This window comes from Leptinotarsa decemlineata, unplaced genomic scaffold (genome assembly GCF_025532065.1).
Source record: "Leptinotarsa decemlineata unplaced genomic scaffold, Ldec_3_MD MMD2_tig00000251_RagTag_RagTag, whole genome shotgun sequence".
NCBI lineage: Eukaryota > Metazoa > Arthropoda > Insecta > Coleoptera > Chrysomelidae > Leptinotarsa > Leptinotarsa decemlineata.
Genome location: NW_027412547.1, coordinates 8,612,789 through 8,756,967, shown reverse-complemented (window position 1 = coordinate 8,756,967; position 144,179 = coordinate 8,612,789). Strand labels below are relative to the sequence as shown.

General features: G+C 34.4%; 2 protein-coding genes and 2 long non-coding RNA genes across 4 annotated transcripts; 3 read left to right on the top strand and 1 right to left on the bottom strand.

Moving 5' to 3' along the window:
• Nucleotides 1–66,778: 66,778 nt before the first annotated feature.
• Nucleotides 66,779–71,358, top strand: LOC141481678 (uncharacterized). Its single transcript, XR_012465101.1, has 2 exons — nucleotides 66,779–67,612; nucleotides 71,002–71,358. It is a non-coding gene; the product is annotated as an uncharacterized lncRNA (long non-coding RNA).
• Nucleotides 71,359–89,244: 17,886 nt separating this feature from the next.
• LOC141481676 (uncharacterized) lies at nucleotides 89,245–91,301 on the top strand. The gene is made up of 2 exons (XR_012465100.1): nucleotides 89,245–89,385; nucleotides 91,013–91,301. It is a non-coding gene; the product is annotated as an uncharacterized lncRNA (long non-coding RNA).
• A 25,970-nt stretch (nucleotides 91,302–117,271) lies between these two features.
• LOC111513359 (uncharacterized) lies at nucleotides 117,272–131,827 on the top strand. The gene is made up of 6 exons (XM_074173654.1): nucleotides 117,272–117,810; nucleotides 118,455–118,617; nucleotides 122,497–122,695; nucleotides 123,072–123,383; nucleotides 123,470–123,694; nucleotides 126,364–131,827. Exons 1-6 carry the CDS (start codon nucleotides 117,572–117,574, stop codon nucleotides 126,474–126,476), a joined length of 1,251 nt encoding a protein of 416 aa, XP_074029755.1. The 5' UTR covers nucleotides 117,272–117,571; the 3' UTR covers nucleotides 126,477–131,827.
• A 7,647-nt stretch (nucleotides 131,828–139,474) lies between these two features.
• On the bottom strand, nucleotides 139,475–141,117 carry LOC111513361 (ubiquinone biosynthesis protein COQ4 homolog, mitochondrial). The gene has a single exon (XM_023169561.2). The coding sequence runs from the start codon at nucleotides 140,910–140,912 to the stop codon at nucleotides 140,136–140,138; it is 777 nt and encodes a 258-aa protein (XP_023025329.2). The 5' UTR covers nucleotides 140,913–141,117; the 3' UTR covers nucleotides 139,475–140,135.
• Between the last annotated feature and the right edge of the window lie 3,062 nt (nucleotides 141,118–144,179).

The window sequence follows — 144,179 nt, the reverse complement described above, 5'->3', positions numbered from 1 at the left end:
TACCATCTACGGCACTCTTACGGTATTGACGAGACACCGGTGTTGCCCTACGCTCCAGGGGATATTGGTATGATGTGGGGAACGAGAAGTGCCGAATTTATTTGAACTATTCGTTCCCCACCCTCAGGCTCATACAAGCTGATACGCCTGATGTAGTCCTTCTCGACCACCAGAGCAAAACGATATTTGTCGTAGAGTTTTCAGCTCCTGGCGAGACAAATATCGTCAGGAAAAAGGAGGAAAAAAGGATAAAATATCGAAATTTTCTCTTCGAACTCCGCAGACTCTATCCTGATCACTCTGTCAAGATGGTCGTTCTGATTATTGGAGTCCTTGGTGGAATGATGCCCTCTCTACTCTCGAATCTAGAAATCATACCAGCTTGCCACACTAAAGCAGAAATCTTAGCCGCACAGATGCAGAAGGCTGTCATTCTTGGCTCACTGCGCTTGCTCAGGGCACATGCTTCTCGAACCCAATGATCACTTACCCCACGGTGTGGGGAGTGGTCATTGGTTGATAATGCTGGAGCACCCTCCCGAACGTATCGGGGCTTCGGTGGATAGGGCCTGACCAGCGCACATTACGGTGAAAAAAAAAATATTGTACAGAGAATAATCTATGGAATTTTTTTGCGATAAGTGAAAACTGAATCGATTTATTCTATTGTGGTGAGCGTTTCGTTTGTTATGTTCGTGGATATGACATTGTTTCGCCAAGGATGGTTCCTTCTTATGGATTTCAATCAAAACATAATAAAGAAATGAAGTTGGTAATGGCATAATCCTGAGTTTTTTTGAAATATTCTTGACAGTGATCCCTGTATTCAATATTAGACACCACTCTCAATGCCTTCTTATGCATCCTAAATATTTGAATAGAATGACATGACTTTTCCCAAAGTTGTAAACCATAACTACTATGAAAGTGAAACAGTAAAAAATATGAGGTTTTTAATATATTTGCACTAGTGATGTACTTCAATTGGCGAAGAACAAATAGAGAACCCGAGAGTTTTCTCTTCAGTTGAGAAATATGTGCAGACCAGTTGAGTCTATTATCTAATGTTATGCCCAGTAATTTAACTTCATAAGTTTCACAATTAGAGATAATTCGATTATAAGCAGAAATCTGAAGGTATTATGTTTTCTGACATTTCAGTTTCAGCTTATTAGAGAGAAACCACTTATTAGATACCTCGTCAAGATGAGACTGTAACATATCATGATTTTTATCCTACAGAATGAAAGTGGTGTCGTCCGCAAAGAGGACCGATTTGAACGGCATCATATATTTCCACAAGTCATTCACATAAATGACAAATAAGAGCGGGCTCAAAACAGACCCTTGCGGAACGCCATGCTTAAAAGTTTGATAAGGTACCGTTGTGTTGACGATAAGTAAGACAGGTTCTTATTAAGTGAAGCGGAATACCTTTAACTCCGTAATAGTTTAATGGATTTCATGTGAGACGCAGTCGAACGCTTTGGACAGGCCACCAAGCAACAACGCAGTGTGATTGTCCTGCTCAAGTTCCTCAGCCACGCCAGACACGACGTTGAACATTGCATATTGGAATCAACGTCACAGTTAGATGTACCTAGTATTCACAAATATTCAAAAGGCATCGGTTAAAGTTGATCCTGATGTTCTTCTCAATGAATTGAATAGTTTAAGGTTGGCGGATAATTTTTTCGAAGTAATAAAAAATCACTTGAAAAATAGGTCTTTCATTGTTGAGGACAATGATAATTCTTCTGAAAAGTTTTGTCCCAACTCGAGAGTACTCAGGGTCCCACTCTTGGACCCCTCCTTTCCATTATGTTTGTAAAAGATTCATCATCGGTACTTTATTACTCAGATTGCTTGCTGTTTGCAGATGACTTAACGATTTTCAAGGAAATGAAAAATTTTAGAGCCTGCGTCAAGTTACGAAAAGATCTACTTAAAGTTTATATGTGGAGCTGTGATAATTATTAAAAAATTTACCACCAAAAGTATACCACGCATGAAAAATACTATTAAATTTGAAGATATAATAAATCGACAAACACTTGAAAGATGTCAAGAGGTCAAGAGGTCAAGAGGTAACATATAATAATGTTTTGTCATTTGCAAATCATATTCATGGAGTAATCAGTTCTTCAAATCGTATGTTGGGATACTCAATTAGACAAAATAAAAACTTTGAAAATATCAGTAGAAACGAATGCCTAAATGGTTAAACCCAAATTAGAATTTGCTTCAATAATATCATCAGGAGGAAATCGGACAATACTTCAGAAGGTTGAAAAGATACATAATAAATTTCTGAGAGTCATGTATTTTGAAAAATATCACACTGAAGCAGATTATAATACAGTACGAACAACTAATTCGAGAAATGTATTTTAAAATTTTATCTTTGGAGAGCAGGCTTCCATTTTGCATGTTGGTTTTCCTCTACAAACTCATCAACAATATAATAACTTCTCCTGAACACCCGAACACCTTACGTAGATTGAGAATAGTGAGATACGCTACATATGGGAACCTCTAATCAAGCGGAACACGATCAACTCTAATAGTCTGGTTCTCATGTACTCGATTTAGCTCTTTTTGGTGACATTTTTTCAGCCCTGTCCAAAAATTACGACCAAGGTATCGTATCGATTCGTATTTTTGCCTGGAAAGTTTGAGGAAAGGTCTAAAAACGGGCCGATAAAAATTACAAAAGTTATAAACAATTAGGTGAAAAAAAATGGGGCTTTAGTTTTTTCTTAATATCTCGGAAAATTTTCGAAATTTTGGAAATTTGAAAAAAGATTTGAAAAGATCAATGAATTTGCGTAAAAAAAGTCCCGACTCCCGAAACTGTATCTCGATTATTTATAATTTTTACAGAGCCCTGAAAATAGAGCCAAAAGTGGATGAAAAAATTCACGTAATGTTGGGATACATCAATAAACAATAATCCACAGTCAAAAAATTTTTATCCCAATTTTAAATTTGTTAATCAATAACTTTTTCTGAATTGAAAGTTAATATAAGAATCCCTATAATTATTACACTAAAACCCTGGCATTTTTTTCCTTTGATGAAGTTATCCTTAATAGGCAAAAAAATAGATTACCGTTGCCAAAATAAAAAAATTGTTATTTTCTATTATTATTATTTTTATTAACAATTGAAAATTATAATTTTATATAAAATACATTACAATTTTTTTAATTTTTTATTGTTTCAATGTCTCATGGCTATAAAAGCTATTGTTAATAAATTTATTATAAACAAATACATTGTTTATGAGCAATTCGAAATTTTTTTTTGGATTATGTTAATGGAAAAATCATGATTCTTAGGAGAAAAATTGTTTCTTCAAAAAAATTCTTTGTTGCTAAAAAATGCGTTTGTTAATTAACAATCGTTTTTTGCAACTGAATATTAAAATTAAGGAACCTTTTTTTAATCATAAATTCTATTGTTCTTTGAGGTTTTGAAAAAACTTTTTTTTTATTCTTTTTTTAATTGTTTATTTAAAAAACATTTTTTTTTCAATACTTTTTTCTATAATAAAAGTAACTAGGTGTTTTTTTAATTTATTCTATTTTTATAAAACTTTCAATATTGTGATACCCTGATACTTGTCTTTTTCATTCGCTCCTTCGCTTTTATAATTATATAATTATAATAACTACAGAACTACAGAACTGCAGAACTACAAGAATCGTGGAACATTTTTAGAAATGTTATCATAGAAACAGCTATCAGTACATGTGGCACCTACAAAACAAATAATAATAGAAAACAGACATCATGGTGGAACGATGACATAAAGGAGGCTATAAAAGAAAAAAAAAATACAATGGAAGAAATACTTGAACAATAATACAACAGAACAATATGAAATATATAAAAACCGAAGAAAACAAGTAAAAACATCAGTTAATAAAGCAAAAGAAATGTCATGGATTGAATTCGGTAATAAACTAGAAGAAGACAGTAAAAGTAACCAAAAACTATTCTACAAAGCACTAAAATCCATGAGATCAGATGAACCCGTAAAAGACATACAAATCAAGAATTCAAAAGGTAAAATAATTACAAACGGAATAGATATAATGAAGAGATAGAAAGAATAAATCCAGACACTACTAGGACAAGGAAATGAAGAAGGATCAATAGAAACAACAGAAAGTAACCAGTTAAACGAAAGCGAACCATTGATAGAAATGCAAGAATTAGATGAAGTAATTAAAACATTGAAGAATGGGAAAGCACCAGGAGAGGACAAAATAACATCAGAAATGATGAAAAACCTAGGAGAAACTGGAAGAAAGAGCCTACTAGAAATAATCAATAAGGCATGGAAAAAATAAACTATATTAGAGGAATGAGGAACAGCTCTAATAACACCGATACATAAAGAAGGAGACTACAAAAATTGCAATAATTATAGAGGGATTACGCTACTGAATACCATAACAAAAATAATAGAAAGAATAATCAACAACAAACTCAGGAATAAAATAGAGTCACAACTCTCAGAACCACAAAGTGGGTTCAGGCCCGGAAGAAGCACACAAGACCACATCTTCACAATAAAACAAATAATAAAAAAGAGAAGATCAGAAAACCAAAATATATATTTGGCATTCATAGACCTAGAAAAAGCTTTCGGCAAGGTACCAAGAACAGAATTATGGGAGAGTCTGAAAAATAGAAATATCGATGAAAAATCATAAATATGATTAGAAACATATATAGAAATAATAGAAATTATGTTATCAAGAACAACATGAAATCAGAAGGTTTCAAAACAAAAGAGGGTTTGAGACAAGGTGGATCATTGGGCCCAATGCTTTTTAACATTTTCATGGACGACATCATCAAGGAATGTGATAGAAATAGCAAGAAAATGTGCATTGGATACAAAAATATGCAAAGAGTAGAGATAGCTGAGGGAGCATTTGCCGATGACATAATACTGATAGCTGAAAATGAAGAACGATTACAACATAATATAAAAATATGGAATGAAACACTGAAGGGAAACAAATGAGAATAAACAAAGATAAAACCAAGGTGATGACCATAGGAGGAGAAGAAATAAATATAATGATAGATGATAAAAAAATAGAACAAGCAAAAGATTTCAAATATCTAGGCGTAACAATAGACGAAAAAGGAAGACAAGAAGCAGAAATTAACAACAGAATCGAGAAAACCATAAAATTGTACTATACAATGAATAAGAACTTCATCAATAAAAGAGAAATTTCAAGACAGACAAAAGTACAAATATTCAAAACAATATATATGCCAGTATTAACATATGGATGTGAATCTTGGATATTAACAAAAAAAATCAAAAGTAGGATACAAGCAACAGAAATGAAATACCTGAGGAGAATTATAGGAGTGACAAGGAGAGATAAGATAAGAAATACACGAATAAGAGAAGAACTAGACATAGAAGACATTATTTCATTTATAGAACAAAAACAATTAGGATGGTGGGGACACATACAGAGAATGCCAAACAATAGACCTGTGAAACAAATCTATGAAGCGAAAACACAAAACAAGAGAAGAAGAGGAAGACCTGAAAAAACCTGGAACGACATGATAGGAAAGATTCTACAAGGAAGAAATAAACAATGGAACGAAGTAAAGACACTGACTAGAGATAGAAAGGAATGGAAAAAAGTTCATAAAGCAACAATAAAATGATAACCCGACACCCTGAGGGTAAAAGAGTTCAAGATTATATATATATATATATATTTATATATATATATATATATATAATTATAATAACTTTTGAACTATTGCAGTTATGACAAATATGCTTCAAGTCTTTTTTATTCATTATGAATGTATTAACAATTTAAGCCTTTTACTAAAGTTGTAGTCCTATTATTTATTCAATTATTGATCGTTATTTATTAAAGAAAGAAAAATTTCAAGTTTTCAGTTCACTAAATCAAAAACATACTGAAAGTAATTTTTGAAATTTATTAAATCATGTTTAGTACAGTTAAAAGTTTTTTATAATTTTTATTATTTTTTTTTGTAATCTTTTAGATCGTTTTAGTGGCGGAGGCTCATCATCTGTAGTTTCTTCTGTATTTTCTTGTCGTGATGTTCCTTGAACCTCCTTCTCTTCGACTTCTTCAAGTATCGGTTCACAGTATTCTTGAACTCCTACTGGAAAATCTTGATAATCATTAAGGTCGTCTTCATTTCCATCGGGATTACTATCGATAGCATTTAATCGACCGATCATGATATCAGTATCATCATTGTCATCATCAAGTGCTGGCCTTGTACTGTTAGAACATGTTTCACCTTTACAATTTTTGCATAAAGATGAGCAAGGAAGCCCAGCTTTTTTATATCCACATCGATTATTACACTCTTTTATGCAGGCACAATTAACCAGCTTCAGTAAGTCGTCAGGCGCCAGTTTTTCCGTTATTTTTATCGGCAGGAACATTGTTTCAGATTTGATCCAACCCCAATCTTCCGGATTCAAATTCTAATTACCAATCCAAAACTGAACTTGGTAATACGTCCTAAATGAGTGTAAATGTGTTGCTATTGTTGTTGGAGGTAAAGTTGCTAAGTTGATCGCAGTCTTTGATTTCGCAATCATACTTAAAAATAGAGAAACACGACACTGGCCTGATGTTGAATTAGTATCGAATTGACCGTACAAGGCCAGCATAATTCGCTCTCCAGCTACTTCGATATCTTGACGAGAGGCATCGGGATTGTAGAAGACTTCCACGTATTGCATCAGCTGAGGATTTTTATCTATAATATCCAGCATTTTTTTCCCTTTGCCGAAAATAGCGCTCGTTGTATCGCATCCTGTAATAATTAAATAAATAATAGGACTACAACTTTAGTAAAAGGCTTGAATTGTTAATAAATTCATAACAAATAACAAAAAAGACTTGAAGCATATTTGTCATAACTGCAAAAGTTTAAAAGTTATTATAATTATAAAACCAAAGGAGCGAATGAAAAAGACAAGTATCAAGGTATCACAATATTAAAAGTTTTATAAAAAATTGAATAAATTGAGAAAAAAACATAGTTACTTTTATTATAGAACAAAGTATTGAAAAAAAATTAAAAAAATAATTTGTTCATAACAAAAAAAATTTTAAATAAACAATTTAAAAAAGAATAAAAAAAAGTTTTTTCAAAACCTTAAAGAACAATAGAATTTATGATAAAAAAAATAGAGTTCCTTAATTTTATTATTTAGTTGCAAAAAACGATTGTTAATTAACAAACGCATTTTTTAGCAACAAAGAAATTTTTTTAAGAAACCATTTTAAAAATCATGATTTTCTTCCATTAACATAATGCAAAAAAAAAATTTCGAATTGCTTATAAACAATGTATTTGTTTATAATAAATTTATTAACAATAGCTGTGATAAATTAGAAAAAAAAATTAATAATTAGTTTTAAGCCATGAGACATTGAAACAATGAAAAATAAAAAAAATTGTAATGTATTTTTTATAAAATTATAATTTTCAATTGTTAATAAAAATAATAATAATAGATAATATTTTGGCAACGGTAATCTATTTTTTTGCCTATAAAGGATAACTTCACCAAAGGAAAAAATGCCAGGGTTTTAGTTTAATAATCATAGGGATTTTTATATTAACTTTCAATTCAGAAAAAGTTATTGATTAACAAATTAATAATTCCGTCTAACGGACAGAATTTGAAAAATCTGCGCTTGGAAAATAAATTTTATTGATATCTAATGAAAGTAGAAATTAATTGATTATTTTATACTTTTTTCTAATGATCAATTTAACAATGGGAAAGTGATCCAGTAATAAATTCATGACGTTATTTTGAATGTTCGAACTATAGTCCTTGCTGTAGTTGACAGTAACCGTGCTAACAAGTGTTTCTTATTAATTTCAAAAAACTAGACGGCTAGTTTTTTTGTTATTGTGAAATGTCATTATTTCGATTGACGTTCAGTAACTGTTGAATAGGACAGTAGTTGTTGTATTAATTCGTGAATTTTCTGTAGTATTACTTCGAATTAATTTGAAGTAGTAATGAATTTAAGTAAGTGTAGAGCAAAGAATTGAAATACTTATGGTGATTGACTATGGAGACAGATCGTGAACTCAGATGGAAGTGTGTAACTTATTTAATGAAATATATTCAGAAAGACGCATAACGCAGTCAGCAGTAAAGTAAGATTGAAAAGAAATTTCGAGAAACTGGTACAGTTGAAAATGCACGCAAATCAGGTCGTCCTTCTGTAAATGATGATACAAAACTAGATGTTCTACTTGCTTTTGAAAATATGCACACTTCTGTTCGTAAGGTTAGTCGTGATTCCGATGTCAGTAAAACAACTGTAAAATCTGTTTTTCCGTTAATCAGCTGTCGCCCCCAACTCTCAGAAGTTGAGAAACTTGTGCGAGGACTAATGAGGTCTTATCTTTTAACGTGTGATTCCTAACATGGTTGCAGAATCATCCCAGCTTCAACCAACGGTCTTCCGATCGTGAGTCGGGCGCACTACCACCGCGGCCAATTCCACAACATACCTTCAGTTTTCAAGGGGATATCTTGTACCTACTTTAATTGATTTATTTCCCGGTAGAATCAATCCTGGAAGTTTTTATGAAAGTTTATGGTTTCAACAGGATGGCGCGTCTCCACATTATGCTGCAGATGTTCGAAGGTATCTCGACCAAACGTTTACGAACCGTTGGACTGGTAGACGTGGACATATTGAATGGCCAGCGAGGTCGCCAGACTTAATCCGTTGGATTACTTTATGTGGGGTCATCTGAAGAGTGTTGTTTATAAAACGAAACCAACAAATATTCAAGAGTCAAAAGAGAGAATTCGAACAGAAATAAATAATATTTCTCAAGAAACCATAAACAAGGTTCAACAAGAATTTATTCAATGTTTAAGTTACTGTCAAATACAGCAAGGACTACAGTTCGAACATTTAAAATAAAGTCATGTATTTATTACTGGATTACTTTCCCATTGTTAAATCAATCAATTTTCTAAGCGCACATGTTTCAAATTCTGTCCGTTAGACCCCAAGTATCATACCTTTTCGGAATCAGCTCGTTACGCATTATCCAAAACTGACACCAAATACAGGGTGTTGTATTTAAAAAAAGTATATATGACGTCATCACATTAATATGGATCACCCTGTATAACGAAATTTTGTTGTTAAATGTAGAATATTAAAATTAAAAATCGACGTGTTTCAGGTTAATGTAAAACGACCTTTGGTTTTGGAAATATCGAATTTATTCCATACTTTCCGGACACACTGTATATTTCTATTACATTAATAGATCGATTGTTTCTCTTCAACCACGTGCAGAGCAGTCGGAAAAATCTCAGAAACCTGCATTATCTAAATGGATTTCCGCTAGGGTGAAGCCCTTGAGGAAATGAATTGGCTTTCTTGTAAAACGTGGCTTCCATTAACTATGATTGAGTTAATTAGATTTTCCGAACGTGGGCTTTCATGAGTCATGAATCACTGTGGCATTGATTCAGGCATTTTACATTTTACAACCTCGTCGTAGAGTACATTCAACGAACAGTTCGATTAACTCTTCATGCATTATCTAAATTCTCCTGATGGGGGTGAAATAATTGAAACAGATGTTTGAGAAGCCCCACTTTACCGCTGACTAAAACTTGTGGAAAAAAATTCAAAGCCTGCCAAATTTTGATAACGTGAACATTCTATCAGGTTTGCAATGCTTTTTTGAGCCGGAACAAATGGAGTATGTTGATGTGAGTATCTGAAAAACGATTTTTTTGAACATGAAGGTTTTCTCGAACGACTGATTCATTTATTTTTCCCCATGATGTACCCCCTAGATGTACTATGCTGGTTCTGTGACACCGAAAATTCAACCAACAGAAGCAATGAAGTACATAGAGCTCTGAACGGCGCGTGCGTTTTCGACCGTTTTTCTTGCGTTTGCGACCGTTTTTCGTGCGTTTTCGACCGAGTTCTATATACTTCATTGCTACTGTTAGTTGAATTTCTGAGAGCTGGGCCGAAAACGCACGCAAAATGGTCGAAAATGCACGCGAAACGATCGAAAACGCACAAAAATCGGTCGAAAACGCACGCCCCGTTCAGAGCTCTATGTACTTCATTGCTTCTGTTAATTGAATTTCCGGTGACACAGAACCGGCATAGTACATATGCCGATATGAAAAAACACATTCCTCATAGATAAGTACACTATTATCATCCTACATCTTACTTGATGATTAAATCAATATTAAATTACATTTTTGAAAACAAAGTTCTATTCCCATGTCTTGAATAAAATTACCTTTATTTGAATCTAATCCATCTTTGAAATCTTTTTTCCCTCACCAGAAAAAACAAGCCGTACTTTAAAGCGCCTTTTGCTAACCAAGTTAGCATCATCAGGAGGTGACTAAAACTACTTCTTACAAGCTATGTTGACGTTTTTATATGCATCTAGATGAGTTATAACTTTGTATTTCCTAGTATCGTTCTGGTTTTCTTTGAAGACAAAACACAAGCACTACAGGAAAATCCATAAAGCGCGCTCAGAGGGTTGCCTATGTGAAAGTAGCGATTCACATTGTATTTGAATCGCTGGAGATTAAATCCATTTGGAAAGCGTTCTCAGGAAGTTTATTCCACATAAACACAGTTCTCCAGATGAAAGGGTTCTTAAACAGTGAAGTGCGAGCGAGGTGTTGGTCTTGGTGGAATCAAATGTGCCAAGTCACAGTGTTAGGAATCACACGTTTAAAGGTAAGACCTCGTTAGTCCTTAGCTCGCACAAGTTTATCAACTTCTGAGAGGGGTGTCGGCGTATGGGGGCGACAGCTGATTAACGGAAAAACAGATTTCAAACAGTTTTTTAAACTTGAACACTTCCCGCAAAAATATCTATAGAAAAGAGACATATCTCCAACTTTTCTTTGATGTTCCAGGCTATCAAGGTTGCACGTTATGTTCGCGTCTCCAATCAGGCGGATAGCTCTTTTCTAGATGAAATCCAGCAACTTCAGGTTATGTTTGGGGACAGAGCTCCATACATGAGAACAATACTCCAAAGAAGTTCAGATCTGAGCTTTATAAAGCATCAAAAGTTGCTGAAATGTGTAAAGTTTTCTGATTCGGGACAGTGTTTCTAACTTTTGAAAAGCAGCCTTTGCAATACAATCGATATGATTGTGCCAAGCCATGTTGGTTTCCATTTCAACCCCCTAACAAACTTATCGAAGCAGAAAGTGGAATTGTCTGGGTTGGCATTATTATATCCAGTTCGCAGACATTTATCTTCTTGGAGAAAACCGATGCCTGGGATTTTGTGGCATTGAATTGAACCTGGTTACTTTCACCCCAATTTGAAATCACTTCTAGATCCTCATTAAGATATGCAACCTCCTGCTGCCGGTGAAGATGTGCCTCCGTAGCCGATGTCCTGGAATCCAAATGGAATGACGAGACGAGTGTGCTGTCGTCCACAAAGCAATATATTGGATTCTTGTTTTTTTCCAATAAGTCGTTGATATACAATAAAAAGAGAGTTGGAGACAATATGGATCCCTGGGGAACACCAGCGATGATGGTGGAAGTATTTGAGAGATATCCATCAAAGGTCACTTGTAGGGAACGTAATCAGGAAGCTGATACACAAAAATTATCCGACCAGTCATAGCATCGAAGTTTGGCCAGCGTTATTCCAAATATGGGTGACAAACGATAGAAGGTCGCCTGTTGATCTTTGTTTCCGAAAGCCATATTGATGATCGCTCAAGATGTTGAAGGTTTCCAAATATTTGTGGATATGGTGATTTACAACTTTCTCCATGATTTTTGATATCACTGATAGCAAAGCGACTGGTCTATAGTTAGTTATTTGGAAAATTTTTCTTGTCCTTTTTGGAAATAGGCTGAACGCCAACAAGAAGGAAAAACCCATTTCTTATAAAGAAGGTTGCAAAGTACTAGTGACAGTGCATATGCACACTTTTCAAGTACGGTGACGGGCACTTCATCAGGGCCAGACACCTTGTTGAACTTCACCTTATTCCCTACCTGTAATGACGTAGGGGACAAATAATGGGTTATTGTGAATAGGATCTCATTCCATATTTTTCGATTTTTCAGCTTTCGAAGTCATTTAAAAACTTACTGTCATGTCCCGGTCCCACTCTTGTAGCAAGTGTACCAAGAACTTTCATATTCAGTTTTAAAATATATTGGTGTATGTTGGCTCGTATGGAAGTATGAGTTTCAAGTCTTTGTTTTTATGAATAGGCGGCGATTTACGAAGACTCTCTTTCTCTTTCTGATTAACACATCCATTAGGTTTATAGGATACCTGGTACTTTCAGCTAGCTTCCTGATAACTTTTTTCTCGGTATTATATCCTTTTTTACTAGACTATGGACAGGATTTATTCGTGACTGCAGTCACTATGTCAATTGTTTCTGAACTGATAGAAATGATCTATTAGTTCCTGAATGATCTAGTCTGTGGAAAAAGTGTAGAATCCTCATAGCTATACATGAAACTGTATTTGTACGAGCCTAATATACCAAATTCTATCAGAAAAAACATTCATCTGATCACATATATGCATGATTACGGACCAAAAAATGATAAATAAATAAAAAAATGATTTTACGAAGATCCAAAATTAACCTCCACTGAAAATACTCTCTTTTTAATCCATCCTAAATCAATTTCAATGTATGTTTTCAGTTTTGATTATATCATACTAGTACTATGTTGCTGTATCGCTGCTGTTCCAATGTTTTGACAGAATCAGAACCAACCAACCAAACAACAAACATCCATTTTTATATATTAGATTATATCTTCCAGTATTTATTTATTATTTTTTTCATTAAAGCAAGAACCGCATCAACCACAGAGGGTTATTAGCGGGGTACATTGCAAGTTATATATATATATATATATATACGAACTTCATATTTGATTGTATACATTAATTTTCTTTATAAATTGTATAGTTTTCTCCACATTGTTATTCAAAGTAAGTTTTATGTTCTCACTGATGTTCATTAGTTTTCGTTCTTCATTGTAGTAGGGGCAGAGACATATGATGTGTTCCACTGTCAACGGTGTATTGCAAAATTCACATAATTTGGGAGTTTGTTTCTTGAATAAATGTTCATGTGTTATTCTGGTGTGACCAATCCTCAAACGAGTAATTGTGATTTGATCTCTTCTGGTTAAGTATGAGTAGTTCTGTTTGATCAATTCCGGATTCACTTTGAATAATTTATTTGTGGTTTGCTTTTGGCAACTTTCTGTCCAATCCTGCGAAATTTTCGTTCTAATAGAACTATATAAATCTTCATGATGAACTTTATATATGTTTATCGCTTCTCAAAGGAGTTACGTGCCACAAAATCTGCCTTTTCGTTACCGAGAATACCAATGTGAGAAGGAACCCATACTATTTCCACCGAACGATTGTCATGATATAGTTCTTGAAGATCAACTTTGATTTGAAGGAGAAGCGGATGCTTTGGGTAAAGTTGACGTATCCCCTTGACAGTGCTCAGTGAATCGGTGAAAATAACTGTATTGCCCACCATATGCTTGGCTTGATTCAAAGCCTGTGCTATCGCAAATATTTCTCCAGAATATACGCTGCATGTAGAAGGTAGTTTGTAGCATTGACTAAGTTCTTTATTGACTGTGGCAGCTCCTACGCCGTCTATTGTTTTCGATGCATCTGTGTAAATGTGATTGAACTTAGCTTACTTGAGGGGGATATTTCTAAATTCAGCTTGGATGACCTTACTTGCTGTTTCACTTTTTGGAAGACTCAATAATTCAGTGTTGCAGTGAGGAATTTTAATAGTCCATGGAGGTGGATAGATTGGTTGTATGGGATAAGTTGAGTCTTGTCTGTCTTATTTGTGAAGCATCATCTCAACTGCCCAGGTTGACGTGACATTTTAGGAATAATTTTAGATTTGTTGAGACACTAACATGACTACTCACCAAAACAACAGGTCCTGTTAAACGCTGTAGTTAATCGTCGGAAAGTTAGCAAATTAAATTGTGAACACTCAGTGTTTTTTCTCTCTAACCGCTTTTGAAATTAAAAAAGCCATAACAAATCTGGACATGAAAAATCTGGTTGTATTTCAATGAATTGATTGATGTAGCCGTTACTACATGGACATTTTCAAACTAATTTTTCCTGGTTGGTTGTATTTATATTGCTATGAGGATTGTGCTGACTGAGCATCTAAATACAGTTTCCGTAAATATTCATTTAAGAAATAGTATTCATGATTTCAAGAATATTATCAATCAAATTTTTACCCCAATGAAATCCTCACTAGAGAACAATGAGTTAATGGACGTTATATTTATAGAAACTTAAATATCGTAAGTTTCAGGATAAACACCTTTTCAAATAGGTAGGTATTCTTTTCAATATGCTCCCATATTATTATGCTCCCATTACGGTCATATGTATGTCATGGAATTTATTTGTATACACAAAATATGTACTTGTGATGCACTGTTTGGTACCTTTGGTGTAGTAATAAATATTACTTAAGTTTCATCCCAACACCAAACCGTTATTTCCACCACCCCGACACGTGTTTCGATCACCAAGTGATCATCTTCAAAAGGAAGAATAAACTAAATATACATACAATGTTGTCCTTATTTATACCATAGATACCTCTGTTAGGTACCTGCATCTATAAATTGTCTTAAATTAATTTTACAATGTTGCTTCATTCAATGGTCAGGTAAACTGATAAATAAAAAATATTTCAAATTATCTAAAAACAATTCGTTCAGTTTGCCTACTGACTATGTGAAAAAATATTTCAACAAGCTTTATAGTATAAGTAGGTATTGGTCAATCATCATTATTCATAATATTATAATATTTACTTATTTGTACACTCTCATCTATATGCCTGTTTTTGTTAACTAATCTAATTATTCTTAATGAACTAAAGTCTATGGAATAGTTCGTTGCAAAATATGATGGGCGACTGCTGATTTTTCTGGTCTTACATATTTTAGGTGTGCTAACTGTTTCTTATATCTTATTCCAATAGATCTTTCAGTCTGTCCATAATATTTTCGATCGCAGTCCTTACATTCAATTTCGTAAATTTCAAATTTTTCCGAATCCTTGACTTTGTCCTTCGGATTTCCCAAAAGGCTCTGTAGTGTATGACTTGTTTTTAATATCACCTTCATACCTAGTTCCTTGAAAATCATTCCAAAGTTCTACGAGTATGGAACTGAGATATATTTATCTTGGTTTTCGTCGTTTCCAAAGGTCGAGATTTCGTTCATTCGTAACCTGAACATTTTCTTTCTTAGTGGAAAGTCGTCCTAGTTTCGTTCAAGTTGGAGCCTGGCTCCCTTATCCTTTCAACTGGAGAAACAATTACTGAAATAGCAGTCAGTAAAACACGTGTCGAGGTGTTGAAAATAACGTTTTGTTGTTGGGATGAAACTTCAGTAATATACACAAAATATGGTAGAATAGAAACAGCTTCGCTGGTGTAACTTCGTCTAGATTTCTCCTCGCTAAGCCACTGAGTCTTTCAAATTGCTTTTTCGTACGTTCACCCTTCATTTAATGTTTCCATTGATATGGTTAGTATGTAAAATATTTCAAAATGTCAAAATATCAATTCACCGTCAATTTAGCCTAACACTGGAAAATATTTGTGTCGATTTTGCATAACTGTGAAACATGCCCAAAACCCAATCTGATATTTTCAAGGAATGAGATCAGATAATTTTGAGTTTGTAGGGTGTTATTGAAGCTCATTTATGATTTCCACTATACGGAGTGGCATGAAAAAATGTTTATAGAAATTTCGATGTTTGCAAGGTATTTATTTCTGGAGAAATTATTTCCAGATTTTTCCTTTACATGATCTTCATAAATCATTCTTCTATGTATTTATTAAGCTTTCTGAAATCACAGAAAGGTTCGAACAATTCTTTCAACATTGAAAAAAATACGTTTCAATACAATTCAATTGTATATTCAACTTTTGAAAATGGCTGTCAAAGTTACCTACTGAAGTGAACAACAATTTTGTCATTCCCAGTGCGGATTCATGACAAATGTTGTAATCAAAAACATGATACAACTCTTCATTTGAATCATCATTAAACGTCTAAATATGAATTTTAGATTCAGTGAAAGATAAAACAATGAATACAAATTCAACTTGAATTCATACCATAACATTTTTTTTCACTTTCCTTTGAAAGGCTCAAAGAGTATTCAATAAAAAACAGACAGAATTTTCAAGAATTACGAGCCCTTTTTTCAGAAGATGCAGCTAATTTATTCACAGTGCACGAAATGATTTCAAAAATTTTTATTAATTGGAGTTATTGAAATTTGAAATAATTGTTTGACTTTCTTATTACTTATGCAAAAAAATTCTGTCAAGATTCCTGCACTGACGCCTGTCGGATATAATCCAACGCCCTTCGTGGTGTTAGCCAGGGGAGTAGTTGTTTTCTGATAGGCGTCAGTCCATTCAAACTACTGTGTAGGTATATCCGAGACTGGCTTGAAAGTTTAAAGTTCATTTCTTTAGATTTGTTTACTGCCAGTCTTCAAGCATAGCCCACTGACTAATAAGAAAGTTTTTTTTCTTATTCTGAGGAACCGGGCAAATTTCGTATATGAAGTTGGTTAGTACCTCGTCCAACAGATGGAGTGACATTTTGTTGTTCGCTCCAACTTAGGAAGAGAAATAAAATACTCTGAAAGAATTCCGATTTTCAATTATGGAATATAATTGACTTTAGGTCGATGATGACCACTATCTTGCACTGACGAGTGACTGATGAGCCCGGAACCGGTCTGCAAGTGTGCCCGTTCTAAAATTGAAGGTCAACTCTTTCAGTTGTGTTGCCAATTGCATATGCAGGACATTTTCTGTGAAGATTCCTGCACTGACGCCTGTCGTATATAATCCAACCCCTTCGTGGTATTAGTCAGGGGAGTAGTTCTTTTCTGATAGGCGTCAGTCCATTCAACCTGCTGTGTAGGTATATCCGAGACTAGCTTGAACGTTTAAAGTTCATTTCTTTGGATTTAACAATTGTTTGAATCAATTCATGTGACATTATTTTATTCTGATAAGTAAGTGGTTGGTTGAATCACCAACATTTCTCGCTCGGGAAAGTAGATACAATTACAAGATTCATCAGTTCAATGGTTTTTGATTATGTCAGGTATTTTCCACCTGAATTAGCCGTAGAAGAAATAAAATGAGTTCACAATCGAATAACTATTTTTGAAAATTTCCACCTTTGTTCCACTTAGAACAGATTTCATCGAATAACAACCTATCAGTTATACCAATATTTTTGTGTTACTTCTCGTAAGTTCAGAGATTTTACATAGGAATTAGCAAATTTCTTGATTGATACTTATGCTGATTATGTGGGAGTACACTTTCCATATAAAAAGTGTAAAATTGGAGAAAAACCACCAGTTATATGGTACAATAATTCTTTGAAGGAGAAGAGAAACACACTTTCAATAGTAAAATGTATTTTTGATACAAAGAAAAATTCTACTGATAAGGTGGCATACAATTCACTTAAGAAAAGCTAAAGGAAGGAATTGAAAGAAGCAAAAAGAAACTCATATGGACATTATACTCAGTACATCAGGAAACAAATCATAAGCTAGTTGGCAAATTATAAACTATGAGTCAAATAGAAAAACTGAAAGTAACCCTGAAATGAAGCAATTACCCAATATACCAGACAACGACATGATCCAATACAAACATTTTCCTGTGCCATGCAATTCTTTTTTCCTAATGGGAGTCACAAGCTATGAGGTTCTTGATGCAATTAATGCATTAAAAATTCGAAATCGGTAGATACACATGATTTAATTTGCCTTATCATAAGACAAACATCAGATCTAATTTTTGCGCCATTAACATCAATAATCAATTTGATCATCAGTGAAGGCGTTTTTCCAGATAGTTTCAAATTTACCAGAGTTATTAATATTCATAAAAAAAGAGGTATTACAGAAATTGACAATTATAGACCAATATCTATTATTTTCATATTTGCTAAAATCAACGAAATAACTCTGTAAAATGGACTAGTGAAATATTTTGAAAAAAAAACAATTTTTGAATAATGCACAGTATGGGTTTCAAAAACATCGCTCTACAACTCTTGCAATTCTTAATATATTGAAAGAAATAGTTGAGATCCTGGAACAAGGTGTACTTATTACCTGAAAATTCGCAATCGCAATGGACCATCATATTTTGCAACAAAACCATTCCATAGACTTCAGTTCATTAAGATTAGTTGGACAAGTTAACAACAACAAGCAACTAGATGCCTATGAGAGTGTAGAAATAAGTAAACACAATAATATTATGAATAACGATGACGGACCTATACCAAAGAGCATACTATATAGCTTGTTAAAATAATATTGTTGGGTTTACTGATTACTACATAAGGACACATTGCAAAAATAAATTTAGATAGGCAATACTGTGAAATTAATTTTATATAGCTGAAAATTGTTTTATAACAGTTAAACATATATTGTAAAATAATAGATAAGAAAAACTGTAAAATTAATTCAGGTTGGTATACCTGTTTGGGTGGTACACCTGGATGGTTTACCTGTATGGGATATTTATATAGCATAAATAGGGTTAGCTTCGCGTTAGTTTCTAGTTTCAATCTTTCTCTTTGAAGATGATCACTTGGTGATCGAAACACGTGTCGAGGTGTTGAAAATGATGATTTGGTGTTGGGAAAAAACTCCAGTAATATTCACGGTATTAGAGGTGTGGTATTGAAGTTATTCAGTTCATATTCAGAAAATAGAAAACAATGTGTTACTCTTAACCAAAGAAACTCTTGACATTTTACCTTTAAAACATGGTGTTCCGCAGGGATCAGTGCTTGGGCCATTCTTATTTGTCATTTATGTAAATGACCTATGCAACTTCCTATTACCCAATAAAAGCGTTCTATTCGCCGACGACACTACTTTCATGAGTACCGGTGTAAACCTTATGGAACTGCTGAAAAAATAACATTCTCCTCCAATATGAACTTAGAAATGAAAAATACTGTCAAGCCACTCGGAATTGTTATTGATGACAAACTCACATGGTCGAATCACATAGAACAGCTCTGTAACAAATTAGCAAGTACTCTGTTTCTCTTGAGGCAGTTGAAACAAGCAATTCAACCTCTCTGTTTCATTCGCAGATAAACTATGGAATAATTTTATGGGAAAATGCCACTCGTGCAATAACCGTCTTTCGACAATAAAAAAAGCAGTAACAATTTTAGCTGGAGTTGGATATAGAGAGGATTGTCACCCACATTTTATAAAGTTTGACATCATGCCTTTACCTTCATTATATATCCACAATTCCTCATTAGAAATTCACAGAAATTTCAACCAGTTACAAACCCTGTCAGATATATATATATATATATATATATATATATATATATATATATATATATATATATATATATATATATATATATATATATATATATATATCTCAAAATAATTCTCTGAATATCAATCTATATAACTGCTTGCTGGAGAGAATAAAATCTTTCTATCAGTTCGAAAAACGCACAAAAAAATATACCTATTCTTGAACACTGCTTTTACTCCACAGACGAGTTTCTCGTCACAGCAAAGCAACTGAGTCATGCACTCAACACATCGCTTCTTTGAAATGTTCCATTCTGTTTATGCTATTTATTTATGCCTCACTTGAGGCATTAATGTTTGTAAATTTTTCAAAATATTATATGTTTTATTGTATTAATTTATCCATTGTATACTTTATATTGTATCTATTTGTATATTGACAAGACAAAATGTATTTATATATGTAACATGGTGAAAATATATCTATCTATCTATTTATCTATCTCAACTAATGAGTAAAATACCTTAGCGAATTGATATTGGTTTTTCAACGGACCCTGTCTCTTACCAATCTTCTATTACCCTCAATGAATGGGAGCGCACATCCTCATAATTCCAAGTACAACTTCCATTCCCTCATAAAATTGTCTAGCCACTTCACTGTCTGCAATATAGCCATCGCAGGAAGAAGTGCAGGAAGAATCCAATCTTCTCGAATAGACTGTCATCCGGTCTTTGATTGGACAGATGTTTCGTATGATTCACGATAATTCACGCAAAGGTGTCATTCTTTTAATTCACTTCCCATTCCTCATCAAACTTATGTTCATATTACATATCAATGTGCTTTAAATTATTTCAAAGTACTTATAAATTGAATGTCCCCATGACTCCGAGAAACCCATAAAAATTTATGTTTCCAGTTAGGAACGGTTATACAGGCGCCTCATTGGTATTTCATTGATTCCAACCAGGCTTTTGACACGAATGGTCAGCATAATATCAAATGTTTTTTTGAAATGAATTTTTCCTTCGCGTTGTATATTAATTCATGCAATTTACTGTTGGTTTTATTAGAACGGAAATTATTTCATGTCCTACAGCTTATAGTTTACTATAGAATAAATATAGTTTAAAAAAACTAAAAATCACGCTTTGGAAGAACATCGAACTAAAAAGTTTTTAAAAAAAGGCGCTTTGTGCCATATTTTTTTATATCAGGCGTACGTCGCTTTTTTCACAATAATACTAGTATTTGTCGTTCGTTATTGTGTTGAGCTTATTTAAAAAAAAATATTTTTAACTTTTTAGTTCGATGTTCTTCAAAAGCGTGTTTTTTAGTTTTTTCAAACTATATTTAATTTTCACTTTTAGTCCGATTTATTGTCAAAAATCCTTTTTTTTTAAGTTCTAGTCGCTAGTATTATAAATCTTTACCAGACGGCGCACGAAGACGGCGTAAAATTCCTCTCAAACAACATAATAAATTTTGAGCATTGGTTTGAGGTCTTAGTAAGTCTCCAACAGAGGACGGACAGTTGTAAAATTTGTTTCGAAGTAAAGAGAAAATTTGCAGTAATAATTTCAAAAAACAATTCAGTCTTGATATTTTGATTTGAAATTTCATTCAAAATATTAATGGACTAAAAATATTTTTTCACTGAATAATTTTATTTTTCAAATCAATCTTTTGCAGTGTTCAATTTAGAATAAAGTTTTCATTGTTGAAATCCATATTCTGGTTTGCTTTCAAATAATCGAATAAGATTTTAAAATATATCTTCCGTTTCGTTCAAAACTTTTTTCTGTACTGAATCACGGGTAATTGAAAATATTTAAATATTTCATCTGTAGTACAAAATTTCGCTAACACTTAAAATAATTCTTAAAATATGTTTTTCATTTTGATTTTCTTTCACCCGCAAATCCTTACACTTAGCTGCACCATACTGATGATGGGCCAAATGCCCGAAACGCGTGTCTATGGTTTGCCACTTTAAGTATTTATGTCAAAAATGATGTTTGCAGACCCTACAATAATTATCAATTTTTCCTTAAGGAAACCTTTATCATTATGTTTTGGTCGAGTTCCTTGTAGAGGGGAACCAAATTCAATAGACTTTATATGAAATTTCGATAATTATTAATACAGGGTGGTCAAAAAAAAATATATAATTGAAATTTAATAAACCGTATAAAGTGACTTTTTTCAAATGGTAACTCTGTATAGGGATACCTATTCCAAAAATTTGTAGCCTTTGAAATAATCGCAATTTGATATTTTTCTATCGACAGATTACTTTCTATACGGTTTCTAAATTCTATCAGTTGGTTATGACGGCGCGGCGGTAGAAAACAATCGATTGATATGATAATGTCACTAATTTTCATTTGCAAATTGAAGATAATGAATCATGCGGGGACGATTAAATTACACAAAAGAATATCACTTGAATTTATTTATTATTCACGGGGAATGTGATAAAGTTATTTCAAGGATAAAGGATGTATTTGCACTAGATTTTCGGAAAAAAGAAACTATCAACAATTACTGTCATGAAAATTTTACAAAACTTCAAGAATTGTGGATCCGTACGAGCAAAAGTCCAGAAAAATAAACAGTAGTTGACAATGAAGATATTAAAATCGCAATTTTGAGATATTTTGGGGCATAGTTACCTAAAAATATCTACCAGGCAAGTAGCATTGCAATCGGGAATATCTCTAAGAATTTTACGAAACCACAAGTTTCATCTTTATGTCTTTCCCAAAGTTCAACATCTTGAAAAGACCGACTTTTCACGAAGAGTAGAATTCTGCGAGAAATGGGATTTTCAATCGACGAAATTCCCATTATTGAAACAACACAAATATACACATCCATTCAGAGAACTGAATTTTCAAGAGTCCTGGCAATTTTTATTGCCCCATATATATATATATATATATATATATATATATATCGATCGCTTCACAAACACTTCACTAACTTTCTTCGAAAGCTTCTGATAATTCTTCTTCCATCCGGTGTTAGGAATCACACGTTAAAAGGTAAAACCTCGTTAATCCTTAGCTCCCACAAGTTTCAACTTCTGAGGGTTGTCGTTCCTAAGGGTGCCACAGCTGGTTAACGGAAAACCAGATTTTAAACAGATTGTTTAAACAGATACTACTCTCTGTTTCACTATCACTGTCGTCATTTAAATTAATAATGAATTTATTTCCACCATTAATATGGAAGTGTCCAATCTCCATATAGTATTTTTCAACTGAAATTACTTTTTTATTCCTTTTCTGTCAGTAATATTAGAAAATTCTTCTGTATATAGCTTTATTACCTTCTTATCAACTTTTGGAAAATTATTTTTACGCCTGATGCTTTGTTTCAATTTTCCCCAAATCAACTCGATAGGATTGAAAACACGAAAATAAGGGGGAAGTCTCAGTATGGTGTGTCCATACTTTTCAGCAATACTCTCAAGGGCATACACTTTTTCAAATGTTTTTGTCTGTAAAACTTCAAGTAGTTAGTTTTTGGCATACTTATTTTTAAAATACAAATTATTATATATTAAAAAAAGTTGTATTTCATCTTTCGTGGAATTTTTATTTGGTACTTTGATGAGCTGTCGAGAATGATAGGAAGCGTTGTCAAGAACTATTACACTATTCCATCCAAATTTCGGATCAATGTGTTTTCAAACCATCCCTCGAAAATATTAGCTTCCATGTTCTCGTGATCGTCAACATTGCAGTTCTCAAGTGTTTTTCCACATAATTTCAAACAATTCGGAACCCATCCTTCACTTCCTCCACAATGCACAATGATTAGTCGCAATCCTTTGTTTGCAGGCATATTATGCGTGCACATTCTCGAACCATCAGTCAACCCTTTCGTAACTGTGTCGTGAGTGTCATTTCACGTTTTGTCCAAATAGAAAATTTACCGTTTTTCTTGTCTAATATTTAGTTATTTGTTCTAAGTATTTATCACGCAATTCCATTATTCTTCGTTTTCCATAACTGCTTGACGTTTCTTTATTATTTTAAATCCAAATCCTAGTTTTTTCAATCAATTTTGAAGAGTCTTGTCACAGCAGCTCACGTTATGGCCGGAACTATTCAATTTCTTCCTTATGATTTCAATTGTAGGAATCTCATTGCTTTTGTAACAAGGCTGCATTCCCCGATTTCTCTTCGTCATCGTAACATGACTTCAAATTTAATTTTATGACTTTTCAGACAATCATAAAACTCGGTTCGTAAAAATTATCCGATACAAACCGCCAAGTCTACAGTCCACGTGGACTAGTTTGCTGCCAGTTCATTTCTATGTTTTAGCCATTGAGAGTGCATATTATCGTTTACTTCGCAGCAACAGACGTCCAAATGAGACAGTAATATCAGAAAATATAAAGTGAAGTTGCGTGAATTAGTTGGCATTATTGAGATATTGAAAGAACGTGTTGGCTTCATATTGCATGAGCATTTAACTATGAGAAAGCTCTGTTCAAAGTGGGTGCCGCGCGAGCTCACTGTTAGATAACCAACGGAAAAAACAACAACTAACCCATTGCTCCGCTGGATACGTGAATGGCAGAATCATTTGTGGTTCTATTATCCCCTAACTGAATGGCATCCCAACGATGGCTCAATCATAAGGTGTGTGTATCCGTTCCAAGAGGATGAATAACACTGAGCCTATCAGCTGTCTTTACGGAACCTTCGAGATACCAGGCGCCCTCTTGTCGTAGCACCGCCTGGTCACGGTAATGCGAGGCTCTGCCGTGATTGACCTTCTTTTCCTAGCTACTCGCGGGACTTTTATGGACAGAGTGAACTGAAAAATTATTTTCGACCCTGAGTCTATAGAGGAGATGGATGTCGAGTTTACGACTCCAACTGACCTCCCTGTAAATTTAGTTCAGGAGCGAGAGCTTCCCAACTCCTCAACTCCTGATCCAATAACTGAACCAAAAAAAAGATTTGGTGTTGCAGCTAATAAACGACTGAGTCGTCTCCTCAAGAGCGGGTACCTTATAAAACCGCCTTGCACCAAATTCTTGAGCGGCGTACGCAGAATCTGTCTCAGATGGAAGAACAAACCCAAACATGAGCAGGTTAGCAAACGTTAGCGCTCAAGTGATGATTCACCATAACCAGAGGCGAAAAAGCCCTGCAAGGTTAAATCTGAGGCATCGTCAGGTGTAGCTGACGTGCAAAAACCCTCATATGGAAAGGTTGTCGCGGGTATCAATGTGGGAATTTTGCACCTTGACTTTCCGACTATCTCATTAACGATACTTTGTGCCAGCCCCGATGAGCTCCGTCACGCTGGAACCCGCTTTGAAAAAAATCTACCTATTTTTGCCTACTTTACCTTCAACCGATACTAATAAATGTAGTAATGTTCATTTTTTTGTAGTCTTATCGGTTACTGAAAAAGCACTATTGATATTATTCTAACTACGAAAGACGAGTAATAATGTGTTAAAAATTTCTGAAATAGCTTCTGAATGGATTGTAGTTTATTGTGGTTACAACAAAATTTTACTATATTTTATATTCTTTTTAAGTATAGCAAAAAAGCTACGATAACAAGACTTCAAATCATAAAATAACAATTGTCCTTAAACTACAAACGATGGAGTTGATTGTATGTTGGTAGTTACCATTAAATACATCAAAAGTGATTAAAATAAAATCGAGTATTTTTCAACTAAACTAATCTAACAAAACCTTTCCTAACCAACATATGTAACCTGAAATCTAAAGTAAAATCTAACGTATTTCAGAATGCTTTATTTGGAAAAAAACATCTACCCTCAACATTTAACCTGACTTTTGAATTCAAAACCGAACTCAGGTTAGATGTTCAGGATTGAGAATTATTTCTAACATACTAACATGGGTTCGTTTTAGAATTCGGAGATCAGGTTAGGTGTTGAGGGTAGATGCTTTTTTCCAAATAAAGCATTCTAAAATACGTTAGTTTTCACTTCAGATTTCAGGTTACATATGTTGGTTAGGATAGGTTACGTTAGGTTAGTTTAGTTGAAAAATACTCGATTTCATTTCATTAATTTTTTGATGTGTTTATAGTAACTACAAACATCTTATTTCAGCTACAATAAACTCCATCGTTTGTAGTTTGAGGACAATTGTTATTTTATGATTGAAGTCTTGTTATCGTAGTTTTTTTGCTATACTTCAAAAAAATATAAAATACATTGATATTGTGTTGTTACTACAATAAACTACAACCAATTTAGAACCTATTTAAAAACTTTTTAGCGCATTATTACTTGTATTTCGTAGTTTCAATAATAGGGGAGAGTGGAGTCAATTGTAACGCGGGTCAATTGTAACACAGCTCAAAATGAATGCTTAAATAGATTCAAACATCCCGCCAACGCCACTGACTGATCCGTCAGTATGCTTCTACCTGCTACCGAGTTCACATCGTTGTTGCATCAGCCACTCATAAGTTATTTTATTTCGACAGTAATTGAATTTCGAAAGTAAATTTGTAACTTCAACTTTAAAAGAGGACAAAACATTCAATCGGCGGTACTCATAAAAGATTTTCAAGGAGTTTCGTGACGTGAGTATAGAGCACAGGTATCTGTCTGTTTAAAATCTGTTTTCCGTTAACCAGCTGTCGCACCCCTACGTACGACAACCCTCAGAAGTCGAAACTTGTGCGAGCTAAGGATTAACGAGGTCTTACCTTTTAACGTTTGATTTCTAACACGGTATGTTGAAGCAAATTGAGGTTATGTTTGGAGAAAATTATGTTATTTCGAGATTTTTACAATAATTGTGTTTGGGGACAATTGTAACAAGGCAAACGGGGACAGTTGTAACGTGTTACAATTGACCCCATTCATTTCATTTCATTTCAGAAACAATAAATATGCCTCGATATAGAAAAAGACAAATTTCTAGGGTTCCAACAGATGACCAAATGAAACCAGCTATGGTTCTCGTAAGTGATAATGTTTTAAGTGTCACGGAAGCTGCTAGATCATTAAATATTTGCCATGTTACTCTGCACAGATATGCCATAAAGATAAAACACGAAGGTATTGCTCCAACGATGGGTTATCATCCACATAGTGAGGTGTTAAATGAAGAAGATGAAGCTGTATTTTTCGAATATATACGCAGAAGTGCGGATTTATATTTTGGTTTAAGATATTCGAACACTTCTATACCAATTTGTTGTAACGAAAAACTGCCGCACCAATATTCCTCCTAAATGGCATGAAACCCAAATAGGTTCCAAAGACTGGTTTACCAATTTTATGAAAAAAAATCCCACATTATCAATAAGAGCGCCTGAAGCAACAAGCCATACCAGGGCAATTAACTTTAACAAAGGAAATGTGGACAAATTTTTTCATGATTTGTCAAATGTTATGAATAAACACCAGTTCGAATCTCAAAACATATATTATGTTGATGAAACTGGGGTAACAACTGTGCAAAGGCCAAAAAAGGTAGTTGCTATGAAAGGATGCAAACAGGTTGGTTCTATAACATCAGGAGAGAGAGGAACGTTAATTACTGTTTGTATAGCCATTAATGCACTGGGAAATTCAATTCCACCACTTTTCATTTTCCCAAGGAAATACATCTTTTTTTTAAATAGCGCCCCACCAGGTTCTATTGCAGCAGCGAATGGTAGTGGTTGGATGGGTAATGAAACATTTTTATACTTCATTGAACATTTTTCTAAGTTTTCCAAACCTTCTGAAGATAATAAAGTTTTACTAGTTTTAGATAACCACGACTCTCATATTTACCTATCGACGATCGGCTATTGCAGGGAAAACGTGATAGTGTTATTAGCTTTCCCCCCGCATACTTCCCATAAACTTCAGCCATTAGATAGGAGCGTTTATGGGCCATTTAAGAGTTACCTAAATACTGCTATGGATGCTTGGTTGAAAAATCGTCCTGGACAAACGATGACCATATACGATCTGCCACGAATTGTAGCAAATTAGCCACAACACCTAACAATATTCAAAGCGGATTTAGAGTATGTGGTATATATCCATTCAACAGAAATGTTTTTGACGAATCCGAATTTGCTCCTTGTTCAGTAACTGATCGGCCTCTAAATAGTAACGTTTCAACCCAAGAAATGGAAGCAATAGCTTCAACTTCAACAGCTGATATGGTTCTCACAAAAAACATTTCAAAATCTGAACTGTGTAATATAGAATTGGTCATTTCCCAAGCAGGTAATGATCAGATCCTTGATAAACCGAACCTTGACGCGCACGTGGAAGCGTCCACTTCGAGGGATAGTCTGGCTCTTGATTTGTCAGAAGTCGATGATGAACCCCTAGCTTCCACTTCAAAATAAATTCAGGTGTTTAATACATCCATGGATATATTGTTGGAAATTCGACCATATCCTAAAGCTAATTTTACCAAAAAAATCATTAAAGGTAGAAAAAAAAGCAAATCAGCTATTTTAACAGAAAGGCCAGCAAAACAAGCTCTAGAAGAAGAATTGGCTAAAAGAAATGAATCTAAGGCACGTAAAGTAAAGAGAAACTTATCCGGAAAAGGAAACAAAGACAAAGCAAACAAAAAGCAGATAGAAACTTCATCCGAGGACGAAGATGACGCGTTTTGTCTCTACTGTCTGAAACCATACAGTCATGACAATAACGGAGAAGTTTGGATTGAATGCATAGATTGTAAATCATGGTGTCATGAAGAGTGTGCAGACAATGTAGATGATTTGTATTTTTATTTTTTAAATTGTATAGATTAGTTGTTAGTTTAGTTGTATTGTTATCTAAATATCACCAAGTTTAGTTACTTTTTTACATACATTTAACCCACTGTTTTACCTGAATATATGTTTTTTTTGTATTTTTTATTGACATTTTCTATTGCGTTACAATTGTCTCTAAAGCTGTTACAACTGACCCCCTTATGGGTACAATTGTAACATTTGACACAAATAGATAATAGACGTATTAAATTCAAAAAGTGTTTGATTTCGGTTAAATACATACTTTAAATTTAATAAAGAATGCTTATTTTATCAGTAGAGCTTCGTTTGATCAAAATATAATATTTAATTTGCAAGCAAAATCGTACGTTGTCAGAATTGTTACAATTGACCCCACTCTCCCCTATTAATAGTACTCTCTCGGTAACCGATAAGACTACAAAAAAATGAACAGTAATACATTTATTTGTATCGTTTGTAGGTAAAGTAGGCTAAAAAAAAGGTAGATTTTTCTCAAAGCGGGTTCCAGCGTGACGGAGTAGCCCCGATGGGGACCCAATCAGGGTTTTAGAGTTCGGCAGACCCGTACTCTTACCATCAGACCTGAAAGACCACTCACCATACAAACTAATCGGCTTCGTTAAGAAGCTGGGTTTATTTGGTGGAGTGTGAATAGGTGTGAGCCACAATAAACCCTTGCGGGTTGCGGTGGAGGGACGCACATACATACACATTCACACATACATCCTTTTCCAAAGCGGCCGAAAGCACAAGGCTGGAAAAGTTATGGCCTCAGTATTTTGGGATGTGGGGGTGTAATATACATCGACTATCTTGAGAAGGGAAATACCATCAACAGTGTATATTATATAGCGTTTTTATAGCGTTTGAATGCCGAAATTGCAAAGAAACAACGGCATATAGCAAAGAAAAAATGTTATTTCATCAAGACAACGTACCGTGTCACAAGTCAATCAAAACAATGGCAAAACTACTTGAATTGAACTTCGAATTGCTTCCACGTCCGCTGTATTCGCCAGAATTGGCTCCCAGCGACTACTGGTTGATCGCAGACGCTGAAATATGTTGATGAGGATTACGTTGATGAATAAAGCCAATTTTGAACAAAAAACCCGTTTTCTGTGTTGTATTACATTTGGCCATGTATTTATAAATTGTCATGAATAAAGGCAGTGAACGAATGTTTGATGATTGATATGAGAAAGAAAATGCCATTTCATAGAACTTTTCCAAAATAATTTTCATTTTATGTGTTGATTTCCCAATCAATTCATATTGTTTTAACTTTTCTTCGATTACCTTCAAAGGCCTGGTTATAAATTTTCTCGTACAATTTCAACCTACCCGCTGGGTGAACATATTGCAGAGTTGATGAATTCACATGTCCATGTATTACACGAGACATTAAAGGCACACTGCTCATTAATTTTAGAATGCGATGTATCTATATCAGATCATCTGAAGCATGAATCATTCTTTTCGATCTACCAATTCTTCCTAATGAGCTTTCATCAAACGATATTTCCTGCTTCGTTGTTGCTAGATTTAGCATTGCAACATGTAATCATCATTGGAACTCGAAACAATAAAACAACGAGTTTCAGATTCGTGTAGGTGGAACTCGTGCAAAGTGAAAGTTTCACTTTTTTGTACAACGAGGAATAGAACTTACGACATACCGTTATCAGGTTAATTGATGTTGGATGTCGTAACATGAATATTTCAGGTGTCTTCCTTGTTTAGAACCCGTGAGAATAAAGTTTTGATATTAAGAATCGAAATTTGGGTGAATGCGCCGGGAGTTATTAATGAAGTTTCGGTGATCATTAAACAGGGTGTAACATGAGTACGTTAAAATATTCAAGTGACGTATTCCTGAGACAATTTTAAGAAAAAAAAATCTATATGAACTTGTGTCCGAAAATGCTTCGTTTCGGAGATATGGGGTGTTGAACTTGAATTTTTTTGTTCGCTTTTTGAAAATAACTCTTGCAAAAAATAAGTTATTTGCATGAAAATCGGCACCTGGGGTTTTTTGACGTGGAATTTTGTATTAATTTTCATGTAACATCTAGAGGGCGCTATGTACGCTGTCATTATTTATTTCAAATTGCCGTAACTTTTTTGAAAGTAAACTTTTGAAAAAACCTAATTCACACACCTTTTTCAAGTAAAAAAGGTACACTTCCTTAACAACGCTGGAGGTGATCGTTTTCGAGAAGTTCGTTGTTACATTTTTAACTATTAATTGACAAATTCACAGTTCGGAGTTTATAAAGTGATTTCTTGGTGCCATGCCCGACTTTACAAATGCTGAAATGGCTGATATGGTTTTTGCATACGGCTTGGTTGACGGAAATTCAATCGTGGCCAGACGCATCTATCAGGAAAGGTATCCCCAATGCGTGACTCCTTGTGCAGCGACATTTGCGAATCTTTTTCGGCGACTTTCCGAATCTGGAAGCCTTGAAACAAATTCTGCAGAAGGACGGCCATAGACTACAAGAACTGTAGAATTGGAGGAGGCGGTTCTCGAAGAAATTAGTTAACATTCAGAGACAAGTACAAGAAAAAAAAAAAAAAAATATATATATATTATATATATATATATATATATATATATATATATATATATATATATATATATATATATATATATATATTTATATATATATATATTTATATATATATATATATATATATATATATATATATATATATATATATAAATATATATATATATATATATATATATATATATGTAACTCACAACAAAATTTATTAAATGGTCAATATAAGCAAAACTAAAAAAAAATATGGCTCTTCTTTGGCACCCCGCAAAAAAATCATAAAACAAAAAAAATTGGAATCAGTACAAAGTATGACCTCCACGCTGGTTTATTACGGCCCTACATCTATCGTGCATCGACAAAATGAGATTTTCAATGTCTTGTTGACGTACATTTGCCCATTCAGTGATTAAAAGCTGTCTCAATTGAAACGTTGTGTGAATGTTCCCCATATGCGGAGTAATGTCCCACACATGCTCGATGGGATTCAGGTCCGGTGATTGTGCTGGCCATGGCAATACATCAACTCCTTCGTTGGTGAGCCAGTCAGTCACTAGACGCGCGACATGTGGACGAGCATTATCGTGCATTAGGTGGAAGTTTTCACCAACAGCACCAGCAAACGGAAGGACGATAGGTAGAAGAATGGTGTCGAGGTACTGTCGAGCTGTGAGGGAACGATTTGGAAAAACGAGATCGGTTCTGCCGCCGATCATGATTCCGCCCCATAGCATTACTGTACCACCTCTGTATGTGTGGACTTCCTGGACGTGTCTCAAACGTTCATTATTTCCAGGTCGTCTCCACAGTCTTACTCGACGAGAATCTGGATGAAATTCAAATCTGGATTCGTCTGTAAACAAAACTGTGGCCCAATCATTTGCATCCCAGTTTTAATGTTCTTGACACCACTCTAATCTTCTACCGCGATTGCCTCTCGACATAGGTGGACATCTAAGTGGCCTTCTGTTGTGGAAGTCTGCTTCATGCAGTCGATTTCTGACAGTATCACGACCAATGGTTACCTGGTGCGTCTGCTGCAAAACGTTAACCAACTCGGGTGCTTTGATTGTCGCTTGTCTTCTTGCGGTTAAGACCAAAAATCGGTCTTGAACTGCAGTTGTAGCGCGTCCTCGCCCTGGATGTTGTTCGGCTGGACTGCCAGTTTCACGGAAACGCCGCCACAATCGACTGATAACACTTTGGGAGACCCCCAAACGAAGAGCTACATCATTTTGTCGCATGCCACCTTGAAGAAGCCCTACAGCTCTATTCATCTCAGCCAATGGTAAGTGATGGCGTTCCATGTTAAAGCACAATATTTCCAGTTTAATTGTCGAGCAAGAACTGCATAGAATGTACAAACTCGACACATTCAGATTATTCATTTTAGTCGAAAACCTACAGTTTGTAAAAAACTTGATAAAAGATTAGTTACCGTTTTTGCAGGCTTTGTTCAACCCATAGAAATCTACAGGGTGGTCGAGTGTACCAATTTAATCGAAATTAAACGACCTCATGCATATATATATATATATATATATATATATATATATATATATATATATATATATATATATATATATATATATATAAATAATATTCCGTTTATATAGATGAGTGGGAAAGTTGGGATTCAAATAATAGAGTGATGATTGAAAATACTTCTGAATACTACTTACTCGCATTTGAATAGTTGTGAACCACAATAAACCCTTGCGGGTTGCGGTGGGGGGTCGAATAGACCCAGTCACTTGTGACCTAACCTACCTACTCTCACAAAAAAAAAAAAAATATATATATATATATATATATATATATATATATATATATATATATATATATATATATATATATCACCCGGAACCAATTTACCCCCCTGTATTTTCGTTGTTATTTCATATGGATGTTTCAAATTCGGTACTTCGATTTGATGCTATGAATGTACAATTTACCAAGTATCAAACCAAATATGACACTTCCGGTTTGACCGGAAGCGCATCCAATTTTTATATTTCAAATAGAAATTATTCATTTTTTTCAAATAACGATACGGTATAGAATCACCTTTTAAATGATATGTCACAATCATATTTTCAATTCACAGTCTATAGATATATTTGAGATTTTATAAAAAATTAATTTTTGTATTCCCCTCGTAACGGAACATTCATGCACTTGACCGCACCATACTGCTGATGAGCCAAAAGCTCAAAACGCGTGTCCAATATGTCCAACAAAATTATCTTTTGGATTCATAGTAAGACACTCCATATATATCACGTGTTTCGGGCTTTTGGCCCATCATCAGTATGGTGCAGCCAAGTGTAAGGATGGGCAACATTTGGTGGTGGTGGCTCCGTGCATTTGTATTTATTTCTTCTGGTAACCACTTATCGCACTGATAAGAACGAAAAAATTTCACATTCAAATGTGTATGAAGAGCATCAATCCTAGTTAACCTCAAAAGTCATTAACATATCATTTGAACTGAAACGGGTGTTGATAACTCCGAGAAAACAAGCTGAATGAACGTTTTAAAAATACTTGGCCTAGTATTGATCATTACAGAATTATGTTAAAAGCTTTCATTCCCAAAGCTATTGTGATTATCAAACCCCACTTGATTCCGTATGACCTTTGAAGTCAATTTGAGTCTGTGACCTGACCTAATATATATGAATAGGTATTTTATGAGCAGAGACATTTTACAACAGAATCACTTACGAGGTCATTGCCTAGAATAAATTTAAGGTCACTTCACACTGACCTCCTTGTAAATTATTTCGGCAGGAAAATATTCATTTATTCCAAACGATTATGATACTATAACTGACAACAAATCGAATGATTTGACTCACAGTGAATCCATCGAAAACACTTACACTAGGCACAAGAACAGTAATACTTTTTCTAACGTGCCATTCACCGCTCAAGCTGACGTCATTAACAGCTCAGTTCATCTCATGTCAAAAAGAATGTGAAGAAGTGAAGGATATTCCTTGTGAGAATTTAATACATTTCATAACAAGAAGTAACCAACAAAAGGGTATTCGAAAATACGTCCTAGTTCTGTTTCTTTATTCAATTTAGAAGAGTTTGACAATAGAATAATTATGAAAGTACAGCTACCGGACTGTGTCATGGCCGGTGAGAAGCCCCTCTGTCGAGATGTGCAGTAGATGTTTAGAAATCTGTTATTAGTGTGTTAGATTATTCAAATAGTAAACATTCATTTATTGTTCATTCCTTAATCCGTACTACGTAAAATTTCAAATAAAAGTTTTTATTCCTTTTTTAATACTTTCTTCGTCATACACCGACCCAAAATTTGAGCAGATACGCTTTCTCCCAACGGCCAAGACTCAGTCCGGTAGCTGTATGTAGAATCGAATGACAGCTAAGGATGTACATAACTATGTGAAAAATGGAGTGAATTTCAACGAAGCTAAAATAGTTTTAAGGAAACTACCAAGTGAAGAACACCAGAATAAATGTTTCATCTTTGGTGTAAATGAATGTTTCAAAACCGAGGTGTACCAACAATCATTGTGGCTCACAAACATGGCTTTCAAAAGGTTTCATTTTCGAAAATATAATAGCTATCAAAGAAGCACTCAGGTTTTTTCAGACTAATGTGATCCTATCTCAAAATCAAATAAGACATAAAAAAAAGAATTGGTATGATTAATTACAACCCGGCTCAATTGGACGGTATCTGTAGTACATCATTTCGCGAGGAGAATACCATTTTTTAAGTCACCTATAACAGGAATATTTTGAAATAAGATTCATTCTTGAAATATATCTCGAATGAGAGAAATACTATTTAATTCCATAACAAGAAGCAATAAAAGCATTTAAAAATATTTCTAATTTTGTTATTATAATCCATTTCGGAATAAAATTGAGTGAACAAATTGACTTGAGTCCGAAATTGAACCAAGGACCATCGGTCCAACATACTGACAACTACTCCAAGAATAACCTTATGAATTGGTGTCACATTAAACTATACATACATACATATACTTATTGTTAAATCATCTGAAAATGGAACGTTTAACAGGTGATGATCGACTGTATTGTCAAACATGCGCCAAACTAACTGACTGTTATACAGAAACAAGTATAGGTGAGGCACCAGTCAATCTAATAATAACACTGATGATCTTCAAACATGACTCAACCACTGACGGAAGCACCAAACTCTTACGGAGGTTCGAAATAGATGAAATAGATGAACACTTCAATCTAGCAGACCACTATTATAATATTCATGCAGTCCTTGTTCACTGTGGTTCTGGCGATGAATCTGGTCATTATTACGCCTTGGTCAAAGACAAAACGGAGTGGTTTAAGTTTGATGATAGTGTTCTGACGATGTATTGAATTTATTGGAGCCTCTGGAGACACCCTACATTTTGTTTTATGAAAAAGAGGATAATAGCAGTTCAAGATCTTCAGATGATGTGGTGCTGCAGGTTTTTCCGGGTTTTCCTTCAGCTGAAAAAGCAAATACGCCACTGGAATCAATGATGTCGCCCCGGAGCGTCAATTGATTTTTGTTGTTGTTTTATAATTTCATGATTTGTATTTTGAAAGTGTTATTTGAATACCTAAATATTTATAGTTATTGATTACTATCACTTCATCATCATGCAGCACTTTTTCTATTTAATGAAAAGGAGCAAATGCAGACGGCAGCTCTTCGTCGGTTGGCCCTATGGGTTCGTTTACAGTAATTGACTGGTCAAAAAATATGAGGGGCGCCACTGCAACTTTTGAAATGTCTATGTCAAAGAGTACTTACTTGGAAAGTTGAGCAACTCAATAGTTGTAATACCCAAAACTATAAGAGACTTTACCATATTATGTTATCAAATTGATGAGTGTTAATCAATAAATTAATAAAACATAGTGAAGCCAACAGTCAACAGTCAACAGTCAACAGTCAACAACAGAAGCCAACCTGCGGTTGGCTTCTGTTGTTGACTCTGTGCGTATGTGTTGTTTCCTGTTTTCGGCAAATAAGTGTTGCCCATCTTTACACTTGGCTGCACCGCGCTGATGAGGCCAATAGCCAGAAACACGTGTCCGCGGTTTGCCCCCCTTTTTGGAGTGTTAAGTCCACTATTTGTTACATTTTTGATTTGTACCATACACACTCGATAAAATCTCTTTCTGTATTTATATCCTGGATCCGGATGTCACGCAGGTAGCTATAGCTGCCTACGTGGTCATGTTAGATGTAGCCTGGGAATTCTAGGTCTTCTAACTGGAACCACAAATGTGCGGTTGGCTCCTGTTGTTGACTCCGTGCGTATGTGTTGTTTCCTGTTTTCGGCAAATAAGTGTTGCCCATCTTTACACTTGGCTGCACCGCGCTGATGAGGCCAATAGCCAGAAACACGTGTCCGCGGTTTACCCCCCTTTTTGGAGTGTTAAGTCCACTATTTGTTACATTTTTGATTTGTACCATACACACTCGATAAAATCTCTTTCTGTATTTATATCCTGGACCCGGATGTCACGCAGGTAGCTATAGCTGCCTACGTGGTCATGTTAGATGTAGCCTGGGAATTCTAGGTCTTCTAACTGGAACCACAAATGTGGGGTTGGCCCCTGTTGTTGACTCCGTGCGTATGTGTTGTTTCCTGTTTTCGGCAAACAAGTGTTGCCCATCTTTACACTTGGCTGCACCGCGCTGATGAGACCAATAGCCAGAAACACGTGTCCGCGGTTTGCCCCCCTTTTTGGAGTGTTAAGTCCACTATTTGTTACACTTTATATATATATATATATATATATATATATATATATATATATATATATATATAAAGTGGATAATCTTAGCGACTGGAGAAATGTACAGCAAAATGGATTAACGGGGTCTCTCAGTCAAAAAATCAAATCTCTGTTCTACTTTGCCAAGCTTTCGCTTCTAACCACATGTACGATACACGACATAAAAAATTATTGTCGATACCTGGGCATAAAACAGCTGCATTCAAAAACTCTCTATACTATAACTGTATTATTTTGTATAACTGTGTTCCTCAGCCTATGAAAGAAATGACGTTATCTTCATTTAAAAATGAAATAAAAATATATTTGATGCTGAATGCTTTTTATAGTATAGATGAGTTTATAAATAGAAATAAATGGCCTGTCAAAGGGAAAATAGGACATAAACAAAAATAACATAAACAGGGCATAAACCAAATTACTCTAATATCAAAGTTTTACATACAGAAAAAAATATTTCTGAACGCCTTTTTCTTGAAATGGTTGAAATTAATAAGTCTTCTGTTTGTATGAATAAGAAAACTGACATTGATAATCTCAGCAATATACACAGTAACTTACTGGAACTACATCAAAAACATGATAATAATAAAAATTGTGTCAATCAATAACTCTTTCTTAAAGTCAAAGATTATGAAATCATCATACCCATTGAAAAATGACATTTATGTGAAGGTATGACATTTGTCAAAACCAAAAAATCTTATACATGTTCAACCTTCTCCATCAGTTTATATGTTCAATTTATTGTTTTTAACTCATTTTTACTGTAAGTATGAATTGTAATGTTTTTCGATGGCAAAAAAACCAGCAACTCAATAAATTATAGGCCCTGAAGAAGCTTCCCATTAGAAGCGAAAGCTTGGCAAAGTAGAACAGAGATTTGATTTTTGATTTTTTGACTGATGATGATGCCATCATCTCAGATGGCATTATCAAGACGAGTTACTGCTTCGCTTCGAGAGGTGTAACTCTCTCTCTATATATATATATATATATATATATATATATATATATATATATATATATATATATATATATATAAATAGATAAGTACTCTTTGATCATTCCCATATTGATTTCAATTTAAGAGCCACCGGTATACAGCTGTTTCAGCCTATTGGGCATCGTCAGTACCGGGCAGGCGGTCCTCGATTGAAGACAAAATGAGAAAAAACCAAGAGAGTACTTGATAAAAATAGCTGCGTAAACGCAAGCGAAACATAAGTGGAACCACCTATTGGTGTGACACCCAAGTCAACTTGCCAAGTTTTTATGTCAGTGTTGGTGGTTTGACCAATCAACTTGGCAAGTTGACTTGGGTGTCACACCAATAGGTGGTTCCACTTATGTTTCGCTTGCGTTTACGCAGCTATTTTTATCAAGTACTCTCTTGGTTTTTTCTCATTTTGTCTTCAATCGAGGACCGCCTGCCCGGTACTGACGATGCCCAATAGGCTGAAACAGCTGTATACCGGTGGCTCTTAAATTGAAATCAATATGGGAATGATCAAAGAGTACTTATCTATTTATTTTTTGATTTTCATGGAATTATTTTCCAGCAGCTTGACTGCATTAACCTTTCTAGATTTCATATCATTTCTAGAAACATGTGGATTCGTTTTCCGATGGCATTTCAGGTTAGCTTCCCAAATTTCTGCTACCGCAGTTGTCGGTTGATTGGTCAAACCACCAACACTGACATAAAAACTTGGCAAGTTGACTTGGGTGTCACACCAATAGGTGGTTCCACTTATGTTTCGCTTGCGTTTACGCAGCTATTTTTATCAAGTACTCTCTTGGTTTTTTCTCATTTTGTCTTCAATCGAGGACCGCCTGCCCGGTACTGACGATGCCCAATAGGCTGAAACAGCTGTATACCGGTGGCTCTTAAATTGAAATCAATATGGGAATGATCAAAGAGTACTTATCTATTTATTTTTTGATTTTCATGGAATTATTTTCCAGCAGCTTGACTGCATTAACCTTTCTAGATTTTATATATATATATATATATATATATATATATATATATATATATATATATATATATATATATATATATATATATATATATATATATATATATATATATATATATATATATATATATATTAATATTATAGTTTCATATATGTATTGAAGATGCCTCAATCTGAATTGGAAGTGAGTGGGGAGAGAAACTAAAGTACAATTTTGGATAATTCCATTTTCAATCATTTTACCCTACATTTCCAACATATTATTTTCCTAAATGAAATTTCAAGGTACGCAATTCAAGAGTTTTGAAACTTCGCGAGAAAAAATAATACTTGATTATCTTACTAATTGGAAAGTGTGGCATAACTTCATCGTATATGAAATTCCTGGGATGAGTCATGCAATCGGAATACATTCCGCGCTTCTATAGTATCCAATAAAATCCGGCCACCCGTAAGGAACACTGTCATTCCTTGTACTACAAATATTCATTAGATTCACCCTAATACGAGGGGGTAGCTATTTGAAATCCAGCCCTTGAAACGTGACTAGGACTATTTCCTTGATAAGCAATAATGACCCTTAAGACCGCATGTTCGAATCGAGCATTTTTGCGCGTCTCTTAACACCATCGTGTCATTTTTACATGGTTTGATGGTTGTTGTTACCGCCTTTTGGTCGACCGCCCCCTTTTAATAAAAGCTACTAATGAAAGTGAGCACTCTTGATAATTAGATTGCTGTATCGTCCCTTCAATCTATCAAGTTTTGTCAACTGGGAGTCGTTCAAGTTTTTTACTCGGTTCAATTCTTCACGCTACTGATTTTGCCTACAGGCTTTCTATGAGCGATGTTTCTACCTGTTCGTTACTTCACTGAGTTCTGTGAAATTGCAGAGCAAGTACTACAGAAACACAGAAACGTGACATATTTTTTATCTTGAAAAATTCGGCTTCATAAGTCAAAGTTTTATAAACAAACAATTGAAACAAATACTCATTTTATTACACTTTTCAATATATGCATCTATGCTTTCCATTGTTCCCAAACATAATCGCATGTTTACCACTTATATTTGTAACTATTGTTGTCATATCTCATTTTTCATGATGATTTCCTACCGCGTAGTAACGGCTAAATATGTTAATTTATAATCCGCATGTCTTTAATAATAATGCACATCAAAGGATGTGCAGAATCTATTTCCCAGCTTACCCCCTGATGCTACTGTTACTTTAGTAATAGAATTATCAGATAAAAAAAGACTGAACCCAGTTATAATAGTATAGGAGCTAGCAACGTTTTCGAGAAAGAATTGGGTTTGGTTTTTTGATATGCTGTCTTTCTTGCTCTTTCGGTTAGAGTTCGGGCTACGTGGCTGGCGGTAGTGGTTGCGTTTATTAATGCGCATCTTACCTGCACAGGTAAAAATCCTTAACTTTAAAGGAGTTTTTTAAAGCGTAATTTTTAATTTTTTGCCTTTAGATGTTTGTTTCGTGTTTTCGTTATTTGTGATGTTTCAATTATTGTTATATTATTTGTTATAATGAAGTGGGTTTTCTGTAAAGGACATAAAGATAAAATCATACTTTTCGTGGTTGATAAACTGAAGAAATGCCAGAAAGTTTTGAATATACGTCTAAAATATAAATTATAGTACAGTGACATCGAATTGCCTACTGAAATAAATGAAACAGATGGATATCACAGACAATGTTACAGAAGATCCATCGACTGAAATAGATAGTATCAGTGAATCTACTTCACATACTTTGCCTTTAAATACACCAGCAAATGTTAGTGAACTATTGCGGGAAACATAAACAGTGAAATCGTAGGTGAGGTTAGTGCTTCGAGTTTAATTCATCACACAACATCCGATGATAAATATGATTTTGTCTGGTTTGTGTGAGAGCAATTACCTTCCACACTTGCAGATGTTATTATTCAAAGTAAGTATTGAATAGAACATTATTCAATAAAAACTGAATTATTATATAATGAACAAAAACAATTACAGGAATTTTAATTTCTTTGTTACAGATGATGGAATATTGGAAGACAATGACAATTCCCAAGACGCTGATATAAATAATTCTGACAGTGAGAGGGAAAATGATGATGATGATTATTATAAAGTTGCCCCCTTTGTTGTGACACTATTATAGACTGAAGATATTTTAATAAAAAAAATCTGAAACTTTGCATTATATATTTGTAATTCACGTGTAATAATCAGTACTTTTTTAATTAAAAAATGCAATTTTTGAACCTTCCACAAGCATTATACCCCAATACTTTTCATTACTTTTTTATTTATATTTGATACTACTTAACAATCGAATTAACGTCTGGCAAATTAATTTTATATTATTTCATGTTTCAAGAACATAATATAAAAATTACAAACATTCAAAAATACTTTGAGTTTTTTATTCAAATAAAATAAAAAATCGCATATGGCACATAATTAACAACAATAAAAATGCCTGGCAATAAAAATTGATGTCTGGTGGATCTATCTAAGGGCAAACAATTAAAAATTACGCTTCAATCTTCTGTTCGTAGAGAACGGTATCCATTACCACAGTAGCGTTTTCTTTATCTGCAGATAGGATCTTGATGGTGTTGTCTCTACGTAGGCCGTTCGGGGCTCTACGTTCTTCATTGCTGATGTTAGATGTTGGAATTGGTTCTCGATCCAGCTGTACTCTAATTTTCCATCTGAACTCTTCTGCCTCGGTCTGGTCAATAAGGAAACTGGTGGATTCCATTGCAGTAATTATCTCCAAAGTGGGCACAGATGTTGGCGTAATGGCGAAATTTACCTTTTCTCAACAAGGATTCCTCTATTCCCGTGAGCGGGCGGGAACTCATGTTGATGACGTTGGCGGCTTCATAGTTGTCCTGTTTTCGGTCTGTATTTGGGCATTGTTTCCTCACTAACTTTCCCCACTTTCTGTTGTGGGTATTCTGCATGTCTTGGCAGATCTTCAAGCACGTGCTTTCAATCTTGGCAAAGATTGGTCCATGATCATCTTCCAATGTCTCTCTTCTTATCTCTTCAAATCGTTCCGTGGCATCCTGCAACAAAGTTAACCTCTTCCAACGGTGATAATTGATTTGAGACCTTATCAGTGCTCGGCTGGCGCGTTCCAATATGCGTTTAGTCGTGAACTAACGTGACTTGGAAACTCTCCACTTTTTATTTTTATTTTCTTTTTTCATTTCTTTATATTTTTTTTATTCAATCGTTCTATTTTTACTTGTATTTTATTTCACTATTATTTCATTTCAGGTTTATTTTGGTTAATATAATTGTTATTTTCAGCTATTCATTTTCAATTCTTCTTTTTTAGTCGTTTCAGGGATTTCAAATCATTTTATATAGTAGACAATGGAAGTCCGAAATAGTGAAACTTTTTTATTTATTTACAAAATAAAGTAGCGAAAATTCACATGCTACAACATATATACTAGTAAAAAAAATGGCACAATAATTGGAGCACAATGAAATATATAATATAGATAAAACGATGTAACATGTAGTTTCCTGATTGAAATGATGTACATTGAATCCAAGCATTTTTTTTGCAACAAAATCGGAAACTACTATCCTATGTAGAAAAAAAATTAATAATTTTTTTAAACAAGTAAATTATTCGGGAAGTACGAATGTAAGTGTGAGAGTGTTGGAAAATTGATTTTTGTGTCTGGGGAATAACATGATCATTTTTTATGCGGGTATTGTGCAAGTGAGTCGGTCGGATAATATTATAATGAAAGAGCTGGCGAATATCAAAAATTTTTCCTCACTTGACCAGAGTTTCAGTTGAATAATAAGGTGCGTAAGGTAGGTTCCTCCCCAACAAGCAATTAAGAAGCTCAGATGACTCGCTACAAGTGCATGGTACAAAATTTTGAGGTTAGAGTTTGTTAATATTTTTACCAAAAATTTTAATTCAAAAAGTATGCAACACAACTTATTACAAATATACTGAATATATACGAGAGCATTATATGAAAAATATTTTTGAAATGCTGTGCTCTTTTGTGTCACTGTTGTAGGTATATCTAAAACTGAGACTATTCGTAAATTAGTATAAAGTTTATTGAAGATTGAACATGACTTACAAGTGTGTAGAGATTGGCCTGAACGAATTTTTCTTTTAGATGATTTGAAGAATAAATCCTTTTCGTAAATTGAACCATTTTGATTCATTAAACTAAGCACTTATGTGCTCAAATTTACGAATGTTTCAACAATACTATATAGTGCATATAGTTCTGGAATCTTCGTAGAGTTACCTGTCTGTATGCATTTATGAAGTTTGTAACTTGGCATATAAATCAAACTTCAAATTCATTTCTAGATCCCAAATTTTTGGAGTGAGTCGAGGTTTCCAATACTTCATCATTTAAATTAATCTACAGTCCTGGACTCTGAGTAACAGCCATAATCTTGTGTCCAAACAAAATCATTTCGGTTTTTAATTGATATAAAGAAGTCAATGAAGTTGAAAAAGAGTTGCATGAAACTATGAGATCAGTTGGCTCGAAGGGTAGATATCACTTGGTCAATACTACAAAATTCCAAATATTTGGAAAAGTTTGCTGTATATAAAGAAAATAATGGTGGACCTTATATGCGATTTCGAATCATACCAGAATTGAACTTCTTCAAGTGGGAATATTCTTATAACTTATAATTTGTTATCTCTTTTTGTAAAGGTAGTCATGATGTGGCATAAAGTACACCTTCTCAACTTCTTCACCCTACCCTCTAAAATAACTTTATAATAATTTGTGTTCTCATTCTCTATCGGACTTTGTTTTCATTTTGCATTTTCATTGATATATTATTAACAAGAAATGAGTAGGAACGGGGGTTTTCAAGTTAACATATCCATTCACTATTATTTGCACTATCATTTAATATTGAAACTGACCTCCTTTGAGCTCAATCTAGAAATACCAATTGATCTTAATACCATCTACCTACAGTACCCCATATTTCTCATTATTGTTATTGAGCAAAACTCATTATCGATTGCATTTTATAAATATTTTACGAGTTGGGGCTTTGATTTTCAAGTTTCAAGATATCAAACGGTGGGAGACAGGGTGATCTAGGACGTCATTTCATTTTATTACAACATATTTACAATTGAAAGACGAGATAATTTGTTATCAAGACAGCTTGTTGTAGGACACCCCAGTGATAATTCATCCTGAAGGAAGAGAAACTATACTAAAAATATTGTACTCCAGACATCCAGAAATAGTCAAGAGAGGCTTGGCCATTCATGGTGGCCAAACCTGGCATATGAAGTCAAAAATTCATTAAATACATGTGGAGAAATACAAAAACCCTTGACACTGCTAAGTTGAGCTCTAGTTCATCGATGGGATTGGTTGCGAGTGCCATGGACTCGGTTCCACTGGATTTTGCTAGTCTAATGGACCAAAATGACTTTTTATTGTCATCAACTCGTATTCGAAGTGTAAAGAAGTCAGGTAACAATTATTTCTAAAACGAACACTGATTCCAACCACTAGAGCTGCAATACTCTTCTCAACGAGCGTTTCACCTATGAAGTTGTCGTCTTCAGGAGATCAAGTATACTAATTCTTAACTCTAAAACTGGTCTGTAGTGATTTAAATTTAGCAGGAAACACTTTCACTTTTAGACAAAGAACAATGATTTCAGGTAGGAATTCACGGTAAATTCCTCGTGAGAGTTTCCGCTAACTTTAACACAGCGAATCATATAGAGATAAACAAGCTGTTATAATTCGAATGGAAACGTTATTCTGAATTTCAATGAAACCGAAAAGAATACGCGACGTATTGGTGATACGTCTAGACGCGTCGGCTGACGAATACGACTTTGGTCATTTACGTTTTCTGTTCATAGGACGGTAGCCAGTCGAGTCCACTCACTCAATCGACTGCTGTGTGAACCGGTGGTTCAAGCCACGAGGCCGGACCATCGATTTTCAATTGCTATCGTCCCATCCGTGTCAGGAGTCAGTCCTAACACGTCGTTAGTCCTTAGCTCTCACAAGTTTCGACATTTGAGAGTTGTCGTTCATAGGGATGCGACAGCTGATTAACAGAAAAACAGATTTTAACAGATATATCCGAACATTGACTTTTGAATGAATGTTCTTGCTGAAATTTCTGGTCCTACAGGCCTCTTTCTTTCATCATGCTGTTTGGTCTCATGGTATGGTTAAACAAGAAAGTTTTTATTGAAAACTGGAAATTTATCTATAAAATGTTGTGGTTTTGTGTTATTACTATTGATAAAACGGTTCTTGTTGTATCAGTAATGGATATCAGTGAAAACTCCACCCGAATAGGTGGATTTGTGGTACGTATAAGCTGTACTTGTGGATACATTTCTTGATATAAAAGTAGCGTAACTAATGCGACAGAATACCGTTAAACTTCGCTATTTTTGAAAGAACCGTTCTGGGTAATGGGTGGCAGCTCCCTTCACATTGACACCTTTTATGGGATCTACAATGGTTGTTCATTGCAAAGCCGAACTTCAACATCTCCCTAGTGGAAAATTCCCTTTGTGGGCATCTTGATGATACCCGATTCCATAAGCGTTGCATTCACATCATCGCCATTTCATAATCGTAAAGTAGTGGAAAGTTCTAAAATAAGGCAAGGGAAATCTTGTAACTTCTGGGAATTTTCGGTATATCATTTTTCACAGTATCCAATGCTTTGTATTTCGGATAGAACAGACTAAGATAATTCATTTTTTTTATAATATAGTGGTTCCTTTATTATATTTGGTTTTTGGAACATTCGCCGGTGGAAATGGAAGGCTTAATTTTGGCGGATGCGCCGGTAATGTGGGCAGGGCACTTTATTGTCACCGTTAGATATATAATTTTCGAAAGCTCTTGAAGTCTCACACATATAGAATACTAAAAACATATTTTCTTGAAAATTTCTTCAACGTTTGAGGGTTCTATTTGAGTGTAATGAAGATGTCATACTGTTTTGAGTTCCGGAAATAGTTCTTACATTGAATATATAACCGATTCGTCTTAATTTTTCAATAAGGCCACGAAGTAAGGTCAAATGGTAGTTATTGTAATTCTTTCAGACTACCAGGCAGGGTTTCGAAAGTGGTATAGTACTATTACTGCTCTACTTAATGTTAGTGATAGTATTGTAGCCTATATTGATGGAAAAAACTCACCGCTCTAGTATTATTAGATTTTTCTAAGGCGTTTGATACCATTAGCCACAAACTCCTTCTTTCCAAGCTCAAATACTATGGATGTTCAGCTGATGTCATAAATTTTTTCAGTTATTATTTGAACAACAGATATCAAAAGGTATTTGTTGATGATAAAAGTTCATACCTTGAAAGGGTTAGATCAGGAGTACCTCAAGGCTCAATTATTGGTCCTATCCTATTTTTGTTATACACTGCAGATATTTTTTCTCAAATTAAGCATTGTCAGGGCATTTGCGGATGACACCCAGTTATATCATACTATCGAACCTAATAACATTTTAGTATCCCAAAATCAAATAAATGATGACCTTGAAGTCATAAAAACTCTGTCGAGCAAACACAATTTGAATCTGAATCCTAACAAATGCCATATCATGTTCTTCGGCAACATAAACCAAAGACAATATGCTAAAGATCATATGGAACTCAAGATAGGTGACCAAATACTCAAATCGGTTGGCTCTGCAAAAAACTTGGTAATCACTTTCGATCAAGATTTAAAATTCAACGCACACATGTAAAACAGTTTATGATCAAATCCTATGCCACTCTCAAAGTTCTTTATCCATATAGACAGAGCCTGTCCTTTAGCACAAAAAAGCTACTTTCACAATCGCTTATCCTTTCGAAAATCAATTATGGAGACCCTGTCTATGGTCCCTTCTTGGATTCCGCTAATCAATACAAAATACAACGTGTGCAAAATTCTTGTGTTCGCTTCATTTTGGGAATACGTAAATTTGAACATGTTTCTCAAGCTTGTGCCAATCTTGGTTGGGTATCAATGTCCGTTCTCAGGGAGTATAACTACTGCAATATCACCTACTCAGTACTGAAATCCAAAATACCTGTTTCTCTATTCAATTCAATTCTCTATTCAATAACAAAGAGGTTAGAGCTCCATCCTTTCAACCTTCGAACTAACGAAAACTTACACATCCCTCGTCATTCGTCAGCCATGTTCAGACAATAATTTTCCTTCCTTGCTGTATTTTTTCGTAATACGATTACTAAGGATCTCATACAATTCTCGAAATCCACATTCAAAAAGAAACTGAAAGCAAAATTCCATATGTGATCAGAAGAATTAAATGTATACATTAAACTATGATCTTGTTGAATACTCCTAACAATTTGTTTCATCACACAATCTATTTTTATTTGGTCCAGTTATTTTTAATTTTTTTTTCTCATAATGCATATTAGGTTAAGTGTAAGAGAAGTTAATAGCTAAACTTCGCCTATTATGTAATATTAAATACTGAATAAAGTCGATTATTATTTTTTTTTCACCGTAGTTTGCGCTGGTCAGGCCCTATCCCCCGAAGCCCCGATACATTCGGGAGGGCGCGCCAGCATTATCAACCACTGGCCACTCCCCACACCGTGGGGTGAGTGATCATTGGGTCCGAGAATCATGTGCCCTGAGCAAGCGCCGTGAGGAATGACAGCCTTCTGCATCTGTGCGGCTAAGAGTTCTGCCTTAGTGCGGCAAGCCGGTATGATTTTAAGATTCGAGAGTAGAGAAGACATCATTCCACCCAGGACTCCAATAATCAGAACAACCATCTTGACAGAGTGATCTGTATAGAGTCTGCGGAGTTCGAATAGAAAATCTCGATATTTTATCCGTTTTTCCTCCTCTTTTCTGACGATATTCATCTCGCCAGGAGCTGAAAACTCCACGATAAATATCGTCTTGGTCTGGTGGTCGAGAAGGACTACATCAGGCTTATTAGCTTGCATGAGCCTGAGGGTGGGAAACGAATAGTTCCAATAAATTCGGCACTTCTCGTTCCCCACAACGGATCAATATCCCCCGGAGCGTAGGGCAACACCGGTGTCTCGTCAATACTGTAAGAGTGACGTAGATGGTAGTATAGCACTCTTAGGGCCGCGTTATGTCGATGGATATAGGCCGAGACCGCATATACTGGACATGCAGATAGCAAGTGCATTAGGGTCTCGGGCGCCTCGCGGAAGGCCTCGCACCTTGTGTCAGGAACCTCTATACCCATCACGCGACTGCGGTAGACTAAGGTGTTGAAGACACCATCCTGGCAAGCCATGATGAACCCCTCAGTTTCCGACTTCAGCCCACTCGACCTGAGAAAATCGAAAGTCAGGCGCTTTGATAAGCCAAGGTCTCCAATGTTATTGAAGAAGACCCCATGCTTTGGCTTATCCTTGTGTTTCTGCAGAAGTAAGGTGACCTCTGCGGCTTTTATCTAAGCTTTTTGCTGAACAGGTTCCAACAGAGTTGTGGTCACCTCGTTCAGTGTCGAAAACTATACCGAGTTCATCAGCTGCTCGGGCAGCTGCCCTAAAGAGAAATGCTCCAATTCCTGTTCTCTCGTGGTCACGGACCATGCAGAGAAAGGGATCCGAACTCCTGACGACTTTACAGGCTGTATCCAGCACCATTCTGTCATGTAGACACTCCAAACTCAAAAGTCCACGGCCTCCCTGTCAGGGGAAGTACAATCGTGGAACAGACGATTTGGGATGCAAACTTCTATAAAGATGCATCATTTTTTGGGTCTTTACGTCGAGTTGATACAGCTCCTCCCGAGTCCACTTCACTACTCCAAACGAGTAGAGTAAGATTGGAACGGCAAGCATATTTGTTGCAGCAACTTTGTTCTTCCCCGACAGTTCCGATGACCAGATCTGTCGAAGTTTGTGCTGATACTTGCCGCGGAGAGAGTTTTTCATTGCTCTTACCTCTTGTGAGTGGCGTTGTTCCACCCCGAGGTAAGTATACATCTCTCCGGTATCCAGATGGTGTAAGATGCTTCCATCTACGAGCTGCACATCCTCTCCGTAGTCCCCGCATCGTCCTCTTTTGAGATGGACCATTGCACATTTGTCTATCCCGAATTTCATACCGATAGCATGCTTGTACTTTTCCACCACCCTCAAGGACTGATGGAGATCCTTCTCTTCAGAGGCATAAAGTTTAAGATCATCCATATAAAACAAATGTGTGACCTTGTGCCTCCGGTTTCCGGGGGTGCCACAGTTATACCCTCGAGTCTTTCTGTGCGCAACGGATAATGGCAATAGTGAGATGCAGAAGAGAAGGGGACTGAGGGAATCACCCTGAAATACACCCCTTCTGAAAGTGACCCAACCTGTTTGGACTCTTGCTTGACCAGATGTTATGGTAAAGCAAGTTCGCCAAAGTGTATCAGTTGTTCAATGCATCTCACTATGTTGTCGGGTACCGCAAGGCATCTGAGCAAATGCAAGATGAGCTCATGCGAAATTGTATCAAATGTCTTACGGTAATCGATCCAGGCCATAGAGAGGTTACGCTTATATTGTATCGAGCCCTGCGTTACACATCTATTGATGAGCAGGTTCTCTTTACGTCCAGCGAATCCTCTCTTCGACCCTTTCTGCTCATATATCCGTTCGAACACTCGGTCAACTGCGGTGAGTATTCGTGTGTATAAGATGCTTGTGAACAACTTATAACACGAATTCAAGCATGTTATCGGTCTGTAATTCTTAAGATTCGACAAATCTCCGCTTTTGGAGATAAGAACGGTCCGCCCCTCGACAAACCAATCCGGAATCGGCTGCTCTCCGTCCAGCCATGAGTTGAAAACTCTGGCCAGATGGCGGTGGGTGCTTGGTAGTTTTTTCCACCAATAAGTGTTTAGCCCATCTGGGCCTGGAGCAGCAAAGTTCTTGGAACCCACAAGGGTTATCAACAAAGTTATCAAACGTCATCCGGGGTTATCGGGTTGCGCAGTTCATTGAGCTCAGACTGTCGAAGCTCTCTGTTGAAAGCTTCGAACTGCGCTAAGGCTGGAGTGTCTAAGTTGAGTGGCTGCGGGTGTTCATAGATATCCTTCCAGAAGGATTCCACCTGTTCAGCGGTCGGCGGATTATCCACAACACGTGGAGGCTCTTGGAATAAGCGAGAAGGTTTCCCGCGGAACCTAAGGTTTTCCGCGATACTTCTCGATCGCCTCACTAGTGACTTCTTAGCAGCCACTGGCATTCGTATCCTATCAAGGCAGTGCTGTTTGGTGGTCACCAGCACGCCTTGACTTAAAGTGTGATAGATACGTCGTAGTTTGGCGGCTATTCGCCGCACTGCGGGCGTGAAAGGCCTGTTGGCCGCCCTGTAATCCATCACACATTGGATACGAGACGCGTGTTGTCTCGCCGATGTGATCTTAGCCTTGATCTTGTGTACACGCCGTTCAATCTTCCGAACCGCAAGGCCGAGATTTCGTCCTTCCGATTCGGAAACCGATTGGACGACGCTATACACGGCGGTGTTGATTTGCCAGATGTCAGCCTCTACTGTTAGAACACTATGAACCTCCGCATCCAAACAAGCCAGTTCTTGTGGCTTCAGGGGCCTAATTCTGTGGAGCGACCTGCGTGTTCTGATTGTCGTCTTCATTGGTGGTATGATGCGAGTCTCCTCTCCAGCAGTTGCCACGGCTGGAGAGGATCCGTAATAATATTATTATTATTTTTTTTTCCCGTAGTGTGCGCTGGTCAGACCCTATACCCCGAAGCCCCGATACATTCGGGAAGGCGCGCCAGCATTATCAACCATTGACCACTACCCACACCGTGAGGTAAATGATCATTGGGTCCGAGAATCATGTGCCTTGAGCAAGCGCAGTGAGCCCAGAATGACAGCCTTCTGCCTAAGGGTAGTTAATGAAATAGTTGAGAAAGATACAAAGAATCACCAAAAAACTTACATTATACTGATACCCAGCAGGAACGATGAAAAGTAGAAGTGCTGCATTCTTAAAATGCTCTGGAACCGTTTCTGAAGAGTGATCAATGAATACTGAATGAATTCCTTAATACTTTCTGTTGATCTTGACCTCCCTCAATGTTTATAAAGATTCATATGCTGAGGCTGCAACTTTCCTCTGGTTACCCTTACTAAGGTAAAATGCTTAATACGCATCCGTGCAACTTTGCATATTTGGAGATTGTTTTATATTTCCATATCCTGTAATCGTATTAATTTTGATGTCTATGAACTTGGAATATTAAAAGATGGAATTGTGAATACTGAGTGTTTTTGTTTTAGAATATTGAAGTTGGGGTTGACACATCTTTCAATTCATGTATTTGCTTGAATGAATTTGAATTATTTCATGACTATTTTCCATCCTTCCAAGTGATGAAAGGTTCCGTAGAGGGATTGACCCGGCTCTTACTCCATGAAGTATTTTAGTAGCTTGATTTTCAAATAAAAATATTGGCGGCCACTTTTTGACTGGCAACCTGTCATAAATGTATTTTCCTATTCATGAATGTATGTAAAAATTAGAGTTTGATTAACTACGCTATGAACGTAGTAATTTTGCGGCGGGATCCTGTACTAAAACAAAATCGGGAAATGAAAAACATATTCAAGGTATTGCGAATGAATATGATCAAATATATACCAACGAAACCCAAAAACTTTTCATAATTAGAAAAACCGAACCCAAAATATAAAGATTTAGGATAATATAAAATTACAGAAAATATTTTGACAAGAAATGGTGCACGATGGTACAACGCTAAAATTTTAAAAACAGATCGGGAATATGATCATGTTCAGTCAATCTCGGTCAAACAGTTATCTCTCCTGAGAAATTTTTGATATCCAGTGAATTTTTGTGAAATAATTTCGAAAAACAGACAGATACAGTTCCCGAAACGTCTCCTAAAAGGAGTACATTTTCATTAAAAATTCATAATTACATATACATATACATATAAATACATATACAGGTATAATTTATAACGAGAATTATCACTGATAAGTTGAATAAATTTCCATGTCAATTTTATTCAAACAAAATAACGTTTCTGTTCAAATTCAGTTATTTACTCTTCAAATTTGATTTTTGTTTTTTTTTCATTTTAGGGAAAGTAACGCTCGTAAATATCAATAATGAACAATCATAACCATATTAAGAATATTCACCATACCCTGTTGAAGCAAAACCACGAAGTGGAAAATAACATTCCACCATATATTCGATAGAATCAATTTTATTTCAAAAATTTATTATTTGTACAATCATTGTATTTGTAGTTATCTTTCTAATGCATATATTTTCAAACTTCTCTGAAACAACTCAACCAAGTCTAGGCAAAAGGAATCCAATTTACTCAATAAAATGGCCAGAAGGGTAGAGCTTAAGAGGATTCCCAAATACTCGTATATTTTTTGAATAAACAAATAAACATAAGCACCTTAACGAAATTAATCAGCGCGTGGGCTAGCCTATCGAAACATTTTAACTTTATTATGCAATCTATAATTTAAGTGAACATGTAGCAGTATTGTTCACCGAGAAGGTTTCAACATGGGATTATACAAATCAGTCAATTCTTCATTGGTGTTAGTACCCAACAAGGTGTTTACACAAGTCGAAAGTGAAAAACAAACTCAAGTATGCGTGAAAACTAGTCAAACTTTATTACAAATACTCAAAGTACAAAAGAATAATAATCACATTGTGATTATTATACATATTGTAATAACAGCACGAGGTTTGGTTAAATACAGCAATAGTATTTATTTTTCACATATAGTCAGTAGGCATACTTGAAGACTGGCTATAAATCAAGTCATCTAAAGGAACAATTTGTTCAGACCAGTCTCAACTCCCTACACTGTAGGTTAGGTTAGGTTAGGTTAGGTTAATGGACTGACACCTATCAGAAAACAACTACTCATCTGGCTAATACCTGTCGGATATAATCCAACGCTTTTCGTGGTATTAGCCAAGAGAGTAGTTGTTTTCTGATAGTTGAACCTAACATATAGTGTTATCGTAATAGAAATATAAAGTACATAATATATTACGTACCAAGTATTATAAGCAGAGTGCGATAATTCGCACTCGGCTGACGCACTACCTACGCTGTAGGTACTTTTGGAGAAATAAATGTTTCGAATTTTCATTTCCAAATATTTTCTCATCTCTGAACTGTTACTAAATTACCCTTGAATCCACCTTAGCCTTCTTTCCATCACCATCTGATGGTAATTTTCCATATTTCCATTCATGTTATATATAAGTCGAATCAGTTTCCTATTCCATTTATATTTAAACTTTGCCTACCATCCGGTAGATGGTAGCAGAATGAAAAATTGTATCGAACTATTTCTTTTGAGATAACTAAGATGAAAATTTCATTTATGAATATACTGAGCCGTTATTTGATGAAAATTAATAACACTATCCATGATAATAATCAAATACAATAGCGTAACTCTTCGTCTGTAGTACTACCGATGAAGGCACGGCGTTAACGATTCGCGTCTTAAATTAAAAAATGTTTGAAAATTGCTTAAATATTATCATGGAGAGAAAATTTTAGTAGTGCATTTTATCACGTTTGCAAATCTGGAGTTCTAATCCTATATACAATGAGTTCCAACTGGATTTTTTTAATTTATGGTTTTCCAGAACACTATATTTCATACAATAGTTTCAGCAGCATCATGAAAGTATGCTCTCAACTATTATTTTTGAATTATAAAATCGAAGCCTCGTAAGATTGAAATGTTCATTTCGTTGTGAGTTTCTGTTTCTTCAACTGGTTACTGTTTCTTGGTCTTTCGACAATCAGTCAACTTCTTCTTTGTTTTTGTTGTATACATTGTTCTATTTTTCCTAGGTATCTTGCATCTCCAGTGGCTGTTACTCGATTCAACCCTTTGAATATGTGAAAGGATGATTCAATATTCAGGTGTTACTTGCTCGAAAATTTCTTAACTTTCAGATTTTTTCAGTAAGTGTTTTCTCAATATTTTTCTACTTCAACTAAGGAAGACGCCAACTTGGTTGGTAAAACATGCGTCAAAAATAGTCCTGCATTTCTGGTGATTGGGAATAGTGCGTGTTCTGTATTTTTTCTATGCTGGAGGTTTCTGTTCTACATTTCCTTACAAATGATATTTCTTTAATGATTTTGGGATTCATTTCATAAATCAGATTTTCAGAACATAGATTGCTCAGTTACCTCATCATCAAGTATCCATCCAAAAATTCATAAAAATTCCAACATCAATTTTGTTTTCAAATAACATAACCTAAATTTGAGTGTGAATAGTGAATTTTCAGGCACTACACCCAACTGTTATTACCAGAACGTGGGAGGACTAAACAAGAAAACTAGTGACTTCTTTAACGCAGTAAGTTCTAAAGAATTAGATTTTATATGTTGTAGTAAAACTTGGCTTTCCAGTAATGTATTCGATGCAGAGCTTTTCCCGAACAATCACAATATCCTCAGATGAGACAGAAATTTCAGCAGAACAAACACAACTAGAAGAGGAGGGATTATTCCTGCTCTTCAAAATTATTGAAAATTCAAACCCATAGACTTGACGTATTTGATCTCCACGACACTTTTTATAGATAAAGTTGGTTGCAAATTTAAAATTTTATTCATTAATAACATTCCACCATTTGTGTCTGTAGAAGAGTTCGAAGAGTTTTTCAATAATTTCATGTTGCTTGACTACCTCCATGATAATAATGTTTTGCTTGTTGGAGATTTTATTACTCCTTTTTTGAACACAAATGCGAGCGACATTAAAGAAAAAATTCTGAAATTCATGGAAATTGCCGAGCTACAATAAATAATATAACAATATAAATAATACCAACAACCGTACTTTAGATCTTGTTCTATCAACAATCACTTGTGATATAAAAAGGGACATGAAAAAACTGGTAAAGGAGGATACGCATTACCTTCTTTGTTATTCGAAATCAGAACCTCGCGTAATCATTTCAAAAATTCTTCAAAAACCAATGACATCTCAAAAAATTACAACTTCAGAAAGGCAAATTTCCCTCTGATGTACCCATGTATCATTTCTGATATAGATTGGTCTCATATTTCAGAAGAAGCAAATGTTAATGACACATGATATCATCTAAACAGTACGCTCTATAGTGTTTTGGATCTAATGGTACCCCTGAAAATTAATCCTACCCGTAGATACCCGCCATGGTTCACACCAAATATAATTAAAAACATTAAACATCCTTTCATCAGTAGCAATTCATCGCGTTAAGAAGTGAAGTAAGAGAACAAATAAAGCTTATAAAAACTTCCTTAACGAAAGTGAACGCAAAATTAACGAAGACCGAAGTGCATTTTGAAATTTCATGCAGAACAAAAAAGGTAACTCGATAATTCCCGAAGTTATGAGGGATGAAACTGAAACTTACACCAAACCGCAGGAAATTATGGATGCATTTGCAAACTTTTCCAAAAGTGTTTATATTATATCTGATGTCTCTTCATGTAATACACTTGATAACTGCACAAATAATTTACCAACAATAAGTATCGATCAGGTGAATGAAGTAGATGTTATCGAAGCTGCGGAAACTGAAAAATAAACTAATTGTCGGATCTGACCATATACCGAGTTTCATAGTTAAACATTTATCTATCTTTTACTAAGCCCTCTACATCATATATTCAATCTTTCTTTGAAAACTTGTGAGTTCTCTAACCTTTGGAAAAAAACTCGAGCTGTGGAGCTCGAGCAATTTCTTCAAATTATTCGAAAAAAAATCTGTTTAAAATCTGTTTTTCCGTTAATCAGCTGTCGCCCCCATACGAACGACAACTCTCAGAAGTTGAGAAGAAGAAATAATATGATACTCCAATATTTACAGTCCAATACAGAATATCATATCAGATGATCAATATGGATTTGTAGAAAGCAACTCGTTCATAACCAATCTTGTATGTCTTTCACAATGTATCTCTGAAGCTTTGGATAGGAAAATTGGAGCGCCAATTAGTTTATATTGTTGTTTTATAATTTCATGATATGTATTCTCACATACCTACATCAAATTTAAGCTGTCCGAAGAAAGTCTTTGAAATTCTTGTCTTTTCACACTACAGGTACTGTAATGTTTCGTCCTGTATATGTTGTTTTAGATTATTGTATGTCAAGTAGACTGTGAGTTGTCACTTTGCGGATTTAACTGAGAGATTGTTTAAAATAAACAAAGATTGAAAATTACTTCTACAATTTCAATTAATATTCCAATGCGAATATTACATTTGGCGACGAGAATAACAACCCACGTCAGTAATGGAAAACATCCATTTGAATTTTGCATCATTTGATATTAAATCCGATATAATCAATATTGGAACCAGATGAAAAAGATGGATCAATCGTTTTGAGATATATCTTCAGGCAATGAACATTACCAAAGAATCACGAAAAACAGCTATGTCACTGCATTACATTGGAGATGATGCATATGATTTGTATACATCCTTACCAGATCCAGCATCTTCATCTTCCGATAATGAGTATGACAAAGCAAAATTGAAATTATCCAATTACTTCAAACCCAAAATCAATGTTGAGTTTGAAATATATAACTTCAGACAAGCTAAACAGTTACATGGAGAAACCTTGGATCAATACTACGCTCGCTTGCTGAAATTATTCAAGAACTGTAATTTTGATGACCATAAGAAAGAAATCAAGTCTCAAATCATTCTCAGTACTAACTCCACCCGGATTAGGCGAATTGCATTATCTGAACAATTAACACTAGAAGAGCTTTTAGCAAAAGGCAAAACATTTGAAACTACCGATCATCAACTTATGGCTATTGAACAGAAAGAAATAGTAAATTTTTCAAAAACCAGCAAAGAAAGCAGGAAGGATAGAAAAGATAATGGCTATTTCAAGCACAATAAACAAGAAAAGTCAAAATGTCAAACTAGAAATTTTGAATCTGTCAAAGAAAATAAAACGGAAAAAATTTGCAGAAATTGTGGCAATAACTGGCATAATCAAGATCCCAAGTTGACATGCCCAGCAAGAAATGCACAATGTAGAGGATGCGGGAAAAAAGGACATTTTCAAAAAGTTTGCATTACTACTGGAATGATGAAAATTCCTTCCAAACAGCAAACAAGGGCTATAATGAATAATCAACCAGAAATTGAACTTTTGAAAGATAATGAATCATCGTCAGAAGAAGCATTCCGAATAATTTAAACAGCAAATACAGTTTCGATTAGGTCTATCAAAGTCCAAATTCTATTAAATGGTGAAAGAACGGAATTTGAATATAAAAATAATAAGACATTTCGAACTGAAATTTTCATCATAAAAGGTAGAAGTGAGTCATTACTGAGTTGCGAAGCTGCTATGAATCTAAACATTCTACAATTGATTAGAAACACAAATTGTTACACAATCGAAAGTTTCGAAGAGAAATTTCCCGCCGTGTTTCAAGGAGTAGGAAAGTTGAAGAACTTCCAAGTGCATCTTCATATCGATAAATCTGTTCAACCAGTAGCACAAAAACATCGAAGAATACCATTTCTTGTGAAGGAAAAAGTAAAAGCTGAACTGCCATTGGACCAACTCCATGGGTATCACCTATTGTTATCGTTCCTAAACCAAGTAGAGATACCATTAGAATATGTGTGGATATGCGAGCTCCCAATCAAGCCATTAAACGAGAACGTCACTTAACACCAACAATCGATGATATTATATTGGATCTCAATGGTGCTGCTGTATTTAGCAAAATAGACCTCAATGATGGATATCATCAGTTTGAACTTGACCAAGAATGGTGACTACTTTTTCAACACATGTTGGTTTGTTCAGGTATAAACGCCTTAGCTTCGGTGTGAATGCTGCAGCTCAAATTTTCCAAAATATCATTCGTCAAACTCTAATAAACATTAAAGGAGTGTTGAATGTCAGTGATGACATTTTAATTTTTGGAAAGAATCAACAGGATCACGATGATACGTTGAACAAAGTTTTCCAACGTTTGAATGAATCTGGTTTGACAGTCAATAAAGCGAAATGTCTATTAAATCAAAAAAATCTAGTTTTTTTTGGATACGTATTTTCTCATGAAGGAATTAAACCAGATCCAGCAAAAGTAGCAGCGTTCAAAAACTTAGAAGCCCCGGAAAATGCATCTGAACTAAGAAGTCTTTTGGGTATAATTAATTATGTTGGGAGATTCATTCCGAATTTAGCAAGTACCACCAAACATTTGCGAACATTGATCTTGAAAAATACATGTTGGACGTGGACAAAAAAACATCAAGATACATTTGAATTCTTGAAAAGTCAGCTGAGTGAAGAATGTCATCTTGCATATTTTGATATTCACAAACAAATTCACTTGTACGTCGACGCTGGTCCTTGTGGAGTAGGAGCTATCATCGCACAAGGAGATAATGAAAATCCTGAAATTGTTGCATACGCCAGCAGATCACCATCTCAAACAGAGGAGCGATATAGTCAGATTGAGAAGGAAATGGTTGCCATAACTTGGGCAATCGAACATTTCCACATTTACATATATGGTAGTATATTCATTCTCTATACCGATCATTTACCTCTTGTCAGCATACTTCAGAATCGTCGATCAGTATTCTCAGCCCGAATAGAAAGATTGTGCTTTAGGATTCAGCAATACCAGTTCAGAGTGAAACATCAAAAAGGTATAAATAATCCGTCTGATTACATGTCTAGACATCCATTACCAGTAGAACATACTACATCTGAACCTGCAGAGTAAATAAACTTCATCCTTCAAAACTCACTTCCAAAGGCGATTTCTCTTGAAGAAGTAATAAAATATTCAAAAAGAGACCAAGAATTCCAACATATATTTGAGCCTTTGAAGACCACTGATGAGAATTTGTGGAATACCAGTGTTTTAAAACCACACAAAAAAATTAGATATGAGTTGACTTCTGCAAATGGAATAATTCTGAGGAACACAAAATTGGTCATTCCAGAAAGTCTTCGTAAACAGGTTATCCAGCTAGCTCATAAAGGTCATTTGGGAATAGTAAAGACGAAACAACTTCTCAGTAACAGCTTCAGGTAACAGCTTTACCTACAGGTCCATGGAGAAATTTAACCATGGATTTTTCTGGACCCTATCCTAATGGTAAATACATCATGGTTGTAGTTGACGAATATTCAAGGTACCCTGTTTGTTATGAAATACCAAGAGTGGACTCTAAAACTGTGATTGATAAACTATTTTCTTTGTTCTCCCTATTTGGAATTCCCAATCAAATGAAAACGGACAATGGACCACCTTTCAATGGGCAAGAATTTGGTGATGTTGTTGATCATTTCAAATTCAAACATCATAAAGTAAACTCTTTATGGCCTGAAGCAAATAGACTTGCTGAAAGAACAGTCAGAAATATCAAGAAAACAATTTTGTGTGCAGTGATGAGCGGACGAAATATTAAAGATGAATTAGAATTATTTTTAATGAATTATAGAGCTACTCCACATTCCACTAAAGAAAAATCTCCGTTTGAACTACTTTTCAACCGATCCTTGCATACGACTATTCCTGAAATTACCAATCAAGATGTAGATGGAAATTTGAAAATTATTGATGAGAAAAATAAAATGAAATTCAAAATGTATGCAGATGAAAGATTACATACTAAAAATCATGAATTAAATGTTGGAGATTCAGTAATTCGCAAACAAAAACATGTAAATAAATTTACCCCACCATATGATCCCAATCCATATATTGAGTTGAGAAAATTAGTGGTACAAAGGTAACTGCGTCAAGGCTAGATAAAAAGATAACAAGAAATGCTTCTCACTTCAAAAAGATTGTAAAATCTGATCACATGAATCCTGTATTAGATGTTATATCTGAATACGATGAAGATTTTCATGATTATAGGAAACCAGATGAAGAAATAGAGTCAGAAGAAGATACACCAATTCAAGAAATTGTTGAAGCCGAAGTTCATGAACCTCGCAATTTGGTTTCCGAGAAGGCTTTTCCACAGAACAGGCTATATTCCAATTGGTGAAAGACGCCTTGGCTAATCTTAATGATAATAATAAGTGCCTAACAATATTTCTAGACCTGGCCAAGGCATTCGACACCGTGGATTACAAAATATTATTACATAGATTGGAAAGATCGGGGATAAGAGGCACAGTACTTAACTTATTTGAAAATTATCTCCAGGATAGAACTCAGAGAGTGAAAATCAAAAACTGTTATAGCAACCCCCTTCCAATCACCATAGGCGTACCGCAAGGAACAGTAATGGGGCCCATACTCTTCCTAATCTATATTAACAATATTGGAGTACTGAGAAACACCGAAAGCTCAGTAATCTCATATGCTGATGACACAGCGATCATGTTTTTTGGAGATTCTTGGACAAAAGTGTACGAACAAGATGAACGAGAGTTAAGTATTTATTTCGATTACATTGACGGCAGTCTTTTAACCATAAATACTGATAAAACAAAATTTATCACATTCAGTGCTGATATTAAAGACCAACCAGAGTTTGAGGGAATCACAGTAAAAAAAGGAACTTGTGACCATATACACTGTACATGTCGAACTATAAAATAAATTGATAAAATCAAATACATGGGTGTAATCTTAGACCAACACCTTCGATGGTCTAAGCATGTATCATATACAATTCTGAGACTTCGCAAACTTATACGTAAATTTTATCAGCTGAGAGATATTTTAAGCAGGAGAACCATTAGGATGGTGTATAATGCACTAGCAGTGTCCATTATACGTTACTGTGTCATTATTTGGGGGGGTATGTACAAAACAGCCTTATGTGATCTAAAAACTACTCAAAACACAATAATAAAGATTATACTTAAAAAATCAAAACTATTTTCCACAAATGAATTATATCGTGAAGCTAACTTACTGAATCTTAAACAAATTTGTATATACCAATGTATACATTGGATGATGAAAACCAAAACCTACACATATACTAGTCATTCCTACAATACGAGGTCTATTTCTTATAATCTAGTGTCGGTTCCATTTTATAAAAAGTCTCTACCACAAAGATTCATAACTTATTTTGGCCCAAATCTTCTCAACATGGTTCCCGAGTACATACGAAAAATCAAATCCAAACTTAAACTCTCTATAGAATTGAAAAAATTCATTGAAGAGAATTATGTCAAGCTTGGAAACATTGTTTACTGATATACATGTATGCATTAAATCACTGTGAAAAACAGGTCGTTATCACCACACGTAGTATTTGCAACAACAATTTTCTCTCTCTCTCTCTCTCTCTCTCTCTATGATCGTAGTTTCTTCTTTCCCTTCTTTTTCTTTTTTGATTGTATCTACCAACCAATATTATTATTAGGTATTCAATCATTTAAATTTAATTTAAGATTTTTTTTTAGTTTTATATTTTGAAAAATGACTCTCTAGCACAAGGTGAGTTGTAATACAAGCCATTGGCTTAGATAATGCACCTAGTGCAAAGCATAAAATTATCTTGTAAATATGTCTGAATAAATATGTCTATATGTCTATGTCAATTTTGAAGGTCGACTCTTTCAGATGTATTGCCTTCGACCTTCAAAGAGAGTCCATCTTCAATTTTGAAGGTCGACTTCGTGGTATTAGCCAGGGGAGTAGTTGTTTTCTGATAGGCGTCAGTTCATTCAACCTACTGTGTAGGTATATTCGAGAGTGGCTTGAACGTTTGAAGTTCATTTCTTTAGATTTGTTTACTGCCAGTCTTCAAGCATAGCCCGCTGACTAATAAGAAAGTTATATTATATCGTTGAATACACGTAGACTCTTCATTACAATTACATTTCTATATAATTTGAGGAATAATAACATCTCCACGCCTCAACTCAAGACACGAGAAAACATTTTATAGTCACAGTGAATCTCGGAGCACCAGTAAATTCAATGTATTATACTTTTAATTTAGTATGTATATAACATGTGTAATATTAATGGAAATTCTTTGAACTTTATCAGATCACATGAAAATTAGTCAAAATTTTGGGTGTTCCAAGTAATGGTTTCAATTTTGAGTTGTGGAATTCAGTCAGGAATCATTTTGAATATGAAACAATTGCGAAATTGAAAGAGGTGTATTCGAAAACAAATCTTTAATTAATAACAATGTAAATAATATAACTTGATAAATCATTTCATAAGAATGGTAGGTACCTAGAAATAAGTCATAAAAATTGTTCAAAGTGATGCCCATTAGATATTATACAGGCTTCGAAACGTCGAATCACTTCTCTCGTACAAGTCGCTCTTATAATATCAGGCGTAATATCACTGCACGCTAGTTGAATTTTCATTTTCAGATCATCCATATTCAAAGGGGGAGTAGTGAAAACAATATCTTTAAAATAACCCCATAGGAAAAAATCAAGCGGTGATAAATCTGGGGACCGAGCCGGCCACCGAATTGGACCCTTATTACCAATCCATCTATTTGGGTACGTTCTATCCAGATATTCAGTAACAACCTGTGAATTGTGAGGAGCACCATCTTGTTGTCACCAAATTCCTTGTCGTTCTGCTATGGGAATATCTTCCATCAACTGGATCAAATCATTTTCTAGAAAATGTAAATATCGCAATCCATTGAGATTTTCATTGAAAAAGTAAGGTCCTATGATGCGGCCATTGAACAATCCACACCATACATTAATACCCCAAGTAGTTTGAAAATTAATTTCGCGGACCCAGTGGGGATTTTCTTGAGACCAATAGTGACTGTTATGTCGATTCACAACTCCATTATTGTCCTCCACAAAATTTGACTGAATATGTTAGGACTTTCATGTAATATTACCTGAATACAAGCAATGAATTCAAGTCGTCGTTCAAAGTCCGTGGGTTTCAAACCTTGCACCAACTGAATTTTGAATGGGTGGTATTTATTTTCTTTCAGAATTCTCTGTACATTAGATTTACTCACACCAACTTCTTCTGCAAGAGTACGGATAGAAACATGTGGATGAATAATAATATAAGCCAACACATTGATCTCTAAATCTTCAGTTCTAACAGATCTCGTATGATGACGATGCTTTATAGTAGAAGGAAATGACCCAGTTCGCAATTTTTCTACAACTCTCGAAAAAGTCATTCGTGACGGAATGGGTCTGTCTGGAAAACGTTCTTGGTATAGACGTTGTGCTTGACGGCAATTTTTCTGACATTCCCCAAAAATTAATAACATATCAATGCAATCACTTGGACTAAACGCAAAAGGCATACTGGAGTTTTCGCACAAAGAACACAGTTACTGTTTTGCAAAGAATCACTGAATCGAACTGACAAGTAGATACAATTCAACAACATTTGTTACTATCGCATCAACAAGCATAAGCAACTTGATGAAATTGTGCAATATAAAGCAATTCACCCTCAAGTTAGTCACCTTCTCAAGAATTTCAATATTATATTCAACTGATATCGATATCGTATCGTAGAGGTGGGAATAATGGTTTGTATTCAGTAGTAGTCTAGTTCAATTTAATAAAAGATATAGACTGGATTCGTGTACGAGTAAATAAGTTTTTTTGAAACTTTATATTTAAGGAAAAGTGGAATAACTCAACAACGCCGTAACCGAATTTCAAAAACCAAACATGAAATGATATCAGAATTTAACGTAGCATCTGAATATGTAATGATACACAGGGCGTTCTATTTTAAAAAATTGAAATTTGGTCTGTAGCACCTACACCAAACACCCTGTATATTTAAAAATTATATCAAAATATAGCTCTCATGAACTCCTAAAACTTTTGTATGAAACATTTTTGTGTATCTCCTTCAACAAACCAGATATTGGCTGTCACATAAAATGTGGGACACCCGGTATAATATGTTGGTTTGACGATAATAAAAAATTTATTACTAACTATTTTTTTTAATTCTCAAAATAATTACTGATATTAGCCGAAAAATCATTTGTCCTACAAAATTCCAGATTTTATCGAAGAGATCCCCCATTTCCAACATGTATTATTAACGGGGTTAATTATTTTTTCATGTATTCTAGATAATGAAGTTGATATATTTCAAAAAATACATTTTCACTTTACGTTATGTTTCACATAGGAAAACGAAAATAACTATTATTGTAGGACTAGGGATATACAGGGTGTCCCTGGACTTCCTCTTTTCCTCTCGGGAATGTATAGATGGGGTCAAAGTATCACCAGTACTTCCTATAACTTTTTTTCGTAAAAGTCTTCGTAACCAAGTTACGGGCCCTCGAAGTTACAAAATGAAAAATGTTTTTCTTTGATAACTTTTCAAGTGAATATTCAAAATCATCCAAATTTTGGTAATTGACTAAACAAATGAATTCCGTCGATGAGCTCTCATGCAGGAGTCAGTTGTTTTGCTACAAAGTCAGGAACGGACTACCCCCGATGGTCCACACCCCAAAACTTTGAAATGACAGATATTTTTCAACAAAATAAGGTTACTTGGACAATTTTATGAATAAAAGTACTCGTGTGGAAAGTCGATCGGAGCAACGAGTCTTGATAAAAATGTAGTTCTACTCGACGACATCAAACCCGCTTGTCCACCATTATTTGAAATGAATAATTATCAAAGCAGAAATAATAATGATAACGGTAATTCAACAACATTTATAACAGGAATAATACAAAGTATGCTAAAATGAAGTCGTAAACAAAAAGTACAGTACCTATATGGAAGTTTAAGTCACAATTGTGATAGCAGATATTTTTTCAAAAGAAATATCAAGTTCTGTAGATTCGTGGTGTTTTTAAACTAACAAGCTACTCTACTATGAAATATCGAATTCATTCCATATTTTGTATGTACATAATACGTGTGGAATAATCACGTTTCGTGTTGATCAGTTATCTGAATCTCATGAAACTCAACATTCGAATGTTTCAAATTCTTCTTCACAGCTAAACTGTTGAGGAGTTTCACTGATAATTATAATTTTATGGGAGAAATTCTTTAACACGAATCTAAATTTAGCTGAAAAAACGCACATCGGAAAAAATATTTACTATACTAATAAAAAGCAAACGAATGAACTACAAAAACGGCTGCACATGATCAGGTGAAAAATATCCAGGGAATAATATTTCTTTCACAGATGTTGACAAAAGAACCTTTTAGAAAGTTTTGATAAAAAATGAGAAACTGGAATGCGATTTTGTTTTGTTGAGTGGTGCGTTGTCATATGACTATCATTGTATTGTCAATATTCTATAGGATATTTTGAATTTTTTTGATATGGCCGAACAGTTTATAATGCTGCAGAAGCTCGTCGTCTGTATTCCGAGCATTTTCCCAATCGAACGGTACCGTCAAGAGAAACATTCGAGCGTGTCGATCGCAGCTTGAGGGACACAGGTATGTAATAATTGATAATTAATTTGAGCACGTTGTTTTATTTCGATATTATTGTAGGTACAGTTTTGCCAAAACGAGGTGGTGAGGGCGCTCCTAGGACTATACGTACCGTTGTATTATAGGAAAATATTTTGGAAGCCGTCGCTGATGATCCTTCAATGAGCATCAGAAATCTATCAGAACAGTTCCATACATCCAAGTCCACTATTCATAGAATAATTAGGGAATAACTGCTCCACCCATTTCACATCCAGAAGGTACATGCCATGCACGACTGGAATATGCCAATTGGTTCATGGATAGGCAAAGAGAGGATATGACTTTTATTAATCGAGTTTTATTCACTGAAGAAGCAGGTTTCAGTAGAGATGGAGTTATCAACTCTCATAATCTCCATATATGGGCCGAAGAAAATCCCCATGGGATATTGCAAACCAAACACCAACGAAAATTCAACGTGAATGTTTGGGCTGGTATCATAGGAAACCATCTTATAGGACCATTCTTTCTACAGGACCGATTGAATGGAGAACGTTATTTGGAGTTCATTCAGAACGATTTGAATGGACTTTTGGAACATGTTCCATTGCAAACCCGAAGAGATATGTGGTTTATGCATCATGGCGCTCCTCCTCATTTTAGTTTGATTGTGCGTGACCATCTGAACCATATTTTCCACAATAGATGGATTGGTAGAGGTGGGCCATATTCATGGCCATCGCGGTCTCCGGATTTAAATCCATTGGATTTCTTTCTGTGGGGGCATCTAAAAAGCCTTGTTTACGCTACACCTATTCACACAAGAGATGCATTGTTGAATAGAATAACATTACATTGTGAAGCCATACGAAACGACCCTGGAATGCTATTTCAAGTTCAGAGAGGGTGTCTTCGCAGACTAAGAAAATGTATAGAGAGAGAAGGTGGTCATATCGAGCAGTTTCTGTAGCGGATTTTTCATTTCTGTTTGCTCTTGAGGCTCTTGAGTTTCGTTAGTTAAACGTGTTTGCATTATAAAAATTCGTTATGAACATTTTACCTATCATTTCCATTTTCCTTAAAAACTGATATTTTCGAATAATGGTAGACATCTCAGGATAAATGTTGTTGAATTAACGTTATCATTATTATTTCTGTTTTGATAATTATTCATTTCAAATAATGGTGGACGAGCGGGTTTGATGTCGTCGAGTGAAACTACATTTTTATCAAGACTCGTTGCTCCGATCGACTTTCCACACGAGTACTTTTATTCATAAAATTGTCCAAGTAACCTTATTTTGTTGAAAAATATTGAAAAATATCTGTCATTTCAAAGTTTTGGGGTGTGGACCATCGGGGGTAGTCCGTTCCTGACTTTGTAGCAAAACAACTGACTCTTGCATGAGAGCTCATCGACGGAATTCATTTGTTTAGTCAATTACCAAAATTTGGATGATTTTGAATATTCACTTGAAAAGTTATCAAAGAAAAACATTTTTCATTTTGTAACTTCGAGGGCCCGTAACTTGGTTACGAAGACTTTTAGGAAAAAAAGTTATATGAAGTACTGGTGATATTTTGACCCCATTTATACATTCCCGAGAGGAAAAGAGGAAGTCCAGGGACACCCTGTATACCTGTTTTCTCGTAGGACATTGTTTCATTTGAACAAAAAACACATTAATCTATCACGTGATACCTTTTTCCTACGGTTACTAATGAAAAAAATGGTCTTGTGGTATTGACAACTTTGGAGTGTCGGACCAGAAAAACATACCACGCAATTTGTAGGACAATGTGGGTGTTAAATTATATAAATATCAACTAACTGACCAAATAAAATTCAGCTGGTTAGTAATTATATTTCATGTCTTTGTAAATAGTACATGTTGCAAAGGGGGGACCTCTTTGATCAAATCGAGCATTTTGTAGAATAAATATTTTTTCGGATAATTCAAATAATCATTTTCAGAATTATATGAAAAAAAAAACAGTTAGTAATGAATTTTTGACAACCGCCAAATCAACAAATTACGTTCTCATTACCCATGTTAGCTACCATTTACGAAATTTTTGGACTGGCAAATATTGGGCGTCTCGTCAAAATGAAGCTACTCACGGACTATATCTGTGATACTGAGGTGTACAATGCTGATATTGGTAAACACATTTACCAGTAATTCCAGGAAATCCGGTAAAAACAATTTGGAAATTTATTTTTTAAAGAAATGTAGATAAAACGCGTAAAACCTATTTATTGTTATTGAAATCTACAACGACATCATCTAGTATAAATAACAACTTTCCAATCATCATAATCAGTAGAGAATTAAAAACGAAACCATATTGTCATAACAGAGTGATTTTCATTATCAAAATATGAAGGCTTTAATGTATCTTTTTATCATTGTGGTCTTTATATCGTTTATATATGGTCAGATTGTTCAAGATCCGATATCAGATATGAGAGGTAAGTAGTCTTTTATGGTTTCCATTGGCATATCACCCTCACAACTGAGTGTGTTGACCAATATGTTCTTTGTCCAGTTATTTTAGGTCGATTTAGGCCTGTATTTCGGAAAGTTGACATGCCCATGCAGCTGTAAATTTGTATAAACTTTGTATTTTGGCATCATAAAAGTATTCTCAAAATTCACATATGATTCGACGGCCGCAACTTCAAAAATTGGGGGTCAAAAGTCAAAAAACCGACTTTTTGCACGTTTTTGCCAATATCTCATTTCCAATGGGTTTTATGCTAATTGTATTCATCATCATTTTTGTAGAGAATTGAATTCTCTACAACTTTTGTTTCAATCATTTTTCCATACGTTGAATAGTTTTTGAGATAGAGGGCAGCGCGAACACAGATTAAATATTATTTGAAATCAACTGGTTGTCCCGATCGAAATCAGCTCATTTAAGGTTTATAAATTATTACTTAATAAATAATTTTAATAATTTTAATTTTTTGTTAACAAATACATTATATTTAAATATTTTTTTCATTAACGAACCGATCTATGAATTCAATAATGCAATTTATTCCTGTTTTTCAAAAAGTCATTTAATTACATAGTATCCGTATTCTCTTTTACAGTAATTGCATTTTAAATAGAAAATAATTTAGTAAATCTTGTTGAGAATTTCTAAACTCTGAAATTCTTACTATTATCCCTATTTTAATGGCTCGTTAGCGGCGTCCTCAAGGGATATAGAGGGTAGACATATCTCAATGATTTTGTGGGTGAATTGCAGTGCTATTTGCTTGAGACGACTATGTTGCTTTCTTTGATGTAACGACATGTTTGCATTCTTGAAATTCTTTTACTCTCAGACAATACTGAACGAACTATAAGTCAGTCTGTTTTGCCAAATCATCATTGACGTATCTAGCATTCAACAACAATTGCAAATAATAAAATTGTTTTATCAGTATAGGTGTTCTATTCTGGCAATGTATCGCGCACTTCGCTCATTAAATGGTCGCCATAATCGTCCATAATCGCAATGTGGTGGATAAATTCGTGCCCACTGGTTCAGTAAACGATCGACCAACACCCATACGTCGACGAAACGCAAGATCTGTCGAAAACATTGCCGCTGTCTGTGAGAGTATACAGTAGAATCCAGTCGATTTTGCGTTCTCATAAGAATTTGGCCTTTCGCAGACCACAACTTGGTGAATTTTGCGTCGTAACTTGTACCTGCACCCGTACAAAATTCAACTGACCCAGGAGCTGAAGGTAAACGACCATAGACAACGACGTGTGTTCGCTCAATGGGCTCTGAAGCAGTTGGCCACTGACCCTAATTTCCAACTAAAAATCATCTTCAGAGATTAGGCACATTTTTGGATAAATGGGTGCGTGAACAAACAATGTTGTTGAATTTGGGACGATACCAATCCACATGAGATCCAATTGCATCCAATGCATCCCGACAAAGTCACTGTACGGTTTGGATTTTGGGCTGGTGGCGTCATCGGTTCATATTTCTTTGAGAACGACGTACGTCGTTTACGTACGTAAAATTACTATAAATTAGATTTAAATTATGATGTAATATACAGGGCTATTCAAATTCGTTTCTGTACATGGGGATCTCGTAAACGATAAGAGATACAGTGTCGGTTAAATAGTGGCAAAGTTGCGTGTTTTAGAGACCTATTCAATGATGGAAAGAAATCGAATATAGCTCTTTTGGTTCTGGAGATATACAGGAAAAACCAAGAAATCCCAAATCAATTTTTTTGCTTATATCTTCTTTATTCGCAGACATATTGAAAATCTGTCCACATTCTGCTATTGGCACTTGATGTGGGCTATCAGAATATGTCCATGAATATTTTTTACAGGGTGTCATCTGGCTTGGGCCACCCCCATCTTTGAATTTTTAAATACGGACCTGTATTTTTTGTTGTCGTTTTTGTATCGTAGACGTTTACGTCATATTGAAAAATTTTTTTTATATTTCGGGATGTTTCTGGTGAGGTGAGTATTTTTTTGGTATCTTCAAAGCCTTCACTGGTTCAACAATATTCCTAAATTATTCAGTCGTACTTTATTGAATTCATGAAACTCCCTGTGTGATTGTTCATTGCATTGTAAGATGTTCCGTGTATAATGGACTGAAAAATAATAACAAACATTTCGATCCAGACTCAGTCCCTCCTGGTGGTTTTACTGCTGAGTTGAAAATATTTGAATGCCATGTACATTTTTCTACCACTGCATAGAAATTCGGCTGATTTGTGTTTAGATAAGCTGATAATAATTGATGTTTTTCCGTTGAAGTATGATAAGTGTGTAATTGCTGTGTCACATCTAATTATAGACCAGGGCTGAAGCCTTCAAAAATGGTAAAAAGTGAAAAAAATAATAGAAGAATGAAACTCATTAAAATAGGAGGGGAATATGATAAAAAAGGAAGGAAAAATAAATTACATGCGATTTGAGTTCGGGAAGGGTGAGTGTTTAAAGGTAAAAAATGGTTTATTTCGATTTCCGGCAAAACTACAAGTCCTATGGAAAAAGTTGAATGGCAAAGTTGTAGGTAATAAAAAGATCTACAACTTTTATATTCACAATTTTTCACATAACCTCAAAATTTATGTGAAAAATTCAAATAACTGACGCCTGTCGGATATAATCCAACGCTCTTCGTGGTATTAGCCAGGGAAGTAGTTGTTTTTTTATAGGCGTCAGTCCATTCAACTTACTATGTAGGTATATCCGAGACTGGCTTGAACATTTAAAGTTCATTTCTTTAGATTTGTTTACTGCCAGTCTTCAAGCATAGCCCACTGACTAATAAGAAAGTTATATTATATCGTTGAATACACGTAGACTCTTCATTACAATTACATTTCTATATAATTTGGGGAATAATAACATCTCCACGCCTCAACTCAAGATACGAGAAAACATTTTATAGTCACAGTGAATCTCGGAGCACCAGTAAATTCAATGTGTTATACTTTTAATTTAGTATGTATATAACATGTGTAATATTAATGAAAACTCTTTGAACTTTATCAAGGATTGTATCTCACATAGCCCACTGACTAATAAAAAAGTTTTTCTTCCTTATTCAGAGGAATTGGGCAAATTTCGGATATGCAGTTGCTTAGTACCTCGTCCACTAGATGGAGTGACATTTTGTTGTTCGCTCCAACTTAGGAAGAGGAATGAAATACTCATTTTTATCATATTCTTCTCCTTTTTTTAATGGATTTCATCCCACTGTTTTTTTTTTATTTCATAAATTATTGACCCTGGTCTATTATTTTTTGAATTATTGTTCTTGAAAATGGATACCCATTGCAACAGCTACAATATACATAATTGTTTTTTTTAGGTGTTATGGCTCCAGTCCCCCTACCTAAACAATTCAACACAAACTCTGTTGCAGCTTCCTGTTACTGTAACAGCTGTCAAAGTCTTTGTCTCACTTATTCATACATAGCTGGATATTGTTATTCAGGACAATGTTATTGTGTTTATTTCAAATGATATTTGAAATAAACATCGTCACCAGTCAATGAAATAATAATCAGTTCACTAGGTTTTCAAACATTTCACAGCATTATCATTATCATATTATAATCAATCAGTAACAGGAGCTAAAAAATAGCAATGGATCATATTATTAGTGATGTAAAGTACCTGAATTGTGTGTGTCACGAATATTAATGATAATATATTATTAATTACATCATTCTTTCATTTCTTCGAACAGTTTTTGTATTATTTTATGAAATTTGACTCACTGAAAGTATTACTTCAAAGTCATAAAATCGAATTGGTGAAAAAGACAAACTAATTCGATGTATGGTAAGTTTAAAATATAGGTGAATGATAACAAATTCAGTAATAATATATTACTGATAGTAATATTACCACGTGTAATAATAACCGTCACTCACCCTTATGTAATAATAATAATATTAATTACTAATAGTAATATTTCCAAGGAGTGCACCTAAAGTCTTCTTACGTATAGATATGAATTCGTTATTTTATTGGAAAATTGTAACATAGTTCAAGTAAACGATATAGTGCAATATATATATATATATATATATATATATATATATATATATATATATATATATATATATATATATATATATATATATACGTCGGAAAAGTCTAGGGATATTTTTATAACATACTAAATATCATAAAAATAAATGCATGAGGTCGTTTAATTTCGATTAAATTGGTACACTCGACCACCCTGTAGATTTCTATGGGTTGAACAAAGCCTGCAAAAACGGCAACTAATCTTTTATCAAGTTTTTTACAAACTGTAGGTTTTCGGCTAAAATGAATAATCTGAAAGTGTCGAGTTCGTACATTCTATGCAGTTCGTGCTCAGCAATTAAACTGGAAATATTGTGCTTTAACATGGAACGCCATCACTTACCATTGGCTGAGATGAATAGAGCTGTAGGGCTTCTTCAAGGTGGCATGCGACAAAATGATGTAGCTCTTCGTTTGGGGGTCTCCCAAAGTGTTATCAGTCGATTGTGGCGGCGTTTCCGTGAAACTGGCAGTCCAGCCGAACAACATCCAGGGCGAGAACGCGCTACAACTACAGTTCAATTCCGATTTTTGGTCTTAACCGCAAGTAGACAACCGACAATCGCAGCACCTGAGTTGGTTAACGTGTTGCAGCAGACGCACCAGGTAACCATTGGTCGTGATACTGTCAGAAATCGACTGCATGAAGCAGATCTCCACAACAGAAGGCCACTTAGATGGCCACCTTTGTCGAAAGGCAATCGCGGTAGAAGATTAGAGTGGTGTCAAGAACATCAAAACTGGGATGCAAATGATTGGGCCACAGTTTTGTTTACACACGAATCCAGATTCTCGTCGAGTAATACTGTGGAGACGACCTGGAAATAATGAACGTTTGAGGCACGTCCAGGAAGACCACACATACAGAGGTGGTACAGTAATGCTATGGGGCGGAATCATGATCGGCAGCAGAACCGATCTCGCTTTTCCAAATCGCTCCCTCACAGCTCGACAGTACCTCGACACCATTCTTCTACCTATCGTCCGTCCGTTTGCTGGTGCTGTTAGTGAAAACTTCCACCTAATGCACGATAATGCTTGTCCACATGTCGCGCGTCTAGTGACTGACTGGCTCACCAACGAAGGAGTTGATGTATTGCCATAGCCAGCACAATCACCGGACCTGAATCCCATCGAGCATATGTGGGACATGCTTCAACGAAGAATTACTCCGCTTATGGGGAACATTCACACAACGTTTCAATTGAGAGAGCTTTTAATCGCTGCATGGGCAAATGTACCTCAACAAGACATTGACAATCTCATTTTGTCGATGCGCGATAGATGTAGGGCCGTAATAAACCAGCGTGGAGGCCATACTTTGTACTGATTCCAATTTTTTTTGTATTATGATTTTTTTTCGGGGTGCCAAAGAAGAGCCATATTTTTTTTTAGTTTTGCTTATATGCGCACTCAGTATTTTTGACCATTTAATAAATTTTGTTGTAAGTTACATTCGTTTAATAATCACCCGTCAACTTTTTTTTCCCTAAAGCGATCTAAAAAAAATTATTGCCATTTTTAAAAATATCCCTAGACTTTTCCGATGTGTGTGTATATATATATATATATATATATATATATATATATATATATATATATATATATATATATATATATATCTAGATGAGTGGGAAAGTAGGGAGTCAAATAACAGAGTGAGGATAGGGGAAAATAGGGGGAACTCTCAGTATTGTGTGTCAATAATTTTCAGCAATACTTTCAAGGGCATACACTTTTTCAAATGTTTTTGTCTGTAAAACTTCAAGTAGTTGGTTTTTGGTATAGTAATCTTCAAAATACAAATTGTTATCCATTAAAAAACTTTGTATTTCATCTTTCCTCGAATTTACATTTGTTACTCTAATGAGCTGTCGCGAATGATAGGAAGCGTTATCAAAAACTATCGCACTATTCGCATCCAAATTTGGGATCAATGTGTTTTCAAACCATTCCTCAAAAATATTAGCTTCCATGTTCTTATGATAGCCAACATTGCATTCCTCAAGTTTTTTTTTTTTCACATAATTTCAAAGAATTCGGAACCCATCCTTTACTTCCTCCGCAATGCACAATGATCAGACGCTTTCCATAACTGCTTGACGTTTGTTTATTATTTTGAATCTGAATCCTAGTTTCTTTATCCAATTGACGATGCTAAATCTGTTATATTGAAAATTTTTTGCCAAAAAATTATCCTATCAAATTTGTCTATTTCTAGTCATGTGTGTCGAAATAATCAATGAAACCATCATTACACTGATAACTACCCATGGATAGTTCTCACGGGTAGTTATCACTTATGTCATGACATTGCTAAGCAACCAACACAATAAAGTTGTTTGACATTTCAGTAATTCAATTTATTTCGAAAATGTCACTTCCTCGCTTTGGTGTTCAAAATGATGCGGCAATTGACAAAATCATTGAAGAAAATACACCAAAAAATACTGTCAATAGTAAAAAATACACTTGGAAAATATTTATGGAGTTTTGTGACGCCAGAAAATATGAATTGGATGGAAATCGTACTCTCGAAGAGCTTGCATTAATACTCAAGGATTGGGCGATTAATATGAGAAAAAAGGATAGCACAGAGTTTAAGGAGGCTACTGTTAAAACCGTATGGAATATAACAAGCAAATTATTACAAGAAAAGTATTACAAGGAGTATAATATCATGCTAGACCCCTTTAAAAGTGTTGCATTCAAACAAGCGCGGAATGCACGCGACGCAGCACGAAGAAATTTACAAAAAGATCACACTAAACACAAAACGAGCTCAATACCATTAACTTCAAATGAAATGAGTAAAATTATAAACTTTTGGGATGAAAATACCCCTTTAGGACTCCTACGCAAATTTTATCACATAGCAGCAGTGGAATTGGCTTGGAGAGGTGGTGAAGGTGCTGCTTGCTTAGTTGATTATTTTCATATCGAAAAGGACAACAATGGATCTCCAACTAATAGGATAGAATATAATCCAATTTTCAGTAAAACCTGCCAAGGGGGTTCAAAGAACTGCGCCTCTAGCAAATGGTTAGTTCAAAATAGTGATAACAATGCTTGTCCTGTCAGATTATTCATTAAATTATTATCAAAACGAGGCACAAATATCAAGACAAATAGACTATTTTTAAGGCCAAATCGTCACTGGAAGACAGGAAGCGATAACTGGTACGACAATATGCCTCTGGGTAGAAGTATAATCAACGGATGGACGAAATCTTCTGCTGAAGCAATTGGCTTGGATACGAAACAGAGGAAAATAACCAATCACTCTAATAGAGCAACTGCAGTCAGTCAACTAGCTAAGAGTGGAGTTCAAGAACAGCAATTGTTGAAAATTACTGGGCACAATAATGGAAATTCCATAAAACCTTATTTGAATATTGATCAGGAACATCATAACCAAATAATCAATAGTATGCGTGGAAACACCTATGCAGTAACCGAGGCAAATACAGCAAGATCAACGGAATATCATTATACGAATTGTTCTTTTAATAACTGTGTGTTCAATAAATAATTTTGTTCGAATTACAAAAAATTTGCTCACCGAATATCCCTCGAACATTGATAAATAACTCATAATTTTATCACAACTTCCTCAAGCACGTTATTTTAGGTAACATCCCTCCGCATTCGGCGTCGGGGTGTTACCAAATAACGTGCTTTCGAAAACTGTGATGAAATTATTTCGTTAGTTATCAATGTCCTTGGGATATTATAGCTGATAATAAGCAAATAAATTGATTGATTGATTGAATTCTGGAGAGTTTTGTCACAGCAGCTCACGTTGTGGCCGGAAGTATTCAACTTCTTCCTTATAATTTCAGTTGTAGGAATCTCATTGCTTTTGTAACAGTCGTATATTGTTTTTTCCAATGATTTTATTAGATGAATATCTAAAGGTGTTGAAAATCCTGTATCACATCGGGTCTGGCGTTCATAAGGTTTGTTTTTGACTATTTTTCGTACAGTTGAGAAAGGAATTTCGGTCGAATCTGATGTTGCTTGTAATAGTTTGTTTCCCTCGAAACCAAACTTGACATGTAGATTCTTATATACTTTGAAACATAATCTCTATGTTTCAATATTCAAATGCATCTGAATCTTATTCACTGGTATCTCTTTTTCGCATTGTTCACCATCGCTATTGGAATCACTACACAGGAAAAATTCTGTGTTGTTATCACACTCGTTATTACTATTAGTACTTGTCCAAGGACGCCACATTTCAAACAATAATTATAACTGCACCAATATCGAATTTCAACACTCAAATCGCGATCAGTTCCTGAACTGAAAATTGACGACACAACGGCGATACTCATCCCCACATTCTGTTCGTCACCGTAACATGACTTTAAATTTAATTTTATGACTCTTCAGCCAATCATAAAACTCAGTTAGTAAAAATTATCCAATACGAATCGCAAATTCTTCAGTCCATGTGGACTAGTTGGCAGCGACATCATTTCTCTGTATTGGTTTTTTTAGCTTTCGAAATGCTGATAGCTTTAACTATTCACAATACAGGTTACTTCGACTATACATGCAGATGATGTACCGTAAGATTGTTTATCTTAAATAGTTGAAAATAAAAGTCCGGGATAGCATATATGCAGAGGCGGCCTTAGGGGGTGGCGAACGGGGCAATCGCCCGGAGCCTCGCTCTTGGAGGGGCCTCGCGCAGCAACCCAAGTAAATTTTAAAAAATACAGATTAAAATAAAGTTAGTTAACTAATTCATTCATTCAAAACATAATTCTAAAATGCATTATGTAGTAATATAAACTAATATTTATATGAGTTTTACAATATAAATATTTCCCAGAACTAATCTTACCTAGGCCCTTAAATTACCAATTTCAATACTTGCCATAGTTTACCTGAAACAGTTTGGTGGAAACAAAGTTAGTTGTTATAATATCCTCCTGTTAGTTTAAGTAATCGAGTTCTTTAGATTATATATTTTGTTACAACTTGTTAATTATTCAAATATACATGTATAGTTAGAAACGAGTGTTTTACGAAATGAGTTCGCGTGATCGTGATGCCGGTAGAAAATTTGAGTCAGGTAGTTCAAAAAGGAAACGAGCTATGAAAAGAAAGCAAGTACAAGAAAATCTACGTGGATCTTTATATAAATATATAAAAAGCAATCAAGGAACAAGGAACCTCTACAATACATTTATTAACTGAAAGTGACTCTGACTCTAATCCTCATCCAGCTGAAAGCATTCATTCCACATCATCATGGGTGCCGCCGCCGTCATCAAATAAAAACAGCGAGGATGATGATGAATTAACGACATCATTGTCTTTTAGGTCAGCGGTGCCGCCGTCAACGCTATCCTGTCAAGAACCCGAATCTGAGCCCGAGTCTATGTCTACAGTCATGACTGCTGGAATAGAAGATCTGAATCATCAAAATGACCCCGGTTTGTGGCCCATAACAATTACTGATGTAGACCGAACTGAGATTATATTAAAAGGTCCAATCCGGGTTAAAGTTGATTTATTTCCCGTAAATGATAATGGACGGCGATTCAGCGAATATCATTATAATAAGATATTAGTTAACGGTGAAAAGCTTGACAGGCGCTGGATGATTTATTCACAAACAAAGGATGCCGTTTACTGCTTTCCGTGTAGAATATTCCGGATAGAAAATACAAAGATTGGATCAAGTGAAGGAGTATGTGATTGGAAAACTTGGGTGATTACCTAAAGTCTCACGAATCTACTCGACAGCACAAAGATTGTATGTTGAAATGGATTAATTTAGAGAATGGTTTAAAAAGCTGTTCCACTATTGACTCCTTGCATCAGTCAAAAACTGAACAAGAAAGGCAACGTTGGAGAGATATTTTAGAACGATTATTCGCAATCGTAAATTTTTTAGCATCTCACAATTTAGCCTTCAGGGGTCGTAGAGAAAAGTTAACTTCTGACTCAGATTCGAGTAAGACAAGCGGCAACTTTAGTAAAGTTAATATCACGATTTGATCCAGTGCTGAGACTTCACCCGAAACAGATACAAGATAAGACGATTCATGATCACTATCTTGGAAAAAATATTCGAAATGAGCTCATACAATTAATGGCAAGTCACGTGAAGACTCAAATTGTTAAAAAAATAATAAATAATAATTATTCTTGATTGTACTCGCGACGTTTCTGGTGTTGAGCAACTTTCAATTATTATAAGATTTTTTAATACAAATACAGCTGAAATTGAAGAACATTTTATTGGTTTCTTAGCCGTCGAAAAAACTACAGCTGAGAGTTTGACTAACTATATAATCACATAATTAGAACAGTTAGGTAAATCATTGAAAAAAACGTGGTGAGCAAAGTGGGGCCCAAAAACGTATTCTTGAAATTAACCCACTTGCTTATTTTTTACCTTGTGGGAGTCATAGCTGGAATCTCATTCTAGGAGATGCAGCATCGTCTTGTGTCCAAGCAAAATCTTTTTTGGTTTGCTACAAAGGTTGTACACTTTGTTTTCTGGCTCAACTCAGAGGTGGGCTATTTTAAATGCTCATGTGAAATCGTTATCGCTAAACCACTTTTTGAAACTAGATGGGAGTGCAGGGTAGCATCAGTGAAAGCCGTTAAATACCAACTAAGTAGGTAATATATGTGATGCTTTAAAGGAATTATCAGAAAATACATCAGATTGTCAGTTGGTCGGTGAATGCCATTCTATAGAAAAGGAAATAACTATCTACGAATTTGTAGTTTCACTCGTCGTATGGTATGATATTCTTACAAAGATAAATGTTATAAGTAAAATGTGGCAAAGTGAAAACATGCACTTAGATGTGGCTATATAACACCTAGACGCATTCACAAATTGGCTCGATAATTATCGAAAAAATGGTTTTCAGTCATCCCTTGTATCAGCGAAAGAAATAGCCGAAGAAAATTATATTGACAGACAGTTCAAAGAAGTCAGAAGACGACGTAAAAAAAGCATTTTGATTATGAAGAAGTAGATGAAGCTCAAGAATTGAATGCGGAAGAGAATTTCAAAATAAACTATTTTTATGTAATTGTCGACAATGTGCGCGCAAACTGTCATCCTAGGTTTGAGGCACTTAAACATCATGAGAGCATATTTGGTTTCATGTATAATATAAAAATATTGAAGGAAATTAGTAATAGTGGACTTTTGAAGAAATGCAACGACTTGCAAATATCTATGACAGTAGGGGAATCATGTGATATTAATGGACATGAATTGTACGAAGAACTAAGTATGTTTATTCACGTATATGAAGAAAACGACTACATTATCTCGGTGCTGAAATACATAATAGAAAAAAAATTAACCGAAGTTTACCCGACTATCGAAATAGTCCTGAGAATTATTGCCACTACACCTGTAACAGTTGCGACTGCTGAAAATAAAATAAAATATTTTAAAACTCAAATTTTATTTATTTGTATATCTATAGCATTTCTCGTCATTTCGTTAGACATGACAAATACCTAAACCAAACAACCAGACGGTCTGATTCAAATCTACTTTCGCATCACATACTTTTCACGAGAGGCAAAGGGCCTCACAAAGACCTGCCGCCCGGAGCCTCGCAATGGGTAATAATAATAATAATAATAAAGGTCTTTATTATTTTCAAATAATATACATATAGATTTTAACATTGTATGCAAAAAATAAAAACATTTCTGAAAATAAAGGGCGAAGTTCATTTTCTGCAGAAAGGCCGCCGCTGCATACATGTAGGTACCTCTTATGTGATAGCCACTATATGCAAAATACTGAGCCATAAACGCAATTAAATTCGATACTTTTTTTACAATGCATATTTTAGAATATTTGTCAAATTCTTATAAGAATAGATACAACTGTCGTTTTAAGTATTCAATATTGATAAACTTGGTCTTTTACACTAAGTAATTTGGACGAATCGTTTAAAAGTCATCACGAAAAGATGAACTTAACGCAACGCAGTAAGCCATTACTGTTAGACGAAAGGGATGATGCCCGGGAGTAGAGGGGTAGTCTAAGCAATGAAGCACTATCGCCGAGAACGCGACCCGAACGCGGACAGACGCTTGAGGGTCGTTGACGGCTGTATTAGTTTTGCGAGTTTCTTTATAAGTAAAACGTAATATTAGTTATTTACTTATTTTCGTTTTTCTGAAGATCACATGATCTGACATGATTTCACAGCATAACCAAATTCAGAGGTATAGTCGAAGTAACTGATATAGTACTTCTTAAAGCTATCGGCGAACTCAAAGGCCAAAAAACCAATAAAAAGAAATAATGCCGCAACGAATTAGTCCACGTTTTTACTAACCGAGTTTTATGATTGGCTGAGGAGTCATAAAATTAAATTTGAAGTCATGTTACGGTGACCAATAGAATGTAGCGATGAGTACCGCCGTTGTGTCGTCAATGTTCAGTTCAGGAACTGATCGCGATTTGAGTATTGAAATTTGATATTGGTGAAGTTATAATTACTTAAAATTTTTGTTATTTGTTTAAAATGTGGCGTCCTTGGACAAGTACTAATAGTAATAACGAGTGTGATAACAAGGCAGATTTTTTCCAGTGTAGTGATTCCAATAGCACTGGTGAACAATGTGAAAAAGAGATACCAGTGAATAAGATTCGGATGCATTTGAATATTGAAATATAGAGAGTATGTTTCAATGTATATAAGAATCTACATCTCAAGTTTGGTTTCGAGGGAAAAAAACTATTACAAGCAACATCAGATTTGGCCGAGTTTCGAATTGCTATAGATAGGTACTTCAAAATGAAACCGAAATTCATTTTGCATGGCACGCAGTGCCATGCAAAATATAATATCTTGACAGGCCAGAAAACTAAAATTAGAACTTTACAACAGTCAGTGCGGAGACTACGGTCCAAGGTGACAAACTTGAATTCACTGATAAACCATTTGAAAGCTAAATCTTTGGTCCGTGAAGATTGTGAAAGTTCATTGAGAGTGAGTTAATAAGGTTTCAATCCGTTTCACCACCACAACAAATTGTATGAAAATTATAGATTTTTGTAGATTGATTGCTCATGAACTTCTTTGCTGAGCAGAAAATATGATAATGATAATGAAATAGTCATCTTTGATGTCATAAGGAAGTGATTGAAAAATTATCGGTGCTATAATATGTTGCGCATTATGGGATATATTGGGTTTTGTGTTTATTTTTTTCTATACACTTCCAGTTTGGTGTTTGGGTTTTCATCTTCGAAGTTTCTAATTTCTGAAAAATATTTCCATTCATATTATCGAGTGGGTTATTTATCAAAATTATTGGGTAGTTGTTTCAATATGATTATATAATACTATATAATTGTAAAAGGTTAATTTTTAATTGACTAGTTTCAATTGTGAACCGACACTATTTTTCATATAATATTATTCGGTATGGATTCATGGATATATTTATATTTGGTTCCTTTTCAAATTGTAATAATTTTTTTTATTGTTGTTATTGTTGTTTATTTTGTATTGTTTTATTTGTTTCATTACAGTTATTCTTTAAACTCGAGTTGTTTAATTTACAATCCTACCTCAGAACAAGAAAAATATACCATCTGAGATGCAAACAAAGACTTCCTCTTCGTACAGGAAGCCGGATTCAAGCTTTTTCGAAAGCCTTATGAAGTTGATATAGTTGCAAAATATATCTGGAGATAGCACAAAAATAATAGTTGATGTAAAATCTAACAATGAGTTTTGATTTCAAAGAAAGGCAATGACACTTTTGATGATTTTCGTTGTTAGAGAGAGAAAGTCTGCTACGACAAAATAATGGTGGGTTAAAGAAAATTAAACAGTCAAATTGTAAATTCAATCAAAAGGTGAATATTATCTTCTTACTAATTACTTTAGTAACCCATCTACTCTTAAAATTATAAAGAAATACCGTTTTGTGATTGTCATTTTGTACCTTCAATATGATAGAACTAGAATAGATCAAAATACTCAATTCAAAACATTGTTCCTTTTTCCTCTTTTTTCATTTATTATTTTCAACAGTTTTTTAAAAGAACCGACTTATTCGAGTAATTATATTTATTTCGAATACAATGAAGTTTTCCTGTAATTAATATCGGAAATATCTATAATCTCTAACAATAATTGATGAATAGATCTCTGAAGTTTTCATAAGTATATAACATTTTGCATATTTTCGTTTAAATTGCCCATATTGAATTTATTGCGTGCGCCACTGTCGTTGGAGGGTATGTCACAGTCTATCGCAAGATTCCTCCTTCCCCGTAACCCGCTCGTCACCGAACCGAGCGGCTTCAAAACATTCTGTGTTGAAGGTATTGGTTTGCCGAGTTTGCCATTTATTTTTCTACGTCCATGAAGGGGATAGTGAAAGTGAGAGTAAGTCCGGTGACGTACATTGTGCTTGTGGGAGATAAACCAAGAAATGTTCATATAGATCATCTTCGTAAGGTTTCAACATTATCTGATGATTTTGCATCTATTGATGTTGATTCAGAAGATATATTACTTTCAGAGGGGAGAAGCAAAACTTCCAATTCAGATAATGAAAATAAGCTGAATGGAAATGAATCTTGTGAGATTGACATACAATACCCAGATCAGAATAAGAGAGTTTTGGTGAAAAAGAGTAATGACTATGACAATTATTACCTCTTTTTGATATTTTTTTATGATGATCGAATGAAAGTCCACGGCTAATAGAGAATTTCAAAAAAAGGTAACAAGTTGCTAACGTCAGTCAATATATTGGGAGAGCAGTGGTCGTGGGTTTTTTATTTTGTGGAACAACCTTTTTTTGGATGGGGCGCCACTTGATTTGATTTTGCTAAAATCAAGAAATAAAAATATTCATAGTCAGAAAATTATTTAATAGTTGCTGCAGACTAAACCAAAATTGGTAGACAAAAAAGCGGTTATTGTTTTCATTACAAAAAGGATGTGATCCAGTAACAAAACAAATGAAATAATACGACGCCGCTGCAGCTGCAGTAGGATCTTACAAAACAACGTTATAAAGTAAATTCATATGACTTTCATTACGTCTACACAAAATAATTATTGAAACGTTGGAAATAATTTTTGAAACGTTACATGCATATAGGCACATATACTTCAAAAAGGAAACACCAGGTATATAGTTGGTTTCCAAAAATAGGTTGTCTGTGTAGTGAAAATCAACTCCGATGTAAAAAATTGGAAATTCCTCACCAAATGAGTCCCTTCTTTTCTGGATGTTATCAGCAACAGGCTGTCTGAGAGGTCGAGTAGATTCTGGATGTAGTCTGGAGGGTTAGAAAACGAAACAGTTCAGTTGTCAGGCGATACTATTAATATCCTGGATTCGAAAGATATATGTCGAATTGGAGCAATTCGACAGTTCTTTTTTTTCAAAACTGGTCGACAGCAAAAGACGGTATTTGGGGATCCAAACCAGAACAAAAACGTTCGAGATGGTTGGACGACCCACGCTTCTTGGAAAATACCAAAGGCTGTACTTGTCCGTAGCTTAATGGAAACCAGCAGATCTACAGAAAGTGATCTCGGTTGTGATATTGGTTCCAGAAATCAAATGGTTAAAAAAACTCACCTCCTCTAAGGGAAAGGCTTCCACTAAAATTATGCCCAACACAAAAATGGTAACTGACGTGACACACTCTACTTTCGTTTCTCAACCGTCACCCAAAATCCTTTCAGGTTGACCTCCGACCAGAAGTATTAACACAAACTCGTCCTTTGCGCCGTGACGTACACTTTGACGAAATTTGGTGTACTCCAATGGCAATACTTCTCCTTTGTATGAAGTATTCATTGAGCATTCCTTCTTTTTGAGAATTTTATTTCATTAATAATAATTCGTTTCTTTTTCTCTTCCCCAGACTACATCAACTATGCAATGAAATACAGAGTTGTCAAGAAAATAAAATAGCTTATGTTTACTAGATTGGAACTCTGAAATTGTGTACATGTATTTTATGATTTCCACAATTAAATTATACATTTCGTAACAAGTGCTTTGGATTGTTGATAAAAGTCAACTTTTCACGTTACACAATAATGCAGAAAATAGCTTATCTGAAAACCCAATCACTACATTACGTAGATCAGTGAAAACTATCAAAAAACCTGACAGATACATGTTTTAATTTTATTTGAGGGGGAAGATAATGTTATATATTATAATCATGTAAGGTAAGCTGAAAAGTACCAAACCTTCAGTATTTAGAAAACATTAGAATACGGGTTTGGAGAACTGTCGGTTTACTGTCAAATAAGAATGAAGTTGTAATGTCAGATAATTCTTTGTAATAAAGTTTGATTTAAAAGTATTTGTTCTGTATCCGAAAATACATAACAGACCCCACTTTCATATCAGGACCATTTCCAAAATACATAATGTTGGCGTATTAGTGCTGAATGTAATAATAAATGCAGATTCTACTACTATCATTGAATCTTACAGACCTTGAAATGGGTGGAGTGTGGTATCGTATTTAAATTACACAACCTCCGTTTTTTCAATGTAATTAGCCTATACGAAAGCTTTTTTTCTGATGCGGAAGCAACTCACTGTTCAATTTCACTATAAATACTTAGATATTTATACAGAAATGCAATATTACTTTCCAATTTATATTTACTTATCTTTTTTTTTTCTTTCCAGTTTCCAAATATTGACATTCGTAAACAAAGGAGGAAAAAAGATTACGCAGCACTTGTTTTAGGTTCATATTTTACAGGAAATATTCAGTATACAATAAACATTCGCTTCATTAACGTTTTCGTGCCTAGGTTTCCAAAAAAAACAATCAATGCTCACAAGAATCTTGACGAAACTTGCGTTCTACTGTTTGAATTCACTATTTCGTTGTGTTGTGTTGAGGCCCAGAAAATATATAACTTTATAGAATATTGAAATATCTTAATACAATCACAATAAATTTTTTATCGACTTTTTTTTGGGTATTTGTTACCTTCCACAATCTGAAAAATATAAAAATTATAATGGAGAACTTTATACAAGTGTAGAAGGGCAAACTTTTTAGTTTACCCCGATAAGTTACTGTGTAAAAATCAAAGTATTTTTCACAAAGAAAAATCTTCTATTTATCAGTAACTGGTCGTATTTAACAATTTTGCCTATCAAAAAAATTATTAAGAAATAATACTTATCTTTTACGTTTCGGAGGCCAAAATCTGCCTCCGTCTTCAGAAATTGATATAAAATTCGAATATATTCGCAGTTATTCCTTTTTTGATAGCTCATTTCTTTACTTCTTCGACAGATGTCAAAGAAGTTTTGAAATATGAAATTATGTCAATGTTGTTGATTGACAACTGAAACATTCGATATCAGTTTGTTGCCATTTCGCCACTATCCAAAGTTTTCTTCGAAATGGGTAGCCAAGTACGGTCTATTTCTAAGGAGCTATTCGAGATACAATTCTCTCCAGACATGAGAATATACGCTGATTCTTTTAGCCTACGTTTCTTAGAATGAGGCTCATTGGTAATCAATCTTGTCCTATTCCATTCCACCCGATGTTCACCGTCTGATTTTAAAATGTGTTCTGATAATTTTGATCCTGTCAATTGTCTATTTTTTATATAATCTCGATGTTCATTCTCACGCACTTTCAATGGTCTTGAGGTTTCACCAATGTAACTTTTAACACAAGAACAAGGTATTTTATAAATACAATTTTTTGTTTTTTCTTCAGTGTTGTTGGGTTTTGTATGTGTGAATATAGATCTCAGTGTATTTTCTGTGAAGCTTCACAAATTCAACAACATCCAACTAAACAATTACCGACTCAACATCCACCGACACCTTTCACAACTAACGTTATACCTTACATTCCAAGACTATCTGAAAAAATAAGACGAATTGGAAATAGGTATGATGTTAGAACTACTTCCAAAACAAAATGTAAAAACAGGGCAATTTTCATATCAAGAGAGAGGAACATAACCTAATTTGTCATACCCCATCTCCATGAACATTACCCTTAGAATTTTGATAGGGAAAGATCTAAGTGTGATACATCATTGGAAGGGTAATTTTATGAGGAATTTGTCCATGTACTTGTTCACTACATTACCTTTCATTTTGGCATCCTCAGAAATGCTCCTAAACGTTTCAAGACTAACATAATCGTGTATCGCAGCCAAAGAATGATAACTATAGACCAGTCGCTTTGCTATAAGTGATATCGAAAATCATTGAGAAAACTGTGACTCACCATATCCTTAAATATTTGGAAGGCATTAACGTTTTGAGCGACCATCAATATGGCTTTCGGAAACGGAGATCAACAGGCGACTTTCTATTGTATATCACCCATATTTAAAATAATACAATCAATCAATCAATCAAAATATGCTTTATTATCAAAGAATAACATCTTGTTGACAAAGCCTGTATAAATAAAATAAATTAAATTAAATTATATGAGTAACATTTAATTATTTACTTAGTATACATAGTATACGTAGTCACTACTTTATAAAATTGAATTGTTAAAAAGCAATCAGTCACTCATTTAAAATTTAAAATATAACAAACAATACTGGGTATATGATATCAAAATGTAAAGTTTTGGTATATTTATTATTAGTCTATTATATCCGCATAATATTCTTCCAAACTATAAAAGGTTCTATCGGAAAGAACTCTTTTTACAGATTTTCTGAAGCCAGTGTTGGACTGTATATTTTTGATATAATTTGGAAAGTGGTTGTACATCTTGCAGCCGTTATATATAATGGAGTCCTTAACTAGAGTGGAATATGGTAAAGATAGTTTGATATGGTCACTTTGGCGGGTGGCATATCTACTATCTGTAATGAAATTTTGTTTTTATGTTTATAAATGAGACACACTGTTTCAAGTATAAATATACACACTACCGTGAGAAGGTTATGTTGCTTGAAGTGAACTCTACACGAATCGCGAAATTTTAATTTACAGAGGTATCTCAGGGCTCTTTTTTGTAAAACAAAAACACTTTGAAGAACATTTCGACTGCACACTCCCCAGAATGGGATACCATATCGCAAATGTGACTCTATCAAGGAGTAGTATACTGACTTTTCGATTGTGTAACCTAGTTCGTTTGTAGCAATTTTTACAGCGTAACAACCAGAGGACAATTTTTCAGTCAGGTTTTTGACATGTTCATTAAATTTGAGACCGTTGTCAATGTATAGTCCTAAAAATTTAGAAAACACACTGTTTTCAATGATCTGGTGGTTGATAGAAATATCAGATACTGCGCATTTGAAGGACACTATCTTGGTTTTCAATATATCAAATGATAAAAGGTTTGAGTCGCACCACTCTTTAACCTTAATTATATCTGAATTGATGGCCTGTTGAAGATCGGCTTCCTTATCTTTATGCCATAGTATGGTGGTATCATCGGCGAATAGTGTGAAACTTCCTGAAATGTCAAGCATCGTCAAGTCATTGACATATAGTAAAAACAAATCGAGAAACACAATCGAGAAACACGAAGAGTCAAGAGCTGTTGCGCTCGATATTTCTGAAGCCTTTGACCGTGTGTGGCATGAGGCTTTACTGGCCAAACTTTGATGTGTATGGCTCTCTAGCTTCCTGAAAGAAAGTTTCCTGCACGTGGCCGTCGATGGATATCTCTCGAATACTTTTACCATCAACACTGGTGTTTCATGGAATCCATATTTGTCTCCAACCCTCTTTTTATTGTTTATCAACGACTTATTGGAAAAAAACGAAGAATCCAATATATTGATTTGCTGACGAGATCACACTTGTCTCGTCATTCCATTTGGATTCCAGGTCATCGACTGCGGTTGCACATCTTCACCGGCAGCAGGAGGTTGCATATCTTAATGAGGATCTAGAAGTGATTTTGAATCGAGATGAAACCAACCAGATTCAATTCAATGCCACAATTCTCCAAAAAGATAAATGTCTACGAAGCGGATAAAATAATGCTTTCTGCTTCGATAAATTTGTTGGGGATTGAAATGGACACCAATATGTCTTGGCACAATCATATTGATGGAATTGCAAAGGGTGCTTCTCAAAAGCTTGGAACACATTTCCGAACCAGAAACTGTACACAGATCAGCAACTTTTGATGCTTTATAAAGCTCAGATCAGACCCTCTTTAGAGTATATATCTCATGTATGGAGTTCCCCCCAAACATACCCTGAAACTGCTGGATTCAATCCAGAAAAGAGCCATATCCGCCTGATTGGAGACGCGAACATTACTTGCAACCTTGACAGTTTGGAACATCGAAGAAAGGTTGGATATTTGTCTCTCTTCTATAGATACTTTCACGGAAAGTGTTGAAATAACTTGGCACATTTGATTCCAGCAAGAACGGTGGCTGCTCATCGTTTTGAGGTTCAACTCAGTACACCTCGAACTTCACTGTATAAGAACTCTTTCATTTGGAGAACTGGGTTTATGTGGAATGAACTTCCTGAGAACGTTTTTTCGGTCGGTAGCCAGGCGGTTCGACGTGGGTGCTTTGTTCACTCACTCGAATTGAATGCCGTGTTGGTCGGCGATTCAAGCCCTAGTCTAAAATATCGATTTTCACTTGCTATCGTCCAATCCGTGTTAGGAATCACACGGTAAAAAGTAAGACCTCGTTAATCCTTAGCTCGTACAAGTTTCGACTCCTGAGGGTTGTTGTTCGTAGGAGTGCGACAGCTGGTTAACGGAATAACAGATTTTAAAACAAATTTTTTAAATTAATTAAATCTCCAGCGATTCAAAGCCAATGTGAATCGCTACTTTCGCACAGGCACCGCTCTTAGAGCACCTTGAGGATATTCCTGTAGTGCTTGTGTTTTGTTTTTTAAAAAAATTAAGAACAGTTCGAGCACGTACTGTGAATCAATGTAGTTTCAAATTATTGAAATTATGCAGTATGTTGCATCTTCATATTCTGTTTATATTATTCCTTTTTTGAAGCTACTGATAGCTTTGACTATATAACCTAATTGTCACATAGCAATTTAATTTTGCGCATATTTTTCCAATCAAAATTCAGTCGTGTTTCATTTAAATGTTTGAATTTATTTCTCAATATATGGTTATATTGTAAACAATATTGATTTCGGTGAATCACAAAATTTACATTGAAATAAATACCTGATAAAACTTGTAGACTTGTTTACTACTGAAATCTAGAAAAAATCCATTGAGATTGGCAACGCCTTTCAAATTTTATCAACGTTGTCAATATTATGATTTATGATATTCAGGTGTTTTCTGTTTTTCTTTGTTTCTTAATTCCGATTAATTTTTTCACAATATTTACATCGATGTTGATGAAAGTGAATTGTAAGAATCCATCAAAAACAATTTAGAAATTGTTATTGGAAAAATGCTGATAAAATCATTGAAATCAAATCATTCTTCCTTGTTAGTCTCGAGTATAAATAGGAGTGAAGGGTTTGAAGTCATTATTAACTGTACAAAGATAGAACGGTTACCATTTGCCATAATTTTTTTAAATCTTTACATTGAAAATGAAGACCATAGTGATTATGTTTTTCATCCTATCCATTATATCATTAGTACTCGGAGACTTCGTTCAAGAACAGAAAACCGATGGGGAAAGTGAGTATTTTTTTGGTATCTTCAAAACCTTTACCGGTTCAATAATATTCCTAAATTATTCAGTCGTAGTTTAATGAATTCATGAAACTCCCTGTGTGATTATTCATTGCATTGTAAGATATTCCGTGTATATAATTGCATAGAAATTCGACTGATTTGTGTTTAGATGAGCTGATGATAATTGATGTTTTTCCGTTGAAGTATGATTAGTGTGTCATTGCTGTGTCACATCTAATTATAGACCAAGGCAGAAGCCTTCAAAAATGGTAAAAAGTGAAAAAAATAATAGTAGGATGAAACTCATTAGAATAGGAGGGGAATATGATAAGAAAGGAAGGAAAAATAAATTACATGCGATTTGAGTTCGGGAAGGGTGAGTTTTTAAAGGTAAAAAATGGTTTATTTCGAATATGATAAAAATGGAAGAAAAAATAAATTACGGGCTATTTGAGTTCGGGAAGTGGGAGGGGATGAGTTTTTAAGGGTAAAAAATGGTTTATTTCGATTTCCGGCAAAACTACAAGTCCTATGGCAAATAGTTGAATGACAAAGTTATAGGTAATAAAAATATCTACAACTTTTGTTTCCACAATTTTTTCACATAACCTCAAAATTTATGTGAAAAATTCAAGTAACCGACTCCTGTCGGATATAATCCAACGCCCTTCGTGGTATCAGCCAGGGGAGTAGTTTTCTGATAGGCGTCAGTCCATTCAACCTACTGTGTAGGTATATTCGAGAGTGGCTTGACCTTTTAAAGTTCATTTCTTTAGATTTGTTTACTGCCAGCCTTCAAGCATAGCCCACTGACTAATAAGAAATTTTTTCTTCCTTATTCAGAGGAATCGGGCTAATTTCGGATATGCAGTTGGTTAGTACCTCGTCCAACAGATGGAGTGACATTTTGTTGTTCGCTCCAACTTAGGAAGAGGAATGAAATACTCTGAAAGAATTCCGATTTTTAATTATGGAATATCATTGACTTTAGGTCGATGATGGCCACTATCTTGCACTGATGAGTGGCTAATGAGCTCGACACCGGTCTGCAAGTGTGCCCGTTCCAAAATTGAAGGTCGACTCTTTCAGTTGTATTGCCAATTGCATATGCAGGAAATTTTCTGTGAAGATTCCTGCACTGACACCTGTCGGATATAATCCAACGCCCTTCGTGGTATTAGCCAGGGGAGTAGTTGTTTTCTGATAGGAGTCAGTCCATTCAACCTACTGTGTAGGTATATTCGAGACTGGCTTGAACGTTTAAAGTTAATTTCTTTAGATTTGAAAATTCTTGTGTCAAAATATCAGCTTTATTCAAGAAGTTGGTGTGCTTTTTGTTCGATAAAATCTCTACTTCTTGATAGTATAAAAAAATAAACATCACTCTAGGAAATGCTCTCAAAAAATGCAAAAAAATCGAAAAAAACTCGAATTCGAAAATCGCCCATAATTTATTTCTCCTTTCATTTTTATCATCCCCCCCTTTTTTTAATGGGTTTCATCCCACTGTTTTTTTTTGTTTCATAAATTATCGACCCTGGTCTATTACGCCAAATGTTTTTGAATTATTATTCTTGAAAATGGATACTCATTGCAACAGCTACAATATACATAATTGTTTTTTTTTTAGGTGTTATGGTTCCAGTCCCCCTACCTAAACAATTCAACACAAACTCTGTTGGAGCTTCCTGTGACTGTAACAGCTGTCAAAGTCTTTGTCTCACTTATTCATACATAGCTGGATATTGTTATTTAGGACAATGTTATTGTGTTTATTTCAAATGATATTCAAATATTCAACATTATAATAATCCAGTTGTTTAGGAGCTAAAGATAGCAATAGATCATATTATAAGTGATGTAAATAAACTAAATTGTGTGTGTCAGGAATATTAGTGATAATAATATTATTAATTGAATCGTTCTTTAATTTCTTCGAACATTTTTTGTATTATTTTATAAAATTCGACTCACTGAAAGTATAACTTCAAAGTCATAAAATCGAATTGGTGAAAAAGACAAACTAATTCGATGTATGGTAAGTTTAAAATGTAGGTAAGTGATAACCAATGGTAATAATATATTACTGATAGTAATAATATCACGTTTAATAATAACATTCACTCACGCTTATGTAATATAATATAATATATATATATATATATATATATATATATATATATATATATATATATATATATATATATATATATATATAAAATCAAGAAAGGTAAATGCAGTCAAGCTGCTGGAATATAATTCCATGAAAATCAAAAGATAAATAAGTAAATACAATTCTGATCATTTCCATATTGATTTAAATTTAAGAGCCACCGGTAGACAGCTGTTTCAGCCTATTGGACAGAATGGTACTTATTTATTTGTCTTCATATATATATATATATATATATATGGTCAGAGCGTCTTAACTCAGGTATTTCAGGTACTTTAGTTAAATTTGCCTGTATTTGTTCTGCATCAGGTACTCTTCTTTGTGTTAGATCTTCTCTAGGAATGTGTATGGTTTTGTTTAATATATTGAATGTGAGGTCTTGTTGTGTTTTGATTTGTACTTGTTCCTCGATAAGTGATTTATGACTGTTAAATTAATGGATGTTCAAGTTTTCCCAAATTTCCATGCGGATTCCCTTGTTGACTTGTTTTATGAGTTTTATGTTCTCTGGTGGGGGGAAATTATGTTCGTTTTGTATAGCGTGTGTTGCAAGGTTTGATTTATATACTGTTGGATTTATGTATGCCTTTTTGTGCTCATTGTACCTTTGGATCAGTTTTTTCTTGGTTTGGCCGATATAGAATTTGTTGCAGTCCGAGCATTGTATACTGTATATCCCGTTTTGGTCTTTGTCTTCTTCTTTTTCATAGTTGTTTATTTTTTATGTTATCTTCGTGTTCGGCTTGTATGTGATGTTGATATTCAGTGGTTTGAAGATGTTTGTTAGTTTTTTGGTTTGGTGTCCTACGTATGTAAATGCTCTCCATCGTTGTGTTGTTTTGTCTGTTGGGGTGGCTTGATCCTTGTTCTGTATTTTTTGTTTGATTCTGTTTTCTAGTTTATCTATTGTCTTTTGGATGTATCCGTTTTCGTTCGCTATTTGGTATATGATTTTCCGTTCTTTGTTTCGGGCTTCATTGCTGAGTGGTATCCTTAACATTCTATATATGAATGCGTTATAGGCAGCCATTTTGTGTGATGGTGGATGGTTTGAACTTGCGGGTATGGTGGAGCTTGTTTGTGTAGGTTTCCTGTATATTGCCATTTGAAATTGTGTTTTGTTGTGGTTATATCCTATGGTTATGTCCAGGTAGTTAAGTTTTGAGTTGTGTTCTTCCTCAATGCTGAAACATAGTTTTTGATTCATTTCGTTAATTTCTTTTTTTATTTGTTCTATTCTTATTCCATTTGTTTGTGATATGTACAGTCCATCGTCAACGTATCTGAACCATTCTCCTTTTTCATCATGTGTTTTTATTATTGTTAAGATTATCCTCAAGTGATAATTAAGGGGCCATATAAACACAAAATCAATGATTGAAATATCTTTATTGAAGAGAAACTACGAATAAATTAAAAGTAGGTATTTCTCCACGAACGAAAAAACATATTTCACCTAAAAAATCCTTCCAAAAAAATTGAAAATATTATAATCTAAAATACAGTCATAAACGAAAGTTTAATAATTAGTTAACACAAAGAAAAAATGTACAGGTTGTACACTGAAGGCAAAAAAAATTAGTCGCTTTCTGAATTCAAGCAATTTTGACAACTTATAACTGCATGTTCCAGGCATACTAATGATTTACAATTTATACAAGAATATTTATTCTCGGTTCCTTGGACAAACCGAACACCTTTCAATATTCTTGGATTGTTCTTTCTTTCAGAAATATGGTCCTGGATAAGTTCCATGCCTAGCATTTTGACAAACAATCTTCTGGCAAGTTTGAAATCTTGATTGTTTTCTCTGTATATCACCAAGGCATTTATGGCTGCAATATTCAAGAGGGAAAAGAAGAAGAAATTCTTCGTGAATTTCTAGACACGTTATATGATGCAGATAGTTCATCCACCACATCTACACCGCTTTTAGTAAAGTTGTGGAAGCTTATTATTTCGGGTAAATTATTCTCTCCAGTTGCTTCATCGATAGATCCATCATGGTGCATAGTGGACATCAGCAAGACGTTTTTATTTATTTTTTTTGGACATACGATAAAAGAGTGATATCCTTTTGAAAGCCAAACAAAGATGTCTTTGGTTCCCTGTTCCTAACTGTCAAGAATTCTGGTGGAATGCATCGTTTGTTCTTTCTCAGCGTGCCTACTGAAGTAAGGTTATGCTGAGTCAGTAGCTTCATCATTAATTCAAAACTAGTGTACCAATTGTCAAAAGTCACATTTCGGTTCGAACCAGAAATAGGTTGTACAAGCCTTTCTTCAATATTTATTGGGAAGTTGCTAAGATTGTAGGGCCCTTCTGGTTGTTTTCCTGGATATATCTCCAAATTTAAAACATAGTAGCTCCGGGCGTCAACTAGGGCTTGCACTTTGATCCCGTTTGTACTGTTTGAAAGCACATCTTCCACGAAAGGATTCCAGCTTTTCATCGATCGTCAGATATTATGAAGGAGTGTAGGCTTGCTTACAATGTTCAACAAATTTGTCTATAATTCCACGAGCAGCAACTAATTTGTCAGTCTCCACTCTTTCCTTGCGATTCTCAATATTATCAAATCGAATACAGACCAGCAAGAACTGGAAACGATTTATAGACATCGTATTGCGGAATATATCAACACCAGTCCCATCTGTTTGCCATAAGTCTCTCAAGTTCTGACGATTAGAACGGAACATACCTGCTAAATAAAAAAGTCCAATGAATTCTTTGATTTCTCATTCATGGGGCTTTAGTTTTTTCTTAATATCTCGGAAAATTTGCAAAATTTTGGAAATTTGAAAAAAGATTTGAAAAGATCAATGAATTTGCGTATAAAAAGTTTCGACTCCCGAAACTGTATCTTGATTATTTATAATTTTTACAGAGCCCTGAAAATATAGCCAAAAGTGGGTAGTCTGGCTTCCGCGCGCCTTTCGTCACTCTGACATAAAAACAAAAAAAATATTTCAACATATTAAATGTAAATAATAAGGAATGAAAAAATGCATGTGATGTTGGGATACATCAATAAACAATAATCCGCAGTCAAAAAATTTGTATCCCAATTTTAACATTAATTATAAATTTGTTAATTAATAACTTTTTCTGAATTGAAAATTAATATAAAAATCCATATAATTATTATACTTAAACCCTGGCATTTTTTTCCTTCGGTGAAGTTATCCTTAATAGGCAAAATAGATTACCGTTGCCAAAATAAAAAAAATGTTATTTTCTATTTTTTATTAACAATTGAAAATTATAATTTTATAAAAAATACATTACAATTTTTTTTATTGTTTCAATGTCTCATGACTAAAAACTAATAGATATATTTTTTTTTACAGCTATTGTTAATGAATTTATTATAAACAAATTCATTGTTTATAAGCAATTCGAAATTTTTTTTGCATTGTATTAATTGAAAAAAATCATGATTTTTAGAAAAAAAATTATTTCTTAAAAAAATTTCTTTGTTGCTAAAAAATGCGTTCGTTAATTAATAATCGTTTTTTGCAACTGAATATTAAAATTAAGGAACCTTTTTTTTAATCATAAATTCTATTGTTCTCTAAGGTTTTGAGAAAACTTTTTTTTAATTGTTTATTTAAAAAAAATTGTTATAAACAATTTTTTTTCAATACTTTGATCTATAATAAAAGTAACTATGTGTTTTTTTTATTTATTCAATTTTTTGTAAAACTTTTAATATTGTGATACCTTGATACTTGTCTTTTTCATTCGCTCCTTCGCTTTTATAATTATAATAACTTTTAAACTATTGCAGTTATGACAAATATGCTTCAAGTCTTTTTTTGTTCATTATGAATTTATTGACAATTTAAGCCTTTTACTAAAGTTGTAGTCCTATTATTTATTTAATTATTGATCGTTATTTATTAAAAAAAGAAAAATTTCAGGGAATTTACTAAATCAAAAACATACTGAAAGTTATTTTTAAAATTTATTAAATCATGTTTAGTACAGTTAAAAGTTTTTTTATAATTTTTATTATTTTTTTTTATCTTTTAGATCGTTTTAGTGGCGGTGGCTCATCATCTGTGGTTTCTTTTGTATTTTCGTGTCGTGATGTTCCTTGAACCTCCTCCTCTTCGACTTCTTTAAGTATCGGTTGACGGTATTCTTGAACTCCTACTGGAAAATCTTGATAATCATTAAGGTCGTCTTCATTTCCATCGGGATTACTATTGATAGCATTTAATCGACCGATCATGATATCAGTATCATCATTGTCATCATCAAGTGATGGCCTTGTACTGTTAGAACATGTTTCACCTTTACAATTTTTGTATAAAGATGAGCAAGGAAGCCCAGCTTTTTTACATCCACATTGATTATTACACTCTTTTATGCAGGCACAATTAACCAGCTTAAGTAAGTCGTCAGGCGCCAGTTTTTCCGTTGTTTTTATCGGCAGGAACATTGTTTCAGATTTGATCCGACCCCAATCTTCCGGATTCAAATTATAATTACCAATCCAAAACTGAACTTGGTAATACGTCCTAAATGAGTGTAAATGTGTTGCTATTGTTGTTGGAGGTAAAGTTGCTAAGTTGATCGCAGTCTTTGATTTCGCAATCATACTTAAAAATCGAGAAACACGACACTGGCCTGATGTTGAATTAGTATCGAATTGACCGTACAAGGCCAGCATAATTCGCTCTCCAGCTACTTCGACATCTTGAAGAGAGGTATCGGGATTGTAGAAGACTTCCACGTATTGCATCAGCTGAGGATTTTTATCTATAATATCCAGCAATTTTTTTTCCTTTTGCCGAAAATAGCGCTCGTTGTATCGCATCCAGTAAAGGCATGCGCAAACAGAAATATATTTTTCAAGTGCTTATTAATTTCTAGTTTCATAAATAACATCCAACTGTTTGGTAGATGCTCGCGGTTTCCATATTGTAGTATTTGAATTCTCTGGTGTCGAAGCTATCAATAAAGCAGCAAGATCTACATCAGTCCCAATTACAACAATTTTTTTATCTGGAATGTTACGATTGTTAATTAACAAACGCATTTTTTAGCAACAAAGAAAATTTTTTAAGAAACCATTTTTTTTCTAAAAATCATGATTTTTTTCCATTAACATAATGCAGAAAAAAAATCGAATTGCTTATAAACAATGTGTTTGTTTATAATAAATTTATTAACAATAGCTGTAAAAAAATTAAAAAAAATATTATTAATTAGTTTTTAGCCATGGGACATTGAAACAAAAAAAAATTAGAAAAAAAAAATTTGTAATGTAATTTTATAAAATTATAATTTTCAATTGTCAATAAAAAAATAGAAAATAACAATTTTTTTATTTTGGCAACGCAATCTATTTTTTTGCATATTAAGGATAACTAAGGAAAAAATGCCAGGGTTTTAGTTTAATAATTATAAGGATTTTTATATTAACTTTCAATTCAGAAAAAGTTATTAATTAAAAAATTTATAATTAAAGTTAAAATTGGGATAAAAATTTTTTGACTCCGGATTATTGTTTATTGATGTATCCCAACATTACATGAATTTTTTCATTCCTTAATGAAAAAAACATTCCTTGTTTTTATGTCAGAGTGACGAAAGGCGCGTGGAAGCCAGACTACCCGCTTTTGGCTCTATTTTCAGGGCTCTGTAAAAATTATAAATAATCGAGATACAGTTTCGGGAGTCGTGACTTTTTTTACGCAAATTCATTGATCTTTCCAAATCTTTTTTCAAATTTCCAAAATTTTGAAAATTTTCCGAGATATTAAGAAAAAACTAAAGCCCCATTTTTTTTCACTTAATTGTTTATAACTTTTGTAATTTTTATCGGCGCGTTTTCGAACCTTTCCTTAAACTTTCTAGGCAAAAATACGCATCGAATGACACCTTGGTTGTAATTTTTGGACAGGGCTGAAAAATGTTACAAAAAAAAAGTACATGTGAACTAGACTAGAAGCCGCGGGCAACAACTAGTTACAGATAAATTCGGAGCCCCCCACATCAATCTAAAGATCCTAGTACCAGCAATCATGACTGGTCTCCTGTGCACGTATGAGTAAAAATAAATTCTGAATGGTTGATGAGTGAAAAGAAGTTTACAAAATTGTCATCCAACCTTTCTCGGACCAGTCTCTCATAATGAGGACGTGTCCATCTCAGTAAATCGTAATATTAGTTGTTTACTTATTTTGGTTATTCTGGAGATCACATGATCTGATATAATTATGCAGCATAACCAAATGCAGAGGTACGATTGGTTTTGTTTCTTGAAATATTAGTCTTACATGTAGATGGACAGTGAGGTCCGACCGTATTTTGAATTATTCTCTGGTACGTACTATCCTATTTTCTCCACGAATAATAGGTTGAGAAATTATCCGTAAAATTGAGCTCGGAATTGAACATTTTCTTGTGGTGGTCCTGAATAAACACTGTAATAAAACGATACAAACGATATCAATATTAACCTGACAATACTCGCAGTTAAAATTTGAAACTTGTAGATGAACTAGCAGAGATAAATTGGGTTAAAATGCATTAGAATTAGTTCATCCCTCATCATGTGGTGATTTCCATACGAAAAACTAGTTCATACGACTCTTAACACGGATCAAAAAATGACCAATGATTACCCCATTTTCCCAGGATGAAAATAGATCCCGCAATGACAGTAACTGTTGATTCAATGATTAGAAGGAACCAACCGGCTACCACCAATATCATTTAACAATGAATCTTTACGAAGTATCAAGCGTTTGGTGTTCCATAATTTTCAGAAAAAAATTCCTGTGCTTTTTTCTGTTAATTTAATGTATAACTGTCTATAGAGGAACAGGTTAGACAATGTCATTAGTTTTTACAATGACATAAATGGATGGATATGAGATGGCTAGAAACTGCTTTCTTATAGCAATAATTGTTCTGGTTTTTAGTAATTTTTCTGCAGAAACAACTTATTATATTTTCTTTACCATATTGTTCTTACGATTGAGCGGTTTCAATTTTGTAGAAAGAGTAATCGCAGTAGAGAATGAAAATTTCTGTTTCTCTCGCTAAAATCAGAATGGTTAGATACTGTAGTTTACTTTTTCGATTCACAGAATTAATCTTCTTTCTCTTTTTGATTCTTGTGGTGGTCATAAAATGTTTATAGGTTGTCTAAATAACCACAGTAAGTCTTCTATATCTTGAATTATTACTACTCTCGTCAACGGTATTAGATTTAACATTTTTATTAGGCTTACGTCATTATTATTAATCTTGTTGATCTTCCTCAACTTCTACAATTCTTATGTTCAACTCTAGTTTGCGGAGTATTAGGGTATCTCTTGTTTTTTACCTATCATGATAAAAAAATCACACCATCAATTTCGTATGAAGTTAATAACAAAAAAAATAGTCATTCTAAGAGACGTAACCTGAAAGAATCTGCGTATATTCTCATGTCTGGAGAGAATTGTATCTCGAATAGCTCCTTAGAAATAGACCGTACTTGGCTACCCATCTTGAAGAAAACTTTGGATAGTGGCGAAATGACAACAAACTGATATCGGAGAGTACCTTGTATTAAATCGAATGTTTCAGTTGTCAATCAACAACATTGACATAATTTCATATTTCAAAACTTCTTTGACATCTGTCGAAGAAGTAAAGAAATAAGCTATCAAAAAAGGAATAACTGCTATTACTCTCTCACTCCGTCCCCACTCTGAATTCTATTGCCATGACGCCATCACAGCTGATCACAAGGACTCGTTTGTGATGAAGATGAAATGAATGAATGATGAGAGAGAAATTAAAATTTCTATGTTTTTACCACTTTTATTTCTCTTTTCTTCATCAATTAATCAATTGATTATAAAAAATTAAATATTTTTGACCATTTTAAAAAAATTATTTTCTTATAAATACAAGTACTCTACTTAAAAAACATACACTTATTTATTTGCATGCTATTTCCTGAGCTTTTCAATTAATTAAGTTCAATAAATTGAAATTTATTTTAAAAATATTGTTTCTGTCAGATTAAGCGAATCCCTCTAGATAATCGTCAGATTATGACACAGCACGTCTAAAACTAAAAAATGAACCATATATATCTGACGCGCTTGAGTATTTCAAAATGGCGAATTTTTTTTGCACATTATGATAATGGCCGCGAGTTTGCGTCAGATCGAAATCGTCAGATTATTGAATGAGAGATTTTTTTTGTTGCACTTAACACCCCCTTAGAAAATCTGACGCGCTCGATTAATTTTTTTTCTTTTCATTTTTAACACTTACGTACAACCATCCACATCATGCAAACATACCAACATTATTAAAAATACGTAGGACATTGATGCTATCAATATCTGGGACGCTCGAGTATGTCCATGCAACAGTATTTTTTACATATTTAAAAATCTATAGCTGCTTTCCCCACTGATGAAAAGGTATATATTATATAACATTTTTTTCTTCTTATCATCTAAGCTTTGCAACCTGATATGTCTCAATGACGCTCGAGTAAATCCCCATTTTGCATCGTGGGCTCCCCTGCTATAATCAGCTGAGAACTCAACAGGGGCACAGTGTCTCAACTTATTCTGCAGTTCTTATGATTGAAAATATAAAAGAAAGAGGTGATAATCAAAATCTCATATTATTCATTTGAGGGTAAGTATAATATCAGTAGCTTCTTATATTCAGTAAATACAAAACCAAAAACTAGTTTATAGTGTCGATGTATTGTTATCTGCGAGTCTGACGTGGGCATATCACATTAATATGTTATTTGAATAGGTGGTAATTAAATGTTCTAAGGATGCCACTACATAGCTGAATTAATTTCTTTAAACTATCTCCTTTGGAAATATGTACTTGAGCTTCATCAGAAAGATATTGAGAGTGAGAAAGAAGCTTTCAAACTGACAGCCTTCAAAGGAAAAGAAAAACTCAAGATTTTCTCCGAAAATATATTTAATAAATTTCTTTGAATTGAATGAGTTCAATATAGGCTATTGAATTTAATGAGTGTTTTTATAGACGCAATAACATTTTCCCAAATAGCAATATCCTGCTATATATTGATTATAGAAACACTGGGCCTGGCAGCTATTACATTCACACTGAGCTCCTACAGATTTCGGCATCAGTTCTTCAGGTAAAGGAACAGAATGGATCAAACCTGAAAACAACACAAATTGATGTTCATACAAATAATTGAATATTTCAAATATTTGAATCGTTTACACTTGCAACTGGCGTAGAAGTTCATATTTCCTCTTATCAATTCATTGATAATAAATTGTCATATACACATTAATGTTGCATTAATTAGCTTAAATAAAAAGTACATAAATGAAAAATTTTCAATGTTTTTTATTTTAATGGTTTGTTGAAATGAACATATTTCTACCATTAATACCTCAATTCTTTCATAATAATAATAAAAAAATAATAATAATAAGAGCGTTCGCAGAGATTACCTCACTTCTGCGGAAACAAGGATGAGCCAATGCATGGGGTCTTCTTTGATAACATTGAAGACCTTGGCTTATCAAAGGGCCTGACTTTCGCTTTCCTCAGGTCGAGTGGGCTGAAGTCGGAAACTGAGGGGTTCATCATGGCTTGCCAGGATGGTGTCTTCAACACCTTAGTCTACCGCAGTCGCGTGATGGGTATAGAGGTTCCTGACACAAGGTGCAGGGCCTGCCGCGAGATGCACTTGCTATCGGCATGTCCAGCATATGCGGTCTCGGCCTATATCCATAACGCAGCCCTGAGAGTGCTATATTATCATCTACGGCACTCTTACGGTATTGACGAGACACCGGTGTTGCGAAACCGGTGTTGCCCTACGCTCCGGGAAATATTGAATCCGTTGTGGGGAACGAAAAGTGCCGAATTTATTGAAACTATTCGTTCCCGGCCCTCAGACTCATACAAGCTAATAAGCCTGATGTAGTCCTTCTCGACCATCAGAGCAAGACGATATTTATCGTTGAGTTTTCAGCTCCTGGCGAGACGAAAATCGTCCGAAAAGAGGAGGAAAAACGGATGAAATATCGAGATTTTCTTTTCGAACTCCCCAGACTTCATCCAGACCACTCTGTCAAGATGGTTGTTCTGATTATTGGAGTCCTTGGTAGAAGGATGCCCTCTCTACTCTCGAATCTTAAAATCATACCGGCTTGCCGAACTAAGGCAGAAATCTTAGCCGGACAGATGCAGAAGGCTGTCATTCTTCGCTCACTGCGCTTACTCAGGGCACATTATTCTCGGACCCAATGATCACTTACCCCACGGTGTGGGGAGTGGTCGTTGGTTGATAATGCTGGCGCGCCCTCCCGAATGTATCGGGGCTTCGGGGGATAGGGCCTGACCAACGCAAACTATGGTTTGTATGTGGTTCTTCAGCTTCCTGAAAGAACGTTCCCTGCAAATGGCCGTCGATGGATATCACTCGAATACTTTAACCATCAACGCTGGTGTTCCCCAGAGATCCATATTGTCTCCAACCATCTTTTTATTATATATCAACGACTTATTAGAAAAAAACAAGAATCCAATATATTGCTGCAAACTATAAAGCCATATATTCTCAATGCTTCACCTTTTTCGATCTAATGTGGTTGGAAAAAGACAAATCCTGATCAAAATATACACCAAGATCTTTAATTGAGTTACTACATGACAGTGAAATGGTATATAATCGATAATTGTACTCAATGACTCACATTTTCCTTTTAAAACTCTGCTTTACATTTTCATGAATGGCAATACAATTTTCGTTGATACAGAAGTTCTATCACATATACACGGGATTGTTATAATTCGAACGTAAAACGAAGAGGAACTAGTTCTCGAACATTCAGTATGTGGAATCAAAGACTAATAATTCATCCCGAAATAATGAGTTCAAAGCTTTCGTGAATTTTAATAATTTTAATTTCCTTTCTCAGGACATCCAAAAATGGAGTGTTATAAATATAAACTATGAACATTTCTACTTGTTTAACATAGATCAGTTGAAATTGGCAAAACGAGGAAAAAAAATATATATATATATATATATATATATATATATATATATATATATATATTTTAATATGAAATTTCATAAAAAGGATTTGAAGCTTTATAACTTCTATTAATTATCTGCGAGCGCCTTCGACAGCTGCTCGTACTGTCATCTTCTACGCACTCCTCAAACTGAACTTGTCATCCTGTCGTCTGCCTCTTTATACGGTCCGAACGTATTTCAGGTATTTCCTGAGTTGAGGCGTTCGGACCGTACAAAGAGGCAGACGACAGGATGACAAGTTCAATCTCAACTCAGGTATTTCCTGAGTTGAGACGTTCGGATCGTATAAAGAAGCAGACGACAGGATGACAAGTTCAGTTTGAGGAGTGCCTAGAAGATGACAGTACGACCAGCTGTAGAAAGCGCTCGCAAATAATTAATAAAAGATATAAAGCTTCAAATCATTTTTGTGAAATTTAATTTTAATATATATATATATATATATATATATATATATATATATATATATATATATATATATATATATATATATGTATATGTATATGAACCTATTTTGTTAAATGAAAGACGTACCTCCATTCTCCCTAGGTTTTTCTTGAACAGCAGCTCCCAACACAGCTACAATAATAGCAAAAATAACAGTAATTACCAAGAGTAGCTTCATATTTTTAAAATGAATTCACTGATTATTTTCAAATTGCAGTCGTATACAGACAACTCTATTCTCACTCTGCGTATTACTATTCGAAAGCTGTAAATTTATACCAAAAAATCTCAAGTACTGTTCATTTAATTTTAAAGATATGACGAAGTGCTTATCGGTTGTTCTTGTAAACACTTGACTTGAAAAATTGATGTATTATCAATTATTCTATGTTTTTCATTCGCTGAAAACACACTCCAATATGTTTCAAGTCAAACATATTTTTTGAACACTTGTTCAACGTGTCGAACATTTCTAGACTTTCAATTCCTCAAATATGATGTAATACTCAATTTGTGCAGAAACGTTACTGGTAAAATTCAATAAAATGTATCCCATTCGAATGATGTCTAGCAAATCATCTTTTTTTCATTTCTCAAATCCCTGAAAACACCAAAAATTGCAATAACAAATTTTTCAAAAATATCGATCTTTTTCTGCTGAGGGGTTGGACTGTCTGCTGCAAAATCAAAAGAAAATTCTGAATAGCGCCATAGCGAAAACAAAAACCGGGAGGGAGGGGAGGAAATCCAAATTTTCCCAACCCCGCCAGCAAAATTTCCCAACTTTCGAAAAAATGGAAGCCAAGGGATTAGTTACTACTATAATATATTAATTTTCTTACTTACCTATCCAAAGATTGGCTGAATGCTGATATGCCCGTTAGGGTATGCACAAACAAAAAAAAATTTTGGTAATTATAAAAATAATAATGGAAATTATTCTACTTTGGACCAAGGTCCTTGTCCTTCCACCATATCCACCATGTATAGGAATATCCAATACAAATGAAAGGAAACAACACTTAAATAATATTGTGCTTATTGTTTTCTACTATTATTTTTTCTATCTTCACGGTTCGAAATTTCCCAACTTTTCCAAGTTGAAAAAACAGTGAAAAGTTGGGAATTTTGTAAAATTGTCACTTTAAAATTTGTGGATTGTTCAGGACTGTTCTCTTACTTGAGAGAAATTGAACTTTTTTGAAGTTTTCAAACAACTCAAAATTTCAGAAATATGGGATCTCCAAGTTATGCATGTTGAGAAATCCCAACCTTCTCCTGGTTCTTTCCCTTTTCTTATCAACTCTCCCTTTCTTTTCTCCCATTTCTATTTTTTTTCATTTTTTTACTTTTATTTTTTTCTATCTTCACGGCCCAAAATTTCCCAACTTTTTCCTTAATCGAAAAAGCAGGGGGGGAGGTTCCTCCCCCCATGGCGATGACCCTGCTCACTTATTTGAATTCAAAATTTGGAAGCGCTCAATAAAAGACCCTATACATAAGAGATAGTATCCTCATCAGCCTCAGATCTTGAGTAATATAATTTCCACTTTCACCAGTCAAAGCCAACATATATATGGAGATGTTTGAAACTCTGACCACTGAAGAAGCCCACAAGACACCTCGTGTCTGGTACATACGTTAACGACACCTTCATAATATGGAACTATGAGAATACTGACCTTCCTGAAACATATCAACAGCGTAAGAAGACCTTCCATCACTTTCACAATGGAAATGGAAGTCCACAACGAATTACCATTCTCAGACGTATTGGTAAAAAGGACCGACACTATGTGGCAAACATCTGTAACACACGGAACAGTATCTGAACCACGAATCCAACCACCATCAATCGACTAAAAGAGGAATCATCAAGACTCTATCAGACCGTGCTTTCGGGCTCTGTTATATAAATGAAGGTTTCGAGAAGGAACTGGACATCATCAAAAATGATCTTCAACGGAATGGCTACTCCAAAGCGATGGTGGAACAGACTCTGGCTGAAAGACAGCAGAAGCCTCGCAAGGAAGAGAAGCCACCACAACCAGTGCTTGTACTTCCCTACATCAGAGGAATATCGGAGAGGATAAGAAGAATTGGTTCCAAGTACAACATTAGAACCTGCTTCAGATCCGGTAACACTATACGTAGCAGCCTCACGAGAACCAGGCTACCAAACGTGGACTGCGATTCCAAGAATTGCATTCACCGGATACCCTGTGAGTGCGGATAATCCTATATTGGTGAAACTAAGAGGTCATTCAATGTTCGCATTACCGAGAACAAGAAACACACACAGCGAGGGAAAATCAGCAAATCAGGAACAGCAGAGCATGTTTAGACCCATCAACATAACATTGAGTGGTCCCAACCTGAGATCATACACAGGGAGGAACAATGTATGTATTCACCAACAGTGTATTCAGCCAAGCTAGCGTAGAGATACACAATATATGGAAACCCATAATCAAGCAAAAAATGGCCAACTCCCGCCAGCGAGAAAAAGGAAAGCGAAGATAAGTGAAACTTCTAGATCAGTGGTCGCCAACCTGTCGATCGCGAGCTACCGGTAGCTCGCGGAAGCAATTCTGGTAGCTCTCAGAACGAATTTAATTTAAAAAATACAAACTGCAAAAATCAGAGAAGCTTCCGAAAATTCCACAAAAAAATCTAATTGTCATAATATTAAACATAAACAGCGGCAACGTTGCGGTGAGCGATCTGCCGCTGACGCCATCAAGCTAGAATCGGCTAGAGCCGACCAGCCGGACCAGCGCGTTAGTGTTCGAGAACGATCTGGATTGCTTTGAACGGGATAAATACGCACGGCGCGGCGACATTGCGCTTAGTTTAAAACTGAACGCGTAACCAACGTCCAGCGGTTGGGTTAGTAGAGAACAACAAAAATAATATTATGGCAAGCAGTTGTAAGAAGGTAAAGACATACCACTTTCAATCGGAATGGGAAGAACAATACTTTTTCACAGAAGTTAAAGATAAAAATATGTGTTGGTTATGTAATACTTCGGTCTCCGTTGCTAAAAAAAGGAAATATTGAGAGACATCATAAAACTGTAGATTCTAATTTTGAAAAATCATTCCCAACAACAAAAATAATATTATGGCAAGCAGTTGTAAGAAGGTAAAGACATACCACTTTCAATCGGAATGGGAAGAACAATACTTTTTCACAGAAGTTAAAGATAAAAATATGTGTTGGTTATGTAATACTTCGGTCTCCGTTGCTAAAAAAAGGAAATATTGAGAGACATCATAAAACTGTAGATTCTAATTTTGAAAAATCATTCCCACTACATTCTGCCGCCAGAAAGGAGAAACTGAAACAGTTAAAAAAGCAGTTAATTGGACAACAATCAATATTTTTAAGAACAGTCGACAAAAATAAGGCTGCAACTGAAGCATCGTACCGTGTGTCCCAGATAATTGCACAAAAAAAGAAACCTTATGAAGACGGGGAAATGATAAAACAGGCGTTTTTAGAAGCTGCTGATTCGTTATTTGCCAACTTTAGAAATAAAGACGAGATAGTTTCAGCTATAAAATCTATGCAACTTTCTGCTAATAGTGATGAGACGTGTAGAAGTAATGAACAATGATATTTTTTTACAATTAAGAACTGACTTAGATAACTGTGTTTATTTTTCACTTCAACTGGATGAATCAACAGATGTCGTTGACACTGCCCAGATGGCCGTGTTCATCAGGATGGTTTTTAGTAATTTAACGATTAAAGAAGATCTTTTGAAGTTCATTCCACTGAAAGGACACACTACTGGACATGAGTTGTTTTCTTATTTAAAAAATATTATTTCTTTCGAGAAAATTCCAATATCGAAAATCGTAGGCTTGACAACCGATGGCGCTCCAGCTATGGTGGGTTGTGATAAGGGTCTGGTGGCGTTATGTCGTAAAGATGAAACTTTTCCGCAATTTCTCTGTTACCACTGCATTATCCATCAGCAAGCATTATGTGGAAATTTCCTGAAACCAAACAACGTTATGAAACTGGTGGTAATAATTGTGAACAAGATTAGAGCTCAAGCGTTACAAAGAAGATTATTCAGAACCTTGGCCGATGAAGTTGACTGTCAATACGGGGACCTACTCCTTCACTCTGAAGTTCGATGGTTAAGTAGAGGACGAGTGCTGAAACGTTTTAATGATGTCCTATCTGGCATAGTTCAATTTTTCAAACAACGCGATGAACCGACTCCGGAACTAGAAAATTCAATCTGGCTCAGAGATTTTGGTTTTCTCGTGGACATTACAGAGAAATTAAACGAACTTAATTTGCAGCTTCAGGGGAGAGACAAAGAACTAGCGGAAATGATTTCTGATATAAAAGCATTTATCAAAAAGCTGGAGTTTTGGGAACAAAACCTAATTAACAGCGATGCCAAGCATTTTCCTATTCTTTCAGAAAAAATATCTCAAAATCCATTAGAACCCTCTGACATCAAATATCATGTAGAAATAATTTCTACCCTGAAGAATAACTTCAAAAATCGTTTTAAGGATTTCAATGAAATGGCTTTAGTAGCGCAGTTTGTTGTTTCACCCTTTATGGAAATTGATATAGAACAGTTTGCAACTTGTGTTATGCAGAACTTTGGCGAAGACATCGCTGCAACAGAAATGGAAGTCATTGAGTTTCAAAATGATTTAGCCTTAAAATCATTAGTCTCAAGTACTGAATGTATCTGGCCTATTGAAAGTAAAGACAAATATTCAGTTCAACCTATTTGTGTGAATCTTCTTTTTCCAATATGAAGTTTATTAAGAACAAATATCGCAATCAACTTACAGATGAACATTTGGATAATTGTATTTGAATGGCTGCATCAAATTATACTGCAAACATTAAAAAAAATATCGATGAGTCTGAGTGTCAGCCTTCTCATTGAACGTGCTTTTTTATTTTTCAATGTTTATGTTCATAATTGTGCGTTACTTTTTCGTTGTTATTATTAACTATTTTTAAATCATACGTGACATGCCGTTGTAGCTGAATAAAAGTTTGTGTTTATTTTTCTAAGACCTTCGTTTGATAGGTAGGAATGTAGCTATGAACAAGTACGTACTAGTAATATTAGTTATTTTGTTATTAGTTTATTAACAGTACCTATGTATTATGTATCTCCAGTTAAATAGTAAAATAAATACATATAATGATAAATTAAGTGTGGATTATTTCATTTACGTTGCGTTACGTGGCTTCCGTGTGGGTAGCTCGCTGTTTATTCCAAAATTAACAAAGTAGCTCAACACGTTGAAGAGGTTGGCGACCACTGTACTAGATTGTGGATATTAACAATCGAAACGTCGTGAAGTAACTTGGCTTGGAATTTCTGAACTTTTCATTTTAATTTTTGTTCAATTGTTCTCTTTCTACTTGTATTTTATTTGACTAATATTTCATTTCAGGTATAATTGTTATTTTCAGCTAATTAATTCTTTTTTTTTATTAGTTCTTTCAGGGATTTCAAATCATTTTATATAATATCAGACAATAGAAATCCGAACTAATGAAATTCAATATATTTTCCAATATATTTTGATAGTGACTTGATTAGTAATCAACTAGAAAGTTGTTTCCAACGAAGATAAAAATTAAAGTAGAGCTCATTGTGCCCACTTTTGGAGTCGAGTGTACAATAATTACTGATAGGCCCTCAGTTACAACGTTTAATTTTCATACGACAATGTAATCATACGACAATGTACTGTTACATGTATGCATTTATAATAACAATATAAAAATACTAGTTGTTGCCCACGGCTTTGCCCGCGTAGAATTTGGTTTGTCACATTAAATTTCGTGGCAGACCATTTCAAACAAATAGTTACAATATTATTTCATCAATCAAAAACTTCAGGTTTCCAACTTCAAAACTGACGAAATTAAATGCAATCTTTAAACCCCTATTTTCCCCCCTTGGGGGTGGAAACTCCTGATTCCCTTTCTTGATGCTCATTTACGCTATACAAAGAACCTACCTGCATATTTCAAGATTCTAGGTTCAGTAGCTTCGGCAGTACGTTAATATAAGAATGTCAGTCAATCAATAGGTACCACTTATTGAATAGCATCAGCAAAAATAACTGAAATGATTAGAATGAAATACATTGGTTATCCTAAACAGCTCAACGGATCTAAATATCAGTTGGTATATGGAAAGATCATGATCTGGAATAACACCCCCCAAGGGAGGGAGGGTGGAAAAACCAGTGGTTTACGTGATATAAGATCAAAGAGTAAATTCAGCTTAGTAGATCTGCATGGAACATTTTTCCTCAATGTAGCTAATTTGTTATATGCTAATGTGCAAATTTGAAATGGAAACATGCGAAGATATTCCTAGGTTATTTTCCACAGATACAATCTATGAATCATCATCGCTAATATATTATTATTTTTGACACAAATAAGAGTACGGCGAAATTGTTAAAATTTGCTGGGTATTAGAACAATATCTGACTTCTTTGAACACAAGTTAATTTAAAGCCCTAGATTTAGAGAGGGATCTTTCCAAAAAACAGTGTTTCAATGTTTATTGTTATTATATGAACCAAAATACACTTATTGATTTGATCGCATATTTTGGAAAATTAACATGAAAGTTGCTTTTAAAACTACTTTCACACTTCAGGCAACTAACAAAGAAAAACTGAAAAGCGTATAATGTATTCATAAAAAATAAAGAGTACTACCCAAACTAAACGATCTATGAAAACTCGTTTCAAAAACAACATCGAAAAATAAAGTAACTCTTGAAAATAAAGGCACTTCTATATTTTGACACCCATTTGGCCGGTCGGTAGCCGGGCGGTTCGACGTGGGTGCTTTGTTCACTCAGTCAATCGGCCGATATGTGAATCGATGGTTCAAGCCGCAGGCTTGAATCATCGATTGAACCACAGGCTTGCTATCGTCCAACCCGTGTTAGGAATCATTGGAATGTTCACAATTTTTTCAAACACGGTAGCTTCATCAGTTACTGGTACTTCAAACTTCAAACAATATGTAGCGGGGATGATTCTGCAACCGTGTTAGAAATCACTGGTTAAAAGGTAAGAACTCGTTAGTCCTTAGCTCGCACAAGTTTTTCAACTTCTGAGAGTTGTCGTTCGTATGGGGGCGACAGCTGATTAACGGAAAAACAGATTTTGAACAGTTTTAAACAGATATCTTTTATATAACGGTAGGTAACAACTAAACTTTAGTCTTGCGCATTATAGTTCACGAGCGGGAGCGCTCATTTTAGTTCGCAGCTCTTAAACGAACTAGTTCGATCTTTTAGTTCGTTAGTTCACTACTTCAAGTCGCGAAAGACCTACTTCTTGTCTTATTCGCTTGCGTTGATCAACAATTTATTTAGGTAAAAATAAATGACAATACCTGTTTGTAAATAATCAACTTTCAATCTTTGGAATTAGTACCTATCTAGTACATATTAATTTGTATTTATCTATCTACTAATGATGACACAGAAAAACTGGTATGTTCTTACCCACTTAAAAATAAATTTAGACAGTTTCTTATCATAAAAAACATAACAGTCTTGGTTTTATTTTAACAGTAACGTCATATAGCACTCATTTGTGTTAAGAATTAAGAAACATTAAATAAAAAAAATAAAACATGGAATTAAATCGTCTCAACTAGATAATACCTAACGATAAGGTATAAAAAATAAAGAAAATAACAATTACTCTTTCTCGAGTGACATTGTTCGTCCGCTATACTAGCTCACCTATCATTAATTAAATGTTAATCACCGCGCCGCGCCGCGCTCTCGATTTCTCGCCTCAGCGCTGTCGAACTAACGAACTAAGAGTGACGGGTCTGCGAACTAGTTCGTATAGTTCGTTCATAAGATCGCTCTTCCGACCTAGTTCGTTCACGAACTACACAAAACTACTGAACTTTTAGGTAAATGTTCAAATCTGGCAAAAGGTTAATCAGTTTGAAAGATCCAACAGGTTCAATTGGTTAAACCTGCTAGAATCTCTGGAAATCAGTAAACGCAAACACACAAATTGTTTTTCAAATGACCAACAGTAAGTTTTCAATCACCATTGGTGGGCTTGTTCTCCCAAAATTTCATTATTTAACATATTAAGATGAAAACTGTTTACCTAGAAGTAATATTCTATTGTATCTAATTGTTTATTCAAAATCTTCCTGTTGTACCAGATTTACAACCTGGGCTGAAAGGTCTCAGGCCTAACACACAGATGGCGTTAGTCTTATTGTATTCACCACTTTTCAGTTAGTACTGACCTTCAAAAGAAAGCTATTGAAATTTCATAAGTTTGTCAGTTATTGTTCACTACTTTACTTATTTTCAAAACAATGGATCAAAAACAATTTCGTGTTTTAATTTCACTGCTTCTTGAAGGGAAAAAATACCGTTTAAGCGAAGCAATGGTTTAAAAAGCGATATAAAGACTCCACTCCAACAGAAACAACATTCAAAGGTTGGTTTGCTGACATTAAACGTCGCGTCGTCGTAAAGACATCGATGATGCAGAACGCAGTGGACGCCCAAATGAGGCAGTAACACCAGAAAACATAAAAAAATCCACAAAATCGTTTTGAATTATCGAAGAGTGACGTTGCGTTGTGAAGATATCAAAAGAACGTGTTGGCTTATATTTGACTATGAGCAAGCTTTGTTCAAAGTGGGTGCCGCGCGACCAAAAATAAAAACGTCTTGATGACTCTGAGCAGTGTTTTGCCATGTTTAAACAAAACAAACCGGAATTTCTGCGTCGATGTGTGACAATGGATGAAAAATGAATCCTTCACTTCACTCCGGAGTTAAAACGATCGTCATCTGAGTGGAGAGCAACTGGTTAATTTTTCCAAAGCGCCCGAAAGCACAGCAAGCGGCTGGAAAAGTTGCGGCCTCGGTATTTTGAGATGTGCGTGGTGAAATATTCATCGACTGTCTTGAGAAGGGAAATATCATCAACATTGAATATTATATAGCGTTTTTTGAGCGTTTGAAGGCTGACATATGACTAAGAAAACAATTTTGTTTCATCAAGACAACGCAATCAAAACAATGGCAAAACTACATGAATTGAACTTGGAATTGCTCTCACATCCACCGCATTCGCCAGATTTGGCTCCCAGCGACTACTGGCTGTTGGCACACCTCAAAAAAGTGTTCACCAGTAAGAAATTCCTACCGAATGAAGAGGTTATTGCTGAAACTGATGCCTATTTTGAGGACTTTTCAGCCCATGTGTTAATTATGTATCTAATAAGTTCTGTCATTACCTAGTGTTATATAGAAGATATTGTAGCATAGCATTTCATTAGTTCGGACTTTCATTGTCTAATATGATATAAATTAATTTGAAATCCCTGAAAAAATCTGTAACAAAATTCTTTACGCAAAATGAGGGACTGCCAATGGGATCGCCACTTTCACGGGTTATAACCAACATATACCTATATGGAATGGTTTGAAACTCTGGACATTGAAGAAATCCACAAGAAGCCCCGAGTCTGGTTGAGATACGCTAACGACACCTTCATAATATGGAACCATGGAAATGCAGAACTAGACACCTTCCTGAAGCACATCAAAAACGTAAGTCCTTCCATCACCCACTCACACACGACAGTATCTGAACCAGGAATCCAACCACCATCAATCGAATTAGAGAGGAATCATCTAGACCCTATTAGATCGTGTTTTCGGGCTATTTAAGGAAGGTCTCGAAAAGGAGCTAGGCGTCATCAAAAACGACCTTCAACGAAATGACTACTCCAAAGTGATGGTGGAACTGGCCTTAGCTAGAAGATAGCAAGAGCTCCACGAAGAAGAGAAGCCGCTACAATCAGTACTTTCATTTTCCTACATCAGAGGATTGTCGGAAAGAATAAGAAGGATTTGGTCCTGCTTCAGATCTGGAAACACTATCTGTATCAGCCTCACGAAAACTAGGCCACCAAACGCGGACTGCGATTCCAAGAATTGCATTTATCGGATACCCTGCGAGTGCGGAGAATCATACATCGGTGAAACTGAGAGGCCATTGAAAGTTCGCATTGCCGAGCATAAGAAACACACACAGCGAGGAGAAACCAGCAGATCAGGAATAGCAGAGCATGTTTGGACTCATTAATATAACATCAAGTGGGCTCAAGCTGAAATTATCCACAAGGAGAACACTGGTTTAGAAGAAATTTCAAAGAAGCCGCATATATGTTGTCCAACAACGCATTTAGCCAAGCTAGCGTAGAGATACGCAACATCTGGAAACCTCTAATCAAGCGGAACACGACCAACTCCCGCCAAACGATCAGCATCCGCTAAAACCGATGAAGCGGAGAGAGGAGGTGCTGAAAGCACTCGAAAGACCTATAAATAGTCAGATTTCGGAGAAATAAGTCCAGTTATCACCCGAAGACGATTGTGAATACTAACAATCGAAACGCGTCCTGCAGCTGAAAAAGAAAATGCGGCACTGGAATCAATGAAGTCGCCCCGGAGCGCTAATCAATTTTTATTGTTGTTTTTATTTTTATCGTTGTTTTATAATTTTAATTTTTAATTTTAATTTCTTGTTAATAATTTTTTAATTTTCATCTCGTGTTAATAGTTCAATTTTTTTTATTTCTTGTTTGTTGCTTGTATTTTATTCCATTGTAATTTCAGTTTTTTTTGCTTAAGATAATTGTTATTGTTGTATTTATTTTATTTGTAATGTCATAAATTATACTTTTTCCACCTGAAATAAATTGTTATTTTTTCAGCTAATATTTTTTTTAATTGAGTTACAGATTCTTTCAGGGATTTCAAATTAATTTATATCATATTATATCAATGGAAGTCCTAACTAATGAAATGCACCACGAAACATTATCACCACCTTCAAACAAATTGTAGAATAGTTTAATGTACCAGTAACTGATGAAGCTACCGTGTAATGTTTCAAATCAAATTCATTGTGAAAATTCTGTAATTATTATCATGGATAGTGTTATTAATTTTCATCAAGTAACGGGTTAGAGTATTCATTAAAAGCAAATGCTTTAGGATAGTTATAAATAAGTCTTTCCTGAAGATGGTAAATACCAAAAAGTCAAATAATACTCACAGATAATGTATTTAATCCTGTATCACTGATTTTAAATTTTCCAAGAAATATAAGTACATGAGCAAAAGTTATCGATTAATTATGTTATCTTCGATAACGGAACATCTGTGTTATCATTTCAATAGAAATCATAATTCCAAATAAAACACTCAACCACATTACTGAAAATATCATCGGATAATAAAGGATCCTGTTGATAGGATAATTTTCTACAAAATCAATCCAAGGGCGGATTTAGATATAAATTTCGGTGGGGAGGTAACTTCTGTATTTCGTGGGAGGGTAATTTTCAGAAAAAATTTCCACCCTCAATATCTTTTTTCCAGTGAACCGAAAAAACAGGTTCAACCCCCAAGTTGGGGAAGATGTTACCCTTAGAATCTTAAATGGGGAAGGGGTCTCATGTGGCACATCATTTTGATTGGCGTTCATTTCTGCTTCCAATGATACCTTGGTGTTTTATTTTTTTATGGGCAGTTTCCGAAAAATAACATTCTAAACTAATACATGTAATTAGAATTTGCCTGTTCTGAGATGCATTATTATAGTGACTCCTTTTAATTAAAATGGTTAGAAGAGAAGGTGGCACCGTTCCAACCCTTGAATGACAAGAATAGTATTACACGTGGAATTTTTCATTTACTGGTTAATGTCCTTTTACAAAATAAAATTTAATTTGCGAGAAAGACATTTCATACGCTTATCTCATTAACTGTTCGAAATGTCCATTTTGCTCTAAACAGTAATGAAGTCTGTTTTCGAACTCCCCTCTAAAATTACAGAAAACTTCACTAGAAATTGACTGGCATGCTGCTGTAATTCGTCTTTATTAGTTCTTCCGGTGATCGACGCCGATAACCTGCCAGGTCCCATACCCACATGTGGTTCACTGATGGAATTTGGACGACCGGTATAAAATCGACCGTCCAAAATCAGCGTGTGTGCATTTTGCGTAACGCTAGTTGCACACACACCGATTTTGGACGGCCAGTATAAAATCGGCCGATATTTTATTGGTAGCGGGTGCTTGCACACTCACCGGAATTTTATCGGTCGACCAATCAGTTGCTTTGTTGTCGTAATTAGCACACACTACCAAAACGAAGTTATTGCGTAGTAACTACAATTTCACCGAGCATTCGAGACTGGAATGGTCGGTAAAAAACCGGTGAGTATGCAAGAGTGTATTTAGTCATGTACGCCACTACTTCCCGGTACTGCCGGCGATGCAGTGGCAGTGGACGGCTGCTCACCGGTATTTTACCGGCGACGATCACCGGTCGGCGTGTGTGCAAGGCCCCGTTCCCACATGTGGTTTACTATTGGAATATGAACGACCGGAACAAAGTCGGCCGTCCAAAATCGGCCGATATTTTATTGGTAGCGGGTGCTTGCACACTCACCGGATTCTTATCGGTCAAACAATCAGTTGCTTTGTTGTCGTAATTAGCACGCCTACCAAAACGAAGTTAATGCGTAGTAACTACAATTTCACCGAGCAATCAAGACTGGAATGGTCGGTAAAAAACCGGTGAGATTGCAAGAGTGTATTTAATCATGTACGTCACTACTTCCCGGTACTGCCGGCGATAGAGTGACAGTGGACGGCTGCTCACCGGTATTTTACCGGCGACGATCACCGGTACGCTAAATACTTATGATGCACTGTTTGGAACCTTTGGTGTAGTAATGAATATTACTGGAGTTTTTTCCCAACACCAAATCGTTATTTTTAACACCTCGACACGTGTTTCGATCACCAAGTGATCATCTTCAAAGAGGAAGATTAAAACTAAGAACTAGTGCGAGCTAATCCTATTTATGCTATAAAGGTAACTCATACAGGTAAACCATCCAGGCGTACCAACCATACAGGTATATCAACCTAAATTAATTTTACAATTTTGCCTTATCTATTATTTTACAATATATGTTTAAATGTTATAGCTGTATATAAAACAATGTTCAGCTATATAAGAATTAATTTCACAATATTGCCTATCTAAATTTATTTTTGCAATGTGTCCTCATGTAGTAATCAGTAAACCCAACAATATTATTTTAACAAGCTAAGTATATAGTATGCTATTTAGTATTGGTCCGTCATCGTTATTCATAATATTATTGTGTTTACTTATTTCCACACTCTCATAGGCATCTAGTTGCCTGTTGTTGTTAACTTGTCTAACTAATCTTAGTAGCCTGAAGTCTATGGAATGGTTTTGTTGCAAAATATGATGGGCGACTGCTGATTTTTCAGGTCTTCCATATTTTAAGTGTGCTATGTGTTCCTTATATCTTACTTTAATAGATCTTTTTGTCTGTCCATAACATTTTGCATCGCAGTCTTCACATTCAATTTCGTAAATTCCAGACTTTTTCGAATTCTCGACTTTGTCTTTTGGACTTCTCAAAAGTCTCTGTAGTGTATGACTTGTTTTTAAAACCACCTTGATACCTAGTTCCTTTGTATGAAGGTGGTAATTAGGTATGGTATGGTAACTAGGCTCAAGCCTACTCAGCCTGCTGGTAAATCCGCCACTGTGCTTATATACATATACTCGAAAAGCATTACCCTCCCGCTGGTTCAGTCGAGTGAAAAATATGTAATTTTTTCTATGTACCTACTTTTTTCCGGACACGGAGTACAACTACACCGCCTTGCACCTCACTGCCGGTACCGATGACTATGGTGAGTTCCGTGGGTTGCCTTGATAATGGATGAACGTGCTGATAACGTCCGTCCACAAAAAAGGTACGTGGATGCCATGTACCATCGCAGAGCTCGTTTTTGTGTAGTGGCTGTCTGACATGAAAATAACCTCTATGTGTGTGAAGTGAACGTATTATCAAATGTGAAGTGAGGGCCCCCTTCATTCACGCCGGTATCCAGGTTCGGATAATCACGTGAAGGGGAAAGGTCTCCTGAGCAGGAGGCTAACGTAAAAAAAATATGTTTTTGAATGAACCAACAATGAGTAAAAAATTATGAGGTATTGCTGCGCAGCAGTATTGCTGCGCAAGACTGCTGCGCCTCCAACGGAAACTCTTGTCAACTGTTGACAGTTTGACAGGAGGAAATTGGCTAAATGCGCTCGAGAGGGAAGCAACGGCCTTATAAAGTAAGAGAGAGAAGTGTTTGTTTATGTTGTAATTGGTGAATTGAACTGTGGCAACACTGAACACCGAGCAGAATAGTTAATTCACAAAGCATTGTTGGTAGTTGGTGCTTGGTGCGGTAGATCGGATGTTAAATAATTGATATAACAAATAGGAAATGTAGGTAGTGAATTGAAAATAATTTGTTCTGATTATTCAGGAAAGGTTGTCTTTGAAGTTTGACTTGGGTTAAAATGGATCTAGCAGAAACTATGAAAAATGTTCTTGCCAAAGGAATTCAACAGACCTCTGTTAACGATCTTCCATCTTCAACTGCTTTGGGATTTCCTGGTACTGGTTATGTTACAGAAAAACTGTATATGCTGCTGCAGTTATATCTCCAAAATAAAGGGTGGAATCCGTCAGTAGAACTTTTACAATGCTTCACAGAGCTTAAAGAAACTTCTATGCTTCCAAGTGCAGCTTATTTGCAGTAAGTGAATATTTTCTCTTATCATCTTTCTAATCTTAAGTAAAGCCTTGTGAATTTTAAATTCTTGAGTCTTGGCTGAATTTTTACGGTCAATTCATTATAACTTCTATTAAAGACCATTATTTATCATTAAACATCATCATATGATCATAGACATTGGTAATGTGTCACGAGCAATGAGCCCAAAATTGAATCTTCTACAAATTCAAATTTTAAATTAACTTTGAAAATTGGCACAAGTCGTAGTACGCCCAAATCACAATTTGAAGATCATAAGATCGAACCCAACTTCACCCAGATATTTTTTTCAAAAAAGATTTTTTCAACTTGAAATTAATTTTATTCTGTTATGTTACATGCTTCCTAGCTAAGGAAAGTATTAACAATTGCCTACTCAGAACATGAGGCTAATGACCATAACGGTCAGTATACACCAACAAAAAATCTAAATTGTGGAAAAAAAGACTTTTTTTAACAAACAAATGAATGAATATCCAAATTCAATAATGAACTTTATAATGTGTAAAACCGGATTGCTTGAAAGAAACTTTAGTATCCATAATTATAAAAAAATCTAAATGTATAGAGGTTTTCCATATGAAATGTTCTATGTTATGTTATGAGTGTGATGTTATTTATTTCAGGATGATGGCTTCTAGAGTAACTCTGGATTCTCAGGGCAGGCTAATATTACGTGAAAATGGGAAAATCATACTACCATTCGAACACTTTGCTAATGCAGTAATGTTAAAACACATGAACGGACCACACGGCTTGCATTTGGGAGTAGAAGCAACAGTTCGAGCTGTGAGTATTGTGGGAAAATTTGTTTAAATTATGTGATTAATTTAAGAAAATAAGAAATTACCATCTTTTGATAGATAGCTTTTGAGATATTTACTGATATCAGTTTTACAGTGAATGAGTTTGTACTGTTTTATTCACATTGTTTACTTTGGTCACTTCAAATCTTAAAGAGGCATTGGTGGTGTGAAATATTGACATGAAGGTTTTAGGTAATAATATGGTAGATATGGAAAAAAAAGGTACATTTTGTTCTACCTGAAGCACCATAATTTCAACTCTCTAGTAGTGAGGTGAACCATGCCAAAAATATGAATATAGGTTGAGTGACAGCTTATTTATAGAGCCCATGGAATTTTGAAAATGAAGCTGTACAAGTCAACAAATTGAGATAAATCATAAGTTTAAAATTGAATTGACTCACGTTATTCTCATCTCAACAAATGCTTGCCATTAACTTTGATGCAATAATATAGTTTGTGTTTTTGGGAATTATGGAGCATTTCTGGAGTCATTAGGTGCCATTCATTTGTGATGTGTCGTGAATCTTCTAGTAAAGCAGGTTGAGTTCTGATTTCCAAATGCCCCCACAAGTACAAGTCTAGAGGAGATAGGTCTGATGATCATTGGGCCATTTGATTAAATTTCACTTACCAATCTAGCAACCTAGGAAATGTTGATCTAAATGCTGCTGAACAAGCAAAGCATAGTGCGGAGGAGCCACCATCTTGTTGAAATATTAATGGACCCTCAGAATACATTTATTTCATTTTTGGAGATTTTGCTAATGTATCTCATGAAATATGTTGAGATTCAAATCAGCCCATTATCAGGATTGACTGTACCAATTAAAAGAAAGAACATTCATCATTGAAACCTCACAGAATTATGAATGTCGATCAAAATCATTTTCATTCAGTTCTGGTTTTAATTCAGTTTTGTGAAGATGAAATTTGTGACTTGAAAATATTCTAAATACTGGTTCCTTAAACACTGAAAATAGTTACTAGCTGCCTTATACTTAACCTATGATCAAGCTCAACACAGCCCAAAATTACCATTGTTTCCTTATTCATGAGCAGAGGTTTATTTCACCATATTTTTTTTGTTTTCATTCCGTTTCTCAGAATTTTGAAACTAATTCAGACACTCACTACCTCGACATAGTCCTTCCTTGAACCCTCTGGACCTGTACGTCAAGGAGGTTGCATTAATGGCAATGTTACAATTGCGCACGGCTTGTGTAAATCTCGAAGTAGGAATGGGTCAATTGAGGCTGAGCCTATAGTGAAAAGTGCTTACTGCGCAACCTCTGCTGCAGGCAACCAGTGATGCAATTGAACCCAGGTTTGTGTTTAATAAACTCTACAAAACACATATAAAACAGAACACAGAGTCAGATGCTACAAATGCCATATGCATATATACAGACGGCTGAAAAACCAAAGAAGGCTCAGGATGTGGAATGTACTCTAGATCACTAAGCCTATGGATTAAGTGGGGAATTGGAAAAAATACCAGAGTGGTTCAAACAGAACATGCTGGTATCTCACTTGCCACAAAAGAAATAACCAGAAAAGGAATTTCTGGCAAAAACATAACAATCTGCACTGACAGCAGATAAGCCCTATTAGCCTTGAATAGACAATGTATTACATCAGCGCTAGTTCTAGAGTGCCACCAAGATTTAGCCAAAACCTCGGTAGATAATAACATTATCCTGAGGTGGATTAAAGGGCATGACATGAGTAAAGGTAATCGCATTGCCGACTCTTTAGCCAAGGAAACGGCTGGACTAAGAATTTTAAGACCCAGTAGGATTTCTGACCGGCCACTGTCAACTAAGGAAATACCTCTACAAATGGGGCTAGTAGACACACCTGTATGCAGGATGTGTGAACAGGAAGATTAAACTGTCAGGCATGTCCTATGCGAATGTCCGGAGTTATTGTCGATAAGAGAGTGTGTGTTCAGCTAGTCTTGGCCTACACCTGTCGCTATAAAGAAGATGTCTCCCAGAGACCTGTACACCTTCCTGGAAAGGACAGGATGGACGATGGTCTAGGAGGACAACTCCTCGGGAGGATATACAATGGGTCACATGTGGCCTAAGCAGTGTTGCCAACTAGTAAAACTATAAAGTCGCTACACATGAATCAAAATTCCGCAACACTGCTTCACATTCCGCCATGCTTGTATATCTGACGCAATCAGTTGGCTCATGCGCCCTATCCAAAATTAAATACCACAGAACTTACAGTTTGTAGTGTGTGTACCGTTCAGATACCACCAAACTGAACTGTCACTAATGTAAGTAATCAGGATCATGCTAATTTTCAACCGCGCAACTCAGTAGATGGTACCTAATTTTCTAAGTTAACAGCACTTCATTTTTGAAAGCTTGAAAAAATGATTGTGAAAAGTAAAAATTAAAATCAATTTGTTCACATACGTATAGTCACACTGAGCTCTTGAACAATCATTCGCGATAAGTCTAATCCATCCATTCAAGTTTGAATCAGACAAACAGTGTTGCGAAAAAGTTTGTTTTCGGGACCATTTGTATTTTTTTGAACATGTCCCATTCCTGTCAATTCCAACTGCGATAGCTCTTTCGCTCAAGTCATAATCAGATGAACTATCTTCTATTTCCACTGTAATTTGTTTCATTTAAGATAATACTCGAGACAGTCGAGATTTTTAGTTTCAAGATATTGGACATTATATGGTTTATGATATGAATGAAAATATTCAAAAATATTCTTCTCATTCATCATGTAATGGCCTCACTACTAAGACTATAACGTATTAGCTGTCAGCTTGGAGTGCTGTCTGCGGATAGCCTTAGTTGCTGAGGCCATTGAATCGAAACGAAGAAGGAGAGTGATGTCCACTGCCTCTTCTTCTTCCATATTTTTTTTAATATTGATTATAGAAAATTCAGCGAGTTTATGTTCAAATCCTCTACGCCGCTACCGTCGAGTAAATTCCGCTACAGTAGCAGAATTCCACTACGGTTGGCAACTCTGGGCCTAAGTGCTGTGGGCCTACACTCACCCTACCTACTCTACAGATACAGATAGTCTTTCAGCAGCTCTTTGCACACATCTATTATCATAATACAGCTCAATCAACTTTACCCACTTTACGATAGAGTAACACCATTGTTTCGTTTTAGTTCATAAATACAATACCACACATGGGCAAAAACTACTTGTAATTAACTGAGACACAGATACTACATATTCTATTAATTTGTTCCATTGTGTTGAAATCTTTTTTTCAATATAGATGAAAAAATAGGCAAAAACTTTCGCACAGCTATTTTTGTACATAAAGTAGTAAATAACGAACAACTTCTGCACTTTTAATAAAATGAAATGTTCTGAAGTTCATGATGTGATTACAAGAAAGTTCCACCTAATTGAGGTCCATGAACAGAAATATTCCTTCTTTCAAACATCATTTAGCTATTCAGCAGATATCCTTCCTAGATATTTAACCTCAAAACCTCTGTTATTCCTACATTTTTCAAATTCATACTCATGTGGTAAATTCATTGCCACCACTTTATAGTATAGATAAGTTTCATAATGTTTTTAATTTAAAATAACTATTGGTTATGTTTACTTTTGTGAGTGTTTATAATATTTTTACTATTGAATATTTGTAAACGGTACTGGGTTGGACTTCGTAAAGGATGAAAAAAAATACATTATTATTATATATTTATAAGGAACATACTAGTGTTTGTTGTGAAAAACTCTTTTCTGAAACCATGTCGGTATAATGTCCATCTAAAAGTTCAAAAAATCAATGTATGATACTTTTTCTAGTATTTTTGAGAACACAGGAAAACATTAGCAAATTTTGACATTTCAGGTTATGGAATCATATACAATTGGGAGAGAAAACTTTGGAATGGAAAAGGATTTCATCATAGAAGTGGTACAAAATTGTCCCAATCCAGCTTGCCGTTACTACAAAAATCAAATGGAACTCACTCAGAAAACTTTACAGCATTTAGCTCCAAGTTACTTAGGAGAAGCACAACCACCAAACAATCCTGATATGAGAAATAGTTAGTATCATGTGGGGCTTTGGGGGGTATCGGTGCGAAATCTTTCTTATACAGCTACCGGACTGAGTCATGGCCGCTGAGAAGCCCCTCAAGATGTGCAGTAGATGTGTAGAAATCTGTTATCAATCTGTTAGATTATTCAAGCCGAAAACATCCAAATTCAAGACTGTATTCAGTTAGTGATGGATCAAAAGTGAATTGCATAAACATATTTTAAATACCGACCCAAACTTTACGCTGATATGATTTTTCCCACCGGCCTTGACTCAGTCCGGTAGCTGCAAGTAAAGTTGAAAAATTCTGCAAATGCATTTCAGAATATTTTTATTATAAATAAACACAGTTTCCACAGCCATACATTTTTTTTTCAATACAGGATTGAGTGCAGTAGACTTAACTGGTCAAAGTAATCTGGAGGTGAAACCAAATCCGCCAATGCTGGAAAGACCAAAATCTGTAGCTCCCACTCAACAGCAGATCACTGCTGCTCTCATTCAACAACAAAATCGTGTTATCGCCCAACAGAATATCGACAAGCTGAATGCAAATCTTGAGAAACAACGTCAACAGATGCAGTTACAGCAACAGATTGATATGGCGAAAGGTCAGCAGAAACAACATTTCGATGTGCCCCTGATGGATCACAAGCTGACAGATTTTTTGAGAGCTAATTTGGAAAATTTAGAGGGTACTGTTTCATTCCACCAAGTAGATAATAACAGCAATACCTCTTTCAATTGAATACTTGAATGTATTATTAATTTTTATTTTTAGGATTTTCTGCAGCAAATAAGGATTTGCTGGCACTACACAATGGTGCTTGGGCACCTGCACCCGCTATGTCTGCTCCAACAGATAATAAAAACATTGGTGAAGGGGGGCAAGAGAAGATTGTTAGAGCATTTGCCGAGGTGATGAAAAACATGTCCCGTATGAAAACTTATGTTCGTCCGGCCATGTGCAAGCCTTATGGAAAACAATCAGAGGCTTTACAAAAAAGTAAGAATTTTTTTTTCAACAAATATTTTCTAATAATAATATTATTACCTGTTCTAATCCAGTCACATCTTTAGTCACTGGTAGAATTCAAGTAAATAACGTGATTTTCATACCATGGTATCAGACTTGTGAAGTTTTTCCATTCATATCAGGAACTCTATAGCAACACCCAAAAAAACATTCCTTGTCTATTTAGATCATCATCAGAGCTACATTTTAAGTGCCTCACTACAAGAAATGAATAAATGTTCATATGTTATCACACCAGCTTTTGACTTACTAATAATTGATATATAGTAGTTTCAAACATAAACAACAAAAACGCCAACTCCATTCTGTGAAGGGATTTATCTAGATGCACTTAAAATATCAAAATCTGTCCCTATCTATAAAAACAAAGGATTAAAAATTAAATAATTAACTACAGAAACGTATGTTTGCAATCACAATTAGCAAAAATAATTGATTTTAGCTACTCTATGAGATTAATTAAATTCACTGAACGGCACAAACTCATTGCTGATTGCCAGAACGGCTTTAGGCAGAAAAAATCAACATCTACTACAACTCCTACCTCTAAAATATCTCAAAACTTTATACTACTCGCTTGTGGAAAGTCATATCCGCTATGGAATGGTAGTTTGGGGAGGAGCATTAAATAGTCATATTTCTCAAATTGAAATTATGCAAAGGTGTTTTCTTAAATTGATATTCTCTAAAAATGGTAGGTATCCCTCTGATAAATTATACTTTGAAACTCGTCTGTTAGACATACGACAGTTGTATTTTTTGTGCTCTAGCACTAAATATCATACAAATAGTCATACGACATCGCTTCCTTCACATCAGTAACACACCCGCCAAAGAGATCAGTATACTGATCAGGGTCGTTACACAAAGATCATTTACTTACTTTGCGCCTAAACTATACAACCGAATTCCTCAAAATATAAAATCTATCGCAAATATCAATCGCGTCAAAAAAGAGTTGAAAGAGCATATTCTTCAAAGTCAGAGACTTGAACTTCTACGTCTATTTGAGTAGATGGAAAAAAACCATATGTACCTTTGCTATATTGTCCACTTACAATTCTGTAATACATAAGTGTTCATATATGTATTATATGGGCACCATCGTTTTGTTAATATATATAACATCCATTTTCAACAACATCCATATCGATTTCAACATGTTTTTATATATTATTACTAGTACACGTATTTTACAAATGTGATTTTATACTTAATTGTCAATTTAGTTTTATGTTTGTATGATTTTATATTTAAATAATATTATTTGTTAAAACTGACAACTTTTTATATTTATACTGATATTTGTGATTTTATATTATCTTATGTGTTTTTAATTTCATATATTAAGTAGTTTATTTTCATATGCAAATTCCCTTTATATATATATATTATTCATTCTCATACTTTAATATTTATCATATATTTATTTTTTTCCTTTGGATCTCCTTTTCACCACATACAAGCAACATCTGATGCTTCTGTGGTTTCTACAATGTTTATTCAACTGTATGTATTATTTCTTTTTGTGATTTGAATCTGAATAAACATTATTATTATTATTAAGAGGTGATGTGATACAGGATTACCAAAACCTTTAGATGTTCGTCTAATAAAATCATTGATAAAAACAATATAAGACTGTTACAAAAGCAATGAGATTCCTACAACTGAAATCATAAGAAAGAAATTGAATACTTCCGGCCATAGCGTGAGCTGCTGTGACAAAACTCTTCAGAATTGGATAAAGAAACTAAGATTTAGATTTTAAATAATGAACAACGGCAAATTTTCAATTTGGACGAAATTTGATATGAAACTCATGACATAGTTACGAAAGGGTAGACTGATGGTTCGAGAATGTGTACGCCTAACATGCCTGCGAACAAAAGATCGCGACTAATCATTGTGCATTTCGGAGGAAGTAAAGGATGGGTTCCGAATTCTTTGAAATTATGTGGAAAAAAACTTGACTGCAATATTGACTATCATAAGAACATGGAAGCTAATGTTGTTGCTAATATGGTTGTTGAATTTGATAGAATAGACTCGTTATTAAAAACTCACCAAAAAATGTTCCATCTATGATATCAAGAGCCATACTGGTCATTTTATAACAAAAAAGCTATATTGAGTAAGAGCTGAGATATAAGAGTCTAATTTGAAAAAATTACAAAAGCCACTTTTTGAATATTAATTTAATCAACATTATTACAGAACAACAACTGAAATCATATTTCATGAATAATCTGATTTTTTTTTCAAGAGTGCAAGAGTATCATCATGATCTCTGTCTAGAACACTATTGAGCTGAACACATTCAGTCAAAAACCAAATCTTTGATAAATTGAAAAAAATTATGCCGGTTGTAATCACAAAGATAGATTCCACACTGAAAGAAACCCTTAATTCCCGACATTTATAACTGTCAAACATTGAATTGAATTAAATCAACCCATCATAATTACCTGCTAATACCATGATCTCATGATGACATCTCGAGTTGAATTCTTGAGAGCCCCACTGTGTGGCTTTCGAATAATGATTCAAGAAGCTTTGATCTTATCTGAAAAATATTTGCCTGTATCTGACATTGCTCTGTCTTTATAACAACCATTAGTAATAGTTTTTTGTTACAGCTCTCATGGATACCGTTCAACTAATTCAATCGCTGCGTAGTTTCTTGCCTCCTCCGCACATTCAGGTCAGTTCTTGGAAAAACGAGGATAAACATCGCTTCGAAGAATCCTAGATGATCCATTCTTTTAATAATGTTGCAGTTGAGAAATAATGGAGGCATGTAATATCTTTGAGGAAGTTGTAGGGTAATGATGGTCCTGGAAGCAAAATTGGAAAGCAAGTATTTGCTGAGAACTTAAAATTTATAGATAGAATATTTTTACTAAATTGCTCAAGGTGCATTGCAAAATATTTCAGAATTATTTTTTGAATACATAATGAATTCTTCCTAATGCTTCAAAATCAATCATTAAACGGCTCGATATTGTTTGTACCATACTGTTACATTCAGGGGTTTAAGGTTGTTCCTCTAAACTAGTCTAAACAATGATTTACTCATCATTTTCATGAAACTGTAGGAATAATTTCATTTCGGTATGGTTTCAACTGTTTCATTCTTGAGATACATATTCCATAAGAAATAATTCCACAGAAATAGTTTAATGAGGGATTAACGGAAAATGCACAAGAATTCTTGAAAAAATATTGGACGGAACGGCACAGGCTTTCTGTTTAGTCACTGGGGTTGTCCAGAGGAAAGTATTTATTATTCAATCTTGTTTCTTTTGAAGACAATAATATTCCGAATGTAATTCCAAGATTCCCAAAAAATTGCACTAAATAATAGTTTAACCGAACCCATCAACCACAAAAGGAAGTTTATATAATTTAGTTTATAATTTTTTCACAAAAAAAAATATATGATCTGGTTTGATAGAGAGTATTCAATGGAGACACCAGTTCAGGTATGAGTGTACCAAAAGCTTTTGCGATTTTTAATTTTCCATCTTTATACAAAAAAATGTGGGAAATTTCTGAAGGAGGCAGAAAGCAATCGACTTTGGAAATGAGACCTTTTTTTCATTCATAATCTCGAATATCATGCAATATAATTCAGGCTACACACAAAATGTATGGATTGTTTAACAACCAAGGTATGCAGGAGGAAGGAAATAATGCTGTTAAATTGGTAAACATACTTTTTCTATTATAGAAATCATCAAGTTTTCGACCTTGAAATATAATGAAAAAGGATCTCATGAAATTTACATCACTCACTACCAAATTGAATTAAAGATACTTGAATACTAGATAACTGTACAAAAATTCCTTTCGACCAGATGTTTTTCTTGCAAGAATTTATCGGGTGGAAGGTGGATTCATAGTAAGTGGCTTGGGGCCTAATTAAAATAGCCTATCAAGAACATGAGGTTTATTTTATGACCTCAGTAGTCACTGCTATTGTCTAGTTGTGAACTCCAGACATCAGCAGAAGATGGCAAATGAGACTTTGCCGAAACATTGTGGAAATAATCCTTGTGAGAAACAAAAACACAGATAGATATACTAGCGACATAACCCGGCTCCGCACGGGTGCAATGCTGATACTAAATATATATATAGACGCTTGCGATCTCTGCTAATCCTAAAGTGCTATAGAGCGAAGCACGGCCTTTGACGCGCTATTTATAGGCACGCGCCGCCGGCCCCCCGTCCGGTACCACCGGCACCGCTATTTCCCTACATTTTAAATTTGTATTATCTTTGAAAATATTCATTTAAATTACATGCTGTAAATGGTCATATTGATCTATATTAAATCACAATGTATTTAAGGTACTTAATTGGTTAAGGATTAATGCAGTATTGATTGAAATCACTTTGTAAATAAGCCATCATTTCTCTAGAATAAAAAATAGTTATTGTAGGTTATCCATAAGCGATAGACATATACCATTGGGGACTTTTTTGTAGACCTTTTTAAGGTGTAATTAATTTTACAATTTGCCTTATCTATCATTTCAAAATATGTCCTTATGTAATGTTTAAATGTTATAGCTATATATAAAACAATATTCAGCTATATAAAAAATTAATTTCACAATATTGCCTATCTGAATTTATTTTCACAATGTGTACTTATGTAGTAATCAGTAAATACAATAATATTATTTTAAAAAGCTATGTAGTAGGCTATTTGGTATTGGTCCGTCATCGTTATTCATAATATTATTATGTTTACTTATTTCTACAGTCTCATAGGCATCTAGTTGCCTGTTGTTGTTAAGTTTTCTAACTAATCCTAATGAACTGAAATCTATGGAATGGTTTTGTTGCAACCTATGATGGGCGACTACTGATTTTTCAGGTCTTCCATATTTTAAGTGTATTATGTGTTCCTTATATCTTACTTCAATAGATATTTTTGTCTGTCCATAATATTTTGCATCACAGTCCTTACATTCAATTTCGTCGCTTCCTATATGCGTAACTATCAGACGACTACCTTTTCCAGATGGCTGTTTTAACCCAACTGACAAACCTTCAATAAAGGCTTGTCGTGCACTTGTTATATTACCATCCTGCCATACTTTTTTGACCGTATGTCCTTGGTTAACCATGAAGTACAATTTTTTTTTGAACTTCCGAAATTCGTCAATTTTTCTTAGATACTTTCTTCTCCATGCTATTATTTCTTGACGTTCAATGAGAATGCTTTTCCTGTCAACTTTTCCGTACGTAAATTTCATTTCGTGTACAAGTTTCCTAAAAGTTTCTTTACCCATTTTTGGGACCAATTTATGATCGCTAAGTGCCTCCAGAACTGTTTGTAGTGTAGGCAGCTCATTTCTGAAAAAGAAACTGTGAATAGTTCTGCGTATACTGCTTTTGGCTTCTTCATCAACTGTGATTTTTTTTCGTCCTCTACTAGTTTTTGGCGTTTGTACGTCCCCATGAATTTCTGCTTCTCTTAGTATTTTGTAAATCGATGATTTTGGTACACTGGTATAATCAGAGGACATATCAACTAATGTATCTTTTGTAATTGTGGAACTTAATGATGTAGAAATGCCCGGTTGGTTATTCGGAGGTACACATGTAGAATTACAGCACATATGCACAAAGTCATCTTTTGGTGGCTGATGATCTCTTTCAAGACAGTGAAATACTCGCAGTACAATTTGTTTTTCTCTTACTAACCGAGACTCCGACCGTTTTACCTTTTTCGACGTGGAAGGCCCGACCATGTCTCCCATTTTTTGAGTGGTTTGAGAACGGTGTAGTAATATAATTATGTAACGCTTAAACACTTATTAGCACTATTATTTCCACCAATTGTTATCACAACACGTCGATTGCTGACTAACTTAACTGTAAAACATACAATTCACGCTGTATAATTTACAAACCAATGATACGCTCATGGCTTTAAGTACATTAGTGAGGACTGCAACGATGAGATGGAAGTTACGGTAAAGTGACAAAGACAGAAATATCGTTGCATACAGCGTTGCCACTAGTTGTAATAAATATCTAACACTATACAGAAAATAATGAATTTTAACTGATCAGTAATCAGGAAATGTATAAGTATTACTCATTACAAGCTCATTACTGATTTTTGTCATAAATAATACCTTTTAATCGTACTAGTATTGTGTATTATCTATAATTTGCCACAACCTACAACTCTACTGCTTACTATATTTTAATTCTGCTATAAACTGGTAACGTAAAATTTAGATATGACAACGCGCTTTACTCTCAATCATTATTGGTTTTACTATAGTTAGACAAGTTAACAATAACAGGCAACTAGATGCCTATGAGGGTGTAGAAATAAGTAAACATAATAATATTATGAATAACGATGACAGACCAATACCAAATAGCATACTGTATAGCTTGTTAAAATAATATTGTATTTACTGATTACTACATAAGGACACATTGTAAAAATAAATTTAGATAGGCAATATTGTGAAATTAATTTTTTATATAGCTGAAAATTGTTTTATATATAGCTATAACATTTAAACATTACATAAGAACATATTGTAAATTAATAGATAAGGCAAATTGTAAAATTAATTTAGATGTGGTATACCTGTATGTGTGATAGACCTGTATGGTTTACCTGAATAGTATATCTGTATAGCATAAGAAGTTTCCAGTTTTCCAATTTAATCTTCCTCTTGAAGATGATCACTTAGTGATCGAAACACGTGTCGAGGTGTTAAAAATAACGATTTGATGTTGGGAAAAACTCCAGTAATATTCATTACTACACCAAAGGTTCCAAACAGTGCATGATAAGTATATTTCATAAGGTTCAGTGTTTCTCTACTATATCGGTTTCTCTACCGGTCGGTCGGTAGCCGGGCCGTTCGACATAGGTGCTTTCTTCACTCAGTCAATCTGCTAATGTGTGAGTCGACGGTGCGAGCTCCAGGCTGAACGCTCGATTTTCACTTGCTATCGTCCAACCCGTGTTAGGGATCACACGTTAAAAGGTAAGACCTCGTAAGTCCTTAGCTCGCACAAGTTTCGACTTCTGAGGATTGTCGTTCATAGGGGTACGATAGCTGGTTAACGGAAAAAACATATTTTAAACACATGCATGTTATATACATATAAACCTTCCTCTTGAATCACTATCAATCAAAAATCCATGTGTAGTTTTTAAGATCAAAGATACATAGGGACAGACAGCGGAAAGCTACTTTGTTTTATACATGTAGCGATTGATATATATGAGGGTAGTGTCATGATTTTGATGAAAAGTCCAAATACTTTGGAACAGTGTGGTGAATGTCCCCAAACAAGGATTCCCTATAGGAGTGTAGGAGCTGAAATAGGCACTCATACTTGTTTCATGGTTTGCAATAGGCTGTGAATTTCTGAAAACAAAAAGATTTTTAAATATTTCGTTTGACAAGAATATCTTGGACAGTAACATTGATTTGCTTATCATTTCAATATGAAATTTTGAAATATTTTGCAATTCCTCATCTGAGAAAGTAAAGGGGTGTTTGAATATTATCTAATTGATGGTAACTTATAATTCGAAAAAATCCTTCAGAAGGATATAAAATATCTTATTTATGTTCATTCAGTCATATTTGTCATTTCACAGCATCAGACTAGTGAATACAAAATCTACTTTTATTTTGAACTATTTTTTTTTAAATTTTCTAAAAAGGATGTATAATTAATTCAATTAGATTTATTGTACCAAGAAATTACAAAGTAATGAGTGTAAGTAAGGAAAATGACAAGAGTAGAATGGCATATCTGTATTGTTTTGTGATATTTTGTGTTAATAATTTTCCGTTCAAATCAACATTTGTCTACGCAGTTGATTCAAGTATGACTTGAAATAGATAGTAAACATGACAAACGGGGGATTGATGATATGGATACAGTAGAGTGTTGAAAATCTGAAGGCCTATCGAAGATTTTTTTAAATACATGTTTACATAATTAATGCAGAAAAGACAAGTTACATAATTGATTGTACTCTACATACATATTTCTTCAAGAAATCAACTACAGTAATGTACATTATATGTTTTTATTTACCGTATTGTATTTTTAATACTATATTCTTAATTATAGATCTAAGCGGCATTTCCAGGTTTTGTTAAAAAATCTGAACAGTCTAGGGTACCAATTGGTTCCGATCTACGACGCTCTACTGTATGTCATCCAGTCAGTCACTGGTTCCGATGGAATGTATTTAGAATGAAAATAGTAGTAATTCAAATCTTATTTTTTCACTCATTCTGAGTTCTTTTTTTTTATTAAAAAATAAATTATGAGTGTGCTCACTCCATTGTAAAATGGAGTCATTTAACATTAAAATTCTAGAGTTTTCACTGGACAATAATGAAACCCGTTAGGGTAAGGTACCTTTGAAATATGAATTTAGATATTCAATGTGTATTTGTAACAAGTATTTCCAAAGATTCCAATCAATTGGGATTCCTTCAGTTCATGGGATAAGTTTATGTATTACTGAATAATAGGAGAGTTTTTGTTTCTGCAATCTGAAACTCTTAGAAAAAATACTCAATGATGAAACATTCAACTTTCTATAAGTGACAATAATTTTTTTTTTTCGTATCAGCATGATTACATATGAATTCTGAAGTATTTTCACATGCCTGCAGTTTCTTCTGTTATCTAGATACTCTGGGATCAAAACCAAGAAAGATAGATTATCTTCCAGGTTAGTTGGTGCCAATTAGGCTTATAACAATTTCCTTTTTTATGGATTAATCATTATGCTAATTTCCTAAAATTTTCATAAGTTCATTTCTATCTGTGCCAATTTCTCTTGATGTTTTTTCATGGTATTTATATTTTTATATCTATTAATTGCTAGAAATCCAAACTTATTTGAAAACACCTTCTGAATGAGTAGGTAAACAAGAGTTTTTTTAATCCATTAACAAATGATGCAGAATTTGCTGTTCTACGATAATATTTTAATATATTAACAATCCTCTATTCCAAAAAATCCAGATTTCCCTGATCTAATTGAAAATTCAATTCATTAGTATCTCCCAAAAATATGGATTTTTTTTAACGTTATACTAGTGGCAACAAATTTTATTGCTCTAATCTCTCAGACCAGGGTTCAATAATTTTGTTCGCAATTTTGGTTTCTACGATCTGTAATATACCTGCCAGCACAGTGGTAGTTGGAAATGTTCATTTTTTTATAATTAAATTTACAAAGCACAAAATAAGTCGTAAATTGAAAGGGGAATATTTTTAGGAAAAATTGGTTTTCGGGGAAAAAAGTTTTTGGCTTTCTACTTCTCCGTCATCAAACAAAAATGGGGGAAACTTCCGAGAAAAAAGAGAAATAAATCAACTCCAATAAAAAAATTTATGCAGATGTGGAGATCATGCGCAGAAGTTTTTTTTTTATACAAACAGGAAGAAAAAGTCTTACCGTTACAACTATTTTAAAAAATGGTAGTTGTGTTTATCTCTTCCATCGACACCAATTTGGATAACGAATGTTTGGGATTTCACGTATTTTGAGAGCAGGATTTTATATCCAAAATAATTACCGGATTCATAGTAAACCACTTCTTTATTGTCACTTATTGTACAATACTACAATACACTCTTCTCACAAAAATCTTAGTCTCTGATCTCAGGTAAATTGCAAATGAGTGTGTCAGGCAAAAACCATAGTTTTTTCATAGTAAACCTAAAAATATTCCGTTAGGAAGGTACTGATCATGAGACCTTACTGCCCCTCCAAGATTCTATGAAATCGTAGAATGAAATCATAATTCCTAAACACTTGGTATTTTCAATCCCGAAATATGTGTATATTTATTCTTTGAAGATTTCTGGGATTTTAACCTATCACAATCTGAAATATAAATCAACAAAATATGATCTACGGTAATAAAGGAGAAACTGAAAATTTCCTCCAAAAAAGTTATTGCTTAATATAAACCTTTGAAAAATTCGATTAGTCAGTAATTTGTATTTATAAGCTGTTCCTTTAAAGAGGAGTTTTCCACAATAATTTTTACAGGTTTTCATAAAGAAAAAGTACCATTTTCCGAAACCGTTTTTGAAAAAGCTAAGCACTAAAATTAAATATTTTTCAATTCCTATTTCGCAGTTATTTTTTGGGTGAAATTTTCAATTTGCTCTTTATCACACATGATCAGACTGTCCGTTGATCTATATTTATTCATTTTTCAGATTGTGGAAGGTTTAGACCCCAGAAAACATTAAGAAACGTTGACTCCTCCATAAAAATATATTATTTCAAAGAACATGTAGGTATGTTTCTTTCCAAGTCTTTACTACTTATAGTGCACAGGTATGCCCAATTTACAATTCAGTATTTTTGGAATAGCTTAAACTTTACAAATTCGCTATTTATTTATTGTTTGAGGTGATAAAAATCCTTTCAATCGATATCATTCAATACTACTATTATTGTGAATACATTCGAGCTGTTAAATCTTCTAGATGATTTTACACACTTCAAATTACTTCACTTTTACCTGTTTGGGAATACTTATTGACAACAGTATGACAATTATCAATATGAAAAATTTAAAATTAAAAAAAACGTTTTTGCTTCTACTTCTCCATAATTAAACAAGAATATGGAATGATTCCTAAAAAAATAGAAAGAAAAATACAATAAAAACTCTGTTGAAACAACCACTTCCAAAAAGGAAAAAGTTGTTTTTTTCAATGTTCCTATGAAACTAGTTGTTTCCATAGAACTTTTCCTTTTCGTGTAATTCAAAATTCGAGTGAAAGTAGATGTTTTCAGAGGGTTTTCTGTTCCAGTTTGTTGTATCTAGAAAAAACCGGTGAGTTCCCACATGTCTCTGGTTTTCGTTGTAGTTATTTTCTTTTTTCCAAAATTTTTAGAAAGCCTAAAAGCTTTTTTCTCAAAAAAAATTGGAAATTTGTAATTCCAATCCAGGTTATATTAATATAATCATTATAAACTAGGATCGTATCTTGATAAGTCTGGAAGAAATTTCATATCATTTAATTTATTTGTTTGATTTGATCTGTTAGGAAGTGTATTAGCTCATAGTATTTTAAAAATGTGTGTTATAACATCCTGATTTCTGATCTGTTTTTATTGTGATAAATTGTACCTAACCCCTTCATGACAATATTGTGTTGAAGAAGATATTACTGAAGAGATTGTTAATTTGTAATGAGTTGATGTAAAATTTCCAGTGTAACGCACAAGTTGTAGCACAAATTCTAATAATAATAACACTCAGTTCAATGTGTTTAATGTTCATGTGTATTAAACATGACAAAAAGTGTAGCTTTAGAATATGTATAGTAATTTGAAGTTTACTGCTGTTCTTAGAAAAACGGCAAGGCTAATATGGTATTTCAAAATCTAGTCGTGAAGAATGAAATTCTTCCACCCAAAATTCCTGCTGTGATATTTGAGATCAGTTATTAATGTTGAAAATTTGGTTCTTTTTGATTGTAGGTGTTATGAAAGTAAGGAAATAGAAATCTCACTCAAATATAATTCTGACTAGATATCCTAAAATTAGACAGTTGACACTTATTGTAATAAGAGAGAAGTAATTGTATATCTAAGCACTTGTATACCTGTGGGTAACTCTTGTATTATCAATTGTCAGGTCATATCTGGAATGAAAAAGGTTCCTGTAGACTGCTGAAAGTATCAGTTGAAGCTCCTTTATCTATATTTATGAGTTTTCATATATGAAACTCTGAACCTATTTGCCCGAGAGCCAGTGACAGATTTTTGGGGCGAATTTATTCCCATCTGATAATGTTTCGTACAATCATTGCTATATAATAGATGTTGCCCTACCCACCCATAGTGAGTATAACCAGCCGACTATTATAATTATTTGAAACATTATGTAGACATGTTTTTTTTGGACCGCTAATTAATCCAAAACTCTGAAAATCAGAAATAAACCAATGAAATAATTTTTTGGTACCTTGTGTTGCCCCACCCACTAACTTTGGTCCAGCTGATGTCCACCAAGTTTCATTAGACAATAGTTGTGAGAAGCATTCCTGGAAATAATTGACTGGGAAAAGTCGCAGGTTCTCGGGTCATATACTTATTCTCAAATACAGGTTTTCATTCTTTTCGAATTCCCAAACAATGAAGATTATTTTTCTGGAAATAAGATTATTACATGATCTGCCTAGGTCCAGATATGACTTGATGATTTGCATAATAAGAATAAAAAATGTTTTGAGTGTCCATCTTGCCAATATTTAGTATTATTTTGCTTTGAGCTTTATATATTTGTATACAATGAGTAGATTTTGCAGTATTTTGAAATATGTGATAGTTGATTTTTTTTTCTAGCATAACAAAGCTTTTGTGCAATTTTGAAATAAAAAAAGAAAAGTAAATGAATTTTAATTTATATACCTTGTTACTATGGATCAGGTGGCTCTACCATAGAGGAGAATCGAAAAAAACAAGGTAAAAGATTGTTACTAAGTAAGGATGGTATCCACAATAGTGTATAGTCCAGTCATTATAGTAAGTTCACCTCGGAATTCGAGATACCCAGCTGTAAGTCTGTAAATACTGGTATATTGACACCCTAAAAGTTGTCTCAAAACCTACATATGGTAGGGTGTAAGCAACTATTAAATTTCAAGGTCAAAGGTCACAAAAATCGATTTTTTGCGCTTTTTTTGTAAATGTCTCATTTCCTATGGGTTTTTTGCTATTTGTATTTGTTATCAATATTGTAGAATACAAAATTCTCTACAAATTTTGTTTAAAAAAATTTTTTATACGGTGAACCGTTTTCGAGATAGAGGGCGGAGAGCGCGCGGTCACAGCATCACTTCAGGTCAACCTGTGCCTCCGGTCGAAAACGCGCCATATATAGTTGATGAACTATCGATAAATCAATGATTATATATATTTGTCAATTTTTATTAACTGTTATATTATATTTTATCATTTTTTTCCTAACTTATCCACTTTTTATTCAGTATTAATTTATTTAACAACACTTACCTGCCCATGTAATTGCAGAATTGTTAATGAAAATATAGGAATTATATTTGAATTTTAACCTAATTAATATTTATAACTTCTTACATGATGAAAAAAAACAAATAAATTATGAATTAATCTTTTTATTAAAAAATATCATTGAATACATTTATTTTTATTGAAAGTAAAGAAATGGAATAAAGGGTACAAAAACTACAATTTATAATTTTAATCGTCTTCTTCCTCTTCATCGTCGTCTTCTGGCTGCTGGTAAATTTCAAACTGGTCTTCATTATCGTCTTCAACGACATTTGTCTCAAGTTCTTCCATGATTTCGGGGTCAAAGGTTCCATCTTCGTTAATGTCGCTCTGATATGGTAGAGCATTGAGACAAGCTTGCCCATTACATTGGCCACAAGCTAAAGAGCATTGCAAGCCCGCTTTCCTGCATCCGCATCGCGAACCACGACTCTTGCAGTTGCAGAAAATTGTATTTAGCAAATCTTCTGGAGCAGGTGGTAAAATTGTCATGATAGGCTCCAGAAAATCGTTTCGCATTGCCCAACCCCATACCTGGGGTTCCAAATCATGTCCTAACCAAGTTATATACACGGTTGAAATATTGATGAGCAGCTGCACTTGTTGGTGGAATATTTGAAAGCTGCACAGGTTTATTAAGTTTTGTAGACTTGACGTAATGCATATAACGAAGATGATCGAGACTTTTCACAGATTTCGGAGCATTATAGACTGCCAATAAGGTTTGAGTTCGACTCTCTAATAATCTAATTTTTTAATTTTAGTAAACGGTTATCAGTATTATTGAATAGATATAGATTCAATGCATGAAGAAAATGATAAAATATAATATAATAGTTAATAAAAATTGACAAATATTTATAATCATTGATTTATCGATAGTTCATCAACTATATATGGCGCGTTTTCGACCGGAGGCACCGATTGACCTGAAGTGATGCTGTGACAGCGCGTTCTCCGCCCTCTATCTCGAAAACGGTTCACCGTATAAAAAATTTTTTGAACAAAATTTGTAGAGAATTTTGTATTCTACAATATTGATAATAAATACAAATAGCAAAAAACCCATAGGAAATGAGATATTTCCAAAAAAAGCGCAAAAAACCGATTTTTGTGACCTTTGACCTTGAAATTTAATAGTTGCTTACACCCTACCATATGTAGGTTTTGAAACAACTTTTAGGGTGTCAATATACAAGTATTTACAGACTTACAGCTGGGTATCTCGAATTCCGAGATTCTTACCTAATTTAATCTTAAATTACTGGATTATGTAGTCACCAATTGATGAGATTCGTACGAGAGATACTCTATAAACTGATATGTCAAAACAATGGATATTTTCTTCAATAAATTGAAAATGTTATATTAATCAAACATTTTCAATAAAACGAATTATCACTACTATTTTTCAGTAACTCCATGAATTCAGCAAACAAAAGCAGCTTTTCAACAATTTTCTCAATATTTCCCTTAAGACAATCAAAAAAATGTACTTATATCATTAATTTCGACATTGTGGTCATTATATTCACATTACTGGTATTCTCAATTATATTGCAATATTTTATAAGATATCAAGTTGAATCTACTCTCCATTCTCAATACCTACATTCTTCATGCAGCCGCTTGTTTTTATAAGTAGGTCAAATATAAATATGTTCTCTGGAAAGTAGTTTAACAATAGGTTTCATTTGAATGTTGTACAACATGTTTAAAATCCGAGGGATTTACCAATACAGGGTCTTTCACGATGAGCGTTCGTTAAGAATATATGGAGAACAATTCAAAATATAAACTTGAAATTTTGTGGTAGTGGGTTTTACAAGATGGCCTTCTCAACTAAAATATTTTCAACTTCCAGTCTCTTTCAGTTATACAGGAAGTTGAGAGCAACTTCCTTATTTCAAATGGAACACCCTATATTTTGTTACATTTTTGAATTTCTCAGCACATTTTAGGCCACTTTGTATAACAGTGCCTATACCCAAATTTGTTAGTTTTCAAGATATTAATTTTTTTCTGAAAAATTTGACAGTTACAGCACCACTCCGAAAAAATAACTCATAGGCAGTAACAGTTGAAAGTGTGAAATTTCACAGAATTACACCTTAAGCATCAAGTCATGAACAGGCCCATCAAATTTTCAAAAATAATTTACAGGTTGGTCGAAATTTCCACCTAAAACAACATCGAGAAAACTGAGAAGATTTTTTCAAATGGAAACCAAACACTATTCTTTTATTTTTGGATACTACGAAAAAAAAGATAACAAATTCATGAAGAATGTCGTATAGCTAAAATACACCCCTGGCAAGATATATCCGATTTTAGGAAATATTTGAAATGTAAATCATTCGAAGCAATACTAAACCAAGAACAGGGTGTTCCATTTGAAATAAGGAAGTTGCCCTCAACTTCCGGTATAACGGAAAGAGACTGGAAGTTGAAAATATTTTAGTTGAGAAGGCCATTTTGTAAAACCCGCTACCACAAAATTTTGAATCGTTCTCCATATATTCCTAAGGAACGCTCGTCGTGAAAGACCCTGTATACAAAACTGTTGACAGAAAAAAAATTGCAATTATTCTTAGGTTCATATAAAAGATCAAAACTGATGAGTCAAATCTTGGTTTTGGTTTCTAAATAGAAAATTCAGAAAATATTCAATATTTATTTATTCATGAAACAAGCCTAAGAAACAAAAAAGGGGTCAGGACAATAAATACATTCTACACCTGAAGAGTACATTTGTTTTCAGTAGAATATATTAGAGTTGATTTTTTTTCATGTGCAAAAAACAGAACGGTCACAGAATGAAAAGTAAATCATTTCTATAATAATCAACCATAACTCAAGGATATTATATAAAGATGGATTTATGTACCTAATTAAATTGATAAACGACTCAAAAAATATTTAGCAACATGTGAAATTATCTAATTAGGAAGTATACACTTTCCTAGATACATTTCTATTGAAATCCATCATCTTCTGCTAGTCAAATCTAAAGAAGTTATAAAAAATGGATGTGATGAATTATGTTGGGAAATATTTGCAAATTCAGTAAAATAAATACGAATGTCATTGACATTCATTCATTATTGCTTTCTCATATTGTCATTAAAATTTATTAATTCTAATCTCATATTTGAAAATTCCCAACCTTTTTAATTTGTGATTTTCATTTAACTGTCACACTTTTTTGAGATCTTCAATGAACAGTTTACAAAACCGCAACATATGTTTTTCCAAGCACATTGAATACTAATATTTTTAGTATTTGTTGTTACAACTTTCAATGAAAATCTGGTGTATCAACTGTTAAGTTGAATTATTTATTTGCAAGGGTTTAATATTGACTTCTCTAAAAAATTCATGAATAGGCTGTTCCCATCTTTTCTCAAAATAAATGTTCAACAAAAAATTTGCAGTTGCTCCGGTCTTGCAAGCCCAGGGTAAATAGTGATGTAAATAGAGCTGACGATGTTTGGGTTTTAATCTAATTGGTCCAAAAATTGCTCCACCTATGCACATTGGTAATGTGGTTTGAATTGCCTCAACCCATTTGACTGTTACCTCTCCAAGCATGTTAGTGGGCATTTGTAACACCGTATGAATCAAATCGTGAACTTCTCTATATCTTTGTAGAACATAAGCAAGTTCTATGTCATCAACAAATTGAACTGGTACCCGAGAATCTGGCGTGACTTCATTTTTTAGTAGAAAATTGCTATAGGTCTTTCCTAAGGTGCCTTCAGGTAAACTTCCTAAATAAGCTACATCAACAGTTTTTGTATTTATTCTTGGTTTTTCCATGAGTATTTCGGAGCCTTCCTTCGATTCTTTCATCAATTTCAACATGTATTTCGCAGAATATTCACCACTCGTTTCTGCTAAACAAGCAATCATATCTCCACGATGTGGATCTAAAATCGATACCATAGCTGATCCTATGGTTAGCAATGATTTCTGAATTGCACTAGTTTCAATGTGATTTTTGCAAAAATCATCTTGAAAATTCAAGGCAGGGGTACAGTACTGCCTCACTCCTACAATTTTACTTTGAAAGCGAATAATATTAAATATGTGTGATTTCATTTTCCTTGTCAATACAATCAAATTATTATTACCAAAGAATGTAAGGTAATCTTTTTCATTACTTATAATTCCTCAGAAAGAGGAACACTATATTATTAATTTTTATATTATTTATCTATTCTTATCTACTTTGACTAATATTCAAAATTGACACCTAACCACAATAAGGCGACAGCCATCTTGGTTTCGGACAGGTTGGAGCCAGTGCTGCCGCAACGTCAATTCAAAAAGTACCGAAATTTACAAGAAAATAGTACCCAAAATGTAATGCGCAAGACTAGGCATGGCACATGCGCATAAGTCATTTCAGACCAAATGCCAGTAATGCCAAACGTGTTATTCATTTAAATTCGGAAAATATATGGAGTAAACAATTTGCTGGAAACTAAGAAATGTTCCTTAAGAGAAAGATCATAATCAGAACATTTGATAAAAAGGTGTCTTTTTTCCTTCTTCAAATTGCTCTTTCACGGTTGCAAATGTGTTTTGTTTTAATTAGGTTTCTGTCACAATAGAATGAACAATACTAAAGACGTTTTCAAGTAGCTAGATTCGAGAATTTATTTTTACCTGTCCATATTCCTATTTATTTTGACAAAACAATAAAACCAATTTCTCAAGGTGAGGTGTGAGGTTAGAAGTTGAAACTGCTGTTCTGCTGACTGACTGACAGATGACAGAACCACAGTTCACAGGCACAATACAGAACACAAGATTAAATAATGCAGAGTTATGATGATAGCTCGCAATTTTGACACAAGTACGGTATTTGCTGATCTGGAACTTGAAACACGGAATTGCATTGTTGCCACACATATTGTTGTTATTTTTTACTGTACTCGATGGGAGTCAACGTGAAAATGTAAAAAATTGGGATTATAGTAAATAGTACCAAATAGTCTACATATTGATCCGGGTAGTATCTTCGTATCAAAATCATGGAATAGTACCGAATGCGGTACAATAGTACCTTAACGGCAGCACTGGTTGGAGCCTGGCTCCCTTACCCTTTGGACTAGAGATGGGCTTATCGATACGATATATCGATAAGGTATCGATAAACATTTTGAACATCGAATATCGATACAAAAAGTAATATCGATAAGAATATCGATACAAAAAGTAATATCCATAAGAATATCGAAATAATTTGTGTAATTGATGACTTGTTTATTTTGTGGAAATTCATGATCAATTTAATGAAAAGAATGAAACACTTTTGTTGTTATAAAACGATACTTCTTCCACGTAACTATTAAGTAAGACGATTGGCTAGTTGGCAACATAGTTTCATTGTACAGCTCATAAGAAGAAGTAAAGGTAGGAAAGAAGAGTGTCTGTCTTCGAGATTTGCAATTTGTCATATTACATTACTGTTAGGTCAACGTAAATTAAAAAATAGTTTTGTCACTTCATCCAATCTACTTTTTGTTTTGACTTTGTTGGTTTGTTTCTATTTCCTAACAATAACAATCTTTCATCATCTTAATATACCAAGGAATATGACATCCCTAGAAAAAGTAAAAAAGGAAAAGTTTAAGAAACCCAGACAAAAACGCAGTGCATGCTGGATATATTTTGAAAATATTGATGGAAATGATTCATGGAGACAAGCCAGGTGTACAGTAATTCAATCTTTTATAACTAAATACCAATTGGGACTGATTGTTATATTCTTCAGATATGCAATCTTATACGTCTGTTCCATCGGAAAGAGTTTTTTCTAAAAGTGGACAACTCCTACGGGACCGTAGAACTCGCCTCAGTCCCAAGAGAGTTGAAAAAAATATATTTTTAGCTTCAAATTTAGATTAAGTTTCTAGGTATATATTTAGTTTATCCAGAATAAATGTTTTGTTTTATGTAAATATTTTATTTCACAAATTTAATTTATTTAGGTTGTTACTTTTCGTTTTCCGATTGTTAGAATTTATTTAATTCATTTAGGTTACTTTTTGTTTTCGAGTTGTGTGAATTTAATTTATTCAGTAATATATTTTACATAATGTATGTTTTTTTATCTATTATATATCGATAAAAAATATCGATATATCGATAAGGAATATCGATACGAATTCAAAATATCGGTATCGATAAGATATCATATCGATAACATCTAATATCGATAAGCTCATCTCTACTTTGGACTGATCTGCCTCAAAAGAAAAGCTAACACCTAAGGCGTTTTCTAGAGCTAATGTAAACGTATTCGTCTGTGACTCCAATACATTCATTCTGGCGTTAAAACGTTGACGTCATATCAACTAAGATTTGAAACGTATTCATCATGATTCAAAACTAGCGTGAGGTTGGTTTTGAAACGAAATTTTACATTATGTTGCGTCAATTGTCAGTTTCTGCTTTATTTCGATCGTTATAGTGCTGAAAATTTTCCATCAAATACGTTGTAAGGAAGCTGGAAAATTATTAATTGCACAAATCTGATTATAATTGACGTTAGATAAAACTAAAAAGTTTGTTTTTATTATTTAATATGACGTCTGACACAAATTGAATCATTTCATTCTGGCAAATCTTATTATTAATGACGTAACTACGAATAGTTTTTCAATGCACGCTTGAATGAGATTAACTGCCAGAAAAAAAACACCTCTAACTCCTACTTCATTCCGCATCATTGTATTCTTCACCCTTGGTTATGGTCCGGAATGAAGGTAACAAAACGAGTAAGCTAAATGCTATTGCTGACTTATAGATTTGACAGCGGTTACCTGAAACACCATGAATTACTTTTTTCCGTGCGTTCCACTAAGCGCTCACAACGATCAATATACCACTTTAACCGTTCCATATAACAACCACGATCTTTTGAAGATGTCAACAAGAAACTTAGGAGTAGCATAAATTCAGATTATAATCTAGGTGTGCAATTCGACATGACACTTTCAAAATCTACAGTGTTATATGTGATACAATATCATGTACCTGAAATGACTTTTGAATTGTTCATCTGGATAACGATGAATTACATTTTCATAATCAATAACATGTGGCCCAAGTTTTCGGTTTTCACGATTATAATTTCTTAAAGTTGCATTCCACTCTTCATTTGTACTAGATAAACTACTTTCTGAAGCACTAGTGCACAATTGCCGTAAAGGACATTTTGATTACATTCAAACTTAATTCATTTGAACACTTCACTGAAATTATATACAAAAAATTTTATCAATTTTTTTTTTATATAAATAATAGCTTGCAATTATTGAAACTTATTGCTAAGGCTTACCTAATCCACCTAAAACT

Bases quoted from the DNA above. Each gene is read 5' to 3' on its own strand.
- LOC111513359 (XM_074173654.1), top strand. From the start codon at position 117,572: ATGGATCTAGCAGAAACTATGAAAAATGTTCTTGCCAAAGGAATTCAA. The intron at 118,618-122,496 runs GTGAGTATTGTG...TTGACATTTCAG, and splicing joins TAGAAGCAACAGTTCGAGCT to GTTATGGAATCATATACAAT. The intron at 123,384-123,469 runs GTACTGTTTCAT...TTTTATTTTTAG, and splicing joins TAATTTGGAAAATTTAGAGG to GATTTTCTGCAGCAAATAAG.
- LOC111513361 (XM_023169561.2), bottom strand. From the start codon at position 140,912: ATGAAATCACACATATTTAATATTATTCGCTTTCAAAGTAAAATTGTA.